Genomic DNA, 141,553 nt, shown 5'->3' on the forward strand with positions numbered 1-141,553 from the left:
CCTAATCTTAAAAGTAGAGCTAGTGTCTGTCTCCTGAATCCAAACGGGAAGCTGGTTCCACGGACGAGGGACCTGAAAACTGAAGGCTCTCTCTCCCATTCTACATTTAAATACTCTAGGAACAACAAGTAGGCCTGCAGTGCGAGAGTGAATTGCTCTAATGGGGTGATATGGTACTACCAATAAGATAAGATGGGGCCTGATTAAATAAGACCTTGTATGTGAGGAGCAGGATTTTAAATTCAATTCTGGATTTAACAGGAAGCCAATGAAGGGAAGCCAATACAGGAGAAATATGCTCTCTCTTTCTAGTCCCTGTCAGTACTCTTGCTGCAGCATTTTGAATTAACTGAAGGCTTTTCAGGGAGGTTTTAGGACATCCTGATAATAATAAATTACAGTAGTCCAGCCTAGAAGTAATAAATGCATGAACTAGTTTTTCAGCGTCACTCTGAGACCGGATATTTCTAATTAATATAGTTTTTAATCGGCCTTTATAGCATTATTACCACTTTAGCCTTCAGATGAATCTATTGACCTTGAAGGAGAGGTCAGAGGTCAAGTATGAAACTATAGTTTAAATATTTTTTGGTACCTACTATTTGTTGACAATGCACACCGCATTTGTAATAATCATAGTTTCTAAGTAATAAGGCTTTTTTCAACTTTCAACCAGTTAATCATTCAGTTGACCATGAAGACACTGGTGGAGATTTTAATGGATTGCTAACATGACCCCACTCATTCAGTTCATTCCAAATTCATTAGAATTCTTTTAAAACTATCCTGTCTACAGTCAGAATGACAAGCACGCACGCAAATGCTACCAAAGGCAATGATGCTACACAGAAATTAGGATTCCAAAATATCAAGAGCTAACTCTAGCTGCAATAAAAAAAAACTATAGAAAATCTCAAATATGAAAAAATGAGGACTAAAAACAACAACATTCACAGACCATGACATCACACAAGTTGCAGTTTCATGATAAATAAAATTAATTAATTAAATCTGCATGTCTCAATAATTTGTGACTATAAACTAGACCAGCAAGTTTCATAGCTGATCAAAGGATGTCTGAAGAGGAAAAGATAGCAGTTTTTCTGTATTCCTTTAAAAAATAAAGTGTTTCACATGAATCAGATTCAGTGTGTCATTTGATGATTTCCCTGGTAAAAAATAAATAATGTGGCTGAACTGTTTCAATCACAAAACACATCTTAGAAACCTTCTGTAGAGCAGAGGCATACAGTCCTAACAGCACCACCTGACTGCCCAGCTTTCAGTGAGTAACCCTCTGATAGTACTACTGGCTGACCAGTCAACAGTAACAGCTGACTCCAACTGGCTGGCTAACAGGCACAGGCTGAGCGGCTAATAGCAAGGGTGACTGCAGCTCCTAGGATCTGAGAAAGGGGAAGACTGTGGGATTACAATTAAAAGCCTTTGTGCTATTTTTTGTGTAAAGAAAAAAAAGCCTTTGTGCCTGAAGGTGGTCCAAAAGCCTGCCTGTAATTTTATCCAACTTCAAATAAAATAATACTAGTTAACATATTTGGGGATTAATTGTGTCAGAAGCTAACAAATTTCCCACGTGTGGGACTAATAAAGGTTATCTTATCTTAACATTAGCGCTCCAGATAATTGTTAATCCAAGTTTATTCCCATCATAGCTACAAATGCTAAACTCTAAAGCTAAGCATGCCAAATGCAAAATAAATTCAAATATAGCCAGCTAAAGCTACAGATGCCAGTATTAAATGATACATACTGATATTTAGTCATATTTTGTTCAGTCAAACATAACGGTTGATACTAACAAGAATCTCTCTTTTGTCCTGGCAAAAGTGACAAAAGTGGCAAAAGCATCAAAAAGTAAAAAATAATTAATTAATTTCAAAAAAAGCAACGCTTGATGTACATGTTGAGAAGTAAAAAAATTAAAATGATACAAAAGCAGTGTCTGTCATTTGTCATCTGTGACCTCAGATAAGAAAATGAAACACTGACCTCTGCTGCATTAAGCTCACATTTGGGCTTTTGTTCTGTTACATATTAGTTTCTCTCTCTCTTTTTTATTTGTTTTTAAATCAAGTTGCACAGTTGTTTACTTCTCACAGCCCAAATGTCCTGGTACATGTAATACTTGTGTAATACCACAGTGTAGTCTGCCACAACTAGACTAAAAGCTAACAGACTTTCCAAAAAAACAATATGTTTTTTGCTGCATTTATAGACAGGTGAGCAAAAGGACCATGGTACCCATCATGAGTAGAGCAAAGGAATATAGACTGCTCAGGGTGATCCTTGTCATTTTAAAATGACTGTAAGAGACTTTAGAGAGCCTGGTTGGACCTTTTTTGTTTTTATCCCATGTCCCACCACTGGGGCACACAAACCATGGAAACATATAGATTCAACATAACTATGTTAAGATGAAATGTAATTGACATTTAAAGCACAGCATGAAGAAAATATGTCCACCTAACAAAGAAAGGTTTCTAAATCCAGGATAAACACATGCAACCACTGTATTCTGCTGTTATCACCAGGATAGTTTGCATATTGGTGAAGCAGAAAATGTTAATACACTTTACTCCCAGCAACTAGCAAAAAAAGGACATGAGTACAGTCAAACGAGTTGATGTAACAACCCTGTTTCCCTGCTTTGTAACAGAGCTTAAATGAAAAAGATTAACATAGAGTTTTTCCTCTGTTATAACTGATGCACTGTTATTGAATATTGTACTATAAAAGGCATCAATATGACACAATAATGAGTGAAAGAGTTCTTTTATTCTTACATTATTCTTATATTCACAGTTTAAAACTTTAAATATTACAAATGCACTTTGTAAAATTGAAATGAAAGTCCCAATTTTAATAGACTCACACTATTTTGCACTGTTTGGATACAATATTGTGGTGATTAATGAGTGAGTTCATGCTAAGTAATGGTGCAAATGTCTCTCTCATTATCTGCTAGTATGTTAACTACACGATGCACCATGGTGCATTTAAATGATATCAAATAGGTGAATTTGCACGCTTTATTTCTTACACAAAATATATTGTCAACAAATATATTGTCTTTGTTTTATAAACAGTGATTAAATGACAAAGAAATACACATCCACAGTGTATTAACCCACTCTGTGATGTGTGGTTGAGGCGTTTTAGATCCCTCTTATGAACAAACTGTCTAACTTAATTCTAACACATTTAAATCAAAGATGGAGAATCTGAGGAAATAATCTTGATTTAACTATGTTCCTGTTGGATTCTTATAGATTTCAAACAATTTTAAAACAATGCTCAGGAGGAAATATCTCAGAGTTACCCCAGTGCGTGTGCTTCATGTGGTCCCCGGTGAGCTAAACAGGAATTATTGGCGCCACCAGAGAAATCGGTTGGCCTCACTTCCTCTCTTGAGCTGTGTCACATGACCTCTTAGTTTCTCGTTCCTTCATGTTGTTTCCTTGCACCATTAGTTTTATTTTTGTTTTATTTTTGGTCATGTATTTACAATAATGTGAACAAGAAAGCACACTCTCCGGACACAATAAAATATTATCTGGAACTCAGCAGGTTCTAAAATTAGGTAAATAAAACCTCAGACAAAGGTTTTACGACACATGACATATTACAAGGTGGCACTATTCATTTAACAAAAACATGGAGGCAAAGTGCAAAGGGAGTGTGAAAAACTAAGTACACCCTTACTTATACCAAATGACGGTAAGCATCAGCCAGACATTGTTGCACTTGATAAACTGATCAACAGGAAGAAGACGTTTTGTCAGTTTGCTGGTCTGAAGCAGTCAGGTGAGTCTTAACACCTTGACAAGGATGAAAGACAAGAAAATGTTGCTGCTCATAAATCTGAGAAGGTATAAGTAATTTCCAAACAACTGCAAGTCCACAGTTTCCAGTCTTCCCAGGAGTGGATGACCCAACAACTCCACACCGAGGTTAGACTGCAATGCTCAGAGAAACTGAGAAAAGTCTACAGGCCTCAGTGACCATGTTAAATGTTAAAATTCATGACAGTAAAATCAGAAAAACTCAGAACAAATGTGGCTTTGTTTGCAAGGGTTGCCAGGAAAAAGCCACCTCACCTTAAAGGGAACATGGCAACATGTCTTAGATTAGCAACATTGCATCTGAGCAAACCACAAGACTTCTCAAACATCTAAGTATTCTAGACTTAAATGTGAGGGTATCTATACGGGGTGGCTGAGCAGGTAATCTACTAACGGGAAGGTTGGTGGTTTGATCCCCGGCTGCTCCAGGCTACATGTGAAATATCTTTTGTCAAGATACTAGCCCCGAGTTGGTCTCTGATACATCCACCAGATTATGAATATGTGTGAATGTTAGATAGAAAGCACTTACACGTGTGAATAGAAAAAAAGTGCTTGTATGAATGGGTGAATGAGGCAAGTTGTATAAAGCGCTTTGAGTTTTCAGGTCATCCCAGGCAGATGAGTAAATCTACAACAGGATGGCTGAAAAACAAAAGAACCAAAGTGTTGCAATGCCCCAGTCAAAGTCCATAAATGCTATGGTGGGACCTCAAGAGAGCAGTGCATAAACAAATGTCAGCAAACCTCAATAAACTGAAGCAATGCTGCCAGGCTTCCTCCACAACAATGTGAGAGACCAATCATTTTAGAACTTGCTAAGGACCAGCTGATTTTTTTTTTTTTTACCTTATCCTGATAAAACAGGGGGAAAAAACCCTTAAAACCCTTTTTCTTTTTCACATAACTGTAAGTTGCTTTTGCTTTTGTATTAACTGATTATTGATAAAATACAGAAAAAACAATTTGTCTTGCCCTTTTGTTATAGCCTTATGAGCCACATTGTGACAGAAGGTAATAAACAAAATAGGGATTAGGATTAAAAACTGCATTTAATGAGAATTTTTACTGCTTAAAGACTGAAAAAAGGCTGTCAGTGAAATGGTCAGGTGACACCACTTGGTGTCTGGTAGAGTAGGACGTTCACATCATTACCATGATGCATTGTTTTTCTAAAATGTCCATTATAGCTCAGTCAATGAAAAGTTGATCTGGTGCTACCATGATCATAGTTTATTCGGTATTGCCTTTTTAGACTTTTAGACTGTAACCGATTGAGTTTTTGGAGGTTGTTTAAGGTGGAAATTTTGTCCGGAGGTTAATTTCTGTGTCTGATTTTTTGTTGCAATAAATATAAATCAAGTAAAAGGCATAAAGCTAAGGCAGTGTGCCCATGCCATGTTTTCCGTGGAGCAACAAAATGCTCCTAGTAGCATGTCTTGCCACTTGAGAGACAACTTAATACTTACTTGTGTTGTTATTTTGAGACTTTTTCTATATAATTTTTTATTTCATTGGGCACAGGGACATAAAAAGTCCATGTCTAGGATCACCTGTCAAATTTGATTTAAAGAAGGCATAAAAAGTTCCGCTAAAAAGCACATTTTTTCCACCTTAAAATACTCCCAGCACCACCTTTGCAGTTACATATTTCTCCCACAGATTTAAATTCATGATTTTTTGAGTGCCATGGCTCTCTAAAATCATGGCCATAAAATCTATTAAAACTCCTGCGAAATATTGTTTTAGTAAGTGAAAACAAGAAATTACCCCTGAAGGGCTTTTTATGAAGGTCTTTGTTGCACCATCTGTGGTGAGCTGTATCCCACAGTGGGGTCACAGGGGTCAGGGTAGGCTTTGTTTGTCTTACAACCTCACGGCTAGCCCATCCTCCCAAAGTCGGGGGTTATCGCAGTGGAGAGAAGGAAATCACGGCATTTTCACTTTTCTTTATGTGGTTAATGTCTTAGCAATGTGTTGAATGAGAAGAATGATAAAATGTGAGTTAAAGATGAGCTCATTTGGAGATTTCTTTGTATATTCACTGTTTGCTGGGTCAAAACAAAGGAATTCAAGAGTGTTGATTATAACCGTGCCCACAAAAGGAGCAAAAAGTACCACAAACTCAACAAAAACTACTCAAATATTTCATGGGATGCATGATCAGAGGCGATAGATTTGCTAATCTGATCTAACAGAAGCATGCTAACAGCAGCTCTTACCTGAATAACATTCCAGCATTTCTGTTTGTTCACACTGTTCCAGCTAATTTATTTTGGCCCTCAAAAGAAAAAAAAATGTCCCTGCTGCAACTGTTTCGTGACAAGAGTAATTGTAAAAAAGCAAAACAGCACATGTGGAAGAAGGAAGTGGTGTAGGAACGGAAGAAGAGAGGGATTGGTTATCGCTTTCAGTGTAGGTTTTAATTTTTGAAAAGTATCTTTTACCCCATGAAAACGCTCAAAGGTCAGAGACATGTTCCCTGACTTATTCTATTTTTTGTCCAAATAAAAAGAGCAAACTTCAGAATCCTGATCTGTTCGCTTTTCTTCATTGCAGCCACCACATACTTCCTTAAAGGCTTATAGACACAACCTCACTCATTCATGTGTACACTTACACATGCAGACACACACACATGCACAAAAACATGAACACGCACCAAATGTACCTCATCCAGGAGATAAAACACTGTCAGAATTCTTTTTTGCCTCCTATTAATGTCAGTAAACCTTCCAAGAGTAAATGTGCTTTTTTATGCCTTTGATTAGATTGCATATACATCTTATTTTATTTTACACTGAACTTTGACTGTACTTGAGATTGTTCATATATTTTTGCATTTAAGAAAATATTTTCTTTAAAAAATAACATTTTAATATGACATTAATTTTCACTGGCCCAGGAAATTCAGCCAGTCTATACATTGTACCCATATTCACACATATACGGAACATTGTATCATATTAATGTCATTAATCATGTATATAGATTATTGTAGGGTGTTATATAATTATCTTATATTTATTTTATTGCTTTAAAAAAACCTTTTACATTTACAAACATCATTATGTCCATAATCCTGTCATAGTAATGTTCAAATCTGTGACAAACTAGTTAAACTGCTGGACTGAATGATTTGAAGTCTTTGAACCCTGAAAAAAAATTCAAAATTCAGTCAGTAATAGCTGTGGGTCAAAGTGGATTTATCTCTTGGTTTATCCTACAGTAAAACATTTCTGCCCAATCAATGCCAAAGATTACTGGAGCTGTTCTGACGGCATATGGCAGCCCAGCACCTTACTAAAGCCTATTCACTGTAGCTATGAGTTTCAGACATTACCAGTGCATTAAAGGGTCTTTAACCTGACTAATACAAAATCTGTAATGTAAGATTTGTCCCATGTAAGAAGAGTGCAGATCATTGTTTGGAGAATTCAGAGCGAGCGAATGGGTGTCTTGTCTGGTCTGCTCTCTGTTTAACCCAGGCTGTACCCTAGCAGACTATTTTCTGTAGTGAAAAAACCACTGAAGTAGATTATGTGTTGCTGCATGCTACATGTGAGGAAGGGCAGGACCTACTTGGAGTTAATGCCAAAATGAGCTAAGACTAAAAACAATAAGAATAACTTTAATGATCCCAGAAGGAAATTCATAAAGTTTTAGCTCCTCCCTTAAGCCAGCATTGCTCTGACTGTCTGAGATGAGCATATTAGGGATCTCACTGACATCATGCAAAGTTAGAAGTAAAAAAAAACAAATAAAAAAACTTTTTTAGAGGAGTCTGAAGTGTGAGCTTTTGGCTCATACCGATTATTTATATTCATAAGAGAAAAAATTATCACTTGTTAAATGATCCGGTTTTACAAAACAAAACAAAAAGAAAAAAAAGTGGAAATTTGACCATTAATATACAGCACCATATTTGGTAAAACAACACAAAGCAACAACAAATAAAACACGGAGCAAATCATATTAGTACAAACACCTCGCACAAACTGTGAAGCACAGTGATTTGGGCTTGTTTTGGGCACCTTGCAGGCACTGAGTTGCCCGTGAACACCTCTGTGGACCAAAGTATTGTAGAGTCAGATATAAGGCTGTCTGTCTGACACCTGAAGCTTGGCTCAAACTGGGCTCGGTGGTAAATCTGTAACACAATGGCTGAAAAGGAAAAGAGTCAAGGTGTCAAAGTCCAAACCCTAACCCGACTGAAATGCAGTGGTGGGACCTTAAGATCAATACCTGCAAACCTCAGTGAACTGAAACAGCTGTAACAAAGTTGGAGACTGATAAAGTCATAAAGAAAACAATTAGCTCAAGCATTTTTTTTTCGTTGCCTTTGTTATTGTTAGAAAAATGACGGCATGGTGTAATATATCTTATGTAGGTTAAACAATTTGAAGACTTCCAAATGACCAGATATTTTTTTTTAATTTTGTCCTGATATGAAGAACTCCAGAATTAAAAAACTGTGCACTTTCTTTTTCACATGACTCTACTATGCCAACTATATTATTTCAGATTTTGTCCATGAGCAGCCACCATAGTAATCATATGCAGAAAAAAAACAAGCAAGCTTATTGGTTGACTTTAAGCTAATTTATATTGTTTTTTTAACTTCAGTTTGTTAGCATCTGTAGTTAAATAGTTGAATTTCAATGTGAAAAACACAGTAGGTGAAGGAACTTCAGATACCATACTGTGACGATTTGCTCCGTAGAAATGGACTCCTGCTGTTTCGTGAATAAAATAACAATACCGACAGAGCGCATGAACTATTACATGCAATCAACAGTCATTACAATAATAATCACTTAATATCAACATGTTTCAGGGGGGATGCTCAAAAGATCTCTCAGAAGAATGTGGGCAGAGAAGAGGGAGTAACAAGTGGTCTGAGAACGAGGAGGAAAAATCTGAAAAGGGGAAGAAAACAGAGACAAAGGTCAGCGGGAGCATTTAGGGGATAAGGCTTAAAAGGACAGAGCCTGACAGGTGCAATCAGATGTGCCACACAGCCGTTGTAAAGTGGATGTCAGTGGAGCTACAGGGGGCCGCCGTAAGCATGTCACAGCCAATCAAGAGGGCTGAATAAGAGCTGTGGAGTGTCTGGGCAACAGGGAGTGTTTGTGCCTCTCCACACTGAGCCTATTACAGCTGAGAGGTATCAGCGTGATCAAGGAACCAAATCCAGGTGGTGCTGATGGATCCCACACATGTTAGAGGGTAGTGGTTGAGTGCCTCGGCCACATGAAAATCGAGGTTTTTGACTGTTCAGATCACGCTTTGGGGGCTTTGCTGTGATGACTGTTGGCTTTTTGACACCCTGTGCTTGTTTATGGCTCGACTTGCAGACTTTGAAGCCACTTTGTTCATGCCTGTCAATTTAGTAAGCAGATGTTGTGTCACAGATAAAGCTTTAGTTTATGAGCAGTGGTTAGGTCATGCACACAATGTGGCTTTGTGAGGTGATAACAGGCTTCCTCTGGGGCCCCTCGCAGCAGACAGGGAAGTCGCCTGAAAGGGAGGGACAGCGGGCACATAGCTTAAAGACTGTTGTGTAAAAGGGAGCAAGCCATAAATACACAGTTAACTTTTACTTCCTATTAACTGCCACATTTAAACCTGCAGTGAGAATTTTTTGGGTGGGGCCACTTGGGGGCAGCAGAAACAAGAAAAGAGTAATAACTCCAGAACAAACTCTTCTTTTATTTTGTTTTTGGTCTCAACCACCCCCTGATGAAATATCTGGCTCTTTAGCTGGTAGATGGGTGGTAGCATGTTGTAATGTGGTGGCCTGTGTGTAAAAATGGATGTTCTTCCTAAACATTATTTATGCAGTAGCTTTGTTTACCCTCATTTAATGCTAACAACCTGCATTCAGTCCCATCCTGACTGATCTACTGACAAAATTACAAAGAAACATTAAAAGCCCACTGTAATTGTCCAAAAACGTATGGGTCTATCTGGAAAAGACAATAAGTTTTGGTGCAGAACAAGAGTTTTCAATTCTCTGTTAGCCTGTTATTGATTATAGCTGTTTAAACACGAACACCGCCTCACACACACACACACACACACACACACACACACACACACACACACACACACACACACACACAGAGAAAAGGAAGTTTAATGGCTGCTGCTCGCCTCATTTCTCCTCTCCTCGTGCAGTGTGCTCATCCACACCCCCTCATGGATTTGCACAGAAAATGACAGTGAGGAAAGTGTGGACACCCCCCACCCCGCTCCCCTCCAGCTCTCTAATCCCGTGTCAACCCGGCGCACGTGGGGAGGGAGCGAGCTCGCACTTCAGAGCAGAGAGGTCTGCAGAGAGCCAGGGCCCGTCATTGTCCCTCCCTCCTCCCCTCATGATTAGCCACAATCATCCACCCTGCATGGCCCATCGTTTCCTGTTACTTAGTTACCAGTTGCCATGATTTGCCGGGGCCGCCTGTGTTTCCATGGTGCCCGTTCTGCCGTCTCCTGGCTGCCTCGTGGCTGCGCTGTCCCGATGGCCTGCCGCCACCCCGGGCCCCCGACCCACAGCTCCCTGCCTCACTGCCTCGTGGTCCCATAAGGACTGTCAGTGTGACCGTCACCACGCCAGGCTGGTAATGCAACTTCTGGCTTCTGCTCCATGTGGCGGCACACTGAGCAGACAAAGAGGGAATTGATATAATAGCGAGTACATGCAGACAGCCGGCTCCCTCTCTCCTTTACACAGCTTAATCTCATCCTATCTCAGCAGCGTATAAGAAGAATTAGAGACAAAACACTCAAAAAGTATAATGACTGAAGGAATAAATAAATCTTAGTCTTATCCGCTTTCAATAAAATCCCATTTGAGATCCCTAATTTTTTGGTTTGAATAATACTTTTTATAGTAGCACTACTTGTCCCAGGAATCCATCTCAATGTAAAATATTGTGAGAAATTTGGATTAGGTTTTTTTGTTTGGTTATGTGATTTTTGTCATGCGGGTGTGTTTCCTGGATTGCCCCATCCCTCAAATAAATACACCCAGAAAATATTTCCATTTGATCATTCTTTTAGTCTAGGCTTTCCGCCCCCCTTTTTTTCCTCTTTTCTTTTCTTTATTTGAAAAACGCAACCAATAGAAAGCATCAGAAATATCCAATCAGCTAATCACATGGAAGCAGCTTAGTCTATTTATGTATGTCAAGATGACATTCTGATGTTCAAACCGAGCATCACGATGGGAAAGAAAGGTAATTTATGTGACTTTAAACATGGGATGGTTGTTAGTGATGCACAGGCTGGTCTGAGTATTTCAGTAAATACTGCCACTCACTGGAAAAAGCCCATGAGCATGTCTGAAAAAGCCAGAGGAGAATTGCCAGACTGCTTCAGGCTCATACTAAGGCAACAGTAACTCAAATAACCATTCATTAGACACAAGGTATGCATAAGAGCATCTCTGCACAACACTGAAAAAGATGCGCTACAGCAGCAGAAGACCACACCAGGTCCACGCCAAAATCATCAGTCTTGCACAGCCCCAGGACATCTTTCTAGCACAGGGATTTTTTAATATTACCCTTTTACGTCAGTTGTGGTCAGAAGAATAAAAATGACAGAGTTTCAACCCTACTTTTTACTTTTAAATCTACTCCATAAACAGTTTACACCACAGGTTTATGATGCTAACACTGCAGGGGGGTAGAGCGCTGATGGCTGTGACATTTCAAACAATTACATTCAGCATGCAACACACAATGAGACTGAAGTTAAAATAGGTAAAGTAAAAAACCTGCTGTTTATTTAGGAAGCGACTGGTATGATTTGTGTATGTGGTGTCATGATCAGCTTAATTTGAGTTTTCCTTTATTCATTATTCTCTATGGTTTTGTACTCCCTGGTGTTTATTTGAGTTAGTTATCTGTGAGATTTTGTTCCCTTTCACCCTCCCATGTCAAGTCGTTAGATGTTTCCCTGTTTAGTTACTTTGTGTTTTATTTTATTATATTTTATCATTTGTTTCTTGAATCTTGTGTTTAGTTTAACTTTGTTTTGTCATTGCCCTGATTAATTTCAGCTGCATCTCGTTTCCCTGGTGTTTTCCTGATTGCCCCTTACATGTATTTATAGCCTTACTTTCCCTTCAGTCTTTGTCAGAGTGTCTGTTATCCCTCGTGTGTGTTACCAGCTTGTTTCTGGATTCTGTTTGTCTGCCCTTGTGTTTCCCAGTTTATGTCTTCGATTCAGTGGATTGTAGTTGCTTTCTTTGTGGATTTTTTTTCTCATCTTACGGATTTTGGTTTCCAGTTTAAATTAAAGATCAGTTATATGTTTACCTGTTCTGCCTGATAATCCTGCATCTGTGTCCTGTTTCTCACTGAACCATGACATGTGGAGAGGATATTACGTGGCTGTGTGGTCACAAGCATTGCGTAATCGAATAAGGTGTCAATTAAATGCATTAAAAATATGTGAGCAATTCCCTTTTCAATTGTGATAATATTTCTTACTTTGTAAAGAGGGCCTGACCTGATCTCCGTAGTATGTGGAAAAAATGATGAACTGTGAAACAACATTGATGATTTAACCATGTTTACTAACATTAAAATTATTTTACAGTAAAAGTACATATGCAGAGTCATATTGAGTCGTCTAAAGAGAAAGTACACCATTTTCCATTTCTAAGGTTTTTCATTTAAGGGTATAATAAATTATATCATTAGTTATTTAACAAAAATTATAACGCAGAAGCAGTGTGTGAAAATCTTCATACACTCTTACTGCTACCATAGGAATTAAGCAGGTAAGTAGCAGCCAGGCGCTGCTAATGATTGATTAACTAATCATCAGCCAGCATGAGCACCTCTACAAAAGTAAAGTCTGGTAGTCAGGCCTGGAGCATTCAGGTGTGTGTTAACACAGCGCTGTGGAGTAAAGATATCAACAGCATCTTAAAGCAGCTGCTGCTGTCCATCAGTCTGGGAAGGGTTATAAGGTCACTTCCAAACAATTTGAGGTTCATCTTTCTAAAGGGAGAAATTATTCACAAGTGGAAAACACTCAAGACAGTTGCCAATCTTCCCAGAAGTGGACGTCCCAGCAAATTCACTCCAAGGTCAGACTGTGCAGTGGTCAGTGAAACTGCAAAACCCCCAGAGAGCAGCTGTTTATTTTAATGCAGATCAAAGTTATTGATTCATTAATGCATCGCTTTAATGTTGCTTTTGGAGATTATTTTGATTCTTTTATACTTTGGGTTAGATTTATTTATAATAACAAAGCATGCATAATAGTTAAAAAGATTTATATTTTAAAAACTATGAAATTATAAGTAAGGATGCCCCTACGGTGTTTAATGTAGAAGTATAAATCCCCAAGTACATCATGTAAGTGGGCCTACTTACTTTAGAAGAAGTGTACAGACCATGATACAAAAGCTTATGGAACCATTTTCAGCAGTAATAAATCTGAAGTCATTGTTTTCTGTATGTCTCCAAAAGTTGATTCTGTTCATCTGGACGTAGCATTTTTTTGGGAGAAACGTTTCTCCCAAAAAAATGCTACGTCCAGATGAACAGAATCAACTTTTGGAGATTTACTTTCCTGGATGATTGAGAATGCATCAAGATGTTTTCTGTATGATTTTATCATAGAGTTTTGGCCCACTCTTCTTTACAATGTTGCTTCAGTTCATTGGGGTTTGTAGGCGTTGGTTTATGTACAGTTCTCTTCAGGTCCCACCACAGCAATAACAGTCAGGTTGAGGTCTAGACTTTGACTTGATCACTGCGAGACTTGATTGTTTTCTTTTTGAGACATTATGCTGTAGATGTGCTGCCGTGCTTAAGATCATTGTCCTGTTTTATGAGCTCAGTTTGTGCCAGGCTTTAGCTGGATTATCAGAAATCAATCTTATGCTAGAGTAAAGGAAACTTTAATTAAGAAAGACAGTGATTTTCTTTTGGCTGAGACTAAAAAATCTTTGGTGGAGCTTTAAAAATATATCCATGCATGATAGTCATAATACATTTAACAGAAAATATTTTTACAATAACATACAATTACAAAACAATTATAGTGCAAATTTTTAAATCCAGAGGAATAAATGATCCAAACATTTGATTATCACATTTGTGCAGTTAGAGTCCTATAATTGTAAAGTTCATGGTATATGTTGTATTGTGGATCTCAAACAATTTAGGAAATGTTTAATTTGATTTGATCATCCACACAATAATTTGGGACATTCTCACTTGCTGCTAATGTAAAAAATGCAGTTTAATTGTTCCACCTCATTACAATAGATATGAGTTTTATCCTGTTTTATTGGTTTTGTTATTACAGCTTCATCGTTGTGATTCCTCGTGTGCGTTTATCTCACTGTTCTTCTCGTGCTGGCTTATTCTTAGCTTTTAATGCACTTTGAATCAGAGTTATTTTCTATTTTTCATCAAATTTCTTCCTATTTTGTTTTACAGTTAAGTTTTCTTTCTGGTTTTGTTTTTATTTTCTAGGGTGGGGTTTCTTATCACTTTAGCTTTTATTGTTAGAAGAAGTTTAGTTTTAGTTAACCACCAATCTTGCTTTATATTACACTAACCTGTCTGCAAGCTGTGGTTAAAAACTCATTACAACCAGATGAGTTTCTGTGAGTGTGCAAACAGCCTACAGCAGCAGAAGACCGCACCGAGTGCCATCAGCTAAGAACAGGAAAGTGAGGCTACAGTTCACAGGATCTCATCAAAACTGGACAACAGAAGACTGAAAAAACTGATGACTTTACGACATTCAGATGAATAACACCATATCACAAAGCTCAGTTCATCTCAAAGTGGTTTCCCTGACATGAAAATGAGTCCACTGTACTCAAATGGCCTTTACAGCCATCGTATCTGAGTCCAACAGAGCACCTTTGGGATGTGGTGAAGTGGGAGAGTCTCATCATGGATGTGCAGCTGACAAATCTCCAGCAACTGTGTGAAGCAATCATGTCAATATGATCAAAATCATAGAAGAATGTTGAATCTGCGCCATGAAAACTAAAGCGAGCTCTGAAGGGTCAAGGGGTCCAACCCAGTACTAGCAAGGTTTGTCTAATAAGTAGGTGGTATAAACTAGTCCTGGTAAAACTGACCAAGCTATTTTCAGTACTTAAACCACCGAAAATGACGAAAACGAAATAAGATATAAATTATTTCCTTCAGTTTATTGTGTATGAGTGGAAACGCTAACCATTTATTCTGAAAGGGAACATAAAACATAAGAGTGATTCAATACAAAACAAAAACAATATATGATGATCAAGACACACAAATGAAGCAGTTGATCATTTGCGTGCATTTTTTTCTTTAATGTTACATCTTATGTAGGACAGGTCCGCTTCAGAATGGGCGACACAAAGGAGGTGCAGTTTTCAGCTCCTCCATCAGGAGGCACTAGCCATCAAATTGTCACTCAGACTTAATCACGCTCGCAGATCAACACCGGCGGAGCAGGGTAAACTTGTCATCCTAACTGAGGCTGATTCACCATCACTCCCCCTCAGTGCGCCTGCCTCTCATCCTCTTATTCAGTCTCACACTCTCAGCTCTGTGCCGCTGTCTGTCTCCCCGTCTCTGTTTACTGTGAGGCCGCCCCCTGTATGTCCTCCCTTAAGCTCTGCTCAGGTTCATCCAAGACAGATTTTGTTTGTTTACGCTACAACTACACAAGAAATCTTGTTAGCAGTGCAAATACCCCCGAGGAGAAAACCTTGAGTGTAGCATTCAGAGATACCATCAGTGCTTGCGATACCTCTGCTTACATGTTGTAGTGAATTAGAGTTTTCATGTTCTCAACTTGAATATTTATATGAGTGGTGTAGCGTGAAAATCCGGGCTGCCTGAGTGGGCTCCCTTCTTTTTTAAGTACATCTAGTGGCACATATGAAGAAGCTGTAACACCTCAACAGTCACATACCCCGTTTTTACTCAAGAAAAACCCAGATGAAGCATTTTGTTTTATGAAAACAACAGAAAAGATAAGAAATCCCTGGATACAGTAAACACACTTTTATTAAAAATAAGGATCTGTTTGTTGAAAGTCTAAAAGTGCTTACACCTGAAGCATATCTGCTCTTTGAAAATCAATGGTCTCCTTCAAGACTGACATTACAGAAATAGCTTAACTAAGACTTTTTTAACCTTTTTATTTAAAATCTTCTTCTGCACAGACAAATTAAGGGAACACTCAATTCTCACAGTATAACATAAAGTCAGTAAAACTTTAGGTTTTATCTATCTGAGGAAGCAGAATCAGCTTCACGTGTTTTAGTGCAAATGAAAGTGACACCAGGTGCACTGGAGAGGCAACAAGGTGGTGGCTAAGGACAACTGCTCTCTCCTTATCCCGCTTGAGCAATTTGCCTTTAGTTTTACTTTTTGCTGTGTCCTTGTCTCAGGTAGCCCAGCTCCTCCATGATGGCACATCCACATGTGTCTTGCTGTGTCTTCCAGCACAGTCTCGAGAGTATGGAGGAGATATCACGAGAGGGGCCATTACATGAGGAGAGCTGGAAAGGTCATGAACCCAGCAGCAGGACTGGGATCTGCTCCTTTGTGTGAGAAGGAAGAGGAGGAGCATACTAAATGACCTCCAGCAGGCTACTCGTGCATGTTTCTAGTCAAACTGTCAGGAACAGACTCCATGAGGCTGGAATAAGGGCCTGACGTACTTTAGCGGGACCTGTGCTCACAGACCAGTGCCATGCAGCTCTGTTCATGACATGATGAGATTACAATATAGACTGGATCTGTAGTGTTATGTTTTCTTATGAAAAACAAATGACTAGACCAATGACCCTCCTATAAATTCTGACAATCGTCTTCTAGGATGAGTTCTTACCACTTACAGCCATCTTGGTCACACAGCTGGATACATAAAAGCTGGATTTACGAAACCACCAGTCTCACCAGTCAAACTGCTTTAAATAGTTTGCTGACCTTGCTCCAAAATAAGGTTTTAAAAAGCGTTTCCCCTTGAAAATTAGAGGACCCCAATTAAAAAAAGGTGTGTAAAAAACATGGATGCAATGGATTTCAAATTTCATAAACCTATATTTTATTCACAACAGAGGATAAAAGACATGCCAAATGTTTAAATTGAGACATTTTACTATTTAATGAAAAATGTTAGCTCATTATGAATTTCATGCCAGCAAAATCTTTTAAGAAAGTTAAGATAGGAGACAACAAAAGGCTGGAAAAGTAAGTGGTACTAAAAAGAAACAGCGGGAGAAGCATTTTGCAACTAAACAGGTTAATTTGCAACAGGTCGGTAACATTGCTGGGTATAAAAACAGAATCTTAGAGAAGCACACTTTCTCAGAAGTAGAGTTGGGCAGAGGTTCACCAATCTGGAAAAAAATGCATCTGCAAAGTGTGGAGCAATTTTGGAATGCAAAGACTTTGAATATTTCATCACCTACAGTTCATGATATGATCAAAAGATTCAGACAATCTGGAGAAATCTCTGTGTGTGAGGGACAAGTGTGAAATTTAGTACTGGATGCCTGTGGTCTTCGGGCCCTAAGGTGGCCCTGCATGATAAACCGTAATTTAATCACTGTATGGGCTCAGGAACACGTCCAGAAAGTGTCTGTGAACATGATTCATCCACAAATGCAGATTAAAGCTCTGTGATGCAAAGAAAAATCCATATGTGAATATGATCCAGAAATGCTGCAGTCCTCTGGGCCAAACCAAAGTGGAAAACTGTTCTGGGGTTCGATGATTCAAAATCTGACATTCTTTTGGAAAACATGGCTGCTGCATCCAAATAAAGAGGATAGCAACCATTCAGATTGTTATCGGCACTCAGTTCAAAAGCCTGCATCTTTGATGCTATGGAGGTGGATTAGTGCCCAAAAAATCTTTAGCTTGCACATCTGGACTTGCACCAGAAAAGCAAGGTGTCGAAATGTATAAACAGGTTTCAGAGCAACATATGCTCCCATCCAGACAATGTCTTTTTCAGGGAAGGTGTCCCATGTTTGAGCAGAACAACGCTAAACTACATACTGCTGCTGCTACTACAGCATGGCTTCATGTTAGAAGACTGCTGCTGAACTGGCCTGCCTGCAGTTAGTCCTCTTACCAACATTTGGAAACTAAAAGCATGACAAAGAAGACCCAGGACTGTTGAGAGGACTACATTCCTCTCCCAAATGTCCAGCAGCTGGTCTTCTCAGTTCCCAGATGTCTATGGACTGTTGTTAAAAGAAGAGGGAATTTTACTTGGTGTTGCTGCCACCAAATGTTTGGACTTGAGGCTGTAATTCCACCACCACCTTAGCAGTTACATACCGCTCACATAGATTTCAATTCATGGTTCTTTGAGTGCCATTTCTTTCTATTGTAATGTCTCTGATTGTGAATACTGCCTCCACCAGCGGATAGCACGCTGACAACATCGCGAGGGGCATTAGCAGGAAAGACTAATTTAATAGAGACAGCGCTGCGTGTGGACAGTGAGGTCGATAAAAGAGTCGAGTTGAAGCAGCAGTTATTGAGGTTCAAGCCAGGGTGTGAAAATGCTGTCATCCTGCCTGTGTGTCGAAAACTTGGGTTTTATTTTTGAACGTGAGGTATCTCAGCGCGAGACAGCCCTTGCTGTGGCCCCCCAGGACAGCAGCAGTCCACCTCATGGTGAACAGAAAGCGCTCAGTGGGAGATTGTGAGCATAATTACAGCAGTTTTGCCTCATTAGGAGTGAGGAGGCGTGACCCTGCCCAGAGGTCCAACAGCTGACGCGCACGGATGGTGGCGCTGAGAGATGTTCTTGGCTCACAGGAAGCTACGAGGGCAATCTGAGTCCTGAATCCTTTAATATGTGCGAATTCTGCAGTCCTTTTTGTCACGCTGTAAAATTACAAGCTGTGCATTCATTATGTTACATATGAGTACAGATCTACCAACAGTTTTACCAAAAGAGCTCAAAGTATAAACAGCTGAAGTACTCATTTGGACTTCATGTGAGATAACTCTACGTGTTTATCACAGGAACATGTCACTGTTTGCTCTTTCACACTTTCAGTTTCCAAGAATCTTTAAAGTATGTTACATACTAGATGATTTCAGCTCTCCAGGGCTCAAAACATCCTTCAGATAAGAAAAATCCAATATGGTAAAATCACAGGGTAATAACATGCCCTGTGTGGCTTAGCACAACACCGATGTGATTTATGGGTTAACAACCGGTCAGCTGTTTCTACAATAGAAGCTCGAGTTTAACCTCAAAACAATAAAATTTATGGTAAAGTTCTGCAAATATGTGCAGATGTGGAACTAAAACCTGTGAATGACACATAAGACAACATTCAGAGATAAAGCAGAGAATAACACACAGGCAAAGCAACCACATGTCCCTGTTTTTTATCCACAGGTGAACCAGCCTTGTTGCCTGAGCCCGTTTCGACCCAGGTTAGTCTAATGCATGATAATATGAAGGGTTGGAACCAGTTATATTACTGGGATCAAGACGACCCAGATTCTTACTAATGTATGTACTAATGTACTAAAGCATCACATTTGATAGCATAAACAGAGACAAACACATGGCCTGCAGGGACACTGATGGTTTTGTGAAGTGTGATGAAAGGAAAGTGGGGAGAATTTTTTGTCTTTCACTCTATTTTGCGGTTAAGGACGGTTTGTCTTCCAGTTTGTTCTTTTCATAAAAGCCAGAGATCTGAATTATTGTCAGTTTTACAGACATTACCTAAAGCCAGACATGTGAGACAGAAATAAAAGTTTTCTTTGTGATGACAGCAGAGTGTGAGAATTTGTCTTTGCTTGTTGACATTAAATGAAGGGAAACATTTTGAAAGTGTTTTATCTCAACACCTCGGGTGAAATATAAAACATTACCATATTTAAAGTGGTGCAAAAACATTAAGTTTAAATTAATCAAAAGAAAATAAATGCAGATATTTTGATAATTCAGTAATTGTTTTAGTAATTTTAAAGCAGATAAATAAAAAAAATACCTGTGCTCGTTTGTCTCACATGATAGGAAAAAATATTTCCTTTGTGACCTCTGATTCACCAGAACAAATATATTTGAAGATGTTCACCTAAACGGTGAAAATCTAGAAGTCTCACTATTCTATAAAATATGACTATTTTATAGACAGAATGATTAATTTAAAAAAATAAATAAATAAATCAGATTGTGGCAGATTAAAGTGACTGTTGCAGTCTCATGAAACAGCATAAAAATATAGTTTAAGATAGTTTTCCACATTAAACTCACCTGTACAATACCAGGTGTTCATTGAAGCGAAGACTTGGTAACTGAAAAAAGCATACCTCTGCTATGCTTCTTTTCTTTTGTGTCTGTTTCGAGCAGGTTTAATAATATCACAGCCTGCTGATAAGATCATTTATAAAGATTTTACTCTCTCAGTTCTGATTAGGATGAAGTAAAAATTACACTTTTTGCTGGGGTTTCTCAAAATGCACTCCTTGTGATGGGGACAGAGTGGCTTCACTCCTTTGTCCCCTCTCACAACTCTCTCTAATGTTGATGGGTCTTTCCTTTGCAACATAAAGCACAATCAAGCCACTGTTGCTATGAACCTGTGCTATATATATATATATATATATATATATATATATATATATATATATGTATATGTATATATGTATATGTATATATATATATATATATATATATATATATATACATATATATATATATATATATATATATATATATATATATATATATATATGTATATATATGTGTGTGTGTGTGTGTGTGTATACATAAAAAACTGTGCTGAAGAAGTGCGGCAGAATTTCTCAGAAAGTTGCACATAAGAACCCCGAAAGTACCTCCACTCCCGGAGAACACTAATTTACTCCCTGAGTGCAAGTTTTAAGTAATAACAAACTGAATGTTTCTGTCCTAAACTCAGCCTTTCAAAATAAAAGCCTGCGTTGAGACGTGGCGTCTCCCCTGAGGGATGGATGGATGGGCAGCTCCCAGAGCGTATCCTGCATGCAGGCCAGTCCTGATAGAAGACACAGCACGAGACCACATGATGAAACGAAATGAAATAGCTGGCGAAAGCCTCGGTCATTCAACACGCATGCATTCACACACACACACACACACACACACACACACACACACACACACACACACACACACACACACACACACACACACACACACACACACACAACCAACATGTGAGTGAGCTCGTTTTTCTTTCTTTCCCTGTATCTGACAATCTGAGCTTCTCGTCATTCAGTCGTGGTGTGGCTTCTCGGCCCATGCAGCACACCGTTGTCTGAGTCAGGATGGAAAGATGAGGACGGGGCATCCCACTCACCCTCCGCACGGCCGGAGACACTGCTGCGCTGCTGTCATGGCAACAGCAGCAGTCACCACCGCCAGCATGGGCCTGTAATGCACAGGCCAGGAGGAGTCACACACAAGCGCGCGCGCGCGCACGCACACACACACACACACACACACACACACACGCACACACACACACACACAAAGAGAGCACGACACACGGGTAGAAAACTGCACCGAGGAGGAAACCACTGATCCTAAATGAGCCTGTTTTTCCTCTAACATCTGTAGACACGCGCAAGCTGGGTTGTTCAAGCACTGTCCCTAAACATAAAAGTCACAAATAATCTCATTATTCTTTGTTCGGAACACATTTTTCTTTCTTTTTATTGTTTTTGAAGATGTTATCGTGAATATAAATAATCTTCTTAAGCTGACTTCCAAAACATACATTGATATTTTATTCAGATTTAACACCCATTTAAAAAAAAAAAGAAAGAAAGAAGGAAAAGCAGCACTTTATACATTATTGGAATCTCACTCTGCGTAAAGTATTTCCTATTTAAAATCCTTCATCGGTGTTTTTTTAAAGAATGATTTCTGCCTCCACCCTCTTCCACCCTCCGTGTCTCCAAATCGGACATTTTCTCTGCGCCTGGGCAACATAAAGCTACTTGTAAACCGCAGGCTTTGCAGCAAATTACCAGTGTAATGCAGATTTGAGTGTGTGTTGTCTTTTTTTCCCTTTACGTGGTAGAAAAAGCCCACAATGCAAAAGCTAATCCCATTCAAACAGGTGTTAGGAGCAGAAACAGTCCCAGGTGGCGCATGTTGATCGGATGCATGGCCATACAGGGGTACACTCTGAGCATCTTTGCGCTTTTTTCGAGGGGTTGAGCAACCCGCATCCGAAAATAGTGTTGTCTGTTAGAAAGTAGGTCGATAGGAACTGAGAGAGACGTTTGTTTCCACGCTTTTGTCTGTGTTCTTTGTTGTTTAGCGAGGACTGTGGGCTTTTTTTCATAGCCTACCCTTGTGTGGAGCGTTTTACGCACAGGTGGGAGATACCCGCTCAGCATAGGACAGCCCCCCTTTCTGCTCCTCAGCGGATGATGTGAGGAAGTGACATTTTTCACCGCTGCGGTTCGGGACAGCACTGCTCCTCTGCAAACAGGTGTGCTGCTGTCCGGGTCAGTTTGACTGAGAAGCCACAGAGAGGTAGCGTCCCCAAACCTGAACCGAGCCTCCTGGACGCGGGACAGCGGGGACCAGAGGAGAAAGACATCCACCCGTTCAAGTCTGTTCTTTATTAGCCTGGGCTGTTTGAACGGTTTCAGACAGAGAGAGAGAGGGAGAGGGGGAGCAATGGCAACGAAAAAGGCGTGCGTGGAGGCACCCAAAAGGAGCCGGAGTCCGGTCGTTTTGGAGGCGGAGATGTTCAGTGAATTTCAGGACTGGTGTCTCCGGACTTATGGAGACTCCGGTAAAACAAAGACCGTCACCCGGCGAAAATACAACAAAATCATGCAGACACTGTTGCAGAACGACGAGTCGGATGGCGTTTATGTCGACAACAGCCACATCAACGCCAAATTCAAATTCTGGGTGAAGTCTAAAGGATTTCAGGTCGGGACCAACGTTTTGGGAGAGCACAACAAGAAAGGAGCTCCAGGGAAGCCCGTTTTATACGTCCCGGTCAAGTCAACGGTAAAGTGTGTGTGTGTGTGTGTGTGTGTGTGCGTGTGCATGCTTGTGCATATGTGTGTGTGGCACAGAGAGGGAACGTGCGTGTACATGAGCATGAGGTGTCCCGTCGCCGCCTATAAGTTATCATTATTTCAGAGTGCACACATGCACCTGTCACACGGATAAAACGCCAACTTGAAATGTTTTGTCGTCCCGTCTCGCCCTCATCCCTGCCGATGAAGCTTCACTTTGTCCACATCCCAACCAGAACAGCCCTACTGTCATCCCTTGCTGCCATAGCAACGCCGGTGCCTCCTGGCAATCGCGTTTGCAAAAAAAAAAAACAGGGAGTCGAGGCTATCACGCAAAAGCATCTCACCAGCGAGGTTTAAGTCCTGTCAGCGCTGCCGGGCGCAAAGCACGAGATAATTTACTTACTGACAGCATTTTGCGTGAACCTTGCAGTTCGGGTCTCGTGTAGCCCGGTATGGTGATGCTGTGCGCGCGCACGTGGATGCAGCGGCATGTTGGTGGGTCTGTGTCAGGTTGCTCTAGTGTTACCAGCTGAGAAGCTGCACGGCTTCTTCTTCTTTTTTTTTAAATCCAAACTTAAGATGATCACGTTCAGCGTTTTTCATGCCGAGAAGCTCAGCAGGTTTCATTGTCAGCGATTCATCAAAGAACACACGCACTCACTGTCCCATCTAAACCAAGAAGCACGCGCTGTGTCCGTGCGTCGACCTGGCTGATTTTTCTTTCTTCGGGAGGGCAAAGATAGGCTTCTAAAGTACTGAAAGAGGGGGCATTGTAATGAAATGGCACGGCGTGGCAAAACAGCCCGAGTGTTTAGTCCCCACTTTTCATTGTCCTGGGCAGGATGCGGATCGGCTAGCAGGCATTCGTTGCTCTGGCAACACCTGTGCAGCCCAGGATAGCCCGCCTCTGCCGCATTTTATTCTGTAGGCTACGATCCGACATTAAGCTCTGTAAGCTCGTCTAAGATTATCTTCAAGAGAAACTCACTGCAGGTAATTTCCACATTTTAGCGGAGAGTATAAGCGGTGCGTAATTGGTGACCACGTGAGGGGCTGTGGCGGAAACAAAAGGGTCTGCTCTGGGCTGATAGCGACATACGCCCACAGTTAGTACTCAGACTTCACTTCTCCGTTCTCCTGGATGATGTGTGGCGATGTTTCGCTTGTAAAATGGAAGTCAGGTCAGTGAAGCTGCAGGTGCTTCAAGGGTTAAGTTTTATTAGGCCTATTTGTCGGACTGGCCAGATAAACATGTGCATGATGAACTGTCAGCCAGTGCCCCAGCAGCTTTTCCTGCACGCGGAAAACAAACACGCTGGCTGTGCTCACGCGCGCGCGCCCATGTCTATGTATGGTGTTTGGGCCTGCTGTGCCAGCACGAAGACAACCACCATTTTAAATAAGCGCCTTCAGGAATAATCTCCCCCACCCGGCCTGCTGGGACAGAGTCTCTCCGGACCTCAAAGAGCAGAAACACATTTCCTGCGAACAAACCGGAGAAGATTCTGGCTCCAGTCAGAGACAGAGTCCTTTGACTTTTAGCTGAATAGCACTGATCCCTCTACAGGTGTTTTACCTGTGTGAATGGACGATTTAGACTACAAAACTCCTCTAATCTCGGCTCAATATTGTGTTTCCCCCCTGAGCAGGAGGGCAGGTGTGATCTGACTCCGCAGGTGCAGATGGTGCCTGAAATGTGATGTTGATGAGCTTTTGTCTGTTTTTTTTTTGGCCATTTCTAGTTGATACCAATTTAATATATTGATCAATATAACCTGGTCAGCTTAAAAAAAATCCATGTGAAAAGCAGAAGAGCTGAAATAAAACCTGAGCAAGGCCTTAAAAGTGTGGTTCTTTTTAAAAACAGGGTACCTTAATGTTTACTGGAGAGGAGTGTGCACACTTTTGTAGCTAATATCAGAAGGCAGGGGGAAACCTCCCCCTGACTCAGCTGCACTTGGGAAATTTAAACAACAAACAAAACATCAGCCAACAAAAGCTGCTTCTGATGATGAGTCAGAAGCCACAAATCAACCAATTCATGTGCATGTGACTGCTATAGAAAGCCCGATTTTTGATTCAGCTGGTCTTCGTGGGCTTTATAAATAGGCTGTCCGGTGCCACTGGAAAAGGAACACGCACACACATGTACAAACACGCACACACAATGGTCAGTGCCTGCTCGCAGGGCTGCAGGGCCGGGGGCGTATCTCTGGAGCGCGAGCACTGGAAGCCCCTCTGCAGCTGCTCCCAGGGTGTGCCAAGTTTCTGTGTGGGAGCAGGCATGGGGCTAAATGACGGGAGGCTGGGTGGGGGTAGGGATGGTTGGTGGCTGATGTGCAGACAGAGAAGGTCTCTTCTGTGTGTCAGCGAAGCATACAAGGCGGCTTCAGTGTGTGGCAGGACAGAAAGACAGGGCACAGTAGCACAGACTCAGCGCTGATGCCTCTTTTCAAGCCGGGACACAGAATTATTTTCTGTCCTCCTGCTCCTGTTGTCTCGCCCTCTTTCTGCACATCTCAGAGCCCTGCAACTGCTCGGAGAATCCAGCAGCCCTCAGTGTGGAGATGCAACCTCGTTTAGCTCTCATTATGTCCTGATTAGAGGACGCTACAGAGGAGGAGGGGGATAGGACCAGAAACAGACACAGAGATGCACCACAGAATTTTACACAAAATGAGCACAAGCCTCTTCCCGAGTGAAGAAACGGGGCTTAATCGCCCTGTGCATTTCCTTTCAGCTGACATGAGCATTGTACTGAAGAAAATTTTTGAAAAACTGCGAGCTGTTGCTTTTTGTTGCCATGCCTACTGAAAGCTGTAAATATCTCTGTTCATGTCTCACGGCTTTGGTGGACATGCTCTCACACAGAGACACACAGAAGTACTTCACATGAAAGGGGCTCGAACTGTGCGCACAGGACATGCTGGCACAGACTGTGAACCAGACAAAATAAGCTCGTGTAAGTCTTCATTTAAGCCCATTTAACCGTTTATTAGACAAAAGAGAAACAAACGATGTAAAGACTAAGAGCCTATCAGCAGAAATCAGCATCTAAACAAGCAGAAAACAGTGAAACGTCGTCATAGTCAGGATTCTTCTTTCTTTCTTTTTTTTTTTGTCCAGAGCAGTTGACTTCTGATCAATATAGCTACAGATTATTGTCTGTCAATCAGCCTTTTCGCCTTTTCTTTTAAAGAATTGAATACTTGTCTTTGTTTTTCTGCTTTGGGCTTCTTAAATGTGAGAATTTCCTGCTTTTGTTCTTATTCCACTCATGTTGGGCTTTGCGCTGATAAAAGAAAGAATTTAGAGGGACACAACCTCGAGCCCCTTTCAAGATCTTCTGACATTTTATTGACAAAATCCCACATCAATCAATAGCTGACAATGACAATAAACATTAGTTACAGCCACAAAGTGACAGCACATGATCAAAGGAAGACATGATTGCCACAGAAAGAGGTTTTCAGACTGAAGAACTGAATGAAGCTTTATTTCCTAAAATAAGGGTTTGTCTCGGGACGTCCCCACATTGTTAGTCCTTATCCATGTCTCGGAAAATGGGCACTAAATGTTTGCTCCTCGCCCACGTCAGATGGGATGAGGAACATCATCATTATTATCTGATTAATTAGTCCGCGTTTCCCCTGAGAGCCCGTCTTTTGTGGATGGGCCACAGAGTCAAAAGAATACTGGCCCTATTATTCAGCAGCATTTGCATTAATGCTATTTTTTGCATAGCGAATCTCCAGCGCTTTTGTCCAGCCTTTTTTGTTTCATCCTTCTCTGGCAGCGCCTATTAGGAGCAACACATGGGCTCACGCTCGTGGGTTCAAATGGCAAAATGCTCAGCAGCCCAAACAAGAATCAACGCAGTTGTTCACGTCTCGTTCTTCATCAGAGCTGCAGAGAAATTACCCGAGCACCTCTAATAGTGATTGACCTGTTCCTTTTATTTATTTATTTATTTTAAAGGTTTTAAAGTGGCTGTTTACCCCCAAATCAAATATCATTATTTGTCCTCTGGCCTGTTTTGTTATTTATCCATCTAGAATGTTTTAGAGTCATCTACCCAGTATTGGAGATATCGAACAGTATAGATGTCTGCCTTGTCTTGAATATAATGAAAGGAAATGGCAGTCGCTCTGTGGTGTTCAAACAGTTTGAATATATACATAAAAAAAACCCAACAGCAATGTCTTTTTTCAGAAATCACAACCTGGTGACTAAGAAAAACCAAAAAAACAATAAAAAAAAATCACCAAACCTTTGTGAGGTGGGCAGTTTCATTTTGGGACTACTTTCTTTGTACTAAACTATCCCCACCAATTGTATCACTGCGCACTGATAACAGGCTCCTGCTTGTGACAGGAAGTGCAACATGTTCTCATCCCTGGGTGTAATATAATGCATTTTTGTCACATGTCACCCTGTGTCTTATTATTAAAAACAAGGTGTCCATGGAAATATTGGCAGCAGAGACACACAAAGTCTGCAATAGGAGGGTGGGAGCAGTCTCATAAGTCATTAGGAGACTGGGCTTCTTGTCCTATCGGGTCCTTTCTGTTTTGCACTTTTTCCTTTTTTCACTTGGTGATTGTTGTTCTCTTTTTCACAGCCTTTAACTTTCACTTTGACTCACAGGTTATGTTTAGAGACTGGAAACTACTTGGTTACATTGAGTAAAAGATCCAAGTTTGGGGTAAAATGCATCTCTGCATGTTGAAAAATGACTAAATCAGAACGCAGACGTCCAAGGACAACCTGTGTATTGAATTGATCGAGATGTCATGGTTGCTCCTCGCTAGACCTGCACCCATTAGCTGGCTGCAAACATCCTATTGTTTGTGGGTGCAGTTCGAAAGAAAATAGTTCCTATATGAAACTGCTGGCTCAAACTAAGAGACAGGGAGGAAGTCCGAACAGGAGATTTTTGTAAATAAAAAATGATTTATTGCAAATAAACTAACAAAACACAAAGACCAAAGATGGTTGGTAGAAGGCGGAAGCAGGAGAGAGATCCTGGGACAGATTTTATCACTCCAGGAAGGCCTAGGCATTAGCTGCAATAGCTGACGACCCTCCGAGCATTTCACGTCACTGTTCTTTCCTGTTGGAGCGCCAAACGAGACGTCACAACTGCTGGCATGGTGCACTTTAGTGACATTTTGATTGTTGTGCACCAGGCTGGAGGCATTTCTATAATATATCAATCAGATGACGGAGAGGGAAATTGCTTGAACGTTTAGAAAAGATAACAAGGAAAAAAAGGAAGATTATAGTTATGGTGTCATAATGTGAACCAGAAATGACGAATGCATCAGCTGTAAACCCGCTTAAGTCAACTGTTGTACAAGATAGTCAAAGGGCTTTCACACTGGGTCATAATTTCTGGGAAGAGACATTGCTGCTGAGTGTTTCGATTCCCATTTAGTACCATTATAGCCAAAGAAACGCAGATCATCCGCATGCATAAAATAACACAACAGGCCAGAGCGAACTGTCCCTTTAAGAGCTCCAGAAATGATGGGAACCAGTCAGTCATCAGTGAAGAGGTAAATTCTCTGATGATGAGTGAGATGAGAAGAGCTGAGGTGATTCTTCTTTTAGCTGCTGAGCATTTGAACTTCCGAGCCCATGTGTTGCTCCTAAGAGGGGCTGAACAAAAAAAACTGCCCTCAAAGCTGGAGATGTGTCTCATTGGGGTCTTCTTTGTTAAACTGGAGTCAATTAAAGATCCATAAAGAATATATTTATGTCAGCATTTGTTCATGTGGTCATCTCAGACTTTGCTGCGTTACTGTGACTTACTGTAAACGGGTGACGAAATCCATACTGTGCGCGAGCGTGTGTGCTTGTACAAAGAGGGGGTCGCTGATCGCATGCTCTGTGTTTCCTCCCTTCAGCACCCTCTCTGTTGCCATGGAGAGACCGTTCTTTGCTTTCCCATAGGAGGAGAAATTAACACCATTTTTAACTGGCCCAGGGGCCTCCCCCCTGTGTGGGAGATAGTCTGAGTTGTGCTCCGCGCACACACACAGTCTTAAAGACGGCAATAATCTCCCTACCACACCGTTGCTGTGATTTTTAATACCTTTGCAAGGCCAACGTTTAACGAACTGGGACAGCATGATAATAGCCTGAAAACGGTGAAATGGACTCTGGGATGTGATGATGTATGTGCGAGTCATTTACATACCATTTTAAGTCAGTGACTGAAACGTCAACAGTGCCAGTCTGCTGTGGGCCAGAGGGACCGTCTGTGTCTCCGGCTCGGTGGGATATTGGGGATGTCACACACTCTATCAAATAATGTTCATCATGGGAGCAGCCGAGAGGGACGAGCACACACCGACACACACCCCCACACACACGGAGACGTCGGACAGAGGGGTTGAGCTCGGTGCACCTAATGTGGATTTAATGACGGGCCTTTATGAAATGAAGCAGACAGGAGAGGATGATAGTGAAAAGAAAAGAAATAGAAGGGGAGGGGGGGCGTTTTATATTATAAAAATGGGGACAGTGTTGAGGTAAGAGTTTCTTTTATCCCAGTTTTTTTCCATGACAAACCTTTGTCTTGCGGTGTTGTCCCCATGACACACATACAGGCGCAGGAGGAACAAGGATTGGCCCATTTATGTACCCATTAGCCAGCTGATAGATTTACAGAGGGGAGATGGGACTTTAAAAGATGACCTGTTGTCACATCTGCCTTGAGATCATCTGAGTCATGAGTACTGTTGACACAGCCATCTCCCTGTGTTCTGGGTGTACACACACATGTAAACAGACACACACATAAAAGCACCTGAGCACATATCCCTGCACCATCAATTTACGCTACTAATTGTGCAACAATCCTGCAAAATAGAAGTTGCATTTCACTTTAAATGGGACCTATTATGCAGTTCCCTTTGTTGCCTGTCGCTAAAGTAGATTTGTTTTTTTAAATAATGAGTTTTAAATAAGGAGGTCAGCGTATGTGCAACCATCCCGTGAGCCAAAAGCTTTTAACACTCAGGTTTTGGGCAGTTTTCAGAGATGCCCCACCCACCTGCTGTTTACACTGTAATATTCTGCTTAAGAGGGGCAGCCAATTAGAAGAAAGATGACTTAAAAGGAGTGGAGAGGCAAAAGCTGCAATTCTTCTGGTGGCCACTTGAGGCTTAATTCCAAAAGTGAGTCAATATGCATAGACTTCAATGTTAAAACCATGTTTACAGCCTGGTGAAAAATATTTTAGACTTTGTGGATAGTTATCCCTTCTTTTAAGAAAAAAGTCAGCCAGCTGGAGAGTCGTAAGCCTTAAAGATAGGGGCTGTTTGGCTGTTTTAACAGGTTTTAGCTAAGTTTAATCACTGAATGGGACCTCTGAACCTTTTTTTTGTACCTTTGGCACCATTTGAAGCATTTTAATCACATTATAAATCTAATAGTATGACTAAGTGTGCAGTGTATACAATCCTCAAAGTCTCTTTTTGTATTTTATTAGTCTGTTAAATTAGCACCCCACCATTTTATCCAAGCAAGGTCACTTTTAGCTCAGAAAAACAACATGGTGGTTGCCAAAGTGATAACATGAGAGAAGAGAAAACAGTGGAGATCATCACAGCAGCTACATCTGTCTTTTATATACAGTCTATTGTCTCAGGCAGTGGTTAAACCCAGCGACACCAGGACCCGGACTGAGAATAAGGCTTATTTTAAACTGTGAATCATGCAAAGCTGCACAGAGCTGGAAACCTGCAGGATCACTTTAATTAGATTTCTGATTTTCAGATTTCGGCCTGTCCCACTCGTGTTTATCTGGTCGGCCATGGAGCTAATTTCTTGTGTGATACATCTCTTCTATCTTTGGCGGCCTGTCTTTGTGACCCAGCTGCTTCCCCTGAACCTCCCCCCACCTCCTCCTCGCTTCCTCTTCCTCCTCCTCCTGACCTGCCTGTGTGCAGGACTGCTCCTCTCTCCCCTCGGCGACTCTCGGCTACAGTTGGTGTGTGTGCGTGTGTGTGTGCGTGTGTATGTGTGCGCGCGACTGCCAGCGGGGGTGGGGGCAGTCGACTCAACCCCTCCAGTCTCCTAGCAACAGAGCGGTTTGGTGCGGGACAGGGGGAGGTGCAGGGGATGGGGGCTGGTTGTACAGTGACTGGGGAGAGCAAAGTCCTATGGGATTACAAAGATGGAGGGAAGGAGGAAAGGCGAAGAAGGAGGGTGAGAGTTTTGCTGTGTTGTTGCCGATTAGGGATGCTGACATGTCTCCTTTGCGCTTTAGAGCGGCGTGTTGCTGAAGAGACCAAATATCTACAGCTCTGCTCAACAGCTGTTCTCCTCAGAGATGCTTCAGCTCTGCCCGGTAGACATATATACTGCGCTTAAACACACACTGAGAGCAGGCTGTGGTTAGAGGTGAATGTTTAACTCTCTGTTGACTAAAAAAAAAAACCCAACTCATTGACGCAGGGAAGCCCCGAGAAGGGGCCTTCATGAAGCAGGAAATGCACTTTTAGCTCAGTGCTCTCACCAAAAACTGTATATAAAAGAGAGATACAGCCACTGTGGGATCCTTTGGTTTCTGAAGCCCAGCTTTGAAGCCTCAGTTTTAGTACTTCGGCCAACGTCATGTTGTTTTTTTTTTTTTTTTAAACTCGAATGAGACACATTTGGGGAAGAAGGTGGAGTGTGCCGTTATCAGCTTGGTTAGTAATTAAACAGCTATAAACTGTACGGATGCAAAGCAGAGACGCAGATGCCTGCTAATAAACACTAAACAGCATAAAAAAGAAAAAATCCAGCTTAACTCACCAAACTGGAGCACAGACTTCTTGGAATGGCTTTTGGGAAAATAAACCATAGAGGAGGCCAGATTATTTGACATATAAAGGCAGCAACGCCACAAAGATGGTAAACAAGTCCAGTTCAGGGATTTAGGTTAGTAGAGGTGAGTCCAAGCAGGCTGATAAAACTGTCCGCAGCACTGACTAAGCAAAATTAACGTTTAAGGCAAGTCAAATGCAGGAGATATAAAAACAGTTACCTTACTTTATTTGTTATAAACTCAGTAATAGAGCTGTGTAGACGCTTTGATACCAGGCTGTAAACTGGTTTATTTCTTTTTACCATGGGTCTCTTTGAGGGTTGACACCAGCCTCAAGTGGCCACTAGAGGAACTGCAGTTTTTATGTTGATTTCATTTATTCATTAATCTTTTTTTTTTTTTTTTTTTTTTTTTTACCTTTTAACATTTTGTAGTTAGTTACTTTCAGCAGCTCTATTATTCACAACAGCTCATCACAGTGGATATCCCTGCAGGTCTCAGCCAGCAGATTTTTTTTTTTTATCAAGTAATCTCTTTTCCTCCTTCTGCCTAAATTTTGGCGTTTTGGCTGTCACCGTTTTGTTTCTTTGAAATCAGAGGTGATGACGAGGGCTGACGTAGTCCTAGCACAGCCGCTTTATTTCCCATTTGGACTCTAGTGGACACCACTTTTTACAAGATGAACATTCACAAAAACTTAAACACGGGAAAGAATTAATAAACTCAAACTAAGCAACAGTCGAGATCATAGATCAAGTGAGCAGTCATTTATTTATTTTTTACTACATGAGTCGCCCCCTGGTGGCTATTAGAAAGAATGTGTTTCACTTTGCAGACTTGATGTATTTTTGACATACAGTCGCCTAGTTTTTCATGATGACAGATTTTCATGATGTACCTGGGGGCCTGACAGCACAGGCCCCCAGGTACAGTTTCTTACTTATCTATTTTTATACATAGACAGATAGACTTAATGTATGGGAATATTAAGTAAATTACGACATTACAGCCGCTTTAAAATAGACACACTTTCAATAACAACAACAAAAGCTTGGAAAGTAAAAAGTAGAATATTTCAATAAAAGTGAAGAAACAAATAAAACTAGCTCAACATATAATTTAAAATAAACACAACAAATTAAAAATGTCTCCATATTTATTTTAGAGCGCAAAGTTTAGCAAACAAATCAGAAAGAGAGAAAATAATAGATGCAAAAAAACAAACAAACAAACAAATGTTGGTTATGGTTCAGGCTCATGCAGCAGGTCTGACTGTGATGATCTGCAATATTTTCTGCGTGTGATTCTTTCAGGTCAGAGAAAACGCTCCCAGCAGAATATCCGGTGAGTGCTGTGGATATTTTGCAGTAGCAGAATTAAGTGCAGGATGCAGCAGTGGTGTGGGTGCACTGCACACCCCACAGTTGTGTGAGATTATCCAAATCCAGCGTGAATGGGCCGACACCATTGTCCCAAACAGCAGCAGCAGCAGCAGCAGCAGCAGCTTCAGTGGTGGCGGTGGCGGTGGTGGTGGTGATGTCACCAGGGGAAAGATGATGATACCTCCAAGTGCGATAGATTACAGCTGTGATGATGAGGCGGAGGATCGCTATTATTTCATTTATTATCATTACATTTAGCCCATGCTGACAGGGGAGAGTGGAGGGAGAGAGAAAGAGAGCGAGAGGGAGAGGAGGGCCGGATTAAAACAAACCCGCTCTGTGAGCTGGTTTTAGTTGCCATGGCAACGATCATTACCTCGCACTTGGGAGAGCAGGAGCAAGGAGAGAGAGGATGAGGAGGAGGGGAGACGGGACGGAGGTATGGGATGAAGAGATGCAAGCAGGAGAGAGGACGCAGTTGGGGGAAAACAAAAAAAAAAGAAAACAAAAAGGAAATGTCAGATCCCAGGAAGTGTGCAGAAATGTCACAGAAGAGAGAGAGGAGGAGGTGGGGTGTGCGGGGGAGTGTGATTCCTCGATGCCAGGGGGACAACTTTTTGAACTCGGGACCCTCCTCTCACTCAAACACGAAAAGATCACTCCCCAGCTAGAACCCAATCTCCAGGAAATGTCAGAGAGCCCGTCTCGTATTTGCCTGGAAGAGGTGGAGAAAAAAAAAAAACTAATTAAACGTCCAGATCCATTTGTTCCATTTTACGCTCGCTGGAGGACTTTGCGTCCAAAAATATCAGCAGGTGCTCGGCTGTAACGACAAAATCTGGTGAAAATGCAAAGTGTTGACTGTTCTGTATGAAGGTGTTGTTTAGAGGGGAAGATAAGGAGGAAGGGGTGGGGGGGTGGGAAGGAGAGGAAAGCCCCATGTGGTGCTGCGGATGGAGGCCGTTGTCCTGGCGATCCTACTTCTATGGTGTGTCACATGACCCTTTGCCCAGCACACCTGCCCGAGAGAAATCAGTGGCAGTTTCTATGGCGACAGGGTCAGCAGTACGGGAGGCAGGATGGCTGCCAGAGGTGGTGGTAGGAGGGACTGTTGGTCTTGTACAGTGTTATTTTTAAACATAGCAGAGATGAGGTGATGGTTGCAGACCCAGCCGGGGCCCAGACTTCTCCACCTAACGGAGACATTTAAAGACTGCAGGAGGTGAGCTGGACAGGTTTTTTTTAAACTGGGGACAGAAAGCAAGCCAGAGTGGGCCCATCAGAAATCTGAAATAAATAGCAAACCAACGTGTTTTACAAAATGGAATATTTGTAGGTTTGAATGATTTTTCTTTACTTACAGTTATGTGGGAAAATAAGTAAAATCTGAAAAGAAAATCGGTTACGTGCTCTTGCACATATATCATAAACCCATCTTTTTACAAACAGCCTATGTATCACATTAAAACATAAAAACCCATGTATGCACACAATTTTATAGCCAACTTACCTAATTTATTATTTATTCAAAACTACGACAAGAAGAAAAAATCATTTTAATCCCAGTTTTCACCTTTGCTCAAAGCTTCCCACCCATGCTCATTAAATTAAATTCCTATGAATATTCTTTTCCAAAGCCCGGCGACACTTCAAAAACATTTTAATTGTTCTGATGGTTTTAATTGTGGGCAGACCTCCTGCCTCCATAACCGTTTATTAGGAGACGTGGCTGCCTCGTTAACAATATCTTGGCCAAATTAAAAGCACAGGATTTAACCCCAGAGCGATGGAGATGGCAGTGACTTAAAATCAGTGTCTCGCACCTCCTTTGTTCTAAGTTCAGCTTTGTGAGGACTTAGAACGTAGAGAATGTACTGAACTTTAAACTTTATGGATCTACTGTATAAGCGTCAGACCCGCCTTTTCTCCAACAATATCCATAGTTGGTTGCTTTCATGCACAAACACAAATTTGTGGTGGGCCCTAGGTCGGCCTATCAAATTTCAGGCGGTGTAGAGCCAACCAAGGTATCCCCGTTCATAGCCACACCTCTGCACACTTCCAGCTTTGTAGGAGACTCTCCAGAAGGAATGGGGCTGTATGGCGCTGCAGTTCATAAATGTAAATTTCTTGGGGTAAACATGCTTTGGCTAGCAATTCTCATCATGTGCTCTGTTTTCAACAGTGTGGATGGTTCATCTGAGGATGTAGATGGGCTAAATGCTGATATCCATACTCACAGACTTTCAGCATTCTTTCTAAATCCACGAGGGCTCAGGCATGTCCCGCTATTAAACAGTCAAGTGGATTTTGAAGACTCGAAACACCTTTTTCTGTGACGTTAAACACAAGGGTGCAGTGCAGCCCTAGTTGTCCCTTGGACGATGCTCAAATCATTCCGTCGTTCATTTAAGTTCCTTGTGTGCCGTGAAGACAGTAAAATGTAAAATAAGAAGTCCTGAAGCTTGACTACATAATAAACTCCTGTCTCTGTGTTTTAGTGTTCTGATGGAAATTCAACCCAGGAGAACTCCTCCCTGAAGCGCGTAGCCGTGGTTGAAGACTTCTTTGACATAATCTACGCCATGCATGTGGAGATGGGCGCCGATCCCGGCAGAGCACCCAAACATGCAGGCCAAAAGAAGACCTACAAAGCGGTGAGTAAACACAACCAGGTGCCTGCAAGGTGCAAGTAATCATGCTGCTCCTTGCTGATAGTGTGTGGGCTGACAGTAACAGCAGCCAAATATTATATGAAGTCAATATAAACTCGGCAGTATTAACATCATATTTTATTTCCTCTTGTCTCCTCCGTTTCCTTACGACGAGCAGTAGTGCTGCTGCCTGTGGTGGGAAACAGGAGAGTGAGCATATTCAGCTCAGAAAAATGAGAGGTTGTTCACATGTTGAAGTTTGCAAGCTCCCAAAAATTTTATTAATAGAAATATGTTTATCAGATTCACCGTGCTTATCTTTAGAAGTATTTTAAAAGCTGTAAAGACAAAGTGCAGCTGAGGCCAATTTAAGTGTGTTTAGTTTTTATTTTAAATATTTGGTCAGTGAGTTTTGGATTATTCAAATTTTGACCACCAACATCAACAAAATTCATCCTCTGGGGAAAAATTATGCTGAGACATGCAACATTCCTTTCACTAGCTGTAACAGGAGTAATAGATTACATCTTCCAACATGTCCTGGAACTGAAAGATCCCATGTCAACGAGCCTTACACCAAATACACAAACAGCAGAGTCTCATTGCAGCTGGTTCTTGTGCAAATTCATGAAGTGAGGAATTTGCCAGTTTTCAGAGCCAAAAAATCCCAATTTTAATGCTGAGGCTGGTGGAGGTGCATTCATTTAGCCACTTTAACATGTAACTGATACACTGCTCTAATATACTTTAGTTTTTATTTATTGTTCGATCAGGATTAGGGTTTTAAAGGAATCTGTTCACTTAAAAAAAGAGTTCTTCTGCAGAATTAAACACACATTAAGCAGCTCAGTTTTCTGAGGGTTTTGACCCATCGCGAGATGACGACACTGCACATTTTACATGAATTTATTCACAACGCTGTCAGAGATAATTACCTTAACAAATTGTCTGTGTTTCTGTGGGTGGACATGTTAAAACGACCCTTTCATGTTGTTGTTTATGAACATATAAAACATAAAGAAGCTTATATGATATATACCTGAACATCTTCCCATCCAACGTCACTTTAATTCATGAAATTTTGTACAAGCATTTGTAGTTTCAGATACTCCTGTTTCTGCATCATTATACAGCACACTTGTTTGTTGATTGACACATTCACTGGGACTGATGTGCTACTTTGCCTTTTACATTCAAGATGAGTTATTTAACAGTAAAAAAAATACAAAAAAACCCCCCCAAATGACTTGTAGCATCAATGCTTTCTAAAAACCTGCAGCTAGCAGGCATTGGCATAGCGATTGATATACTCTCTAAACTGTAGCCGAGTCGGCGTCCGTAAAGCGTTACACACTTGTTTTTTCTCTTATAGCATCAACGTACTCGTAATCCACTGCACAGCCATGATTTCTGAATGGAAACGCACAAATTTTCACTCAAGCCTGCCTGCATTTAGTTTGCAATATCTGACTGTGATTGGTGTGCTAGCCACAGCGTTTTTTTAACATTTGAAACTCGTTTTGATTCTGAGAAAACAATACAAATAACGATCTAAAATCTAGATATAATCTCCCTCCACTGGTGAAAAACTGTGAGGCCTGCAAGTGTACAGTGTAACTTTTCCACCACTGTGATTAAACTACTTGGGAAGATGTAGAGCACTTCATGTAGCTGTACTGGGTATCGTAATGTGAACTCATTTGTGCGTGAAAAGTATGAAAATGCACAATTCATAAAAAAGTTTCTTCAAAGGACAAAATAAATCCGTGCCTAATGCAGAAATATTGTGCATTAGGCTAGCTCTAGCAGCTGTAATTTTTATCCAAAGTGAAGAATCATCTGTCTGTTTCTCACCTGAATATTTGCCTGTGGAAGCTCTTGGAAATATTGCATAACTAAAAACATATTTTTTTGGGAGACTATAAAAAGCGTGTTGACAACCTCTCTTTTCCTTTGTGTGAAATGTGGCCCACAGTTGCAGAGAGCTTAAAATAATCCCAGTGTGATTAGTGGATTTGAAAAGAAGAGGCAACAAGTGAGGTCTTTGTAGGGGGTCCCAGACTCTGATCATCCACATGGCTAAAGGCAGGAGAATCAAAGAAGGCCAAATTTTGTGAGTCTGGGAAACATAATATATATATATATATTTTTTAGCTTTAAGTAAATAAAGTCGATGCGGGGATCAAACCACAAGTGTTTTTTTTCTACCACGTTATTCATCCTTTTAGAACAAAGAGCTTCTGTTAGTTTCTGCTGCAGACTGAGGTGTGGTCTCGGGTCGTGTAAGCTGTCCTGACAAAATGAGGGGCTTTGTCTGCAGCCATAGAGGTGCAGCGGCAGCATTTGTGGCTGGGTGGGTGGATGGGGGGGTTAGCAGGACGCTGGTACCCCTCCTCTTCTGCCATCCCCCCCAGGAATAAAAAAAAAGTCATAAAGCCAGTTCCTCTTGCCCCGTAGAGAGGTCCTGTCATGTCTCATAGAGTGTACCCTTTTGAGCAGGCAGCATCACTGGGGCCGGGCATAATATGGAACTGTCACTGTGGCCTTCTGGGACGTGCACGCTCCTCTGGGTGGCCTTTCCCTCTCAGCTGCCTCTAGGGGCCGTGAGGGGTGGTGGGCACCCCCACTGCCTCTCCATGGTCACGTGAAGGTCGCATTTTACAGGGAAACGCCAGAAGGGGCAAGGAGGGGAGGGTGGCATGGCAGTGGGGACAAACAGGGAAGGAAGGCTGAACATGAGAGGAGAGGTGTAGATATGAGTTAGCTGCTCCCCAGAGAACAAGAAGAGAAAGGGAATCGGAAAAGATGAGCACCACTTGTGTTTTACGGTATCAAAGCAGGAGTACGGAGGGGGGCTGCAGCTGGAATTAGGCCATCCAAAAGCACCAGCGATCGCCTAGAGGGAGGATTCCTCCTCATGCCATGTCGAGATAACACATAATCACTGACCCCATGCTTTCACACATGCATGGAGGAATTTAAAAAACGAACCAAAAAAAACACCTGCACACAGTTTGAGTTCGGCCACAGCCTGAGCCAAATCTGCTAACCCGGTCTCCTCCGCTCGCTACCCCGGCACAGATCGCAGAGACCTACGCCTTCCTGCCCAGAGAGGCGGTGACTCGGTTCCTAATGAGCTGTGGAGAGTGTCAGAAGAGGATGCACATTAACCCCAGCACTGCTGAGTTCAAAGGTAAAGGCACACACTAACCCAGAGACATCATTAACTGATGCACTATTTTTGAGATCAACCTTTAAGAGTTGTTAATGCTCAGACGCTTTGCCACACTGACATGGAAAAGAGCTAATTACTATCATGTGATCATGATATTCTTAGATATACTGTGTTTTATCACATAGGACAGAGATAAGATAGAGGGGGTTGGCATCTGGATGACAGAAATTATGCTACATTGTCCTGTCAGACACTAAATATGAGCTGATATGATCTGAGGGATTTGTACTTTGAAGAGTTTTGAATCAAACCCTCATTAATAAAACATATGTGTGTATCCATCACTGACATGATGTAACAAAGACTCAAGAGGGCCGGCTCTCTGGGACCATACACAGCCTCTAAAATGATCACAGAGTTCCTCTAGTGGTTGGTGTGGAGAGTGCAGGCAGCTTGCCAGACACATTGTTTGGTTTCTGGTGTTAACTACAGCAGAGACTTGGATTTCTTTTGCAGGGTATTGAAGCAACTCTGCTGTACACAAAGCATTTGTCTGCATGATTAACTGAGAGCTTTTAGAACTTCTCCACAGAGGGATTCAGCAAAGGGAGAAAAGCCAGTCCAGTCTTTGTGCTAGTTCTTCAAAACTATAAGAAAAAGAGATGATAGACAGATAAAAGAGGGGGGTTCACTGTGTTAGACAGTGTATAAAATGAAAAGACTTTAAGAAGGGGTCAGAGTGAAAGGTGACAAATTATATTAAAAGAAATTGAACAAGACCCGAGGCTGTTTCTAGCCAGAATAGCATAATTGTAATGAAAATGAATATTAATAAACACCAATAAACTTTATTTTTTAAGTCCCAGAAAGCTGTCACTCACTAAATATGACAAATGATGTTAAAACTAACTTGTGTACCGAAAGACAGTAGTTTTTCTGTTTTAAAATATTCAAAATGCCAGCAGGTGAGTTGTTTTTTGGAAACCGTGCACTTTTGTTGTGTTTTATTTTTCTTTCCCATGTTTTATAGTTGTTTAGCTAAGTAAATACTCTTTCAAGAGACAGACACTAACTGCTAGTGCTGCAAACTGCAGTTGTTTATGTGCTGATCTCATTTCTGTTGTATTTTTTGAGAATGTGGTAGCGTTACAGCTGACTGCATTACACCGTGAGGTTTTTCTGCTTTGACGTCCACCCTACAGCATCACAGATAGAGATATAAAATCACAGAATCTGAGCTAACCCAGTGTAAAAACATGGATCTATCGCGCTTTTCTCTGATACAGTTAGAATGGTAGATGTTCATATTAAATATGGCTGAAATTTTAAATCTTAAGTATGCTGTATGCACAAGTAATCTCTGTGAGCCAGAAGCTAAGGTTCCAGACTCCTCTAAACACTCTGTTACTCACAGTTTTTTCTACTCTTGGCTCTCTATGATGTCATTGAGAGGGAAGATCCCTAATATGGTCATCTCAGCGACAAACGGTGCAAATTTCTGACTTCCCAGTTGTAGCTTTGAATTGAAACACCCCTTAAGTCAGACTTCCAACTCAGAAAGTCAGAGCAGTCCCACCAACCCGAACTTAAAAATGTAAGATGGCAGCAATTCACATAAACAGCGGTAAAACTCTAGAAGAAGTCATCTGTACAGCTACTGTTGTGTGTTTGTGTCTCACTAAATAAGCCATACACAGAGCACTGATAAGGCTCTATCCATGAACGTACTTTATCTGTGTTTTTAAGCACAAAAAAACATTGTGCTGTTTTGCTAGTGATGAATGAATGGCTGTACCTTGCTAAGCTACTGGAATGCTCTCAACTAGGGAGTAACGTCATTTCCAGCTCTGAAATTAAACCTCTGAGTGAAATGAAACACAATAACAGGTCTGCCTGTGAATGCAGAAGCTCCGCCCACCCAGTGTTCAAACAAACTGCTGCGAGGGGCAACCAATCAGAAGAAAGCTAGTTTAAAGGAGTGGGGAACTAAAATAGCAAAGTCAATATACTTCAAGTACCTCATGTAGGAGTGATGTATTAATATGGGCTCAGCAGTAACTCATTAATGAATATTTTATAATGTGATCACATATTTTATATTTCTAAGTAGCAAGTAAGTAAATGTAGTGGAATAACTAATAATTAGTGTATAAATATTAAATAGTATAAATATTAAAGCACCTCAATATTATAATTACAGCAGCAACACAATTATAATAATGACTAGGTTACCTTAATTCATGCTTGTACTGTAATTACACAATAAACTGTATGTTTGTTATGCTTTCCTTCACCAGAGAACGACAGACCGACCTCGCTGGTCCCGGACCTCATCGATTACAACATGCCTCTGACTGCCACCTACCTGAAACAAATGAAACTGCAGTGCATGACTGCCACTGAAAGGGTAAGTGCCTCTCTCTCTAAGTGGATCTTTGTGAGGTGTGGGCAGAGATAAAAGCTTTTCCACCCCAGGTATAATTGCACCGACTGCACGAGTCACCTCGTTATTTTCTTTAGAGGCTGCAGGGAGACATGCTCTGTACGGGGAAAATAGGACGTAATACGAAACAATCAGAGGGGGGAGCAGCCCAGTGTGAAATGAGGATTAGTAAATCTGTGGTGACGTCATGTGAGAGACCACTCCCATGTGTAGCTGTGACAGAAACACTCAGGAACTGCTGCCACTAAAGTGCAGGGAGCGGCACTTGATGCTGATAATGTAGACCTCACTCACGCATAATTAGGATTATCCGGAACAATGACCCAGACTGTGATTCGCAGGTGAGTACAAATTAACAAACGCTCAGACTGTTGGTCGCATCTGTGCGCAGACAAGAGTGTGAGCAGGCCAATAATTTAATTATTAACCATCACAGAGGTTTATTTCAGCGTTGTAGTAATTTGTTTCATATCTGTGCAGCACTGGTTTCGGAGCTCAGAGCAGCAGCTGTTTCATAATGCAGCAGATCACAAGTAAATTCACGACTGTGTGTTTAGTCTGTTGGAGCTTCACTTCTCAGCTGCCTGCATGTTGTTTTGCAGAACTTTGTTGGCTGCTAACATTCATCTCTCACTTTCTGTCTGGTAAAGAAACAAATGGCAGACGTAATGAGTGAAAGAACATGCGGCAAAACCAAGTCTTTGATTTGTTTTCCACCCTTTTTATCTCACTGTTGTGCTCTTAAAGAGGCCATTTTGGTTTGTCACAGGCCTCCAAATATAAACAGAAAGTCAATGGTCTGCCATTAAATAGTATTCTAGGTGTGTTTCTTAATTGTTAAGTTGGTAAAATAGAAGATATTTTGGGTTGAGGTTGAGATATTTGCACCAAAGACAATCTTGATTTTTTTTGCAGATCTCTGCAGATTTCTGTCCATCTTAAGACAAACATATCTGCAAGCTTTCATCTGTACTGTAAGCTTTACTATCTTCAAAGAGTGATGCATCTAACATATAACACATGAAGTGAGCCTCAGTTTTAAAAGTTAACCTTGCCTCTCTTTAAATTATGTATCTATTTCTAAGCACAGACATTAATGATGCTACACATTCAGCTACTTAGAAACATGTAATTAGGAACCCCCCCCCCCCCCCCCCCCCCCTCTCTCTCTCTTTGATGCTCCATGGCTCACTTGGTGCCTAATAGAGCTGTCACTGAGCATTTTGGTCCTCCACGAACCCCCTAACAGAGGGAAGGCTGCATATTCCCAGGAGTTTAGGCCTATTTGTGTACTCGTGTGGGGAGGAATGAGATGACGAGGTGCATTTCTGCTCCATTCACGACACACATTGGTAGTTGTGCTCCCTCTGAGTGAGACACATGACAGCGTGCATGCAGGTCATTTATGCGAACATGAATTAAATCGGCCTGGGTCGCACTTTGAAGCTGAGCTTTGGTATGAAATGTAAATAGGATTCATGCATTTAGTTTGGAGCCAAAACTCAGGACAGTCTGTGAATAGTTTGAGAGATTATTTAGCGCTCCTTCGCTTAATCCTCACCCTCGTGGCTTACTCATGTTTGTCTTACGCTAGAACAAGCTTCTTCAGGATTTCTGCATAACACAGTTAAAAATAGCAGTGCTCCAAGAAACATATTAGTTAAAAGAGAGAGAGAGTCTCCTGCTTTATTCTGCTCTTTGATGTCATCACTTTTTAGCCAAAAAATATCCACCAAAAACATATGAACTGGAAGCTGGTGGCTGTGATGTTTCCTCTGAACATTCTGGGCTCAGTGAGAGCTTGCTGAAAGAATTTAACCTTCAAGCCAACAAATTTATGTATTTATATGTGCAATTCTGGTATTTTTAATCATAAAAATGCTTCCTACAGGAATGTTTACAGGAATTGGTGCAGCAGTGATAATAAAAGGTTGTGTGGGGTCATTTATACATGTTGTACATATGTTTTATTTTAATGTTATTGGAATTTGTAAAATGTTGGTAATTATTTGATAATAAGACTTCCTAAGCAGTGTTGATATATTTCTGCAAAAAATATTTTAAATATAATAAGATGTTTGTTTAGATTTAGTTTGGAACAGAAACACAGAAGTAACAAATGACAAAAACAGTATGATGTAACATGATAACTCCCATTTATCCCGTTAAATTGTACTGTGATAGACTCACACTATAAGCATCTTTTTTTCAGAGTATAGCTACTTTTAGCTGTTAGATTTCACCAAAAATAATTCCTAACGCCACCCTAATGGGAATTTTTTTCCTCCAGCTGGAAATGAACCCGAGACTTTTTTATTCCCAACTGAATGTGTTAACCTCTGCACTATGGAGACACTAGAAGTACAGCTTTTATAATATTAAATAAAAAAAACATTTGTTTTGTAAGCTCTTAACATACTAGATATAATTTGCTTGTATAATTTTCTGCATTCAGTTCCCTTTTGCACAAGCATGTTTACAAACTATGACTAATGATGTTGGAATATTTTTGAATCTCTGTACTGGATAAAGGAAATGGTATAGGTATGATAAACACAAATAAAGCCATTAAAAGGTATTCCTGTATAAAATATAATGGGGTCATAAATTACTCCACTCAGTCATTTTCAGCGCTTGAAGCTTTAAGCAATTTAAATGGCCATCATTTTGCAAAAACAAGGATATTGTCTGTGAAAAAAATCCCCAACATCAATTTAAAGCCTCACATTAGCTTCTTATAGAAACTGAAGGAAGGACTAACACAGGGCGAAGCACACATCGGTTTGTGATAAACTCGGTCGGTGTCAACCTGTCCCTTAGCAGCAAAAACTGTAATCAAAGTTGTCAGAACTGTGAGGGACCACTCCACGCCCTCTTCCCTCCTGTTCACTTCTCTTTTCCACTCTCACTCTGTCTTTCTTTCACGCCTCCTCCCTTCAGGATGACAGTTCGGTGAGCAGCGAGGATATGAACAACGCTGAGCCCACATGGGTCGCAGCTGAGCAGCCCCCAGTGCCTGAGTTGAACCCACCGAATGGAGAGAGGGTCAGCAACCCGGCAGCCACCATTAAAGAAGAAGATGGTAAGTGGCTGCAAACCGCCGCAGCACAGTCCTCTCTTATCTCAGCATCATACTCCACGCTGTGATTTTTTTTTCCCTTTTAGCTTTATTTACATCTGGAAGGCTACAGATTGGTGTTATGCAGGAAACAGCTTGCCTTGTTCTTAGTGGACTAATCCACATAAATCCAGTCTTACAGAGGGTGGGACACCACCACAGCCCCAATCCACTCGTCACCCCTCTCCCTCAGAGCTTAGAGAAGTAGGACAAAGGCCGATGTTAACCTTCACAGATTAGGAGAGAGAAAAAATTGGGGCAAGTCACTGAAAGGGATTGATTCTGTGTTTCGCCAAACCTAGGTGTGATACGTGCAGCGATCTTAGCAGTAACTGGCTTTAAAAGCTGCATACACAGCAGGAAAAGAAGGCTCGCCCTCACACCATTGGTCCCTCCGCATCCTCATCTCTTTCAGTTTTTTCCCCTGCAAAACTCTTAAGATTCCCTATTTTTACTCTAACTTTCATTTGTGGTGACAGTTGACCCCATTACACACTTCCTTCACAATTTCATTATGCAGAGCACGAGGCAGGAAGTCCCCTCTCCCACTCCCACTCTAAAATCTATTCCAGTAAACAGCCCCACATTAATGCTAAATTATGAAAACATCTGCACAGCTCATCTTCGTATCTGCGTCTGTGTCTCTTTCCCTCCCCCCTGCCAGATGACGACTCCTCAGAGAGCGGCAGCGCCAACGGGCTGCCGGCTCTGACCTCCCCGGAGGTGCTAGCTGTGGGTGGGAACGTCCCAGATGGTGGGGCATCGTACGGGGAGGTAGCAGAGAACGGGGTGAGCGCTCCCCTGGACTTCAGCACCACTTCATCTTCATCCTCCTCAGAGGATCAGCAGCCGGTGAATCTGAGCGACAGACTGCTGCCAGCGGGGAGCTCGCCACCAAACTCCTACCCTGCAGACCCCAACAGGAAGTACCCCATAAAAACCGAGTACACCAACAAGGTAACAGCAGAAACAAGATCTGCACTGATCACGATAAACTCCCGTGTGTCTGTGTAATCCACAATGGATTTCTTTGTGTGTTTCTCTGTGTTTAGTCCCCTCCGTACAGCTCAGGAAGCTATGACTCTGTGAAAACTGAGCTGAGCATGAGCGCAGAGGACCTGACCTCTGGTCGAGCACAGATAATTGACGACGATGACGACGATCATGATGACCATGATGACAGCGACAAGATTAATGACGCTGAGGGGCTGGACCCTGAGAGACTTAAAGCCTTCAATGTAAGTAATATTTGCAGCAGACCTAAATTAATATAGACGGAAAATACAGCGCAGAGCTGTTCACCAGCCTGTCAGCACAGATGTTAAATCATATGTATTATTACTCTGCGCACATGCTATTCTTTATTGCTTTGCTACATATTGAATCAGTCTCACAAGATGACAGCCTATGGTTTAATGATGTGTTTCCAGCCCAACGGGTTCTAGTTTTTGTATTTCTTCAGTAGGTTTTATTTTTATTCAGTTTAATAATTTTTGCTTTCAGCTTAGTTTAGTTTGAAGTGAGGCAAATAATATTTAGTTTTAATCATTTTCTTAATTTTTGTTTTTGCAATATGGGCGGTATTTGTCAGACAGAGATTTCAGAACATCAGAAGAATAATTTTTTATTATATTTTCCACATTCAGGTTCGGTACCTTCTCTTTAATTTAAATTACAAGAATTTTAGTAATTAAATGAATTTTTCAGATATGGAACTTAAGTCACTTCACTGGTTAGTAGCAAATTTGTCTTTTGCAACAAAAATTCATTACGTCCATGTGCACTTTTTAAACCTCAAAGTCCGCCTCTTTGGACAAGACAGAGGACAAAAATCAGTAAAGATGCACTTGGAACAAACTGATCAGCAGTAAAACAGAACACCTTATTGCTTAACAATAACAGGAGACCTTACACAATAACTACACCATAAACTGTGCTCAGAATAAATAAAGATAAATATGAAATGATGTATTTAAAAAAATAGATATGAAATAAATAATTTGACTGTACTCGTCCTATCAGGTATGTACAAACAACATAATGATAATCTGACCTGTTTAAATGTCACGTGATCTGATGTGTGTCTTCTGATTGGTGGTGTTATGGACACAGTGGCTTTCGCTTTTGGGGGTTTTTGGCAGCAAATCAAGTTTTGGGAAAGGCTCTGTGCGGGACTTAGGGGGGGCTGATTATCTTCTACTACACGCTGAAAGCTTTCACTTGAGATTGTTATCTCATTTGTGACAGAGGTGGAGTTTAGAGGATTTAGTTACCAATAATAACCTTGTTTTCAGCAATATAAATTTATTTATAATATATCTTCTGCATTTGCTCTTTTTATTGTGAAAATAAACAAATAACAAAGGATGAATCATGACAATCATGACCCAAAACATTTGTATTAGTACTCTTATTAAGTGGCTTCGTGGTGTAGTAGTTTTTCACATTCTCTTAACAAGCAAAAGACCCCTGGTTTGATCTCGGGAGGAGACAAAAATGCCTAAAAACTCAAATATGTGGAGCTACCTGCTGTGGTAATGCCTTGTGAATAAGGGAGCAGCTAAAAGTAGCTTGTTAAGTACATAATAATGTGGTGGTAGTAAGAAGGGTTGATAAAGGTATCAAAGAAGAAATAGACTGACAATTGATATTTTGAAATGTAGTTTTATGTGATACAGAGGGGTCTCTGCAGGGTTTGGAGCTCATTACACCACAGTTTCTACTGGTGCGGTGGAGGTGGGTGTGGGGCATAATATTTACAAGTTTTCTAGATGGGAAGAATTTGCATATACAAGCTTGTTCCAAACTATCCTATTTACTCTGTGAAATCCATTTTCTGTGCATTTTTGGTTTGAAAAGAAACCAGTAGAATAGCAAAAGTAGACTTCCAAATATGCCAACACAACCAGAAATATTGCCCTGGATTTGAGCAGTGACTCAATTTCCTTCCCTCCTGTTGTCATCACCTCCCCCTCCCTCTTTATCCTCTCTTCTTCCACTCTACCTCTACTGCTCCCCCCCCCAACCTCCTCCCCTGCCTTTCCTTCCCTCTTTTGTTTGACTCTCACACCCCTCTCTCTCTCTACCCTGCACCCCCACGATTTTTTCTGCTCTACATCCCTTCTCTCCCCTCCCCCTTCTCTATCTCTCTCTCTCTGTCAGATGTTTGTGCGTCTGTTCGTGGATGAGAATCTGGACCGCATGGTGCCCATCTCCAAACAGCCCAAGGAGAAGATCCAGGCCATTATTGAGTCCTGTAGCCGCCAGTTCCCAGAATTCCAGGAGCGCTCCCGCAAGCGCATCCGCACCTACCTCAAATCCTGTCGCCGCATGAAAAAAGGCGGTTTTGAGGTACAAAGTGACCCCAGATTAAGTGTTTTCTGCTCAGCTCATAACTATTCACATTCATAATGAAAACCTCTCACTCGCCCCACTGCCAGATACGACCAACACCTCCCCACCTCACCTCTGCCATGGCTGAGAACATCCTCGCTGCCGCCTGCGAGAGCGAAACCCGAAATGCTGCCAAGAGGATGCGGCTCGATGTCTACCAAGCGACGGTAAATGTCTTGGCAGTTGGTGTTTGTGAATCTGCCCAGCAGGGATTTGGGAATGTGCTCGGCTGGCCATGCGTCATTAACAGCAGACTGCACAACACAAAATCCAATGTTCTGCCTAAACTGAAAATATTTAATTTCTTGTAGGATGAGCCAGCCTCTATTGACAAACCCATCTTGAGGGACCCAGCCCCCGTGGCTCCTTCGGGATTTTCCATTTCCAGTGCAGCTTTTGCCCAAGACCAGCTCTACACCAACGGAGGCCTCAACTATAACCTGCGGGGATATGGGACGGTCGGCAGCACCCAGCAAAACTCTGATGTTGTGCAAACCAACGGTGAGTCGCTTTCACTGGATTGTATCATCTGCCTTGATAACTTGTAAAAGAAAGGGTCAAAAGGAAACCCACAGTATTTAAGAGACTGTATTTAATGAACTAGATATAAAAGCTAGTGTAAAAATACATGTATTCTTTGTTATGGCCAACAGGGGGCATCACCTCTGGTTAGGAAACGGAAACCACATTTTAAAGAGGCCTTTGGGGAAAAATTACCCTACTTCTCACTTTATTTATGACCCCTTGATCTGAAACTTGATCTTCATTTTGTAAACTGGGGTTTACTTTATAGTAAAATAGACAATAGAATTTCATGTGTTTTGGGTGTGGCCTTCTTACAATCAAATGTTGCCATATAAGAGTTCATCGACTTTGGTTTCTCTCACCAGGTTACAAACAAACAAACAAACAAACAAACAAACAAACAAACAAACAAACAAACAAACACAGGTACAGCCAAAAACAAAAAAAAACAAAAACCTTTTATATATATACTCCATGGCTGGTCCATTCACACTGAAAAACACATATTCCACATTTTGTAGACTTTGTGCATGGTAATGAGGCTGAATTTTTGTATGGCTATCTCTATTGTGTCATTAATGGAATCAGTGGTAATCAATGGGAAAAGGACTTCTGCAACACATTTGCTAAGATTTACCAAAACTACCTAACATTTGTACTTTTACTTTGGTCCTTTGTGAAATAAGCTGCAGCTCAGAAGCCTGCTTTGTGACTTCTTTTAATGGTCACCACCCTGCCTGAAATAAACCAATGTGACTTGGTAAGATTAGCATATAGATAATCGGAGACCTGGTGAGTTATTCTGGTGAATAAGTCTAAAATCCATGCCCTTCTTAACATTTTCCAAAGTCATCCTGTGGGCCGTATTGGAGACTTTGGCTGTTCGATTCTAGCCCCTGAGCCTTATCTTTGACACCCCTGCCTTAGATCTACAGGTATATATTGGGACATAATGTGTCAGCATACACACAAAACTTACATTTACACCAAATGACGCAGGCTATAATCTGCAGTATTTCCCATTTGAGAACTCACTGTCAGCAGTTCTCAGGCCACACCTTCATCATTTCATTCATCCATTTTATTCTTATCTCCTTAATTGAGATTTCTTCTTCTTGCTTACATGTGACTTTCAACCAGCCCTCTGACTAAACAATTATATCTGGGGGAGGACGGCTTCTTTATGTGTCCAAATCATCACAGGCTTCTTGACGCCCCCAGCTCTCACTGTACTTTACTTCGACGTCTTTACACTTTAACTGCCACTTCACCAGTTTCTGTGGTTAGCCCATTTAAAGCATCATTTTTGCTTATATAATAGAATAGACTGATTTTTTTCAGTTATTTATATTGTAAGGTAAAGTCCCCGCAGTAATACAGAGAAAACCCCACAATCAGATGACCACCCTCCCACTGGTGACAGTGGGAAGGAAGAACTTTCTTTTAACAAGAAGAAGCCTCCAGCAGAACCAGGCTCAGGGAGGGGCAGCTGTCTGTCGTGAACATTTGGGGGATTACAGATTTCTTTGGACTGTGAACCATCCAAAGCCACTTTAGTACGATTTAAAAATACAAAGATGAGGCTAGAAATGAACATAGAGCCACTTAAATGTATTTCCTGTATCGTCTGACTTCCCTAAAATATTCCGTTTGCCTCCGCAGGTCCCACAGATCTGAGTATGAAATCTGTCGGCCCAAACTCCTCCTCCTCCTCCAGCTCCAACAGTCACGGTCAGGGAGGTGGCGGAGGCGGCGCTTCCGCTCAGCTCAGCCCTCCAGAGGTGACAGCGGTGAGGCAGCTCATCGCGGGGTACCGGGAGTCTGCGGCCTTCCTGCTCCGCTCAGCAGATGAGCTGGAAAACCTGATCCTGCAGCAGAACTGAGTCCGAGCCACACCGTGCCAGCTCCCTGCCCCCTCCTCGGCCTGTCCGTCTCGGGGCAGACTCTCACATACAAAGACACAGTTGTACAAGTGATACTGCAGCGCACAGTGGGCCCTGTAGGTATGATACTTATCCCCACATGTTTATGTCTTTGGGCGGGCCAGAACATATCACAGGCTGAAAGATGTTTATTTATGCATTTGGTTCACTTTGACCTTATAGTGCCCTGTTATCTGTAGCCATTCATCCCATTCAATTCATCTTAGCACCTCAACCTCCATTTGTCTCAGGAAGCGATGATCTATGTGAAAAAAAAAAAGGAAAATAGGAAAAATTGGTGCACAGAGTGAGGTGTTGAATCAGCTTAACCACCGTAACGCCAAGTCAACTCATTTGTGCAGACGTTTGGACAAATGAATAGTTTCCTAGCAGTAAATTAGCATCATTATTTCTTTCTATTTGTGTGTAAAATATGCTGTACAGTGGCATGATTTGATTGGGTCATGTGAATCGAGTCGTTTCTAAATGATAACCGGATAACTGAAAGTCCACAGATGAATTGCTGCTAAAAGATGTGGCGACCTGCCACTTGACCTGTTAACCTCAACAGCTACTGTCGGATATGCTGACTTTCATATATATATAAATATATATATATATACTCCAAAAAAAAATAAGATTAAAAAATGTTACAAAGTAGAGCACGAAAATATCAGCAGTGACAGTGTTTGACAGTTTTCACCTGTAAAGTTTGACCAAAACAAGCAGATCCATCAACGCGTGGTCAATATTATACCTCTGTTCTGCTCGGTCGGAGTGATTTCCAGACTACGAGACAAAGACTCATTACCCAGCGCACCTTTTTGTTTTCACTTATCCTACTATGAATATTTCTATCACGGGCAGTTTCTCATTACTCAAAGGGAAGGAGGCTTTTTCGGAAGCCTGGGTATGCAAATTGAGGTCACAGACTCCTGTCAGGGAGAGAAAGGAGATGAATTTATTGTTTAGACTCTTGGTTTTATAACCAGAAAAGTGGAAAAAGGTGCAATATTGAAGATAATCGGTAATGGTTGCTGAAATGACTTGATGAGGCATTTTAAGAGGGTTAACTACCCTCCCCTCTTGCTGTAACTGTCAAGTTGTAAAAAGTAATGATATCCCATGCAGCATTGTAGCCAATTTCAATGTTGTTGTTTGTTGTGATTACTGATCTTTATCGCTAACCTCATAACTGAGGCACTTTCGTGTACTGGGATCAGTCAGTGACAAAAAAGGAAAAAAGGGACCTGGCAGAAAAAAACGGGACTTTATGTTGCACGTCTTTTTCAGGGGAGGGCGGGTTGTTTTGTGGAGGAAGTGTTTAGTGACTATTCTTACGTTTAGAAAGGGCACATAGAGCTCACATGCATCCATTAGAGACTGCGGTGGAGGCCGTGTGAGCGCGCGAGCGGGCGGGATGTTCAGACAAAAAGAAACTCCTTCGTCTGGGCGCGCGTCTGTCTGAATCGTCCCCTCTGACCCTGCATCACAGTCTCATTACAAACACGTCTGAAAACACACAGTTTGAAAAGAAGCAAGAGACAATCTTTGAAAAAGATGTAATCACATCACAGTTTACTCTCCCAGCTCTCTGCTATGGTGTGTGTATGTGTTTATGTTTGTGCATGTGTGTGGACTGAGGACACAAATGAGTACTCAAAGCCGATCAAGAGCACAGCCTCACAACTTTTAATGGTGAGTCACTCAGCACAAAGACAGTTCTGTATGTGTGTGTGTGTGTGTGTTTCTTTTAATCCTTTCTGTCGATGTTGACAGTGTGTTGATTTCCTGTTTGTGTATAAGTGGAGTGACCCAGTTTGTAAACAGCATCAATCTGTGACGATTTAATTCAGTAGGCTGAAACATTCCAGACAAAGACTCTTCGAGCAGCTGAAAGCGGCTCGCACCTTACTGATTTGTCAAAGTTTAGAGAGCTATATTTCTGTATGTATCACAAATCCTATCACATGTATCATTAATCAGTCTCTTCAGGGTCATTCACCTCTTTCTCACCACCTGCAGGCCTGGCTAGTGAGTCGGGACCTGTGTTTTATTACCATGTCATGATTGGGCTGCATTCACATTTACATTCACATTTAAATTCTATTATCTATTGCAAGTTTGGAAGCACTTTATAGCTCAGGATTAAGGTAACACAATGATTTGAGTGTGTTTTTACCTCATTTGAATAATTAGCTTCAGTTCTGACAAATGATTATAACAAAGGATAATCTGACATAAGTCACAATCAGAGGTAGTTTTCATCAAGAAACAAAAAAACAAAACAAAAAACAAAACAGCAGACAGCTCCTTTATCGGAGTTTAAACTCATCAGTGTGTTTGGTCCATCTGAGCGGTGTTTCATAACAGAGGAAAGAAGCAGGGCTTGTTATGAAAGGCCTGAATAAGCCTTGTTGGAGACCATCCCTAAAGCTGATAATGACCAATCAGATTTCTTTCACTTCTTCAGTTAAGGTCCCCAAGGGGCTGGAGTGCTAACCACTGTGCTGCACCTAGTAAAGTCTTAGCTTTGGTAAAGTCCGACTTCAAACTTTAGTTTGATTAGTTCATAGATAAGAAAACAGAAAAGTAGCTGTAACGTTCGTGGCTGAAAAACCGTGAAAGATATAATAAAGAGATTTAAAAGAAAAATTTCAGCAAAGTTAAAAAAAAAAGGTTAGCAGTGGCCTCTGGGGCTGAACAATGAAGTCGCAGTTCAAGAGCTGTTCTGTCTTTTGGCCAAGGTATAGCAAACACTTTAAAAAATGACTGAAAAAACATCAAAGCTAATCGCACTCAGCGGCCTGAAATTAGCAGAGAAATGTACGAGTTAGTCTGAAATCTTTTCAACTTTTATATACTTTAGTTATGATTTCCTTGACATGTAACCAAGGAGCCAGATTGCTTTCAGACTTAATTAGTTAGACCTACAGCTGGCCAGAGCAATGAAATTTGTTATACAGCACTGAAGCTGGGCTACAGCTTACAGGTGTGCCAGTCATCCTAATAAACCTGCTTTTTACAGAGTAGATGGTCATGATTGGCTAGAATGGGCAGAACTGGAAACATTTTAACCAAGTGGCAAAAATAGCAGAAGTGCCAAAAACTGCAGTTCCTCTAGTGACCACTTGAGGCTGTAAAGCTCAAAGTTAGGGGATGTAATCAGAGTCTGCTAGGCCTCACCCTGGCTATTTTGTGTTATCGCCATCTTTTTGTTGTTCGTGCCTTCTGTAGAATTTTTAATGGGGATATCTGAGACATTTTATTTTTTGCTGCGCAGTGCAAATATCCAGAAAGTTGATTGGCACGTTAAATTCTAGTGTTTTATTAACTAGATGAAAAGTGTGTCTATGCTTGGACTTATTTGGATGCAGTTTTTGTCCCAGGCTTGCTGATATCTCAGCAATCTGCCTTCTTATCCACATACGATCACTTCTAGCTCCAAAAATCCCAACATATCTCAGTCAAAATGGTTAAACTGAGGCTTCACAAACCAATTAATCATATGAGAGCCATCTTTTATATGGAGTTTATGGTTTAAGCCTCCTAAAGGTGAGTGAATTCGTGATGTTGCTGAAACAGCCTTGGTTTAACTGGTCATCTCACTTTATGAAACACCCCTCTGGGCTCACACAGACATAATCATAGATGTACACGGGACCTGAGTCCTCACACACGTCTTCCTCGTCTCCTCCAACCTGCTTGTTTGTTACTGTAGCCATAGCAGATCCTCCACATGTGACGCCTTGTTGAACCTCGTCCCATCTTCACAACCAAACATTTGCTTGCAGATCGATATTCTGTCTCAAGTCTACGCTGAGCAACATTTTAGCTGTGCTAGAGTTACTGTGATCAACGACAACCATTAGTTGTCATGTTGTTGTTTTTGTTTTGTTCCGTTTTGGTTTCTTTTGATAATGCCCAATGGATTTTCTCTTTGTATTGACTGGACAATGTAATCTATTGGTGTTGATTAAAATGCCCTGGTAGCTTGTGGATTGCTAAAGTGGTCTGATAAATGTACTGTATAGCTGTACAAAGAGTGATAAAAGATGTTTTAAACCTTTTCTTTTTTCTGTGGGTACAGCGCTGTTTAAAAAAAATCAAAGTGGTTTAGCCCTTGCCTGTTTTAACTTATCATTTGGTGGTGGTCTGTATTACTTCTATTGTTATTTATATTATTTCAACTGTTGCCTCTTCTGCACGGATAAGTGACTGTAGCTCTGTGCAGGAGGTTGTACTGTAAACCTGTGTGAAGCTTTGTATTTTTCCCCTCTGGTTTTGGACTCAGTGAAAGTGTGATGTTTACATGTACAGTTTTTCAGAATATTTTGCTTTTGTTTGTTTTTCGCGTTTTATTCCGACATACTTTTGCCTCTCACACTTATTCCTCTCCTTCTAATCTGTGTACATTTGCCCAGGTATTTTCCTTTTGTTGCTTCATTGCATCAAGTGCAGACGTGACCTCTTTGACTACCTGGTCACATGGTCAGAGTGTGCCGTGACAACTCGCTGCGGTCGGCTCGGCGTTGTGGTGGCTTCCAGCATTATAAAAGTCAATATTAAGTAAAACGGGAGCTTCGCAACTTCTCAAAGTGGACCAGCAAAGATTAATTAAGGATTTCGATTACTTTAATCAGCTGTTTTAAACTACTATTGTGGCCTAAATGGAGAACGGTGGAGTGTAGGTACATTTATTTTGCTACATGAAGTGCTCATAATCTTTTAATATCCCGGCCGCGTTGTCAGGGAAAACTCCTTGTCCTTAACCGACAGGTGTCCTGAAAGGTACACTTTGACCTGTTGTAATATCTCCTCGGTAACATAAAAGCCATTCCCCTCTCCTGGCCTTTTAAGGGGAACCCATAAACCTCAGGTAATACTGAATCTCCAAGTTTAGTTTTTATCCGCTGATTTCCTCTGAAATGAGATTTAAATCTCTTAACGAAAACCATTAACATTTATATGAGATGTCTATTGTTTTGTACATTTATCATTGTGATTTAAAAGTGGAGCTTTTTCCAGTACCTGTGACTTAATTTTTTGGAGTGTTTATAGGTATGGATATTTATTATTATATGTGAAACTACAAAAAGACAAAAGAAAAAGGTTGAACCTGTTTCATTTGTATGTTTCATGCAAAACTGTCCAGGTGAGATTCTCTCTGCCTCTTACATATCACTAATGAGGGACCTGTGTTTGTTTGGAAATAGCGCTTTTTCAGTGTTGCATCAACGCTATGAAAAAAAAAAAACACCAGTGGTTTACCAACAGCAGAGTTGCAAGGCTCTCCTCTTCTCCTGAGATGTCAGTAATTGAATAAAACAGTGCGATGAGCTATCAAACTGAAACCTCGGCTCGTGGTGTTTTACTTTTTTTCTTTAATTTCTGCAAAAATAAAGAGTCTCAGTTCAGTTTATTTACATAGCACCAAATCACAAGAACAGTTGCCTCAAGGGACTTTATATTGTAAATTTATTGTATTATATTTATATTGTGAGATTGTTGTAATCCTGACAATCAAAAGACCTCCTATGAGCAAGCACCAGACAAGGGTGGCAAGGAAAAACTCCCTTTTAACAGGAAGAAACCTCCAGCGGAACCAAGGTCAGGGAGGAGGGCCATGCTATGGAAGAGAGCCAGAGATTATTAATAAGTAATGATTAAATGCGGAGTGGTGAATAAACACATAGCAAGCAAAAAAAGAAACAGTGCATCATGGGAAGAAGCACCCAGCAGTCTGCACCTATTGCAGCGTAACTAAGGGTGGATTCAGGCTCACGTGATCCAATCCTAAATATATGCGTTATCAAAAAGGAAAATTTGAAGCCTTATCTTAAAAGTAGAGATGGTGTCTGTCTCTTGGGCTGGTTCCACAGACAAGGGGCCTGAAAGCTGAGGGCTCTGCCTCCCATTCATCTTTTAAATACTCTAGGAACCACAAGCAAATGAGCAGTCTGACAGTGAAGTGCTCTATTGAGGTGATATGAGGTCATTAAGATAAGACGAGGCCTGATTATTTAAGACCTTGTGGGTAAGGAGAAGTATTTTAAATTCTGAGTCAATGAAGAGAAGCCAGTATAGGAGAAATATGCTCTCTCTTTCTACTCCCTGGGAGTACTCTTGATGCAACATTTTGAATCAACTGAAGGCTCAAATAAAATAAATTAAACACAGAGCTGCTTCAACACTTACTCAATTTATTCAGTATTAAGTGTATTGCGCACAAGAGGGCAGCAGAGCCACAGAAAGCAGATGGAAAAGTAATGATTAATGTTTGCAAAGGAACCAAATAAATGCTGCATGTAGCACAGCCTTACAGACAGTAGTTCAATGTATAAATGTTCATTTAAAGTTTCTTTATTGCAAAAGTTTAAACACAATCTATAGGAAACTAGAAATAAAGCAAAACAGTTCAATAAAATGCACTACGACAAAACAAAAGTATAAGTACTTAAAGTTTATTTAAGGTGGTTTTCATAGGTAAACAAATACAAATCTGCCCATGCCAAAGGCAAAATGGACGGACAGAAACCAAACATAAACATAGTAGTACAAAATTACAAACACTTGAATGCCTGTTTGAACAGATGAGTTTTGAGCTGCTTTTTAAAGGATGCCAAGAGTCAAGGGAGCAAATACAGAGTGGTAAGCTGCTCCATTGTTTTGGAGCTAATACTTAGAAGGCAGAATCCCTTTTTAATTTTCTGATCATGAGAAGGCCTCTATCTGAGGACCTGAGAACCTCAGATTGGAGAAGAGGGGTGGAGCAGTTCCATGACACAGGTGGGGGCCTGAGTTTCTAAGGCTGACAACCAAGACTTTTGAGATTTCTTTTGAAATTGCAAACACTTTAAAATTGGAGTTATATGTGAGGACTGATGAGAATGATGAACAAACAAGAACCACAGAAGCAGGTGGATCAACAATCAAGCAGAAACAAGAGAAGCTCATATTCTCCAGTCTAGTTGAGGACAACAAGACATGGTGGGAGGAAGGAAAACCAAAAAGTACACAAAGAAATTTCTTTATCAAAATAAAAACGAAATGATCAGTCAACCTACACTGAAGCACAAAAAACCCCAAATACTAAACTTGAATGAAGTCATTCAGGAGTGAACACAAAGAGCCAGAGATAGGAACAGATAAGCACCGAGGCAAATAAACACACACAAAAAAAACAACAAAAAAACAAAAACAAAGAGCAGGAGCTGATACTTTGATAAATTGTATTTGAACACCATTTTTATGAAAAAGACTGCAAATCAGAAAACAGTGAAAGTACATCAACGAGAACATGGAGAAATAATCAGTGCTGTGACATCAGGATATCGTGAGTGTCAGAGACGTAGGGTGCTCACTGCTGGAAACAGTGTGCAGCAAGTGCTGCACGGGTAAAGCGTGAATGTTCCAATAATCAGCAATCACATGACAGACTATTGACACACGTCCTCTGTTATTGACTTTGTACTAGTGAGTACACTGACTCAGAACAAGTAAATATTCCCACAAAACAAAATAAAAGTCTGTTTACATCATTATACATGTCAGCTTATTCAATGCTTATTTGTATTTACAGGCTTTAACTGGCTTAAAATGGTTCAATTAGGAATTAAAAAGAATCATTTAACAATCGAAAGCCGGTATTATGATGTAAATGTTTTCTATCACATCACAAACGTGCTCTATTGGATTGAGATCTGAAGACTGTGGAGTGAAGTGAACTCACCGTCATGTTCAAGACACCAGTTTGAGATGATTTTGTGACATCAGTGTGTTATCCTGCTGGAAACAGTCATCAGAAGCTGGGTACACTGTGGTTATAAAGGGACGGGCATGGTCAAGCAGCAATACTCAGGTAGGCTGCAGGCTTCTGCAGTTGAGACCCAAAGTGTGCCAAGAAAATATCCCCCACATAATTAACCCACACACAGCAGCTTGATTTAGGATGGATTGATGCATTCATTTTGTTTTATACCAATTGCTGACCCTCCCTACAGAACTCACAAGACCAGGAAACATTTTTCCAATATCTGGCTTCCAATCAGCTTGAAGCAGTCGGATCATTTTTCTTTGACCTCTGACATCAATAAGACATTTTCACCCAGACAACTGCAGCAAACTTTTCTCTTTTTCAGACCATCCTCTGAAAATCCTACAGATGGTTGTTTTGGGGGAAAATCCCGGTAAATCAGCAGTTTGTGAACTACTCAGATCAGCCTGTCCAACCAATAACTATGCCACATTTCAACTCACTTAAATCATCTTTCCTCTGTGAGTTTCTGCTAGTAGCAGCTGAACAGGGGTATCTAAGTGCGTGAATGTTTTTTTGTTTGTTTTAATATTGAAAGTAAAATGGTGGTCGTTGAGTCTATAACAATCAAACTGATCATTTGAACTATTTCAAATCATCGTCAGTAAAACAGTTAATGAGGCATTTAAATCTTCTAGTAAAGTCAAACATACATAATAGTATAGCCTCATCAACTGAGTCTTATATGTTTAAATGGGGCCAATCAAAAGGTAACACACAAACAAACACTGTCGATGGCTGATATGTAGCTGCTGTGAAGTTCAATGAATGTAGTGAAGTAAAGCATGAAATAGTCTAATCAAGGCGAATGTAGCATCACTGCTTTAGACCGTGAAAAGAGGCCATATGAAGTGCAAGCTACAATTTGACATGAGTGTTTTCGACCCAAGGTCTATTTTACCACCATTTCTTTATGTTAATTTTATTTCCAAACACTTTATTGTTTGTTTTTTTTTGTTACATAGAGTTAAGAATAAACTTCACTCAGAGATTATTAGATAAAAGATGTTACTGCAAAGCCTTTGAAATCATAGTGTTTCGAAATGCATTTTTCGGAGTGTTGCTTCAAATCAAAACAGATTTTTCTCAGTTTGCTAAACTTGATCCTGTGAAGAAATACAAACAAAAACACAAACAAACATCTGTGGCCTGTGGAGAAAATCAATCAGGATTGGATTTCAACATGAAATGTCCCTCAGTGACATAAAAAAGGATGCGAGCAGCACCCCTGCAAACAGTATAAACCCTTTTACCTGAGAAGTCAAACAAAGCTGATTCCTGTTATTCCTGTTATCTTATCGAAGCAGTGTAAAGTTGTACATTTGGTGGAAGTCAGAGGCTGGACTTTGGGGATGCATCGATTCATGAGCCAGATACCTTTGCCCCACATTCCCCATTTATCTTTAGACTGTCTGGTCTGGATGGGAGCTCTGCGGCCATGCCAGTCTCTTTCACTGCACAGAGTCAGCATTCAGAAAAGATATGATTTCCTAAACAATTTCACTGACATGCATCATATAGAGAAAAACATTCAGTTTGTCTGATAACAACATACCCTAAAGAATAACACAAACCTGAAGTAGTGTACTTATGTAATAAATCCTTAGATGGAGGGACATCTTTAGGATTTTTTAAATGGGAAACCAAAAACCATTTAGGCCTCTGCAGGGGAAATATTAAACATGCATCAGAAGACCTGGCTGACAATATGGCGGCTGCACTGAAGGTCATGATATTAACAAAATTTATACTATACTGAGTTTATATTTTATGCTTCTGATGGTCAAAGTAAAGAAAAGTGTCTCACACATTCTTTGGTGCAGCTCCTCAGTTCATCCTCTGTCCAAAACAAGCCCGCTTTCTTCTTATTGGCTGCCCTTCACATACAGAAGAATTTAAACAGCACGTGGGTAGAGTTTCTGGTCTTACAGCCAGAGAGGTGTACCTGAGGGAGAAAAAGCTGCCGAATAAAATAAAGAATCGCACAATAGATCCTTTAAAAGCTGTGATGACTCTTCAAATGCTACACAGTTAAAGAAAGCACCCAGAAATATACATATATATATATATATACAGAAATATACAGGAAGCTCCACTACAGTAGCAATGGCCATTAGTCATGTGACTCCTTTGGTAAACATGACACAAATACTGCTAATAATAAGCCAAACTGTGTTTAAAAAGCATCTTTATAAATAGAAATAATGATATAGTTTGATATTAAAAAGTGCAACTAAAAAGTCATATAACCAGAGATATTATAAGTGTTATAAGTCCATTTTAAAATGACAGCACATTTCATTTTGTAAATTAGCCTGCTGTAGGATTTCTGCATGAAAAGAAGAGCTAGCATGATGATTTTGACCCATTTCAACAGACAGTTCTCACTCATCCTTCAAAGTTCACCTTTGCAAATTAAAGGAGTGAGAGAATGGTAGGCAGGGAACCAAACCACCACCATGAGGCATTTTCAAAACTTAAATTAATTATTTTGCATCTATTTGCACAAAAGCTTTAGGTTTATATTTTCATTGGTTACTGGAGAAAGGACCCAAGTTCAGTAAGCTCACGCTGGCAATGTTATCAACAATAAACCAGCCTTTTTCAGCTGATCTAGAACTAAAGATGTTTAAAGTTCAATAGGCATAAACCAAACAGGGAATCCAGATAAAGGAAAATTAAGGTAAGGAAAACAATCACAAAGGAGGGAACTCAAGGCACAGCAGACATGCGAGGAAATGTATTAACCAAAATAAAAAAAGACAGTGGACATAAGGAGCACAAAGACACTAAAACAAAGACAAGACAAACAGAGGCAAAGTCTGAGAAACACTGGAGACAAATAGGAACGCAAAAACACAAAACGAAGATTAATAAAGCGAATAAGCAACCAAAACTCATTAAATACTGCAGAAGAAGAGGATCAGGACACCCTGTTGTTTCTTGTATTTGCTGCTCCTGGATGCCCTCACAGCACTTTTTGTTTTGGTCTGTGTTGTTTTTCTTTAATCTCTGTATTTGTCCTTCACTCTGGTCTGTAAACTTTGTACAGAGAAACTCAAGATACCATATGGAGTCACTAAAAAGACCGGCATGAGGGGACAGTCCCACGGTAGTGCATTGCCACAGGTTTGCTTGCACTCAGATGGGATCACGAGACATTTTTAGACCTGAGTGCCTCCCTGAAACGCTGCCAGGAATAGGTCAGCTCTGGAGGGCATTAAGAACAGGTTGTACCATTTTTAAATCAGTTGTATAACTTAAAGTTCTGACTGCATGAATCATGTCTGACACGGCTGTAAATGATCAGCATAGAGTACTGGAACTGTTTGACTTTCTGGTTTGTCCAGATAGATTATCTTGTGAACAGGACAGTACTGCACATAGACTTTGCTCAGTTTATTCTTAGTTGTGAGTCTATAGTTTACAAAAGCTTCTCTGACTTGTAGTTCAAGGAAACACCTATTGATTCTCCTGTTATCATTAATCTGTTATATAGTTATTTTATGATGATAGTCTTAATAAGAGAGCTACACAAGACTATGGTTTTAAAGGAAATGTGCTATGGTGATAGTTCAGTACAGTTCAATTAAAGTATGGTTGGATGTTGGCAACTGTTCTTCTCACTGTGTACCTGAATCCTTGTAAACAAGAGGAAAACAGGATGTATGATCGGTAAAGGCCTTATCAATCATCCGTGACTTGGTTGACCTAGTTCTGCATCTTTACGGTGCCAATTTGCAGCAGTAGCTCAGGTTGCATGAGCTGACCCTGATGCTTAAATTAATACCAAGAAGAATGTAACAATGCTCACGACAACCAGTGAGGATCAGATTCAAAATTTTCCCCTCATTCTGTTTCGGAGAGCAGTTACTAAACGCGGTGACTATGAAAGATACTCTACCAGGAATGATTTCTGTGATGATGATAATGCTGTGCAGCACTGCATGAATAAGCAAGTTCAGCATGTGTACACAAGATGTCAAAGTAGCTCTTTTTAAAGAGTACAGTCCAGCACATTTGTGGTTGAGCTGTGGAACAACATGTCATTGGGTAGATGATGAATGCATTAAGGATTTTGTTTGTGACCAATAATGTTCCTCTCGTGGTGCACAGAAAAATGTTGTGTGTAAATTTAAGACCAAATTAATTAATTTCTGTAATATTCGCTTTCACTGAACACTCTAATGTTTGTGGAAAAGCTGGAATAAATGCACAGTTGTACAACTATATACAAGAGTAGACAACAGTTAATAAAATGCAGTAGCAACATATGAATGTGAAAGGAAAAGAAAAGAAATAGAAGGGAAGAGGAGAGTGGAGAAGAAATATTGTGTGCATCACAGGATTTCTCCCAGCTGACTACATTTCTAAAGGATAGTTCAGAGTCACCCAGTCCAGCCCAAACTGTATGTTTTGTCAAAAAGGAAAGTTTAATCTTAATATCTTAAGAGGAGAGCAGGTCTGTCTCCATTCTAAGAACCACAAATAAGCCTGGACTCAGCATGAGTTCTCTGGTGGGAGGATGTGGTATCATTCAGTCCAATTTATGTGAGAAGCAGAATTTTAACCCAATTCTGGATTCAACAAGAACCAATAAAGAAAAGCTAAAATGCAGCTCATTACACCCTTTGGACATGTGTTGCACTAAACTTCAGAACATTATTTTCTTAAATCCTTGCCGGCATATCAGGATCTAATCACCTCCTTGAACTTCTTCTCTTACTAATCACATACTAATCCTACAATCACATTTCTAATAAAATGTGATTGTTAATTTTATTTGATTATAAGCACATATCTTGTCTTTTAATGTGGTATTTAGGTGCTTTCAAATATAAAAGAAATCAACATTTATTCACAAACTGAGAACACATGTAGAATTTTAAGTCTAAAAGGATCACAGGGGAGCTTTAAAATCTCTCCCGTTGCAGCATTTAGAGAATGAACAGCTTGAATATTTTACAATAATGTGCCCGTCTCTGAAAACAATGGCAGCATGAGCTTTACTAGGAGTGCTTTACATTCATGCTTAGTGGGTTTTATGGTGGCAAACAGCAGCGGCTGCATGGGTGCTGTAGTAGGTGTCTAAACAGTGATTTGTTTTCAGTGAATTTATGCATCTACAGAACAAAACATGAATAAACCCTCTGCATTTTTATTTAACTGTTAATCATGCCCGACCGTCCTAACCTTTACTCTCCGCAGCAGTGTCTTCCAGGAGCTTGGTGACCCACATTCAAGCTAAGGTGAAGTGTTATATAAACTGTAATACCCCTTGTAATAATCGTTTCTAATCATAACGAAGTTAAAGAGATTAAGGTTGTTTGGTAAGCAGCGCGCCTCTCTCTCCCCTTACAGAAAAACATCCCATGGACCACTGCAAATCTGAGGATTTGTCATAATGTTTCCTAAATAAAAGCTCAGTTTCTTTTGACAACCAGTCTGTAAATGTCAATAACAGAAAGAAAATGCGACACACAAGTGCTCCCTGTAAGCATTTTATTAGTAGTACTGGTAGTAGTATTAATAATAACACTGTCAAGTCATAAGAAGAAATATATGAAAAAACATATTACATACTCTGTTTTTTTTTTAACTTTTGGTCATAACAAAAATGTAATAATTTATACAGGCAAACAGGAAAAGCAAACTCTACCGACTAAAAGTAAGAAAAAACACCCTCGTTGCCATCACCACCGTCATCTCCATCTCCATTGCTTGGACTATGGTGATGGACGGTCAAGCTGAGGGTGAGGAAGGTGCGAATGGGGTCTAGGAGGAAACTGGAGGAGGGCTCATTGGTTCAGACTTCCCGTTTTCACTGCTCTCGCTGACCTGTCTGTTCAGCACCATTTGCCTGGCGATGCAGGTCACCTGACCGTTGGCCACTGTGTAGGTACTGTTCCTGCAACACAGAAAAAGCCACAGATTAAAAACCAACAACTACAAGGAAAAAAAAATATCAAAGGTAACTGCCCTCCACAAATATTACAATGCTCACTTTTGATTTTCAGAGCCGTTCTGCATGCCGGGCTGGTTCTGTTTAGCAAAGAAAAACGAAGTCCACCAGTGGTCAGAGTCTTGCCGTGGAAGTGCTGCAAGGAGCAAAACTGAACGTTATCTGATGCGGAGAGGAGAAGATTTTCCTTTTTAAAAATTTTGCATATAAAATCAGGTCATGCTAAATACCTGGATGGTGTGGAATGGCCTCTCCTGTGTACTCGGCACTGCTGCAAGAGCTGTTACTTGATGTGGACCCGATGCGCCCTGGAGAAAACACAGTTTGGCTTTTTATTCAAGTCTTATTCTAGAAGAAAAAATTAATTAAAAAAAATTAACTTTCACAAAAATGAAATGCACATAAACCACATGGGACTCACTTCTGTAATAATCATGGGTGGCGATGAGGGAGCCACTTGATGGAATTGCTGCCATTGTTGCCGACCTTAGGTGGAAAACCGCTCAAAGATGGAAAATGGTAACCTAAAGGCAACACAGAAAAAAAAGTTTCTTTATAATGTTATTCCCTTCATGTTGTACCACAGAGATACTGCACATCTGTGCTGCACGTTTCCAACTGTGCTTAGTTTAAGGGCCTCGAGTGCAGAGTGCTAAAACAGAAACAGCTGCTTCAGGGAGTCTGGTTTCCCATGACTCAAATAACCAAAACATGTGTGAGGACATGTCAGCATGACCTGCATGAGCTGGCTGCGTGACCACTGACACAGAAAAATCAGGTTGTTCTGCCAGGTCACAACAGAGGCCTGCATCCAGACTTATTATAGCTTCCTATATTAATTTTATATATATTTATTTAACTTTTACTTTTAGATGCCAGGTCAGCAATCCATTACAGATTTCAGTTCATTTTTAGTGCTTTAAAAGGTTTAACTTTGTAAAAGTACTATTATATTATGACAAATGCAAAACTTTCCCATTGATTGAGGCAGCCCAGTCACAATAAGCATCTGCAGGCCAACTAAAGATATTTCTTCACATTTAAGTTTATTTTGTAAGTGCATTTTTGTTTCAGTTTGTTTTATTCCACCAAATATACTTACTATTAGTGGTAGTTAATTACTATATATAGTATACTAGGAATATTTGTAGTTTTACATTTATTTATTTAAAATTAATCCTTTTGAAAAAACAAACAAACACGTATTAACAGCTCAGAGAACCAGCTGAAGGCTGTAGAGCTTAATACCAGGTGAGCAGCAGATGGCTGTAGGGATTTCATGAAGCAGGTACAGGTCTGCACCTGATAACCCAGATTAACACCTGAGCTGACGCACAGATGCACCAGCAGTCCAGAAGGCAGTTTCACCTGCCTTCTGCAGTAAATATTATCATTTGTATACAAAAATGCACGAGATACAGATTTACATTAAAAAATACCAAAAAAGTATTGGTGTAATTATGACCTTCACAGCCTTCAAAGCTGAGGCATCACGGGTATACCTTTAACAATAGTTTAGTTTGTTTTTCCTTTTCACTTTGGTGCATTAATGGCCATCATATTTGTGTTGCTTTGTACACAGAGAAAGCCAGAGTGTGCTCTGGAGTAATTAGAATAAAAATGTGCATGTCCAGTGATGTGAGATGGTTTGTAGGCAACTTGAAAAGACTTGGAGAACACTACCTTTAACTTACAAATAATGAACTAATATTCTATATTTTTCAATTAACATTTTTTGTTTTCACTAAGTTTACATATCAAGGTTACAATTAAACATACAAATAATTAGCTGCTGATATTTTAACGCTTTTCTAGTGATGTTATTTGGACTCACCTGCAAGAGTGGGTTGGTGTCGTTGTCACCAGGTGCGGTTGTAAGGTGCGGATGGCTGGAACTAGAAAAGGTACTTGTTGTTTCTATGGCCCATTTGTAAAGGAACTATCCGTGATGACCACGTCGGTCACTACGCTGCTGCGCTTCTGGTTCACGCAGAGTCACCGAGGGCCTTTTATACGAGCTGGGTTTGGCGCGTGCCACTGTGGAACCACGGGGTGTGGCCTGTGGTAGCTCGAGGCCACTGAACGTGCGGAACCTTCTAATCGGTGACACCAGACTGAGGAGGAGGAGAAGCAGGCTTGGAGCGGCTTATGTTAACCCGCTGCTGGCACAGACTCGTGGGATAATCCACATTAGCCAGCCAGTTTAGAGGTGAAATGGGAACAGGCAGACAGTGCCAAGCCGTTTTCAATAACAGGTGACATTTGAGTTAGTAACGAGGTAACGGACGAGTGGTTTTTAAAGGGTTTTTCGACCTTGAGTTGAAAGGCATTGTAAAAGCATTTCGTTTGTAAAGACTCGTTCATAAATTTCTTAACTCAGAGCATGTATCTAAGTAGAGATGGTAACCGAACTTATTACCCCTCCCGTACTGGAAACCATATGAGACAACAATGCAGCATAATTCTGTCTCAGTTACAATATAGCATTTCTTTGAGTTCGTAAGGCTGAAGGTCTCTTTTAAAGGGTCTGGACTCGCTCGTTTACCTAACACTCCCTGGTGGTCTAGTGGTTAGGATTCGGCGCTCTCACCGCCGCGGCCCGGGTTCGATTCCCGGTCAGGGAACACGACATTTTGAGCTTTTGGTTAATCACAGCAAACATTTCTGGCACAACTTCACCTGCTTCCAAGGTGCGTGGCGAGGATGAAAAAAATCACAATGCAGGGACTCCAGCCACACTTCAAGAGAAGAGGAACAACTTTATTGACTGACTAACGCGTTTGGGCTTGTGGCCTTCAACAGGGTCACAGTAACACATAGTAGAAGTGTGCTTAAATAAAAGGCAGGAAACAGAAAAAAAATTCAAATTAACCAATCACGTCTTCATAGATAAACCAGCTGACATATAACAGGTTGGTACTGGTTAATTGGTTAAGCATCCCTGTAAGCCAACTGATTAGACTCAAACGTATCTGTGAAATTCCAGATGAATATAATAAGAGCAAAGAAAAGATGTTGAACAAATTTAAAGAAAGAAAGTAGCCTACAAAGAGGACTGGTTAAGATCTGCAGGAGAGAAGGCGAATTCAATAAGCAGGGTTTCTATTTAGAAACTAAGAAATCTCCAAAACTTAAACCTAACCTTGTCTTTTGTACAACCTTTGCACCAAAAACCAGGAACATTAAAGAAATGATTTTAAAACACTGGCATATCCTTTAAAATGACCCAAACTTATTAGGTACCTTTAAAGAACCACCAATGATAACCTATAGAAGTGGAAGAAATATTAAAAATAGGCTTGTTAGAGGTTCCCAGGACCGTAATACTCCAGATAAAACCCTGATAAGCCATAACCTACAAGGTAATTTCATATGTGGGTCATGCATAAATTTTCAATATACCAAAAATGTTAACTAATTCAAAGATCCCATAAGTGACAAAACCATTGCCATTAAGGACTTTATCACATGCAGAACTAAAAATGTAATTTACATGATACAGTGCCCATGCAATAAAATATATAGGAGAAACATCCCGCCCTCTGAAAGATCGAATTAATGAACACAGAAGTTCAATCAAGGGGAATGATCTAACCAGCCCTGTTGCAAGACACTTCAATGATAAACATCCAAATTCACCTTTATTCTTTCTAGGCATTGAAGCCATTAAACTAAACCAAAGAGGTGGTAACATTAATTTTATCCGTAAAAAAAGACAAGCATTTTGGATAGAGTCTGCACCCTAGAGGTATGAATGAGGATTTTTCTATCAATGAGTTTTTGTGAACTGTACCCTTTTTACTGTTTTTATTCTTTTTCTATTCTTTGTTTTGTCAATTATTCTCGCATGGGTAATGTTTATTTATTTATTAATTTATTTATTTTATCAACAAAAGAAAAAGTAGCTTTCTAGACATCTCGTTTTAAGTCTACATTTTAAGTTTACATTTTAGAGATTTTACATGGACCTTACCACAGATGTGGTTCCATGTTATGATGTACTCTTGTTTTTTAATCTAACTGCTGCACTGACTCCTTTTTTCGTGAAATGCTTTCCTTTGTAATCATTTTATAGTTTTTTTTTGTATATTTGTAATATTTTTCTTATGTATTTCATGCATGTATTATTTTAAGATGGTTTATCTATGAAGACGTGATTGGTTAATTTGATTTTTTTCTGTTTCCTGCCTTTTATTTAAGCAAACTTCTACTATGTGTTACTGTGACCCTGACGAAGGCCACAAGCCGAAATGCATTGGTCAGTCAATAAAGCTTTTGGTTAATGTCATTAAGGCTTATGGTTTTTTATTTTCAACACTTTAATAAATGTTCCGTTATGATAAGCCAGGTATACATATTTATAATGACCTATTGATCTATAAATGATAAACGATCTATAAATATTGGGTCCTTCTCTGTAGGATTTAATTTTTGGGATTGCAGCTTTTAGCTAAAGGCTGATTAAGTAAAGTAGAATGGACACAAAGTAGGTAGGCAGCATAGCATAAACTAGGTGTATCAATACATTTGCTAAGTGTGAAAATTGCAGATAAGAACTTTTTTATGTTATTAGAAATATAAGATAAACGTTTTAATAGTTTCTTAAGCAAAGTCTGTCCCACTTGATTTCCATCTATGAGGCTGTATGTGACCCAAGAATTAAAATGGCTTTGACACCCCTTGCATATCTCTTGCACCACCTAAAGGTTCATACCTGTGAAGTGAAATCATTTTATATTGTCCATGATCAAAAAATATGGACAATGTATTTCAACATCCATTTCAAAAGACTGCACACCATTCTATTGACTTTAATTGAAAAATGATCAATTACAAAAATACTTATAATTTAGAATACAGCTGATTTCTGCATGAGTCTCTGCACACACGTCAAAATAAATTACATTCATGAAACTGAGTATTGAATATTAAAAATGTTTTATGTCAAAATGAGCTTAAGTTAAAAATTTAACATATTCTATCAGACAATCGGTTTTAGATTACAGTCAAAAAACAAATTCACACAGACAGGGAGCAAAATTATTTTCTTTCATAGCTTTAGAAGTTATGAAAATAATTATTTACATTAGACTGGTTCTTCTCATTGACTGTGGCGATGGGATCTTCTTTCAAACCCGGACGTGTTTCCATTAGTTGACGTGCTGCCAGTCACCTTATCCTATGAAACAAGTGACAGTATTCAAAACAAGAAGCACAGAGCTAACTGTTTTATCCATCTGCCTGCTGTTTACCTTCATATTGCCAACCATTTCCTCAAAAGATCTGAATGTAGAGGAATGCCTAAAGAAAGACAAAGGACAAATTAAAAGATGAGCAAAGTTAATGTCTAAGCCATGCATATATGAAAAGATCTAAAGAGACAAAGAGACATGGTGTTTTACCTCATACTCGGCACACTTATGGTGTGGCTCAGTGTGCTGGGAAACAGAAAGCAGGACATTTAAGCATTAAAAAAGACAAATAAGCCTTAAAATTACAAAAAAAAAACAAAAAACATTTTATTTTGCTGCAGATTTTGTAGATTTGTATACTAAGGGTTAAAACTTTTAGAATAAAAGTTTTACATAAGTTCAGAAAGGAAGATCTGTCTGTGATAATATATGTAATAATATAATCATGAATAATTCAACTCTTGTGGGATTATTTACATGTTAGCATCATGAAATTAAAATCACATTATGTTTTTATAAAGTTTTGCAGGCTCATAGATGCCAATGGGGAATTTTAGCCTGTTTGTAGGCGGTTGCTGGCCAATATGATGATATCATAATATCTTATATAGATAAAAAGCACTTTTGTTGCTCGGCTCCTGATCGTGTGAAGGGGTTTTACACAAATCTTAATCTGTGTAACACAACCAACAAAATATCTGAAGGGAGAAAATATCCATTAGCATGTTTAGGCCATCATTGTGAGTGGAGACCACTTTGATAATATAAAGTTAACATAAAACAGATTAATAGCTTTCAAAAGCTTTAAAAATAAAAAAGAAGACCAGTTTTAGTTTAATTTGAAAGTCCAGCTGTAGATGAGGTATACTGGTAAAACATCAGCGTGGGCAGTGAAAGCAAACAAATCTGTCCATGACACATTTTTGGAGTCAGTAGCTCGGTGGCTCCATGGTGTAGAGGGTAGAGTTGACCTTATATTAAAGATCTCTGGCTTAAGACTAGTAGAGGATCCAAACCCAGCCTCTGGGGCATCACAAGCATGCTGATACTTCTGTGGTGACTCGTTGGGAAATGAGAAAGAAGCTGGAGCACATTTAGAAAATGATGAGGTGTTTATGTGTCTGCATTCATGGAAACCACTGCTACTGATGTTCAGCAAAATTAACCAGATACGGCACCAGTTGATATCTAGATGTAGGCACATATTACACATTTTTATAACAGTATATTAATTATTTTATACTCATTTATTTTTCTGTCAAAATCACAGGGAGTTGCTAAAGCTGGGCACACAGGCTCCAGACCTCTGGTCTAGACACTGGGTGGTGAAGTTACTGTCTCCTTTATCTGGGAATCTGCTCAATGATTTTGCCTCTCATCATAGAATAACTGCTAGAAATGCTTACATTTTACATGCAACAAATTTGTTCTTCTCTTTCAAACAATTTCTCCTTATTGAACTATAAATTAATTTAAGTCTTGTTTTCAAAATTCTTGAATTAGTCAAAAAATTGAGAGAAAAAAGGTGGAAAACAAGTTTTTGTTTAAAAAACACTTGACATGTCAAACATCTGGATATAAAAATACTGAAATGAAGAAAACCCCAAAACAATTTAACATCTTCTATAAATCACGCTGATTATTTCAGTTCCATTTCAGTAACTGCATGATGTGAACTGTGTGATGTTCTAACACTCTAAATCACCACTTTCCACTTTTCTTTATTTTTTTTAGGTCACACCCTCTCATGCAGCTCACTTCAGTCTTACCGCTCACAGATCTTACCGTGGTGGGCTTGGAAGAGGCAGAGCTCTGTTGAGTTTGCAGCATGAAGATAAACAGACAGACACAGATAACGTCACATCAGCTTCTGTTTCCACAAGGATTACAACAACAGACTTATCAGCTACTACTGCTGATGGCCAGGTGCTCCATGGTGATTGGATTACAGCTCTTTAGTGGTTGACCATGAACACAAGAGGTACTTCAACCAAAATTTTGAGCCTGTCAGGAAGTTCTAAATCTACTTATTTTACATCTTTTAATAGTTTTCTTCAGGAACTGGCCCAGTGCTGTGGTACGGGGTCATAATATATAATTATTATATGTATTTTTTTTTTTAACATCACAGGCTTTGAATGTATTGCAACTATTTTGCATTGAGCCACAGTTAACAGACCTTGAATTTTAAGATCCACTGCTGGAGAAGCTTTGGTTTTGAATTTTTCTGCATAAAATATTTCAAAAACAAGATGTTAGTAGAAATTCTGTTGAAAAAATAAGTTTGGAAGTAACAAAGGATGAAAAAGCCCCACCCTGACTAGAATCCCTCAAGCAATCTCTTGTTCATTTAATCTGGGTTTTAAACCAATACCAGCACACAGTAAAGACATACCTCACTCAAACATACCTTCAGTTTTAAAGTTTTAATCTTCTTCTAGTATTGATAAAACAAGGAAAATTTATCTGGCAAAAAGTAACAATGCAAATGTAATTTAGTTTATATAATTTGTATTTTTGACTATTCTTTGCATTAAAATGATAAGTAATACAATTATAACATTTTTGAATTTCTGCCACTGATGAAGGAAAATAAGTAACAAACACATATAGAGCCATTAAAAGGTATTTGGATATAAAATACAATTTCCTCATAAATAAAACCACCATGAAACCATGACATACTCCCTACTGCACCCAGAGGTTTGTAAGATAACTGATGAAAGACTCCCAGATTAGTGAAGGTCTAACTGACATTAACCTGTTAGCGATCAGCTATTTTTATTGAATTTCTACAAATCTGACAGACTCCAATGGAAAAATCAGTAACAGAAGAAATCCTTGTCATTTTTGAAAGGATGGTTTTGAAAGCAAATTCTAAGGGCAGTGAAGGATTTTGTTAGTATTGATGTTTTTTTCCTGTGGAGTTTAGAGTAGCTTTAATTGTGACTAATGCAGGATTACATGTTAGCAGCATGTATAAGGATTGCTTCCATCTAAGTCTGTTCAGTCAGTACTCGGTACCATAATTTGAAAGTTTACATGTGCGCTTAACATTATCAGTACCGATGTCGGCTGTGAAATTATACAAGCTGTTTTAGTTGTGTGATATTAAACTTAAAGACAGAATAGTGAATCCTAATGTGAGAGTTAGGATGTAAATACAAAAATAAAACTAACATAATCGCAAATTAAGGAGCCCTTAACCTATCTTTGGGCTCATAGTTTCAGTTTGTATTAGTGTTTATTTTATTCCCTGTATCTTTCCTCTCCCATTCTCTTGTGTGAACTCCTGTATGTCTCCATGTTTCCCTGTCTCGATGCAGGTCTCACTTACTTTTTTAATTTTGTAGAATTACTTTTCTCAAGTGTCTTTGATTATCTTCACCTTCATCTCGTTACCCCATTGTGTCCTATTTCCTTGTGTATTTCGGGTTGTGTATGCCTGCAGCACTTTGGATTTTGCCACTTTAACAATGAATTTTGTTTTGGACTTTTGGCGTATTGGTGTGACTGAGTGGGTTGCCTTTGGTTCGCTCATTCTGTCTCCTGTTGATCTACATTAGGGGCCTAATTCCATGTTTCGTGTTAGTGTTGATCTTTTTTATGCCTTTTAATTTCAGTTATATTTCATTTTCCAGTCCTACTTTTATTTATTGCTTTGATTGTTTTTAGCTGTGTTTTATTTGTTTCACATGTGCATCATTTCCCACTTATTTTCCATTCTCCTGTTTGCTCTCCTGTGTTTCCTCTCGAGTTTTACCCTGTGTTTTGAAAAGTGCTATACAAATAAAGTTCTTATTATTACTATGATTTTGTGTTTCTGCACAATCAGAGTAAGGCTTGTTTTTCTGTTCACTATGTCTGCCTCAGTGTCCTGCATTTGGCTCCTCTCGACACCTAAATGCAATGCTTGTAACTTGCAGTCTTTGATAGTGTTTTCTAACATGTAAATCTGCCAAATCAAATATGCAGAGCCACCCGCTGTGGTGACATCTCGTGAATAAGGGAGCAGCTGAAAGAAAAAGCCACAGTTTACACTTCAAATCACCCTTTCGACATGCTGTCCACTTGTCATGCCTCTCTGTTGGCCTCCTATCCATCCATCTGTCCAGCTGAACTAGCCAAAGACAGCTTTTCCAACACCCCGATGATAGCCTTTGCACTGTGAACTCTTAGTCCTCTTTCATTATGTGCAAGCAAAGCCTGGCATTTGATTTTTAAGCTAAAGGGAACTTAAAGGAAGTACAATCTTAACGACATTTATCCTATTTCTTTTTACTCACTACCGAGTCATTTTTGAACAAAGCTAATTTAAAAAGTAAAAAAAAAGCCTTTTATTATGAAGATTGAGTGGAGGAACTGACTATGGGTGTACCTCATCTGTGCCAGTCTCCTGGTGATGACCACGCCCACACTAGACATTGTAGCAGATGTCACCTGGCCTGCATGAGAGAGACTGTCCCGTGTCCTCACATATCTACAAGGAGAAATTAGCAGTAGAAGTCAGGATCTGAATTAAGAAAAGTCCCTCGCTATTGTAATATATTACATAACAGGCAGGTGCATACAGGGAGCACAAAGGTATTAATTCAGACGTAGTTAACAATAAGCTCATAGACGTCACTGGCGACAGTCCATCTGGCTGAAGCAGATCCCTCACTCTGTCTCTAATGAACGCCTCAGGCTGGTCCTCCTGTTTCCTGTTAATACTGCTGCTCCTTGTGCTAAGTCAGGCTGTGAGGCTATTAACGGGGCACCAATCCTATTTGACACGGAAAATCCCATCCCTTGTTTCTTTGAAGAGATCCCTCTTTAGCATGTGAGTGCAGGACAAAACTTTGGAAAATCCCTGCGTCATAAAACACAGCAAGAACGTTTATTATTTTGTGCATATAATGAGGAACACTCACACACTGGAGTGGCTGATGTCATCCAGAGTTGCAGAGGCTGTGAGATATCTGAACAGACAGAACAAGCACAGGTTGACAGATTATTGCGCTGACACAATAGAGAGCCTACGGCAGTCATTAGAGTACTTTCCATGGTTACGTAACAAAAGTGCACTAAGACTATGTGTGGTAAGTGATCTATCACGACAGTGGTTTAGGTGTTTTAAACCAGTTAAACTATCAATGGTTTTCAAACAATTAGCAAACATTACTATGTTTATGAGGACTAAAGTGCACATACGGGGCTGAGGTCTGGACCTCTTGCCATCCTTTGGATAAGCTCTGTTTGATGTTACCGAGCGGACTCATTCCTAGTTGCCTTCTGATGTCTGCTGCATATTGTTCTTTGGCCAAAAGCACCTGCCTCAAGGTCTGAATTTCATCCTCTGTCTGCGAGAAAGAAAAAAAAAGAACAAGCTGATGTTATACATATCAATTTTTCTTTAGAGCAGGGTTTCTATCCCACATTGTCCCAAATACCCCTATGAATAACTTTACCTTTGTAAGTTCAAAACGTAGAGCATCTAAGTCCTCCTCTGTAAGATCTGTGGGTGAAGATCCATTTCCCAGTATGCTTGGAGAGAAGTGAACAGAAGCTCCACCAAAACCTTAGAAACAGCAAAGAGGAAAAGACCAGATAAATAAAAAAAATCATATAGATACTATCCTATTACCTTTGACTATTTTATTAACAAAATATTGGCTATTGTGGTATAACTGAACCCCAAGTTAACTTAGCTGGCTCTTAAATATATATATATATAATGTATTTGTATCTGATTTAATATATGTTTTAATAGAAAAGATATGCTGAATTAACCAAAGCTACAAACCACAGTATTTAATGCTTTAATTGTGAAGTAGATGGGCCTTTGAAAAACATGAAAATTAACAACAAAATGCGCACTGGATGAAGAGTTCACATTTAATTAAAAACACCTAAGAGAACATATTCAGTGAGAATAAAAAACCCCATCAAGAACAATAAGGGCAATGAACTATAAGATAAAGCCATGTAAAATGGAAACACCTATTACATAACTGTTTAGTTCCTGTTTATTTGTACGGATAAATACAAAGCACATACCAGACATAAATATCATTAGCCTTCAGAACCTCACCTAACTTAGAAATGCCTTTAAAATGCATAAAACAACGACAAAATACACGAAAATGTAGGTATACATACACAGTATAGCATATATACACAGCTAATGCTATAGCTAATATAGATGTTATGTACAAAAAGCCACAGAAAAGCCTTTTATAGATACATATGAAACTTCTGCATACTTTTAACACTTTTTGTACACATACATAAACAGGAGCTGTCCTCAGTGCTGAACTCTCCCTCTTCCTGTTCAAATAACTAGCTAATAAGTAGCTGCTCTGCTAACAGCTAACCTCACCTGTTGCACATTTGTTGCTGTTAGCTGATAACATTAACCGCACAATTTCAACGAATAAACCTTTAAAGTAAATGCATGTCGGTGCTAATTTCACACATGGTCCCATACAGACATGGCGAGACGGTCTTACCTTGTCTGCTCATTGCTGCCAGTTTCACCTCGCAAGTGTTTGACTGGCTAGCTGCTGCCAACTGTCCCCACTGAGCTCAGCAGGAGGCAGGCAGCCAGGATCACCGAGGTTGTTAATGGGCTTACACCCACACACATACACACCACAGGAACAATGATGACCACGAGCAGGATTTTTTTTTAAGAAACTTATAGCACAATTAAACCTTCCTTAAAACTCACGCAAAGGACAAAGAAGTGTCCTATCTAATACGACTTTATTATATAAAGTGGCATTGAACGTTGTCTTGCAAATTGGTGACACAAGTATTTAGAGTTTTTTAACTGAAGTCAAAGGTTTAACCATCAAAACATACTTAAAACGACAAAAGAGAAAGATAATTTTTATGAAGTAAAAGTACTTATGTTGTACAATAACATACATCCCCAATTCTAAAATAACTTGTGTCATTGTGTAAATGTCATAAACCCATATGTTATCAACAGATCATAGAAAGCATATCCTCCTGAGACCCAGCCTATTCATTGTAGTGGACAACAGCTAAACTGAAATATATTTTTTCCTTGGTTCTCAGGATGATATAAAATATTTAAACTGAGAAAATGCTCCATTTTAAGAAAAATAGTAGTTCATATTTAACTCGTTTCATCAGTCAGATGATCTCAAAAAGATCATCAGTCCGCAAAAGCTGCATCTGCAAATTGTGGAACAAATTGTGATAATATTCCTCAACATAAAATTGTGAAGACTTTAAATATATATCCATTTACCCTTCATGATATCATCAAAAGATTCAGAGATCTTCAGGCCCACAGGTGGCACTGCATTAAAACAGGTATGATTCTATTATGGAAATCACTGCATGGGCTCAGGAACACTTCCAGACATCATTGTCTGTGAACATGGTTGACCAAGCCACCCACACATGCAGATTAAAACTCATGCAAAGAAGAGGAGCAAGATGTTCACATATGCCTAGTGTGTCCTTTAAATTAGTTTCACTAAAAACATGCTGCATCTAGTCTTATCCCCTGCACAGTATAGCAACAAGGGTAAAATCACGAATAAAATCTATACTCATGCACATCAAATCAAAGTTTCAAATCAATTCAAATTGCTAGTTTGAACAGTTGAGAGATGTTTTAGTATAAGGATCATGAGGTAAGTTGGAAGAATGACTTGTCTCCATCTGCTGGCTAAACAATCCACCACACTATGAAGGTAAAGGATGATTGATTTAGAAGTCAGATTACTTTGTTTTTTTAGTTAATATCCTTTTGCTTAAAAAACTTGATTTTTGATTACAGTTAGATACATTTATTTATCTAACAAATACCTTCACATGTGAGCAAAAATGTGATAACTGACAGCTGTTATGTTAGCATTTAGCATTAGCATTTCATTGTCAAAATTAATTATTAAATTTTTTTATTATTCTTTTTATATATGTGCAGTATATTTTAAATTAAAAGTAATAATATAATAATAATTTTCAAGAAAAATTGGTGTAAAGGATTTCAACAGTGTTCATGCTTCTTATTTTTTTTTATATTTAATATGACATTTATTTAGTTATTGTCATTCAGATGCTTACTTTTCTGCATGGTGATTGAAAATTTGACAGTACTTTCATGTGTTCAGAATTACAGCAACTGTGAAAAACCACCAAGACACCGTCAGCTGAAATGCAGCTCTAAACTGATCGTGCAGAGTTTACAGTTGGCTGTAGACACTCACAACTGTACCTCTTTCCTGACCGCCTTCATAAAGAAATGACAATGACCTGGGCCAAATTTTTTTTATTTCATTACTCCATAAGACCTGCTGCTGCTGATTTTCAGTCCAGTTTGGCATACTTGAGCTTTTTCTTCTTGTTTTCCTTCCACTGACACTATTTCTGATGAGGCTAGATGGGCCAGTGGCCAAGTTCCAGATGCATCTCTCACGTCCCGTATCAGGTCTTTTCTGGGTTTAAAAAAAATCCTCTGAAAATGGTCATATACACCGACTGGACGGAAAATTGGTGAAAAAGCAGCCATACCTTCAAAAGCCCGGACAACTATCGCTCAAGACCTCTTAAAAAATTACAAATCTGGCTCCCTGGAAACAAAATATAAAGGAATGAAGGTTGGTTCAAGACTTGACATTAACTTGTTGGTTACTTGGCTTAAAACATTACCTGAGTAATATCATTACTACTACTGTAAATATCTGAAATCCGTGTCAAAACAAAAAACCTGTATGTAACTTAATTTGATAAAAACCCGAGTCAAAATGTTGAGGAACATTTATTCAACAAGAGCAAATGAGATCAATGATCCACTTGTTTTCTTCCAGACACACAGTTACCATGCTACAACATAAATGTTAAGGTTTATACTTTATATGGGCCAAGTGTATGTACAAGCGACCTTAACCATTAAACCATTCCTTGCAAAATTTAATGGCTACATTACAACACCATACCAGTTAAAATCATAATCGATCATCATCTGAAACATGACCAAGTATGAAATGAATAAAATTCCAAAAATGCATCATATAACCATTTCACTATAGTTACACTATATACTATATTGTCTTTTTATGGAGTCATTTCCTGATCATTGATCCATTTTAATTTTTTTAAACACACAGTGCATTCAACTTAGAACATTTACAGTAGCATTTTTCAGTATCTCAATGAAAAAGCCATGACAGGAACATCTACGTTTCATCAAGGGTTACAGGAAACATCATACAAGGGCCACAGAGGTCAACATCCATACCGTTAATAGCAGAGGGTGGGCAACGGGAGCTCACCAATTGTAAACCATTAAAAACACATCATTAGCAGTCATGAAACTGACAAAGTGGCGAAGATGTTCATGGCGATTTATGGCAAAAATGTGTGGCAATATATGCAAATTCAGCAGTATGTAAAAATCTTTTACTCTGAGCTGCCTGTAGCACTGGCTCACAGATGATATGCCTGATGAGCATCTTTCTCTACGTGGATTCAGAAAAGTCAACAATGAGGAACGATCACACAGCATCGGACAAAATATCAAAGTCATCTGACAGTTCAAAACACAGGAATGAGTTGAAAATAAAAATCCTCCATGCTAATATTCTGTTCTCACCTTTTTTTTTATAATAATAACTCCAAAGAGTGTAACATGTTTTTTTTCCTAAACCTTCTTATCTAGAGTTAAAAACATGTCACCCTCCTAACCAGCACTGCTGCTGATAAATATCTGTTATTTCTACCTTTTAGCAGTTCTCATCAGAGCCAGCTGGATTACCTGGAGCTCCTTGGCTTCACGTAGCAGAAAAATAAAACTAACATAAAATAAATGTCTCTCAGTCTTAGTGAGCTGCAGTAGCTCTAAAAAATAGTTTTACTATTAGTACAAATCTTAGGTAAGGACAGGAAAACAGAAGAGAAGAAGAGCCTGGATGTGTCACCATAAATAAATACAATCTATTGAAATGTTATTGTTTCATCTGCCCATTCTCATTAGTCGAGTGTCAGATAACGCTGTTTTGTCAAAGCCGAGGTTCATTTATGCACAAGGTGTCCTTTGGTGGCAGCTCACGATGCACCGGGTTATGGCACTGGTGACACAGAACTGTCACTTCCAACTTCATCATGCAAGGCTACTATTTTAAAGGGAGGCATTTTACTTCAAGCCAACCAAGTAGTTTTTAGGGCTTAAACCTAACCGAGTGAAAGCACAAATAAAAAGAGGAAAAACACAAAGTGCCATGGCCTCTCTCAGTCCCTGGTAGGATTCCGTGCATGAGCAAGCTAGAGGTGTGTCCTCTCCCCTGTTTGCTGAGCGGCAGGTTGGTGTACCTGTTTCCCATCAACTCATTACCTCCTGCACATAAAAGAGCCCATTTAACATGATTTCATTGCCAAAGCGCTCTCTCCAGTGCTCCAGTTTGGTTACAGACTTTCTCTGTGAACTCGTCTCTACGAGATAAGCAGATTTACCTGTGCTGGACATCACCTGACTCCCTGTGCTCTAATCGCTGCTCTCCGTTGGACTGCTGACATTTATGTTAAAATTAAAACTCTCTGAATCTGCTTTTTGGTTTTCAACTTGGTAAACCATGATACATAAGTTCAAACAAGAACCAAACCAGGGTCTCCTCCATGACAAAACTACAACTTATGCACCACCACCGCTTCAACCTCCTAACAGAGACTTTATAGGTGTCTAAAACCAGACTATTAACTTTCACTGACTAACTATAGCCATTGCATTAAGGCACTGTCACCAAAGGACATTTTATGTTTAACCTGGAAACATTTATGGCATCTGACAAAACAACATTATATCACTCCTTGAGATAAGAATGTGTTGGTTATGTATGATTTTTTTTTTTTAATTTATGCATCCAGTGTCATCGCCAATTTGTAGCTGGTGATATGATGAAACAACAGTGAACTGTACCATGGAGTTGAAATGTGCCATATTTGATTTTAAATACATTAAAAGACAATATGCATTAATGTAAAGTAACAATTATAACAACCTGCTCAGTGCTGCAGGAAAAACAGGGGGAAGTAGTCTGTCCTGTGATGAGGGGCTTTCAGAAGGAAGGAAAATGCCAAAGCGAATTACTAACTAAAGCAGAAACTCTAACGTCAGCAGAAATTTATAGCAAACTGTCTGCAAATAAAGCTCTGTGCCTTAATAACCTCATGATTGACATTAAAAACACTCTGGTGGGGGGCACACTAAAGACCACGCTGTAGGTCTGACAACAGCAGGTGGCATTTTCAACTGAAAGAATATCGATTGCGAATCACAAGAGAAAAGTGTAAATATGTATGACAGCTTAGTTCTTGGAGGTTTAATGATGGCACCGACCACCTAAGCCAGCAAGCACTTCTCCAACCAGCACCTCCCTGAGCCATGGCTCTCTGTTCCTTTAGCATAAAACATCTGGTAAACTTTATCCCCTCCTCATGTACTGTACTCATTTGAAAAAACTGCACCTGCATGATGGGTTTTGCAAAGTAAAAATGTTGCAAAGGATTAAAGAAAATGTGGAGACCTTTTTTTCCAAACAGTGCATGCTACACCATAATGCAAACTATGGGAAAGGTAAGGTAGGGCAGGCGACCTGTGTGAGTAAAGGCTGAGAGATACAAAAGAAGAAATAAAAGGGATTTCTTCTCGTACTGGCGGGGAAATACGTAGCGGACCGATCAGGGAGGGAGGTGTAAGGGATGTGAATTCATTAGTTCCTTTCATGGGCCATGCTTACTAGTCCCCTTCACCTCCGCATGGCTCTCTTTCTGAAGTGGAAAGATGTTTTGCCCCTTTCGTTCATCTCACTGAGGTGGAGCAGGGAAGCAGGCAGGACCGCAGGCCAGGATCGATGGGAACGGAGGGTTAGTTGAAGCCGGTGTCGGTGCGGTAGGAGTGGTGCCCATCTGATGTTAACTGGGTTGTCTCTGTCGCTGACGGCTGTAGCACTATAGGTTCACTACCAGCCTCTGTACGACAAACACAAGGAATATTTCAAGTGCTTGTCAGATGAAAAATCACTCACCGGACACATTGTTAGGTACACCTGTTTAACTGTATTTCAGGAACTGCTAATCTACTGTGATTTTCCCACACAACCATCTCTATAGTTTACAGTGAAGAATCTGAAAAGAGAAAATATCCAGTGAGCAGCAGTTTTCTGTATTCTCTGATGTCAAATAAGAATTGTCAGACTGTTTTGAGGTGAGGGAAAGCCAACAGTAACTCAAATAAACACTTGTTAGAACCAAGGTATACAGAAGGGCATAACATGATGAACCTTGAAGCAGATGTGCTACAGGAGCAGAAGAACACACTGGGTGTCAATCCTGTCAGCTAAGAACAGGAAACTGAGACTAAAATTCACACAAACTCACCAAGCTTGGACAATAGAAGGCTGAAAAACATTGTCTGGTCCGATGAGTCTTAATTTCTGCTACAGTTGGATGCTAGGGTCAGTATTTGGCATAAACAATGTAAAAGCGTAGCTCCATCCTGCCTTGTAGTTCAGCCTACCTGAGTGCTGCTGACTCTATGACCACCAGTGAACTCGTCTTCAACTGGCTTAGTCCACCAAGAATCACAAAACCCAAATCATCTCAAAATATATGGTTTCTTGAATATGATAGTGTGTTTAGTGTACCCAGTGTGCAGCCAGCAAATCTCCAGCAACTATGTGATGCTATCATGTCAATATGGCCAAAAATCTCTGAGGAATGTTTCCGGCACCTTGTGGAATCTATACCAAAGAGAAATAAAGCAGTTCTGAAGGCAAAAGGGGTCCAATCAAATACTAGCAAGGTGTAAAATGTACAATGCTATTAATTAAAATACTTAAATAAAAATGATTCAATAGCCAGCAGCAAGACTTCTTACAGGAAAAGCAAACATAATACACCAGCCTGAATGCCTTTGCACTGGCTTCCTGTTTGTTTTAGAAGAGATTTTAAGATTTTGATTATTACATTTAAAGCTCTTTGTGGCCTGGATCCAGAAAACATATTGGAGCTGCTGTACCTGTAACACCCCAAGTGTAGTCTGAGATCCTCAGGCAGGAGCCTGCAGACTGTTCCCACCCGTTTCCAGCTAGGGTTCCTCAATTTCTGAAACAACGTGCTCGAGGAACTATTTCAAACTCATATGGTAATTGTGGATATATTTCACCCATATGATTTAGAATTTTTGGATTTTGAGTGTGTGATTTATGTGTTTTTGTGACACTCTTTGTAGCACTGTTTTTTATAAGTGCTATACAAAAAACGTACTTGTGAGAAGAAGGAAAAAAAAAAAAAAAACGGTGCTCGTTCTCACCTCTCTCATCAGATTGCAGCTGAGCCTCCAGGTCCTCAGGGGACACATAAAAGTCCTGCTCCTGGCCCTCTCGAGGCCGTGGTTTACATCTTCCACAGCAGCAGTTACAGCAGCAACACAGGCAGCAACAGAAGTAACAGCCAGTGGCCAGGCCACACAATACAAACAGAGCCTGTAGGAAACAGATTCATGAAATAAAGGTTAAGACAAGAGGTGTAAAAGGTTGTACAAGAGCAAACAGTAAACGATCCTGTCTTACCTTTGCCCACCAGCTAGAAAGGACAAAGTAAGTGTTAACATTCTCCTCTCCAAACTGCTCTGCCACATATAGCCCTAGAGAGCCATATTTATCGTAAATGTTACGCTTCGTGGGGTCATTCAGGATGGCGTGGGCGTTGTTTATCTCCTTGAACTTATCTGCGGCCTCTGGATTGTCGGGATTCTTGTCAGGGTGGAACTTTAACGCCAGTTTCCTGCAGAATGCATCACAGTCAGCTTTACAGGTTATCAGACCTTTCTGTGAGCTAAGCCAGGTGACCAGAGTAAAGCCTCACCTGTAAGATCTCTTTATATCATCCGTCGTGGCCATCTTGTCAACTCCCAACACATGGTAGAGAGACTCACCCGCGGTGGACAGAGAGCGCTGCCTCTGCTGCTCACTCATGATGCCTCACGTCCACAGGCTGCACACAGAAATGCACAAAATTAAGAGGCACTGCTTGGACTGTTTTACCAGGACGTACATTCATTCAACTAAAGTGAGGCCCTTGTGATTCCGTGCTCTCTGCTGCAGGCAGGCAACAGCTGGTCCTGTGCTGTCTGGATGAAATACAGATGTCCAGTACTTACTAGAAACACCCAGCTGTGTGGGGGGAAATATATGGAAAATAGGTCCTGGAAAGGGGGAAAAATAGTGAATTTTTCTCCTTTTTTTATTTTGATGATATTAACTTTAGATTTTCAGCAGGAGATAAATTCTCCTTATTGATTTTTGAAGGTGTGACATCTTGGCAGGACCCCTGATGTATATGCTGCTTTAAGTAAATCAGCAGCTGACACCCATAGAAACAACGCACTGCAACAGCACAGGCTTCATCAAGTGAAGACCAGAAAACACACTCTTTTAAGAAGACAGAAGCCTCCAAATGGGTGTCATCTCGACACAAATCAACACCTACTACGCTGTTTGAAGCCCTATAATGCCTGATTTCTTAAATTTTCATCAAAAACTACATGTTCAGCCAAGCGGCTGTCAAATTTCCACTCGTCACGAATCGCATCCCGCTCCAAAAGATGTCTATAGTAAGGATTAGACTCTGGGTACGATGCTGAGAGCATAATCTCCGCGCAAGCATCATCAGCAGCACTGCTATAGCGCACAGCATCCATGTTGGTTCGCTTCCCCGGCCTGCTCTTGATGCAAGATAGGAATGGATCGCCAGCAGTTATTTTCAAGGACAAGGGCCAGAGTGTCGAGGAAGAAAGGAAATAATGGAAATGCAGGAGGAGGCTCACCTTTCAGTAGGCTCTAATGCGCTGCGAAACTAACGATCCCAGCAGGTTATGATTTTAGACAGTGCAGCGTGACTATGGCCGCATCTCTTCACACGTACCCGGACCCTCTCTGGTTCCCACTACACAACCATGGACAGTGCAGCAGTCCGCTGGCTCCGCCCCCCCACCACCCCACGACGACCCGACGTGCGCGTGCACGACGGGGAGGATGCTAGAGGAAAGATGTGCAGCTCAGCATTTGTCGTGAAAGCTAAAAAGGGAGTTCCTTTAAAAAATATTACGTTTAATTTACCCACTGGAAGTTGTATAAGAAAGATTTAAAATGGATACTGAGGCTATGGAGGGCCAGGAGTGACTAAATTAATTAATTAAATACACCATCAAATAATTAGTTAAATGTGTCATTAATTAAATTAAATTGGAATTAATTAATTAAATAAATATTTATGACACATTTAATTAATTATTGACACATTTAATTATTTAATGATGTATTTATTTAATTCATTTTGGCAGTCCTGACCCCTGGCTGTTCATGAATTAGTTTTATCTTTCAGCCTCGCCCGTCAAACTCAGGGGGCGGGGTTATCGCTGATCGAGTCAAAACTTTGGCCTGGTGGCCTCGTTTCTGCACACCAGCAACCCCGGCATGTAGAAGCTAACTGAACTGTACGTTGATAAAAACTGTTTGTGTGTCAGCAAACACGCTTTTAATAATTTTTTCGCCCAGAATATAGCGGTTTATTTTTCAGATATCTGGTCGGATTGTCAAGATACAGCCTCTTTGCAAAAGTGCTTTGATGATTTCGGATTGGGTGAATAGATGAATGGATGTGATTGGTTGAACAGGTGTTCGTGATGTGTGTTCTGTGTTATCTGCATTTCCATCAGCGTAGGAGACTCAGCAGCAGATTAGAATCAAGTATAATAAAATTAATTACATTTAAGAAATCACCAAATTAATAATTTGGTGATTTTGTGAATAATCAATAACCAAATTGACAATGCAACACACTGCTTGTGCAGAGATTTACAGCACAATGCTCATTTACAACACATTCCTCCATCATTCCCCCTTTTAAACACTTAAAACATGCAGCAAATAAAAGACTGAGTGAAAATGTGGCACTTCCTGCTGATTTTAAAAATCAAACCAGTTTAAGTTTGTATTCTTTCAGCTGCAGACTCGCTGCTGTTTAAATGTTTGAGAGTTAAGATTGGATATAAAACAAACGTCAAACATAGACTCAGTCTACATACACACTTGATATGAGGTCAGCAATTACAGTGTCTGTGTCCTGTTTTAAGATCATATATGGAAAATTGTTGATTAAATTATAGTTTCAGAGTATCATACATAACGCCCACGTGAGGTGTGTGACTGTACACCACTATACTGAAATAAATCGCCTATTACTGAAATACACCTGCTATATAATAAACTATGATATACATGTGAAGGTGGGATTAACATGTTTAGTTATAAAGGACAGCTTCCTGCCTTTAGTCTCATTCATGAGCAGTATTAGTTCTCTTCTAACATCCAGAAGTCTGCACGATGTGTTTCATAGTGTCACAAAACGGCCGTAGGCCGAGTACCAAAAATCAAACCCACGTGCAGAAAACCCAAGGCGGAGGCTGAGGAAGGGGTTTAACAAAGGTTTATTAACTAACACAAAAATGACGTTTACGATAGTACTTGACTTAAGGCTTGACACATGGGGGGTGAGGGTCTTGGCCAGGGGAGAGGGATAAGCAAGGGGACAGGTCCAAGAAAGCAACGGCAGCTGGCTGGTGATTAGGTACGTACTGGAAGAGAGGAGAGCAGTGTTAGAGCGGTAGCCAACGAGGAGTTCTGGAGAGGGTGGAAGCTATGAAAATCTTCATCTTACTGTGCAGGTGGGAGATGGAAGCGTTGAGGGAGAGGTGGTGCGGTCCAGGTGGGTTTGGTGGTGTGTGGCAGCTGTCCTGAGTGGTGAAGGTCCCGAGGTGGTGTAAGGGCAGGAGGGCAGGCAGGTGAGGCAAGGAGATGATTCTGAAAGCAGGCGGGTTAACCAGATTTCCAAGACGAGTGGTTCAGTGTGATGGAGTTTCCAGGAGTAACTAGAACACGAGATTACAAGGTTAGTAGAGCACTTGAGATTCATAAACATGTAGCGTGAGGCCTAGTTACCAACATAAGGTAGTTGACGAACTGGCGAGGAAGCAGTGTCAGCAAGCAGCTTAAATCTTCAACCTGATTGCCTCAATCAGCTTCAAGTGAGGGAGGCTGTAGGCCCTGCCCATGGGTGGATACCAGGGAGGTCCAGACCTTCAGTGGAATTTTACAGCCACACACCCAGACCATGACACATAGTTTCTAACAAGCCTTTGAGAGTTAAAGGTAACATGACCGAAACACCAACATCAAAAAACAAAACAAAACACCTCACACAAATCATATATTAACCTCATTTATTTTTATTTTAGTAAACTCTGAAAATTCTAACAGACAGCTGGTGCTTAGAATACAGTTGAATAACTATTAACAAACAGATGATGTAATATTTCTGGACAGACTGGAGTCTTTCAGTATCCGAGGCTGCTCCTCTCGGTGGAAATTCACCTTCTCTTTCCTCCTTGCATAAATTTTTTTTTAATGTTAGTTTAAACTCAAAATTCACGGTTAAAAAAAATCCAACACATATGAGCACCAGATAATGGGGAAAATCGAATGGTTCAGTCTAACATGTGCTCCAGTGAGACATTAAACTTCAGTAAAATTATGCAGTTATGAAACTTAACTGTAATCTGAGCCAAACTGATTTTCTCAGTTGTAAATAAAACAGTGAAGTAAACGTGACCCAACAGACAGAACCTGAGTGAATTATGTCCAGTGTTTAACCTCTACTGAGAGCTAAAACTCAACGGAGGTTTTAAAGCTGTGTGCCGGTGATTGGATATCAGCTGCTCATAAAGTGGGCTCGCCTATATAGTGGTGTGCAGTTTTCTAAGTGTCCATCGCTCTCCGTTTAAATCCTGTTTGTCATCTTTAACCCAGATCAGCCACTCTGAGGGAAACACAAGCTGCAGCAGCTCTGCGCTCAGGAAACAAACTACATTTACTTAAATGGCTTAGAGAGCCATTTGAGCCTTAAATTAGAGTACTTTTAAATACAGGAACATGTTTAAAGGACAAAAATGAACATCCAACTTTGATTGTAAGACAAACAAAGCATTGCATGTGTGTTTTCAAACTGTTCCTCAGATGGGCAGGATATCACTATTGGACTGTCTAACATGCCAACTTCAAGAAGGACTGAAACAAGTGACAAAGGAATAGAGCAGCATTCAGTGACCACCACACATGAGCATGTTCCTGCAACATTCAGCATCTGATTCTTGTTCATCTGTGTGCTTCTGCTTTTGGTAAGTATACTTAACTAACTACAGTAACTATAAAGCAGTCACTCTAAACACATGCTGCCATCCAGTTCTAACTACCTGGTTACTTGGTGTCAGTTATTTTGTTTGTTTGTTACTAACAAAGGTCACCAAACTCAGACATTTTACATTCTGTATGTGTTTTCATCTTTACCAGCCACACTCTAACTGCAATTAAGAGTTTATTAAATATTAAAGGGGTGCAGATAGAGCCAGCTTTTGAATTTCTATGAATTACTATGAACACTTACCATATTCTACCTGTACAATAGCGAGCAGAACTAACACTGGAAAAATACACCATCACATAGTTCATCAAACTCACATAGGTAAACCTTATTCATGATATAACAAGGTAACAAGGTGAACAATGAAACAGTAACAGTCTAAAAATTGCATTCTAAGCTCCAATTCAGTCAATTCTATAAATGTTCAAAGACTCATTCAGTAGAACTGCAGACCCCCAAGTCTTCATCATTAAACCTCTAGTTGCTTCATTTTTCTGTTTTATATCAGATACTTTAGTAAAGCTGCATTGCCATGGTGGGGCAAAGTGCTTTTGTGTGTGTGTGTGTGTGTGTGTGTGTGTGTGGGTGTACGGGTTCGTACTATCCTGGTGGGGACCAAAATCTGACTTTTACTATCCTGGTGGGGACTTTCTGCACCGTGGGGACCAAAATCCAGGTCCCCTCGGGGTTGAAAGCAATTTTCACACTCAAAATGCGGTTTTACTGTCAGGGTTACAATTAGGTTATGGTTAGGTTTAGGGTAAGGGTTAGGGTTAGGCATTTATTTTTAATGGTTAGGGTTAGGGTAAGGGGCTAGGGAAAGCATTATGTCAATGGGATGTCCCCACGAGGATAGCAAACCAGACATGTGTGTGTGTGTGTGTGTGTGTGTGTGTGTGTGTGTGTGTGTTGTGAATGGCTATGAAAGGCCCTTTCTTAAAGACCAAAGTGGGGTTTGAATTCGAGTTACAGCAGACGGTCGCCACTTTGAAATGGAACACAGCCCTCCAAAGGCAGACGGCTAACAAGAGGAATTGAACGCGCCGTCCACCGTGATCCACAGCAACCACCATAGCAACCGCCTAGTGTATGACCTTAAAAAACATGTCCTTTCTTCATAACTGTCAAAAATATGAAATAATTTGCAAAGAGTGAAAGTGTTACAGCTGCAGAGGGCTTTGGCGGTATCTTTGGAATCTGTTTAATAATATACAATATGATGTAACCATGGAGACAGAGTCAGTCGTGTGAGCTAGCGTGCATGTTTACTGCAGTGAATGAGGCGATTGTGTGCACAGCGTCCACACACTGCACAGGGTCAAGACATGACTTCAATAGTGTTTTATACAAAATAAAGTTGTTTACAAAACATTCTGTGTCTCCCAAATAAGCACAGCTGTTCATGTTTGTCATTACGCGTTTATTTGTAAGAAAAATGATGAACTTCACATTGTGCACCTAATCAAAGCACATTTGATAAGTCTGTTTCATTCCTTTGCACCATGAGAGCTGGAGTAAACATATATCCTGACAATTAAAGTTGAGCAAACGTCAGTGAAATCTTGAAACAGTAGACACAGGTAGATATGGGATCAGATTCATCTCTGCATAGTCAAAAGCAGATACCTCCTGTGTTCAGTCCATCATATTAAAAAGGAAACTGTAGCATGGTCCATGTGCTTTTGCATCCACGGCTAAAATGTTCTCAAGCAGCTCAGTCCCAGAAATGTCTCTAAAGTAGACATGTACAGTGTAGTGTAAGCACTGAAAGATAATAAAGGAAACACTACCATTTATGTCAAACTAATGTTGGAGAAACAAAATACAAAGGCTATGTTTGGTTTTAAGTGAACTGTACCTTTAAGAGGGCGACAAAGACAACATGTATACAGGAGTGAAAAAAAATTAAGAAATGCAACATATGTGGAGACAAATTCAAAAATGAAAAATGCAACAAACATCTCAGTTACAGTTTTGATTTTGAGTAAGTTTCACTTAACATTTGTGTTAATATTCTTGTAAATGTGTTGCTCTCATATAACACTGTGCTTTTTATTTTCAAGGCAAAAGTGAAATAACATAAAAATACATAAATGAATTTGTGGCAAATATGTAAAGCAATTTACAACTTCATGTGCAGAAATAGTTTTGTAAATAAAAATAATCATGAAGAGCAGCAGCCTATGGTAGGTTGTTTCTGCCACTGAGGAAGTATACATAACCCAAGGTTTTATTTTATGGATGTTGTTTTTCAGTGGCAGAAACAACCTTCCATATAACCTAATAGCTAATTGAATACAAGAGCTTGTATGTTTGATTGAGAGCTGATCTTTTGAAGTGTGAAATGCTGAGTAATGATAAAATACATCTTTAAAGCCACTACAAATGAAAGATTCCTCTCTACTTGAGTTTGCAGAATTTAGTGGTTTTCACACCTGAGAAAAGCCAAAATCCAGCATAGAGCGGCTGAGTGAACGTGGTGTGGACTCTGTGGAGAAGGGTCATAGTTTCAGATACACTGTAGAAGGACAGGATGCCCGCACTGTGATCCAGGTACACTCCTATTTTGGAGAAGTGAGGGCCTGAGATGGAAGTGTGGCTGTTGTTGTGCCAAAATTCATATGTTTTTTTGTGACAACTCAAAGCCCAACTTTTCTCATTGCGTCCAAATTTACATTCATCCCCCCACCCCGCTCTGCCAATATTTTTGTAGGCGACTGCAATGTGAAATCCTATCCCTATCCACTCCACCTCCCAGTAACACTGTCCAGTCAGACTCTCTCTGCTCAGAACCTGAGACCATGCAGTGAATCGATGTGGATGATTAGAATAAGACTGCTGTTGTTTCATTAATGTCGCCTTTCTGTTCCCCTCTGATAAGTGCAGCCATTTGTTTGCTGTGTTTGGATCCAAGGTGATTGCACGTGAATAGTTTAAGAATCCAGCTCTGGTCCTTGGCTCTGGTTTTGGAACTGACAGTAAAACATCCACTTGAGTGACTATGAGTGAGAAGTTTGACCATGTCTCACTCAGGATATCCTGTAGCTTATTTCTGGTTTCTGACACAGCTGCTTTCACATCCTCAAAGTATCTCAGAGGACGGATATTGATGCTGGATGAGTCTATAGGCTGTCTGAGTGGTGACAGTAAGGGATGGTTGTGCAGAAACAGATTGTGATCCTCTGTGTCTATGAGCTGCTTCAGCTCAGCATCTTTCTTCTTCAACTCAGCGATCTCCTGCTCCAGCTTCTCCTGAAGCTCTTTGACTCGACTCACTTCAGTTTCTTGCTGGGATCTGATCTGCCGCTTTACATCAGAGCTTCTTTTCTGGATGAGACGAATCAGCTCAGTGAACATCTTCTCACTGTCCTCTACTGCTTTATCAGCGGAGAAACTCATTGCCCTGACCTCCAGCTCAAGCACATTCACTTCTTTCTCTCGGTCCTGGATTCTTTGCTGGATTTGTAGTCGACTCACCTCGAGCGCTCTTTGCCTCTCAGACCTTTCTGCTACAGCGGAAACCGTTTCATGGCCTTTATGTTCATCTAAAGAGCAGACATAACAGATACTCTGCTGATCAGTACGGCAGAAAATTTTCATCACCTCACTGTGACGAGAGCAGATGTTCTCCTGGAGCCTCTTGAAGGGGTCTGCCAGTTTGTGTTTCTTTAAAAGAGCCACATCATAATGAGGCTGAAGGTGCTGCTCACAGTAAGAGACCAGGCACACCAAACAGGACTTCACAGCTTTTAGTTTTCTTCCTGTGCAGAGATCGCAGGCTACATCTTCAGGACCAGCATAGCGCTGATAAACAGAAGCAGCTTGGAGTGCAGTCTTCTTCAGCTCCTCCACTAACTCTGCTAACATTGTGCTTTTCACCAGGACAGGTCTCGGTGTGAAGGCCTGCCTACACTGAGGGCAGCTGCAGATTCTCTTCTTCTTCTCTTCATCCCAGTGGGTTTTAATGCAGTCCATGCAGTAGCTGTGTCCACAGGGAATTGTGACCGGATCCTTTAGTATATCCAAACAGATTGAACAAGAGAAGTTTTCTGGGTGCAGCTGAACTCCTTTCTGTGCCATTTCACCTCTCAGCATCTGTGCCTGTGTGAGTTTCGTTTCCTGAGAACTTAAACTGCTCTGACCACTGAATGTAAGAATTGTGTTTGTGCAATACACTTCACCACATTTTGGTTATGCCCATCTCTAAACTGCAGGCCCAAAGGGGAGGGACCACACAAATATTTAGACAGAGAGGAGCTCCAGCATTTAAAGAAGAAGTGTTAGAAGCTGTTTTTCATTCCAAGAAGAGGAACAGTACTCTGTGTTTAGGCTTTACTCAGTTAAATCTTCAGCCACCAAAACTTTTTAGGTGGTAAATTCACCTTTGAATCTCTGTGTTTAGAATTTGTGCTTTACTTCTCCACAAATCCATTTCCAAAATGTCATATATAGTCAAGTAAAGACAGCTATAACATTTAAAACAACAGCAATTGACCCAAAGTCAGATACAGACACATGAAAGGCAGACACATGAAATAAACTGCATTTCCCATACCAATCACACAGAACAGGACACACAGAACACATTTTCTTTTTTAAATTTTTGTTCCTATACTCTAACAGTCCGTAGTTTCTTGTCATAACAGAATTTTATTATATTAGTATTTTAATAAATATTAATAAAGTCCACAATTTACTACCAGTTTACTATTGCTAAATTCTCAGTTGACCCGTCATTAACAGTAATCAAGAAACAAGGAAGTAATGTCAGACAAATTTGTAATAAATAGTCATTTTAATAACAAAAATAATTATAATTGTAATAGAATAGAATAGAATAGAATAGAATAATCCTTTAATTGTCCCACAAGGGGAAATTTGGTTGTATCAGCAGCAAAAACACACATATACAAACAGAGCAGGACACAGAACAGAAGCACAATTTATACATATTTACATCATGGACAATAGTTACCAGAGCAGAGTACTGTACAGTTGTTTAAATTAGCGTACACATAGTGTGCAAACGGAGCAGGATACTGAAAGATGTTTAAATAGTTAAGAATATTTAGAATAATTAGAAAAGTGCAGATTGTTTATTGTACCTGTGCATTAAAAAGTAGACATGTAACTTCCAATAAGTTAGTGTATATATAAGCTGAGAAAAGTAATGTGCAAGTTATAACAGTAGAAGTTGTTACAGCGCTGATGTAGACATCTGTGTTTGTTGGGAGCAGTTCTGATTGTACAGTCTGACAGCTGCAGGGAGGAAGGACCTAAAGTTCAAAGCACAGAACTCTAACTCTAATAGTATGTAAAAATATGTAAACTGACTACAGGGTGACAGGACTACATAGTCTATACAGATTGAGCCTCACACTCAACACAGGAGGGTCAATCAGAGAGGAAGCAAGACACAAGAGAATAACTGTCAAAGTAAAACAGGAAATGATTAAACAGCCAATACTCAAATGAGAATTGTAAAGACTAAACATAAATGACAAATTCAGGGAAAACAAAAAAAGACTAGTATTAGGTCATTCTACATTTGAAGGAAAATTTATTTCACTTTAAAAGGTGGGCCCTTTATCTTATAATTTTCTGTTAAGTATTTAAGAAAAACAAATAATAAACCAACTACAATATTCTTACAACAATTTGGACTATAACGAGGTAAAAGCTCCAAGCCCTGTGAGCTAGGAAAAGCATTTCTGATTATTGGATTAAAAATGAGACGGTAGCAGCTTGATTGCACAAGTTAATATTTTTAGATTATGACATGTATCTGCTCATCTGTTCTTTATTTCTGCCTGTATTGTTCCACACAATGTTGGTATAATTTCAAACTGAACCTATGGGCGCATTAAATAAGAAAATGCTGTTCGACTTTTAATTTAATCAGTAGTTCCGGTTGGTTCTCCCACTAGTAATGTGTCGGTCGCGAACGAAATGGATCTTAGAGCCGCCTCTTTGAAGTGAACGACGCGAGTCGACTCCTTATTGGGAGTCGTGTTTTTTTGTTTGTTTGTTTTTTCTCTCACCCTCTCTCTATCTCTCTCACACACACTTTTTATTCCGCTTCACTCCGCACACGAGCGCTGAGCAGAGGGGGGAGGGGCGGTAGTTACACTTGCAGTAGCACAGGAACACAGTGGAGGGAAAGAGAGAGAAAGAGAGCCAGGGACAACAGCGTCACATTAGAAAGGTAGAGTAATCATCCACAACTATTTTCAGTTGCGCATGATAAAGGATTCAGAAAGCTTATTCGTGCAGGCCCATATGACAGATCTTTCTTTTTGCATCTTCTTTTATTTTTGCATATTTTAATTTATATTTAATTGTGTTGTGGTTTGCAGTGTTTTGTGTTGTTTCACTTTAAATTTGTTTAAAAGGAAAAAGCTGAAAATTTTAATAGTTAAAAGTTGAAATGTAAATAGTTGGTTTTTGTATTATGTGATTTATTTACTACATTTTATGTGGAGTGAATAAATAAAAGTATATTTACGGTGGCCCATAGAGACAAAGCACGTACAAACTCCAAAACACGTACAAACTCCGAAGCATGTATAAACTGCAAAACACGTACAAACTCCAAAACACGTACAAACTCAGAAGCACGTTGGTTTTTGTATTATATGATATATTTTATATGATATATTTATTACATTTTATGTATGTCCCCCCCTCGGCCAACGCGGATGCAGCCTGTGACACTCTCCACTCAGTGGTCAGCAGACTGCAAACACAATCTCCGAGAGCCCTCCTCATAATATCAGGGGACTTTAATCATGCCTCACTGGACTCCACACTGCCCACCTTCACCCAGTATGTGACCTGCCCAACCAGAGACAATAAAACACTGGACTTACTGTATGCCAATGCTGAAGAGGCATACAGTTCATCACCTCTCCCTCCCCTGGGCAGATCTGATCACAACCTGGTGCACCTTGTCCCTGTGTATGAGCCCTTAGTGCGCAGGGAGCCACCAGCCACCCGCACAGTACAGAGATGGTCGCAGGAGAGCGAGGAGGCTCTTAAGGATTGTTTTGAGTCGACTGTGTGGGAGGTGATCTGTGACGACCACGGAGAGGACATCGACAGCCTTACTACATGCATTACGGACTATATTAATTTCTGTGTGGATAACACCGTACCTACCAGGACTGTACGGTGTTTCTCCAACAACAAACCTTGGATTACCCCGGAAATTAAAGCTGCCATGAGGCAGTCTCCAACATCGGCTGCAGACTCAACCACCCCCACTGCTGCTGTTCCACCTCTGACACCTCAGACACTTCACACCTCCTCTATTCACCCTGCTCACTCCTCCCCACCCCCAACAACAGCATCCAATACACAATCAACACAAGGCTCCAGACTGTCTCTCTCAACCACCCAGGTTAGGAGGGAACTGAGGAGGATTAATGGCAAGAAGGCAGCGGGTCCAGATGGCATCAGCTCGAGGGTCATCAGGTCCTGCGCGGACCAACTGTGTGGTGTGATGGAGCACCTCTTCAACCTGAGCCTGAGGCTGGGAAGAGTCCCACAGCTCTGGAAAACCTCCTGTGTTGTACCAGTGCCAAAGACTTCACGCCCCAAGGACCTCAACAGCTACAGGCCGGTGGCTCTGACATCCCACCTGATGAAGACCCTGGAGCGGCTGGTCCTGGCTCAGCTTCGGCGCCTTGTGAGCTCATCACTGGACCCACTTCAGTTTGCCTACCAGCCTGGCATTGGAGCGGATGATGCCGTCATTCACCTCCTACATCGCTCCCTCGCTCACCTGGAGACCGCTGGGAGCACTGTGAGAATCATGTTCTTTGATTTCTCCAGTGCCTTCAACACTATTCTTCCCTCGGTTCTGAAGGACAAGCTGGAGAACTCTGGAGTGGACCATCACCTCACTACCTGGATTTTGGACTACCTCACCGACCGACCACAGTATGTGAGGACTCAGGGCTGTGTGTCGGACAGGGTCGTCTGCAGTACGGGGGCCCCACAGGGAACGGTTCTGGCTCCGTTCCTCTTCACCATCTACACTGCAGACTTCTCCCACAACTCCACCCAGTGCTTCCTGCAGAAGTTCTCTGATGACTCTGCTATAGTCGGCCTCATCACTGATGGGGACGACAAGGAGTACAGAGGACTGACTCAGGACTTTGTGGACTGGTGCCAGCTGAACTACCTCCAGATCAATGCCAGTAAAACCAAGGAGCTGGTGGTAGACTTCCGCAGGCACAAACATCCTCCACTGCAACCACTGAACATCCAAGGTATGGACATTGAGACTGTGGACAGCTACAGGTACCTTGGTGTTCATCTGAACAACAAACTGGACTGGACTCATAACTCAGACGCCCTCTACAGGAAAGGGCAGAGCAGGCTGTACCTGCTGCGGAGACTCAGGTCGTTTGGAGTGGAGGGCCCACTCCTGAAGACCTTCTATGACTCTGTGGTGGAATCAGCCATCTTTTATGGTGTGGTCTGCTGGGGTGGCAGCATCTCTGCTGGGGACAGGAAGAGACTGAACAGGCTGATCCGAAGGGCCAGCTCTGTTCTAGGATGCCCTCTGGACCCAGTGGAGGTGGTGAGTGACAGGAGAATGGTGGCTAAGCTGTCATCCCTGCTGGACAACATCTCCCACCCCATGCAGGAGACTCTGACAGCACTGAGCAGCTCCTTCAGTGGGAGACTGCGGCACCCACGGTGTGGGACGGAGAGATTTCGCAGGTCTTTCCTCCCCACTGCTGTCAGACTCCACAACAAAGACTTTAACTGATCAAACACACACATCCACAAATGTGCAATAACACAAATGTGCAATAATCTTTCTGGCACCGTTGTATTTTTCACTCTGTTGTATATAGCATTTGTATTCTATTTTTATCCTATTGTATATTTTATTCTATTTTATTCTACTGTATATAGTATTCTATTTTTATTCTATTCTGTACAGTTGTGTACTGTATTTATTCTTATTTTATTTTATTCTAATTGTCCTTCATAACTTTTGCACTGTCCACTTCCTGCTGTGACAAAACAAATTTCCCACGTGTGGGACTAATAAAGGTCATCTTATCTTATCTTATCTTATGTGGAGTGAATAAATAAAAGTATATTTACGGTGGCCCATAGAGACAAAGCACATACAAACTCCAAAACACGTACAAACTTCGAAGCACGTACAAATTCCGAAGCACGTACAAACTCCGAAGCACGTACAAACTGTAAAGCATGTGAAACCTCCAAAACACGTACAAACTCCAAAACACAATGGAAGTGCTTCAGGGTGCTAGGGGCAATGTTGAGCTTTTGTTACCTAGTGGCTACACAAGCCAGGAATTACCAACGACCGGATTTGGTGTGTGGTAGTAACAGGTAAATGAACATTTTCTTTTTAATTACTTGAATATATATGAGTGCTTGTGTATAAATACACAAACAATACACATACGCTTTCAATTGTGTAATTTAAGTGATCTAGGTAGCTCTGTTTTGGAAGTTCAGTTAACGCTAGCAATGTGTTTTGGAGTTTTTACGTGCTTTGGAGTTTGTACATGCTTTGTCTCTAGGGGCCATCGGATATATTTATATGTAAACATATATAAATAAAACCACTGGGTTTTTTTTTACATTAGTAATTCCTTTTGTGCATAATTTTATATTGTTGTTGATAATAAATTCATTAAAGCAACAAAACAAGCTGAAGAGTCGGTTGGGAGCCTAAAGAGTCGGCTCTTTTTAGTGAGACGAGCCGAAAGAGTCGGTTCTCTAAAAAGAGTCGGAATTCCCATCACTATCTCCCACTGCACTCACCGTTACTGTTCCTCGGCAACCGTGACGTCACACCCAGCGCCAATCGAAGAGCTCGCAAGACCGACGCATCTATCGCGAGGTTATCACATTAGCTTGGTTAGTTAGCTAGCTGCGGAAACCCTGAACGTGTGTCCGTTGTTTATGATTTTATTTTATTCTTCTAAAGCACTGAGAGGGCTGAGTAGTGCTTATTTATTATCGATTCCTAACGCGTGCAGGAAAGCATAATCGCCGGACCTTGTGTTTGCACGGTAAGCCATGTAAACGCTCGCTGTCTGCTAACTGGCCAGGGCTGTTGCTCAGGAGGAAATGGGTTTGTTTTGAAAGCCTCGGAGAATTTTCCCGTTATGTTTTAGCGAGAGTTTCAATCGTGTAAAACCAATTTAGGCATCAGAAATGTGGTGTTATTAATTTTACTTTTTAACCTGTTGCGTGTTTGATTTCTGTGCGTGTTCGTTTTGTAATATTGGTCTTATTTGCACGGTTGTCCCGTCGATCTTCGTGTAGGTACAAACTGTGACCAAGCTGTGTCAGTCTTGCTCACGTTTACAGTATTTATTTATTTATTTATTTGTTTGTTTTTTGAATACTTCTAGGATCCAATGATGAGTTATGCCGAAAAGCCAGAGGACATCACAAAAGAAGAGTGGATGGACAAATTAAATAACGTTCACATACAGAGGGCGGATATGAATCGGCTCATTATGAATTACTTGGTGACAGGTGAGGCATAGATTGAAGATACAGCCTGTAAGTTGAATTTACAAATTGTAAAGTCTTGTTTATTTCTTTGTGTCTGTCTGTGTTTGATTTAAGAGGGCTTCAAAGAGGCAGCAGAGAAGTTCCGGATGGAGTCTGGTATCGAGCCGAGTGTGGACCTGGATTCTTTGGATGAAAGGATAAAGATTAGAGAGATGATCCTGAAGGGCCAGATTCAGGAAGCTATTGCACTCATTAACAGCCTACACCCGGAGCTGCTCGACACCAATCGATACCTGTATTTTCATCTGCAGGTGCGTTTCCGAAAAGCTGTGCAGGGCTCTAATTTTAACTTTGGAAATAACAGTAAGACATCTGATGTAGGTCTGCTCTGCTTTGCAGTGCACTTTCTCTAATAACCTATCCTGCCATTGCCTGTGATGAGATTATGTTCTTTTTCTCCTCCCACAGGAAAAGGAAGTTATTGTGATATTAGATAAAGTTTGACAAGACAAAGCCTGAACGTCAACACTCACTGCTTCGTTTCCCCTCTTGCAGCAGCAACATTTGATTGAGTTAATCAGGCTAAGAGAAACTGAGTCAGCGCTGGAGTTTGCTCAGACACAGCTGGCAGAGCAGGGGGAGGAGAGCCGAGAGTGTCTGACAGAGATGGAGCGAACGCTAGCCCTTTTGGCATTTGACAACCCAGAAGAGTCACCCTTTGGAGATCTGCTCAACATGATGCAGCGGCAAAAGGTGGGCAGGCTTTAGTCCGACTGTAAAGCTGGACATCTATTTGACATTAATATTGCATGTATCCAGTATTGTAGACTCTTGTGGATATGAAATTGGAATAAGAGATCCATCAGCCAGAGCAAAAAATGATGATGATCATTTTATTTATATAGCACATTTCATCACTTGAAACTCATTGTGCTTAACACATAAGTTAGAGAAATTTAATAACTGTAGGTTTACAATCCCTTAAGGCAATGAAACCAGCAAAACAGAACAAAACCATATGAAAGAAAAGAAAAACACATATAAACTGTAAGCCTGTGTGAATAGAAAGGTTTTGAATGTATTTCTAAATGTACACACAGATATAATTGATCTCAAGTAAGCAGGCAGCTTTTTTCAAAAACAGGACCGCAGAAACTGAACGCACACTCAGTAGACTGAGATCTGATTCTGGGACCAGTTAAAAGATCTGAATCTGATGACCCGAGAGGTCTGACTGGGTTGGAGACACTGTCAGAGATGTACTGGGGGCCAAACCATTGAGAGCTTTGTGAACTAATAGAAGAATTTCAAAGGTGATTCTGTATTGTACTGGGAGCCAGTGAAGGGCTTACCCTGTAAGGATTCTGGCTGCTGCATTTTGGATAAGCTTAAGATGTCCTAGTGGTGATTTAGGCCTGCAAATAGTGTTGCAGTAATCTCACCTACGGTACTTGAATGCACGGTACATTTTCTCAGTGTTGGTTTGAGATGTGAAAATTCTAACCTTAAATATGTTTTTAAAGTGACAGAAAGCAATTCTGGTAACCTTATTGTTGTGGTTATCAAAACTGAGATCACTGTCCAAAATTATGCTACGGTTCCTGACTTGCTCACTGTGTTTCAGAGAAATGGATGACAAATATGAACAGTATTTTTGGTCTCTGACTTTTTGGAACAACAAGTATTCCTGGCTCATTTCTTTTAAGTTCTAAAAAGTTTTGAGACATCCAACAGTTAATGCCATCACTGCAACTTATTATTTTGTGAACAGAGGTTAGATAATCACAGCTGTGTTTCATCTGCATAAGAATGACAGGTTATATTATTATTATTCTTTATGACAGTACCAAGTGGGAGGTGGTAATAAACAAAAGATTGACCCTTGAGGAACTCCTCAAATACTTTGCTGAGAAATGAAACATAGAAATAGGTTATTAATGTAATTATTAATTACCAGTGGATAGAAGCATTTTTTATGGTCATGGTGGGATTACAGTACATTTAAGCAATTAATAATATTTCCTAAATGATTTCTAAAACGGTGAGATACAGATTTGAATTGAAAGAGGTGCAAGGCTTTAACTTTTAAATAACTTCTTCCAGATCTTTAGAATTTACAGGTGAGAAAGTGGACATTGATCTTGTGGCAGTAATTTGATCAGAAAGTGAGTCCGTCCTAGATAAATTACTTTGAAAGGTTAAGATGTTACCTCTTCTTGTAGAAAGATGCAAATTCATCACATTTATTTGCTGAAACAAATTCAGTTGGTATGTTTTGGGGATTAAATAGTTTATCAATGGTAAATGGTCTGTATTTGTATAGCGCTTTACTTAGTCCCTAAGGACCCCAAAGCGCTTTACACTACATTCAGTCATTCACCCATTCACACACACATTCACACACTGGTGATGGCAAGCTACATTGTAGCCACAGCTGCCCTGGGGCGCACTGACAGAGGCGAGGCTGCCGGACACTGGTGCCACCGGGCAGACAGTTGAACTGTCTAGTTCCGATTACAAGACGAACTACCAACTCTTGAGCCACAATCGCCCCGCATTAAAATGAAAAAACAGAATTAGACTGGCTGTTGTTGATCAGTTGGGATGTGAAGGATTGTCTGGCTGATTTGATTTCATTGTTGTAGCAGTAAAGGACATTTTTATAGATTACAAAATTAATTTGTAATTTTATTTTGCCTATATTTTCTCTCAGCTCTCCTGCAGATTCTTTTTGCCATCTTTACCTTTTAGCTGTTTCTCCAGGGTGCTTTTGACAGGAGCAAGGCGGTCAATAATTTAAGGAACTGTATTTTAGAAGTTGTCCATTTCATCACATGATGACATTTTTGGTAATGCACACTTTAAAAAAGTCACTAATAAATGAGGTCAGTCATCCTGGCAATGGCATGATGCTTATTAATAAATCAGCTTGTATTTGTTTTGACAGATAAACAATAAAGTTCTGAAAATAAGCTGTAATGATCATAAACAGCAACATCTAGGACATTTGTGATAAATGTTGTTTATATTTTTACTCCTTTTTTCTTTGTCTTAAATAGTTTTCCCATGTCTTGGCATACAAGGAACAAAAATAATTCTAAATGGCAGATATAAAAAAATCTTAACTTAAAAAATAGTCTTGACTTTCTTCAAAATATGGTTAGGGTTGCCAGGTATGCTGGCTCAGAGTGTTTTAATTCCTGTTTTGTGGGTTCGTGTGGGGCTGAATATAAACATTAAGAGGACAGTGAATGCCAGCAATAAAAAAATTAGTTTATTTCAATTTGACTATCGCACACATCTCGGTGCACAGGTGTGGAGTGAGGTGAACCAGGCCGTGCTGGACTATGAAAACAGGGAGTCGACACCCAAACTGGCCAAACTGCTGAAGTTGCTGCTGTGGGCTCAAAATGAGCTGGACCAGAAGAAGGTGAAATACCCCAAAATGACTGACCTTAGCACAGGCACCATTGAGGACCCCAAGTGAAGACAACAGACAAGAACCACCACCTTCCACGTCCCCTTAATTTATGATCAGTCAGTGACTGTGTGACAACCAGGTAACATATATGTAAAAACAAATGCTACAGTGTTTCTTTATTTCATGTTTCATTCATGAGAGGTAAGACTTAACTCATTGTGCAAACTGTAAATTGCTGTATTTGCAAAGTGGCAGAAATTATTTAGTTTACAGAACCTGGATTTTTAGGTAGCTCTCAGAGACAACAAAATTTAAATTGCTGTTTTATATTTTGTCTTTTTAAAAGCTACGTTGGTAGTATTATTTATCGTGACCATTTTCCCCACCAGACTTTACTTTGCCAGGAAAAGTTGATGGTGTGAATGAGCACTGTTGGTACTGTGCGTAGAACCGGGGGGTGGGGGGGATCGAGACTCCTGAGACTGGTGAAATGAGAAAATGTGACTATTTTTCAAATAAATGGAAAGCTACACTTTATCTAATTTTAATAATGTAATATTTATGATTTTATTTACTCTCATTTTCGTTTTCCTCTTTCTTTTAGTCAGCTTTAAAATCAGCCACATGCTTTTTACGCCGTGAAATTTGATTGTACCTTGTGTCTATGGGATGCCTTGTAAATTCATCATTTAAGTGTTTGAGAAGGTGAAGAGAGTCCAAATGGAGTTGGTTTCTTACTGAGCTGAGGCCTTTTCTGATATCTACAGTGTGCACTGCCTCCAACATGCTCCAAATGGTTTTTCCTGCTGCACAGGTTTAAGGTTATGGTTAAGTTCAGCCAATCCTGCATGATGATCAGTGAGGATTGAGAGAAAGGGCTGCTGTATATGGATGATGGAGCTGTCAGTTATGGCTACCGTCTAGGTCAACCCCCTCGAGTATGAAATTAATTCAGACAGGAGCAGTTTCCTTTAGTAAGTGGCTTTGTTTTAGTAACTTAAAATGACCCAAAGCTGATACTTTTTGTCCCTGAACAGGTATTTTGAAGAGTGCTATCATTTTTTCCACTTTTCAAAGCCATCGGTACTTTCACTTTACCTGCATGTAAGTGTCCCTTTTTTTTTTCCAAATGGGGGAAAAGTACTTGTGCTTGTTTATTTTTGTTTGGTTTGTTTATTTTTATAAAAAGAAACGAACTTGCTGCTAGTTGTCCATCCTTAATTTCTTTTAAGGTTGTGTTGTCTTTATAGAAACTGGCTTTGACCCAGAAAGCTCACATCCCTTTTATTATTCCACATTTCTAAGATCAGATTTGCAATTATTAAAATAAACTTTTGTGAACCATAAACTGGCTGTTTTGGCATTTTCTGAGTTTAGAGTGTACATGTATGTAAATTATAAAAAGATGCAATAAGTAAAGTTAATTTAATCAGATAAAAGTTCATTGAAGATTTTAAATTACCTGGATTTTGATTTAAAATTCACATTTGAATTCATCTGCCCTTTATAGGGGAAACATGCAAATGTTGTATCCACTAAAAGCACCAGAGACCTCTGCTGTCTGCACTGCAAATCACAACCAGGTGCATTTGAGTTTTCTTCCAACAAGTTTGACCTGTTAGGCTCGTCTGCCTGAGGCTATGAGGTTCAGCTAAATGACGCTTCTTTAGTGCGGAAAGGCTGCAGAGATAACAGAGACGGCAGTGTTCTCTGAATGGCTGACAACCACACATCAGGAGCCGACAAGAAGGACTCTAATGGTTCTTTATTGGATCCTAAGATTTGTGGGCCTGATGAATGTAAAGAAGAGGAGTCGGGAGACCGAAACCTATGGCCAAGGTGAGACGGCAAAAGATTTGACTAAGAAAACAGAGCTAATGTCTAGATTGTAGTCTGTCAGGGTATTACTGAGAGCTCACTTGAAACATGTACTCATTTGATACACTAAATGGCTGTCTTAACTCACAATGCCTTTTTTTGTTTGTTTTTTATAAGAACAATGGCAACTGGATGCTAAGTGACAAAACAAATTACATGTGTACTGTAACTATTCACTAGAAATTTAAAGACCGATATGATACACAGTTGTAGTAGTGAAAATGTGAAAACAGAAGTACTGGTAGTTCTTTATCTTTTTTAGGTATGTTATTTAGTTTGTGTGTTTTTACATGTTCATCTGGCTTTGTCCAGGCTCAAATGTCTCAGCAACTCCCAGATGAACTGAGATTACATTTTGCTAAGATTTTATCACCAACAAGTGAAACTTTTTACTTAGAAGTGGAGTTTCTCAGCATCTACCAACTAGATGTAGCACCAAAAAATTGACATCAGTGTTTTTAAATATATTATTTAAACTTCATGACTATTGCACAGACTGCTGTGAAGCCCTGTATAAATTATGCTGCACCTGAGATGTAATAACTTTTTTCTTTGCTTTACTTGCAAAAATATTGAGATGTCCATGAGCCTCTGGAGTGTTTTGTGTTTAGTACTAATTAACAAATATTAGCACATTAAAGCACTAAACCAACATTATCACACCAGCATGTCAAACACCATCTCTGTGAGGATATTTACTTGCCAGTATGAGCATTTGCATTTGTCCAAGTGCAGGTGCACACAGCTCATAAAGTGGCTATAGACTCTTTGTTTAGTGCTGCTGACATCACTAGACTGGTTTTCACTCACACTCACCCAGTTCGTTGGAAACAGTTTACTGGGTGCAAAATCTGACTATATAAGCAAGAGCTGTTTGCCTTACAGATCCCTGGCTCGAAAATGGATCGTGATGCTGTTTATGGGCACCTGCTTCCTCTATTGTGCGCGGATGGCCATGCCTGTCTGCGCCGTCTCAATGGCTGCTATGTTTCATTGGAGTAAAATTGATTCTGGGGTGGTTTTGGGTGGATTCTTCTGGGGTTACTGTCTCACACAGATCCTGGGAGGACACGCGAGTGACAGGTAAGGATGTGATGCGTTAAAGCACATATGACTTCGCTTAATGAGCAAATAACCTTCCAGGTCTGTTTACTGTGAAGTTAGGTTTTGAGTTTCAGGATGTTGCTCTGTGAATGATTGTTGTTTATTAGAGTGGGAGGAGAGCGTGTCCTGTTCTTCTCTGCATCATCATGGGCTCTGATCACAGCTGGCACTCCTCTGCTGGCCCATCTTGGCTCTCACACCCTGGCTCTCATGACTGTGGCCAGGTTTCTCATGGGAATATTACAAGGTTAGTATTCTACCAGTGATTATGTTCTAGTAAGAATGTACAATTCATTTATACAGATCAAAATCCCAAAGCACTTCACATTAAAACACAAAAAATATACATAACGGTGCAAAGCAATACAATATAAAACAACTCATTTATTAAAAACTTGTCTGTGCAAAAATGTCAATTCCAAAAACTGACAGAGAATTGCAGGTAATAAACCCTTGATGGGGGCCAAGGTGTGAAAAAAGGTGTGGATCATTACTGTCACCGGATGAAACCTCTGTGAGACATTGTCCCACCCCACCATCCTGTGAGCTGTTGAGGTCACCAAAGTGCGAGTGGAAGGAACAATCTCAAGCATGGATTGTGGGTGGCCAAAATATCATTGCCCCTGGTGATGATAATGACCCATGCCTTTTTTTCACGCACTGGCTCCTGTAAATCACATGATCAATAGTGGGTAAATGACCCAACCCTCAGGACCACCTCCAAAGGGGTCGGCCCCTACCAGGGATTTATTAAAGAAGCCTCTTTGATGACAGAAGAAGTCCAGTTTGTCTTTTTCACACTCACAAGACATTCTAATGGATGGTTGCCATACAAGCAACTGAAATAAACTAAACTAAAAAAGTGTAAATTTGCATGTGTACAGAGAAAAAATCGAGCCATGGTTAAGAGTCTTACACTGGTTTGCAGAGAGTTAGGCTGAAAAGTCAGTGTCTTGATCTGTCTCCCCTTCTGTGGTGCACTGAAGAGTTGTACAGCCCAGCAGACAAAAGACTTCCTCAATCTCATCTAGTGCAAGACAGCTACAGGAGTCTATAGAGTCTATAAAAACACTGATGCCTGTTCAGTAAATACAAAGCAGTGAGAGAGACTGGAAACAGTCAGACGGTGGACGGTGGATCTGATAACCCATAGTTGGTGATGTTATCATAACTTGGAAATGACCAATCATGTTCCTGTGATGTCAAAAGTTTCCAACAAAAAGAAGAAAAGCTTTCAGAAATGGGCACACTGCTACAGCTCACCTGGTTGAGCAGGCTACCTATGAGTCAAAAGTTAGTCATGCATCGTCGAGCTGAGTTTTTTTACCGTCTTGGTGCTATGAACCCAAACTTGATGAGCGAGCTGTGGCTCTAACAATGAAAGAGAAGACGTCACATGTTAGAGTTCAGTGAGCATGCTCTGCAGAATCTTTTTTGACCATAATTAGCAAAACAGACCCAATCTTTTATCCTGTGTCGCCTAAATCCAGTGATCAAACCCATTAAGCAATCAAGAAAGTGTTTACCGAGGTCACAGCTTAATTCCACATTTATACTTTTGGTTTCCTCTGACACACAGAACTCAGTCCCATGGGTTAAAGTTCTTTGTGGTGGACAAAAGGATAAAACAATCTTATCTTTAAGTATTATATTATAAAAATGAGCCACACTTTAGTCTTGTTTTTCCAAGCTGCAACTATGAAATCACAACTCTGTGACTAGTCTGTTGAGATGAGCAGCATAAATATGATGTTGTGGGAACAACACCAGTGTGATGAAAACAACTCCAAGTAGCGAAAAGCTGCAGCAATTAAGTTGTTTTATCCAGTTTGTTAGCTGCTCAAAACCAAAGTATAAAAATGGGAATTTGTGGTTTGTTTGTTCTCTTGACTGAGAGCAGTTGCTAGGCAACAAGCATAAATGTTAGGAAGTGAGTGTTCCCAGTCAGAAGTGCGAGCAGGCAGATTTTCAAACAGAATTTTTGACTTGTTGCTGGTTTCACCTTCAAAAAGTACAAAACATATCCAGCTGAGTGTTGTGCCATTTTAATGCCATTAACCTTCAAGTGTAGCCATGCCAACATACTGGTTTTGTCAGGCAGAGCAAAATTACACCAGTTCAACATTTTCAACATGTTCAACATGTTTTTTTTTTTCTTTTGCTTGCTTTGTTTTGTTTTTGGTAATTGCGTGGCTATGACCTGTTACAATGACAGATGCATGTTCAGTTTGCTCTAGTTTAAGGAAGCTGGTTCCTGGTACAGATTTCATGCCACCACTCGGGAATGTAATTCATAATGTTTAGCATAAGTTTTCCAAAGGTAAGCGCAGCCATATTTGACCACAGGCTGAACTAGTCCTTTAAATAAAACCTTGAGTTCTCCAGGTTTATTAAACATATTGTAGATGGGGTAGCTCAGGCTCACAAGGTTCCTCCTCCGAGTTCTGCAGGGTTCTGCAGGTGCCTTTCTTGGCTAGCATACATATATCTGAAACGACAGCAGTCTATTTTCTGACTGTAAATGTAGTGAACTTTTGTGTGCACAACTGTGGGCGCAACTTCACCAGCTTCCAGTCCAAGAGGAAGAGGACAAAGTCTGGAGAGGTTAATACTCCCACAATTAGACTACTTTATTGTTTGACTGACATGTTTTGGCTTGTGGGCCTCACCAGGGACCTTGATAAAGGCTATAACACCAGAGTTTTTCTTCATTTCCTGTATGTTGATATGTGCCGCATGCTATCAACACTAATCCTGGATATAAAGGATCCTGGCCACCGTATGCCAAACACCAGAATTCACCTCAGAGGGGAAACGCCCAGTGTTAGTCAGGTGTTTTTAATGTTGTAGCCGATTGGTGAATACTCTGTGAATTTAAAGTGTCTTGTAATTTCTTACAGGTGTTTTTTTCCCATCTTTGGCCAGCCTGTGCTCACAGCGTGTAGTGGAAGGGGAAAGAGGGTTTTTAATGAGCACATTGCAAAGCGGTACACATCTTGGGTATGTTTTACACACGTCACACACATAACAGCTGACATATGAATATACATTTATCTCTGATGGCATGCTTTTGTCTTGATCTCTGTTTCTCTTTCAGAACATTGTTAGCTGGTGGGTTGGGGACCCTGATGCTCGACCGCTATGGCTGGGAAAGCATGTTCTACAGTATCGGTTTCCTGTCCGGACTCTGGGCGCTCATTGTTTGGCAGTGTTTACTAAAAGGTACAGCAGTGAATCATGTATTCTTAAATAACAAAGAGGCTTAATATACTGTTTTTCTTTGACAGATAGTTCAAATTTTTTCATTTATTTATTTATAATTTTCAATCACTTTTTAAAGAAAACAAAAGCAGTTTTGGTGTCACAGTTCCATCCCAGATTTTATGTTGTACCTGGCTGGTTGAATGTATTCCCTGAAACAGCACTTGCCTCTGAAAGCTGCCCATCATCCACACAGAGCAGTTTGCTCTGGTTTCTTGGATGTACTTCAGGAAGTGTCTGAGTCTCAACCTAGGTCTGTTAGCAAGTCTGTTCACTGAAAAACATTCCAATGAGTGATTACAAGTGGAAAATTAGAAAATAAAATCAAAGCTCATATTAAAAACAGAAGATTAGGAGTAGATTCAAAAACATCATGATAGGAATCAGCTGCCCAAATGCTAAAGTGATGCATGGAGAAGCTGTTTGTGGCAGCTGCTCATTTCCTGAGTTCACTGACATAAAAGTTTATGTATAAATTCATGTCTAATGACTTTAAGTGTAATGACTTTGTGACTTTTAATCTGGCGTCTCTATGATAGGGATCCTTTTTTTGGATTGACGTATATTTGTCTCCTGGTGATCCCTAGGAGATTTTTTCTTAATCTAGAAGTTCCACAAACTGTCTGATTTGCATAAATATGTTTCATTTGATGGGCCTTTATGTTTATATGCATAAAGGGAACTTACATCCCTGCAAGTTCCCTTATAAATGTAACCTTGTTTTTCAAGAGCTCGAGCTACTTTTCTTCAGTTCTTGTGTTTAAAAATACTTTAAAATCTTCCAAAATTACTGAAAGCTACAAACAGAATTTAAAGAAACGCCTGCTATGTCTTTGTCCCAAACATTTAAATATTGTGTTGAAGAGAGATATCAGGTGCAGTTGCACTTGGGGCCCCTCTGTGTTGAGTTTGCATGGACTCGCTGTGCCTGTGCTTCCTCTAACAGTCGACATCATTGTTAGGTTAACAGCTGAATCTAATTTGGCTGTAGCTGTGAAAGAAACCATGAATAGTTGTACGTCCCTCTGTGACAGTCCTGTAATAGACTGTGAGGGAAAACACGAAAAGCACACTACCTGCATTCATTCTTCTATTTAAAAAAGGTGTTTATTATGGTGCGGAAGGTGATTGGCTGTAAGATTCCAGCCATTTCCTCAATAATGTTGTTTCTTTTTATCATAAAAATTTGCCTGATGAAGGTCTAGTGCTAGTTTTATTTACTGATATATTTATATCTCTATCAATCTCAAATGTAATGGAAGATGGTAGTTTAAGCTCATGTTCAGTCTATGTTTTAGGTGAACTTACCCCCAAGGTGATGGAAACAAAGAAGAACTCAGAGTGGAGTCTGCCAAGAATACCCTGGCTGAGCCTTTTTAAGAAGCCACCTGTCTGGTACAGCTAATAAAGTCTTTTATTTTTTCATAATTACCACCTCATATTTGTGTGAGTCTCTCAGCCTCACCGCATCTCTCTCCTCTGCTCTCTCTCTGGTCGCTATCGTCTTCTCTCTCTAAGGGCCATGGTGTTTGCTCACATGTGTATGTGCAGCACATCCTACACACTGTTATCATGGCTGCCAACATACTTCAAAGAATCATTTCCTCATGCCACGGTATTTCCACCATTACTGCTACTTAGCTAATAAGCATGGTGCACTGTTTCCTGGACCTACATGACAACCCTCTGAAGCTGTTTGTTCCTGCAGGGATGGGTCTATAATGTTGTTCCATGGCTAACTGCAATCCCATCAGCACTTGTTGGAGGATACGTTTCAGATTTCCTCATTAACCGAGGTATCAAAAAAAGGTTGCTCTTCTACTGTGCTGTGTGTTATGTTGCAGTTAGAATATGTTTTATTAAAGATGTTTGAAATGTTCTGGTTTGTTATCTGTAGGATATGGTGTAGCATCTGTGAGAAAGATAATGCAGGTAAGTGTGAGAGCGTAGCTGTTGTTTGAAATGATAAAAGCGTGTGTGCGGTGAGAGATTTGTCCTGACTAGTTACTTAAGTGTTCTTTGGGAATTTATGCAGTCTTTTTTAAACATGTATTTACAAGCCTGGAAGCTTTCATAGGACTGTTTATATGCCAGTGCTCTAGATTACTGCTGCATTATCTGCTCTGTAAGTGTAAACCTGTGTAAAAACTACAAAAAAAAATTCAAACGCTTTGTTCTTTATGTGCACAGTTTTATTATTCTGACCATCTTGAAGTACAGCTATGAACATGTGCATTGCATTAAGTATTGGCATAATCAAACCATTAGAAATTTGCTCACCCGGCTATCACTTTTGTTCATCTTTAGCCTGTGGACTGTACCTTTAAAAACTCACCCGTATGTCTCTCTGTCTGATCTTCAGTTTTTTGCCATGGGAGTATCAAGTATGTTTATTTTACCTCTCTCTGGAGTTGTCACATTTCCTGCAGCTGTGACTTACATTTGTGCTGCTGTGGGTCTCACCACCTTCACCAGCGGGTAAAAATATCAGATTTATACTAAATATTCAGACCAGCTACTAATAGGTTTCTCAGGCACTTTTTACATTTGATTACCTCATTCTCACATCAGATCCTGGCTTTCTCACCATCCTCATTCTCCTTGACCTCAGTGCTGCTTTTGATGCTAGATGAGAATAGGTTATAATATGGTCAGTAGACTTGGTGTGGAAGATGACTCCTGTTAATCCAAACCATGAACCAGGACTTATGTGCTGTGTTGAGAAAGAAAAGGGTGTGTTCTAGAAAGATTAGATAGTGGTCTCTTGGTTCATGCCCTGGTCACCTCATGCTTGGATTATTGTAACTTCTTATATGAATCTACCAGAGTATCAGAAGTAAACAAGTCACCATTACTGCAGTGGCTTCTTGCCAACGAGTGGAGAGAACCAAAAACATTTGCTAGAAAGGGTAAAAAATATTCAGAGAAAGTCGTTTATTTTCAGTGCTAAAATTAGTTAAAAGATGAGTCATGACAACACTGTGTACTATAGCTAGCCAAAGTTGAGCTGATGGTCTCTAGAGACTGCTGTGGCCACACAGAAAATTGCATTATTGTGCAATTTGATGTTGGTTTCTTTAAATGGGGTCCCCAGAAAACAATTAATTTAACATCACAAACAACAACTGGGGCACACCCACCCTGAATGATAGGCAGTTGTGTTCAGTATATGGCCTGGGGACTTTATGACACATAGTGAGACATATTGTTGCAATAGCACTCATTTTTAAGGTATCTCAGACTGTTTACCATCTGTTTTTGTTAATGAAAAAACTAACAAATGTTTTTAGAACTTATTCATACTTCTTTAAGTTAAAAGAAAGCTAGGTTATGCAGTTTTTTAATTAGCCCAACAGATTGTGATCAAATTAGGTGATTATCTGATGGTACATTAACTAAAGTGAGTCTTACACTCCTGATTTATAGAGCAGCATGCAAATCTTTAGCCAAGGGATGCTAATGGCTAGGAAAGTTAGTTTCATTCAGTAGGTTTTTAAGGAGGAGATCCTCTCAGTCTCACAGTGACCTACTGATCTCAGTGGTTGACTATAGCTGGAGATATACAGTTAACATTGTCTGCTTAGGCCTCTTGGGAGTTGCTAAACCTCTGATACTTACAAATACAGATGTGTATTTATGGTGTGTAGTTATAGAGTAATGCTGGTGATATTAGATTGACAGCAACAAAATCTATGTCCATATTCCAATGCTTTCTTCATACTCAACAAAGTTAACACAGCATATTTAATTGCCCTCGGGAGAAACACCTTTTAATACACAGCCCAAAGCCCATTACCAGCTTTAGACACTGAATCTTACGTGTGCCATGCTGTATATGCAGAGTGTCAGTAAAAAAAAAAAAAAAAAGATTTGTGGCTCTGTGAGTCAGCTGGGTTGTAGTTCTTCGGCAAATGGTCCTGAAACTTCAAAATGTATTTCTGTTTTCAGTAGCAAGGCACATTTGGTGCAACAGCATGACAGTGACTCAAAATAAACTACAGTGCCCACATTTATTACTGTGTGACTCAGAACAACACTGCAGCTCGCTGGTGTCTTATTTAAAAATATTGGTGCTTGACAGCAAAGCTTTGTGACACACAAAAACCAGATAATGCACCAGGTTGTATTTGTTAGTTTTTATTGTTTAGTTTCATGTTGGTTTTAGTGCTTAGAATGAATTTGTAAAATTCACTGTAAAAGTTATGTCAAGAGAAGTCAATGAAAAGGCAGAGTTAACCTATCAAAACACAGTATTTCATTGAAATAACACAAAAGACTCAAGTAAACCCCCCACAAATCTAATTTGTTCAGTAAGTTCAACTATAGATGATCCCTAAAAAACAATACTTGTGAGATTAGTTTTTATTTTTTACCATTTGTTCCCTGTAAGCAACAGATGTGGTAAATCCTATCATACTGGATAAGAAGGAAAAACCAAAAAATCACAATAGTTTGTTTTTTAACAGTAGCTGACGTGTTTGCTCCTGCTGCAAATCTTTGTTGAAATTCCTTCAAATTCTTCTGCTTCTTGTTTTTCTGTTTTAGTGGTGTTTCTGTGAATGTACAGGATCTGACACCATCGTGTGCAGGCACCCTGTTTGGTGAGTTTCTGCGGTTTTTAGGTTCTTCAAGCTGGCCCAGTGTCTGGCTTTTTCAATGTCTAATAAAATTTTCTTTCCTGCTTCAGGTTTTATGAATATGATGGGCTCTTTTATGGGTATGTAGCCAAAGTCTGACCTTTAGAAGTGTACATTGCTGAGCACAGGGGCTGATATCTGATGGCTGATGTCTTTCTGTTTTGCACAGGGGTGGTGCTGGTGTCTTTATCAGGATACCTGATTGAAGTCACACAGTCGTGGTCCGTGGTCTTTGCCCTCATCACTTTAGTAAATGCCACGGGTCTCGGTGTCTTCCTCATCTTTGGAGGTGCTCGCCGTGTGGACCTAGTGGAGTATTCCAGGATTATTGAGATATGACCCAGAGTAATTTATGATAATTACGTTTTTCAGAACATGTTAGTCTTTATTTATTTATTTATTGATGAATCAGGTAATACACAATACATCGCACAAAAATATTTATCTGTATGTATGTTTGGCAATGTTTAAAGTTCTACCTTTGGATAGTTGCAGTGCAGCCTTTGAATGGTGAGCACATGTCCTTAGTTATCGTGCAGTTTCCCCCCCAATTTTGTGTGCATACGAGTCAAAAACTTTACATCTATTAGACAAAATAATTTTAGCCACTCTTACCAAATAATATATTATATTATATTATTATTAAGCAGCAGATTTAGTGTATTAGAAAGTAGAGCATCAAGAGGGTATGTCATAATTTGTCACAATAACCTGTCAGGTTATTTAAACTTTCCTGAGAGGCAGCTGGACTCCTGGGCTGCTTTCAGGCTTTAATAGAAAATATAATATGTGATGGGAGACTTCGGCCAATCACAGATCTTTTCAGAACAGGTAACAAAAAAGTGTATATAAAAACAGGTAGAGTATGCATCAGATGAAGGACTTTTACCTGGAAGATCAGGGTTCAGGATCAGGGTCTTGTCTAGTGGGAGGAGCTTGTAGGAGGAGTTTCAGGTTATCTGTAATTCCTTTGTTTTGTTTTGTTTAAATGTTGCATACTTTAGTTTTAACCAGCACTGAAGACCTGATGTTAAACTTTAGCAGGATTAATAAAACAACTCTTTTATATGTATTTATAATGACATTATAAACATCTTTATTCAGGTGTTTTCAATGGTGCTGTGTTGTTTGGGTTGTAAAAGTGTTTTAAATGTTTATATTTGATCTGTGCAGTTGTTGATATTTAACATCTACAAAAAGGTGTTTTGTTTTGTGGGTGTTTTTGATGTTAGTTTCTATTTAAAATTTGGTTTTATTTAAAACATAATAGTGGCTTTTAACTTTCACCATTGGTTTACAATATTAGGAATGTGTATTCAGCTGATTTTAATGATGAGTCATTTGGTTTGTAAAAATTTTGCAGTACTTTTTTGAAAGCATAGGCTTGTATATGAGATATGAACTTTTTATCTTGTAAAAATAAAGTGACATAAAAACTTTTTTTTTTAATGTGTGAGGCTTAAATTGGTAAAAGTGCACTACAAATGTCCACTTCTATCTTGAAGAAAAACAATTATTTAATTTTTTTTGTTTCATAAATAAAAATATAAATTTAATAAATAAAGGGGCATACATGTCTTTTTATTCAAGGCTATTCATATATAACACAAAACCCCACACTTTGAAATGGTCCTCTTTTGTCTTATGGCAGGCTCTTATTGTCTGAAACGTTCTCTCTTCTCTTTCCCCTCACCCCCAAACTGTTGGGGGTGAGGGGAAAGAGGGAGCCTGGTTCTGCTGGAGGTTTCTTCCTGTTTAAAGGGAGTTTTTCCTTCTCACTGTTCCCAAGTGCTCATAGTGCGTCCTCTGATTGATGGTGCCTCTCTCTAATATCGTAAGGGCCACAACACATTAAGGCAGCAGTTCTATTGGTCCTCCCGCTTTAAAGCCAGCTCTCTTCTGATTGGCTGCCCCACACAAACATGAGTTCAAAACAGCAGGTGTGTGGAACATGTTTTCACATCTTGGTCTGAGATAATTGCTCTCTGTGACATCTTAGAGAGCCAGTAGAACAAAACCTGTCTGAAACAGCGAGCCCGTTCTCACTCCCGAGGCGTAACATCCCGACGTTTTGTCACGTCCTGCGGCGTTCCTGAGGAACGCGAAAGGCGACCTTCCACGTTGTTATGGTACGCGGCGGTTTCCAGCCCTGTACTGCAGCCCTAAACTTAACCTTATCACTAAGCCTAACCATAACCTTATGCCTAACCTTAAGCATAACCTTATGCCTAACCATAACCTTATTCCTAACCTTAACCATAACCGTATCCCTACGCCTAAACCTAACCTTATCCCTAAACCTAACCATAACCTTATGCCTAAACCTAACCATAACCGTATACCTAAGCCTAAACCTAACCTTATCGCTAAACCTAACCATAACCTTATTCCTAACCTTAACCAGCACTTTAATGAGGTGAAATAGTGTTTTCTAAAGCGATTTTAAGGGGAAAAGCGAAGATGTGTAGATTGAGTCCAAACGGTTCTCATGTGTCCGCAGTTTTCCGATGTCGTGACGTAGGAACGCCTTGGGTGCCCGAAAACGTAATATGTTGACGATTTGTCACCTAGCGTAAAATGTTACGATTTGGGAGTGAGAACGGGTTGAAACAGCGTGTTTTTGGTTCAGAAAGTTACCTTAACATTCAATAGCAAAGTAAATTTACCTTTTTATACTTAAATTTGAGTGGGCACTCTGGACTTCTTTGAGAGGTCAGGAATTAATAAAGCATAACATTCAAGAACTAAAGTTATTTTTAATTGTTCATGAATGCAAGTAAATAACTGTAATTTGGCATCTTGATGAAAACAACGATGCACTTTATTTTCAGCTATAAATCAGCACTGTAAATCTGAAAAACCACGAATAACCACAATAAATATAACAATATAATATCATATAACTATTGTTTTTGTACTGACCATTGCAAAAATATAAAAATGATTTTGTCAATTACCAATACTGTTAATTTAAGGCAGCTGTGGCATAAACCTTACACTGGGTGGTGATCTAATAAATTTAATGTCAATAAAGAAGAAAAAACAATAAGGCAAAAGCATAACAGTTCCCTTTAACAGTAACCATCATGTTTGTTTGTTGGTGATGCAAATATGAATATGAATAATTCTTGTTACTGATGAATGAGCTGCACATTATTCTGTTTCTTGTTTAGTGACGTATCTGTGAATGGATCTCACCCCGGCGTGTTCAGGCGCCCTCTGCGGTGAGTTTATATATTTCAGCTTCATCAGAACTGGACCATTGTTGCGCTTTTTCTTTTCTCTTCCATTTCAGGTTTCATGGATATGATGGACAGTTCTATCTGTCGGTCTGTATCCTGAAAGGGAATCAGACCTTTAAAAATGCACATTGTTGAGTCACTGATAGCCGTTGTTCCTGATGTGTTGCACAAATGCTGCGAAACGGCATATTTTATGTTTTCATTTTTGTAATTTATGCATTTTCGTTATTTATCACAGTCGTGATATTTTCCATTATTTGCATAATTAGGAAAGTTGCATTCGTCTACAGGATGTGTGAATGGTTGTCCTCAAGGAGCAGCAGCTTCTGTGATTTTAATGCGGTAGAAAATACAACTTTATAAACTATTAGATTGAATATATTTAGGGGATGAAGCTATATAGAGGCTTCTGTGCGGTTAACTGACTCCCAGCGGGTCCGCTTTCAGCACCCTGGTCAGCGCATGCGGATCTTTTCCTGCCCACAGAAATGAAAACATTGCAGTACCGCTCGGCATCGGGTCCATATATTTTATTAACCCGCTCTGTAGACGCTTTAATGGGGTCAAACACTTTGCGTCTCATAGCGGATCCACGTCATGACGTTACTGGTTCAGCTGTGAACACCGGGATATGAAAGACGCACGCAAATCAGGACGGGGGCGGTTTTTGCTGTAGAGAAATGTGAAATATCCAGAAAACCGAAAATATCTGTCAGATACTTAAACCTCGGAGTCCGGAGGGCTGAAGCAGGTCTTTATTTCCTCTGACTCAAAGCCTGGCTGAGCATCACCAGTGGGCCTGCCCGCCCGCCTCGCACTGTGGACGGCATTGTCTGGCCTGCTTCACCTCCACACATCCATCACTGAGAATAAAACAGGACAGGTGCTGTGTCACGGAATGAAGACGCGCCGGGGACGATGGACTGATAATTCACGGTCGCGCAGGAGGGAAAGAAGACGAAGGCGCGCATTGTGTGATGTGTTTTCATTTATGTTGATGGTTGGTGTAAAATTCAGGTCATATTTTCAAGACATGTAAACGGCGATGCAGAGCGATGGCGCTCAGGCCTGTCGGGTTATTTGTGTGTTTTTTCTGTCTGTGACGATCAGAAGCTCCAACTTTCCTCGGTAAGGGAGACAGGGTTGCCGCTCCTCGTGTTCACGGCGGACCTTGATTTATTAGCCATACAATTAAGGCACGCGGTGAATGCCAAGAGAGGAATCAAACTCTGCACCATCCCCGCATCATTCACGGAGACGGAGGGCTGCTGAGACAGGAGGGAGCGCATCTGCTGCTTCTCATCCCATCGCTTTTGATCAAAAATTAACCACGAGTAATATAAAATAATTTAATCTCATTTTCTATCGGTTTAGAAGTATTTTTTTAAAGAACCTGTAACCACAAAATACTCATATTCAGCCTGTCGCTGCTTTCCTATCAGTGAAGATGAATCAGTTCATTATTTTATGTCAATAAAGTCCTCATATGTGTGTTTAACTGTGTTCAGGAGGAAAATAAACACAAACAGCATGACGCAAACTGGTATGAGCTTTGTATTTAGTATGTTAAAGAGTACAACAGCTTTATCACTTGATACCTTAACTGAAAACTAATTTTTTAAAAACAACCAAGCAGATAATGGAATAAATTTGAATCACATTGTCCACATTAAGACAAGATTTTAATGTAATTATACTTCCAGTATTACTATTTACGGGTACTTTCCTCTTCTGCACTACAGCTTAAATAAAAACATTGATTTTTGTATTTCAGACCATTCATTTTAGAGCTTTTATCACATTATTACTTTTATTACTTAACGAAATAAAACTCTACTAACATGTTAGGCTGTAATACTATAGATGAAGTTACCTAGTCGTATGTAAGTATTATGAGTATTATGCAAAGATTATAATCCAGTAATATCACACATATGATACAGTGATTTAGATTTTTGTATTCTACTCATATAGGATTTACAAGAGTGGTAATACTTGCCTCAGTAGACCCTGAAATTTGTGACTATTTCCTGCATCTGTATTTACATCTGATTAAATATTGATTTCTTCTTCTTCTTGTTTTTGGGTCCTCGCATAAAAAGAAATCCTGGAAACACCTCTGCATTCCAATGATCTCCATGGAGACATCAGATAATAAGCAGCTGATATACTGTAAATAATGCATTTGCTGATTCAAATATGAACTTGTAAAGATCGGAGGTGTGTCTGAAGGAGAAGCTGGGAGTCTTTAGCCAATAAAGCACACCCCGGGCAGTCATCCTTTCTGGCTGTAATAATAACCAGAATCTACAGAATCACCTTTATGTTGTGTTAAGTAAAACTGATGCCTGAGGCCATAAAATCTTTAGGAAAGTGTTTACTGAGGTCACAAGTTAAATTCATAATTTTCCTATACACTTTTATGTAACCAGACCTTTTCAAACTACAGATGCTGCCCCCTGCTGTTCATTAGAAAGATGGAAGGTTGAAAGTATTTCTGCTGTGGCTTCAGTTTTGTGACCTGAAAGCTACGCTCATCTTTTACATACAGTCTATGGTCCTAATGGTTATTGAAGCATGCCTTTCTGATTTCCCACAGCACCACCAAACCAGTTCCTCTGTGACTCTGTTCCGGTCAGTAAAGCCACTAAGCTCTTTTCCTCGCTACCTGAAATCATGGGCTGGGTTAAAGGGAGGAAGCAGGGAGCTAAAACGCCTTGTTTCAGAGATTGAACTGAAGGGCTAATGCTCAATATAAGATAAGAACTATTTAAAACTGATTGATGCAAAGCTAGCATCGAATAAATAAATATTTGCAATTAAGAATAATAGGTTTCCGAATTAAGTAATTTTAATCAACATTTTACAAAAGGGAATTCCTCCAGAAAACAATCAATGCAACAAGCAAGTCTCTACACTTGGAAGCTTCTTCTTACCACTTTTTTTGTTTTTGCTATTCCTAAGTCAAAATTTCGAGTTAGTAAAAATATCAGAGAAAATTGAGATGTCAACATATCAAGTCAAATTTTTTAAATAATAGTAAGAAGTTTTCACTTAACTGTGCCAGGAGAAAAAGTTTTTGTTTTGGTGGAAACAAGCATCCATACTATACTTGTTCTCTGTTCTCAAACTTGTCACATGTGCCTGTTTCAGCTGGAGGTCACTTCCTGTTAAAGAAGAGTTCTTTCTTCCCACGTCACCATGATCAGTGACTGAGAACCTCTATTGGAGATGTGCTGTATCGATCTCTGAGACGTTCTAATTTTGTCTGCGAAGCTTTTGTGGCAACGTTTTTCATTTTTCAGAAACAAACTTCCTTGAATGGTCATAAAAACAGAAACACAAACAACGGATAAGTATGTCTTTAATAATGAGCATGATCAAATCTAAGAATGTGATAGTGACCTCTGATACAATAGATATTTAATTCAAGGGTGACTTAAAACTTTTTTTTTGCATAAATTTTCTATATTCCAATACCATTATATAATTCTGATTGCTCCACAGTCCCTCTCTTTTTCTTCCACTCGCATACACTCACCCACACCCACGCACACACCCACATCCACACACAATACAGCAAGCAATTAAAAAAGAAAATAACAAAAAAGTCACAAACATATACCATATAGGCTAGTCTCTGCGTTTTCATACACTTGACAATAAATCAGTTAAGTATAATGCTACAGTTAAACATTTTGAGGCGATCTCAGTTAGAAATGCCCGTACATTAAAGCTTACATTTTCCGAGGATGAAGGTTATAGTGATGGAAATGATGAAAAGATTATTATAATGTTAAGAAAGAACAAATAAAACTAAACGACGGGCCTGGCTTGAGTTCTAAAAGCAGTACATGCTACATTGCCCAGAATTTCATAAACAGAGAAAGGGGGAAGAAAGCAGATCCTGTGTTGATTTAAAAAAAAAAAAAAATCAACTTAAACAGTATTATTTGAATTTCCATCGTTAAAGTGAGAGCAGGACCGAGCGTTTGATCTTCAGACTTATTTTCCCTGAATCTCTAGCTTGAAAAAAAATAAATAAATTGAGGTACAGTACTGGAAATAAAAATTATTCCACACTACCGCTGCAAAGAAATGTTACGACTCCACCCTGTAATGACAAAATCCCACATTTTCTCAACATTATGTTAAACCTGGTGATACATCCTTCAAAATATTCTTCTAACATTTATGCCTTCTAATGCCACCACCTTTGCACAATTATGTCTATGCATATAGAAACCTTCAGAGACCCCTCACATGAAGAAAAAAAAAAAAAAACAGAAGGAGGAGGAGGAGGAGGGGGCATGATAGAAGTTATTATTTTGTCTTATGATAATACAAAATACAACTGGCCACATACAGATAGCAGACATTTGTCAATAAAGTTGTTGTTCACTCATTAAGATAAAGCAATACAAGCACTTAACATTTCTCCAACACACAAACCACAAAGTGAACAGTCACTGAATATCAGCAGCATGTTGTCGAGAGATTTTTCCAAACAGACGTGCAGATATTTAGAATTAGTTACCAATTTCAGATGTTCGAGGGTAGCGATAGAGATTTATAAGGCTAAAAAATACAGAAAAAACAAGAAAATAGATATTATTGAAGTGATTCATCTGGTGGAACGAGCTTCATCCCTGCACGCATATCGAAGACTGGAACCGGTGGCTCAAATAGTTTGGTCGCAAAAATTAAATAGAAAAAAAATATTCGTTTTCAGATTTTTTTTTGTGTTTGTTGGTGTCCTTGTGTTTTCTTTTTAAACCTAGATTTCAGCATGTCCATTCAAACACAACCGTCGGCTGAGCTTTCAGAAGACACTTCTATAGCTTACTTCTGACGATCCTGAAAGAGAGAATTAAAAAAAAAAAAAAAAACCAAAAAACATACACATCATTATCCATGTTGCTACAGAATTCATATTCTCATTCCAACTTTACCCCCACCTGAGAGAGAAAAAAGTAAGATAAGCTTTACCTGATCGATTCGGGATCGACTCTGTATTGAGGCAGGCTCGTAGCTCTGTTAGAAAAAAAACACATGAAGACTTAATGAAGTTCTCAGCAGAGAATTATGCTAGGAAGTATCTCCTCAGTCACACTAGAGTAGAAATACAACAGAAATCTCCTGACGACTAGGAAAATTCCGTGGTTGCTTGGTGATTTGTGGTCAGCAACCAGTTGCAAGTAGGGATGGGTACCGGTATCCAGTGCCATTATGGTACTGGTTCCGACATAAACGGTAGTAACCAGACCGAAAAGCAGCGCACATTTCGGTGCTTTATTTCAGTGCTTTTTTTTTTTTTGAGATGTCATACACTTTGGATTCTAGCCAATCATCTTACCTTTCCAAGGATAGTAGGCGGGCCCAGGTACGTACGTTCTTTTAGAGCAGAGCTACAGATTAAAAATGCCCAAGGCGAAGCGGTCAAAAGTCTGGCTGTACTTCACAGCAAAAGATGCAAACTCAGCAGCCTGCAACAAGTGCTTTAAGGTGATACTGTGCAAAGGAGGTAACACCTCGAATCTGATGAAACACCTGGCGACGCATAGCATTTTTTTAAAAGCCGAGAAATGCACCGTATTTGATAGCTTGCTGCAAGACCTCACACCGAGCACATCTAACCCGAAGAGGAGAGTCCTGGCCCTAGCCCTGCCAGTGCAGCAGAAATGATGACGGATGATGATGGCAGCAGCCGTTCTTCTCTGGGTGAGTAGCTTAATGTTGTTCGTGTGTAATTTACGTTGAGTAGGCTAACCACGTTATTAAATTATTGCACGTAAGGTGAACTAGCAAACAACGTCGTAGTTAGATGCGGCTGTCTTCTTATTTGATAGAGTGATACCATATATGCCCAATAGCTGCAGAAAAGGCTAACTTTGTTATCTTTTTACAAAAAAACAGCTAAACATGAGAGGTTTTAGGACAAAGTTTGTGTTTTCCATTGTTTAAGCACCGGTTCCAACCAAAGGAGGTATGTTGTATCAACAGAAAAGGCTAACTTGGTTATCATTTTGCAGAAAAAAAGAGACTGCTAAAAATAAAAAACATAAGAGGTTTTTGGACAAAGTTTGTGTTCTCCATTCTTTAAGCACCGGTTCGAGCACCGTTTAAGCACCGGCACAGTTTCAAAAGTACCGGTTTGGCACCGGTATCAGATAAAACCTAAACGATACCCATCCCTAGTTGCAAGTAGTTGCAGTGACCAGCTGGATGCCCAGAGGTTCAGGATGATGAACGCCCAACCGCTGGGCAACCAATTTCAATCACAAGACGTTCCCTTCACTTCATTAGAAGTGCTCATCTGGTGGCAGGCAGCCTGTCTCCAAACAATTGCAACCACTCAGAGAGATTGGTGAATGTTTGCAAACAATTGCTGTCTGTTTATAGACGCACACAGGTTGCCTACATGTTACAATCAATCTGAGTCTTGACTGCAACGTAGTTGTTTGCAGTAGAAGACTTTGACTCAGCTGGTTTAGTTCTGGTTGTATTCGTATAAAAATGCAAAGTCACCAAACACCTGTGTCATTATGCAGTTAAATCGCTGTACTTGACCTCACCCAATTGAGACCAGCACACCGACTCTCTCATTGACATTTTTATTTTATTTTTTATCACAATGGGTGGCAATAATTTTGGTAGTGTTGGGATCTCCAACCACTGTTTTCACTAGTGGGACTGTAGCATAAATGCTATAAATTTTGTAACAAAACCTTTATTTAAAATATAATTACGACGCAATAGGTTTTATGATCCACAATGAAAACCAGGAAAAACCATGAATCTTTACAGCATAATTTACGCAATACATAATAATAGGCTTGTGCGCGACTACAGTTTATCACTGGGCTGATAAACTAGTGACAAACTAATTGTGGACACAGGTGGAAGCCTCATGGCTGAGTAGTCGTTCCTGTTTTACTTTTTTGAAGTACACCGCCTGAGGTGCATGCAAATCCCCATGGTCACAAAAACAAAACAAAAAAAAAAAACAGGCGGGCACATGGATATCCACATGAAATCTTGCGCTCACCATCTGATGATGAAATTTATATAAACTGGGACTCGGGTGAACAGGGAAAGTATAAATGAGGTTTAACCAAGAGCAACAGGTCGCCATTCACACCCACAACCATTTCAGAATCACCACTTAACCTACTATATACGTCTTTTTGTATTTTTCTCATGTATGACACAACTCATGATAAGATGCATCTGTAGCCACCAAAAGACAACATCAATCAGTATGGATAAATGCACCTGTGCTTCAAACCTTAATAGTTTATCAACCAACTCACAAATCAAGCTTGGTTAGTGTTAGCTGATAACTCAGCACGCAACTTTCTAAATATGGTCACTTCTGACTTGTTCCTGATGACTTAATGGGCTCAGTTGCTAGTTTCAGGTAATATTATGTGGCTATGTCCATCTTTATATAAAGTCTATGGTTAAGTCAACTGCAGTTAACATAAATAACTCCATATAAGGCAACATCATCCGATTTGTTTTATTCATTTCATAATAAATCAGGTCAAGTACACGTTTTGTGCATCTTGTTGTAAGACATTAAGAGTCGGTTTCCCAGTCGGTGATTGAACGCAGTCCTAATCTAAAAAGAAAATTCAATGTATACTACAATAGGAAGTTGTATTTAGTCTAGGATTAGGCATAATCCATGTGTAAGAAAGTAAGTCTACAATAGGATTATGGTAGGGGTGTTGTATTTTTTATCTGAAGCTGTTTTTCCACCTGAACTTCAGACACCGTCACCAGAATCAGGTCTGAGCGTTGTGCAGAGCTGTCCTTTCTCACAAGCAGCACACAGCAGGAAATAACCTGCGTCAGATGGGTTCTCACTGCTGGAAATACTATTTTTGGTTTAGGCAAGAGAGCTGACTGAACAGAGCGTGCAGGAGGCAGAACACATGACGCCCACTCGCTTGTTGTGAATTCACAGGACAGTTACCTGCATTGTTCTCAAACAGGCACTATCAGACATCACACAGACCTGGTACTACGAAGCTGGCAGGTTTAAGACCGTTTGATGCCTGATCTGACTGCCGTTGCACAGGTTCTACTGCTGCTCGATTATGGAAAAAATCCCAAATATTCTAGTCAATTTTTACACCCGTGAGGAACACCTGTCAAGAAAACTAAAGACAAAAACTGTATCTTTATAAAGAAACAAATCCTGTTTCTCACTCACTGCATGTACCCACAGGCTCAAGTATGGTGATACTGTTTATGTGCGTGCTTCTTTGGCCACTTTGAGCCTTCTCACTCTGCACTGCATCACTGGGAGACAAAAGTGAGATGGTCTTCCTTAAATAGCAGATGACAGCAACAATGTCTGATGTTTCCATGCAAGGTTGTGCGACAAAGATTACCTGGTCACATGTGCTCTTTGTTTAAAATACAGCACTTACAGTGTCCAGAGGGCAGTTAAATATTACCTGTACCCTTATTTTCTCACAGATTATTTATATGTATCTGTCACAGCTATTGCAGGTGCTGTTCTTAATTTGCAAATACGAATAATGTGTTGTTGTATCTGTCTGTCTTAAGCTTATAATGTAACTCTTTTGTGCACGTCAATGAGAGAAGGACTTTAAATAAAGGATTTATTAATGACAGTACTGAAATCATGATTATTCATCATGATTTCTCACTTTGGAAACATGGATTTAAATAGTGTCTTTATTGCCTTCTTGATTATTTGGATTTTGAATCACAAGAAATTAAAATCAGATCAATTACGAAACTCTAGTAACACATAGGACATGCTGTAGAGCATGTGTGCAAACAAAAGTAAAAAGCGAGGGTCCAAAGAAGCTATTTTAGTAGAAATGTGAACAAAACATTCCTCCCCTTCATTAACTTTTTTCATAAAGCAGCAGCAAAACCTTAACAGATTCATTTGTATTTAATATCAAAGACATGTCTACCTTTTTCACCACCTCCTCTTCCTCTTGCTTCTTCTCATAGTGGGAAAAGTCGTCGAAGATGGAGGTGGTGTGTTTGTACTGGGCGATAATCTTGAGCACCTGCTTTGCTTTTTCCAGAGGAACCTCTTGAGTGTCACGTGAGTTGGTGACCGGCTTGTTGTCGTTGTTTTCCAGGCGGATGTGGCGCAGCTGGCTATTAGGCACGTCCTTTACAAACAACCAGTTCACATCAAACTTGCCCTTCCACTTGTCCTGCGCCCACACACCTGCGCTGGTGCCGTAGTCCACCGGCGAGCGCATCTCCGCCACGCCGCAGAAATGCCCGCTGCCATTGACGCTGAACAGTAAGTAGACGGGCCCTTTAGAGTTCATGGCTCTGTAGGCTGAGTCTAGGCGCTTGTTGCCGTGCTCCGTGCTGCACCAGATGGAGTACTTGATGGAGCGGTGGATGTCGTCCTCGGAGTAGCTTTTAATGATAAACACGCGGCCGTTTTTCAGGTTCCAGTCAAAGTCCTTGGGGTTGTAGCTGTGGGCCGCTCTCAGTTTCTCCAGCACAGGGTGGGACTCTGATCCCAGGTCTGGAGGCCCCACCCCACCCCCTCCATTACCAACACCACCGCCGTTGGAGGAGCCGCTGCTGTCCAAGCTTCCTCCACCGTAGCACAAATTGCGGTTGCGTGGGGCTACCCAGCGGGTCTGAGGTGTGGGAGCAGAGTTGTGGTTCTGGTAAGAATGAGGAGGAGGCGGAGGAGGGCCCTGCAGGGTCATCTGCTGCACCAGGGACTGGGCAGAATGCAGGGATTGTTGAAGGGGAGGCAAGAGACTGGGAGCATGGGAGTGAAGCTGGGGCTGATGCTGTTGGTGGTGGTGGGGTAAAGGAGGGGCCATCTTGGTCGCAGTCCCTTTATTGTCCCAAGTATCAATGTCCATGCTGTGTTTGATGGGAGGTGGAGGCAGAGGTCCTCCGACTATAGGTGGCTTGTTCTTGGTCTTTTGTTGCTGCAGCTTGGCAGGTTTACTAGCGATTGCAGCCCACGATGTCGGCTTCGGAGGGGGCATTCCCATTGGTGTGCCACCGTTGCCTGTGGCAACAGCAGCCGCTACACTGCCGCTGCCACCGATCACGGAGCCTGCACTCTTCACACCTGAGCCACTTCCGGTCACGTCCCCGCCTATTTTGAGGCCCAACATGCCCTGCTCTATGCTGTTCATACCTGGGGCCTTGCTTAGGGTGTCACTATGGAAACCTGTCTGGCCATCCGGGACTAAGGTGCCTCCAAGTGAGCTTGGTGGGTAGCTGTAGCTCCCCCCGTAGGCTGAGCTTTGAGTCTGCTGTCCCTGAGAACCACTGGTGCCCCAGGCAGAGAACGCCGGATTCTCTGGGAAGAAGTTAAACCTGTGAGGGTAGATGCTGCTGCTGAGCCCGCCCGGCTGCCCAAACACAGTGTCGTGCATGAAGTGGTGGTCTCCATTGCTGAGCGGGGCATAGGGTGTCAAGTAGGGAATCGGCGGATCGCCTCCTGTAGACCAAGGAGCCTCACTGAGAGGATAAGGAAATCCAATAGAGGGGGCATAGTAGCTGGACAGGTAAGGGTCTGTCATGGACTGATAACTGTTATTCTGCAAAAACAAACAGAAAAAGATCATTTTAACAAAATCAAAGTAAATGTTTTGCTCTTTCACCCTTTTCTCCACACTCCACTGTCCCCTACACCTTACACTCTGTTATACTGAACCGCTTTAATCACCTGATAATTGCCGTGCTGATTCCACTCCATTTAGTACGCCTTTTAGGTAAGGTACTTTATTTTGCTTTGTTGAATTTGAGATATTTTACTTTCCTCTTCTCAACTTGACTCACGGATGCAATCATGACTCATGCGTGATAATAGGAAACACCACTTATAAACCCACAGGTCACGCTGTTGAACAAAGCAAACATTATGTCACAAAACAAACCAGCATCCTCCTCTGTCACGCCAACTTTCTGCATGTCCTCCGTCACTACATTCTCTTTCTTTTACTGTCTTCTTCGTCTTTTCCTCCTGCTCCATATTCAGCACCCATCTATCCAGTATACCCACCATCCCTCTACTGCACATGTCCAAAAACCATCTCAGCTTTGCCTCTATAACTTTGTCTCTGAACCAATCAACCAGAGGTGTCCCTCTGTTCAATTCCAATGAAAACCTTACTTAATGACACCACTGAACAGTATGCTGGGAAGAAAATATGCTAATCAAGGCTAACTGGTGATTTTACCCAGAGACAGAACAATTTGTGCCACAAAGTTGGGAAGAGTAATTTCAAATGGTTTTTATTTGAAAGCTGCATTTAAACATTAATGCTAATGAGCTAAACAATCATTGTTTAAAGACAGCGGCCAAAAAAAATTATATTAGTTTTGACTGTATAGTCCAAATATTTATGTTTAGGTATGAGAGTCTAAGATCAGACTTTTTGTTCCTTTGGTCGTGCAGTTTCATTTTATTTTATTTCTTTTTTAATGATGACATTAACGAGTTTTATATTTTTTTATAATGTTAACAGAATCACTACACTGATTCAAATTTATAAGAGGATAAACCTTAAAATCCTAAAATCATTTTATTTTTAAGGTCTCCAAAAAGTTAAAAGAAACAGTGACCCCATTGTTTTCCCTTTCAACAGATCTAACATGCATATGTGCGCACATGTATATTTAACCAATGTGATCATATGTTAATTCTTTTACTTCCTAAAACTCAAAGACTAGTTTGGCTATATTACATTGTTTTTATTCAGTGCTTTCCATCTCATCACTACTTTTGAGCTGCTGTAACAGGTGAATTCCCCCCTGTGGGATTCAATAAAGTTTTCCTACCTGACTGGACTGGCCGGTAAGATAGGGCTCAAAGTCATTATCATGGACAGCATCCTTCTGATGGAGGGAGCCATTCTGCACCGAAACTGGAAAGGCTGCAATAAATAAAATCAAAGCTGCACATGGGAACTTATACACACTTTTAAAAAACTCCCAAAGCTAAAGCAAAATACCCGTTTTTAATATTATGACACCTCATGATATATTCACATTGCAGTTAATAATGGTACAAACTAAACACCAGCATGTGTTCACTCTAAATATACAAATAGGTTTCCAAAAGATGTGCACTTTGTGCTACACAGCTGTAGACAAATGAGAGGAGGTCAACGTGAATGATGAGTACCGAGAATTAAAATTGATTTTTCTGTCTTCCTGATTGATAAATATAGCATTTAGGAGCTGACCTTTTGAAATATGTGAGGTACCTTAATTTTAAATGATTTTTGCTGTGGTTATCACTATTACAAACCGCTACAGAAACATGTTCCATATTAGGTGGTGATGCACTCAGTAATAAGCCAGCCAGGCCAGTTTGTCCCCCTCTAGATACAGAAAACATCTAGAGATCCATCATCTCTTACCTTTGCTTGCATCTTGTCCTTTCGATGTCTTATCAGTCGTTTTGGGAGGATGAAAAAAGAGAGAGAGAGAGCTTGTGTGGGTCACGACTGGAAAATTCAGAGCATTAAGACATCACCCTAGCCTCACACTGAGATGTATTCAGACATTTCCTCCGAAAAACCTCACTGACACATAAAAAGCATCAGCGCTCGGCGGTGTGGTATGTTAGGGCCACTCGGATACCCACTGGGAGCTGTGGTCCAGGCCTTGGTTTGTTACCAGCAGTGAGTAGTTTTCCAGCTATCCTTAGCTTGCAGCGGGGGCATCGTCTCCAGAGAGGGGTGCACACCATGCTCATCTCTTCTTCCTGCAGAAATATAAACCCGAAGCTGAAGGTATCCCCCTCTTTGCTGCTTACCTGAGGGTCAATGCTAGCGGCAGACATCATTCATCCACCAGGTGCTGTGTTAGACTGGAGCTCCGATGAGACGTGCCGTGTGTAAGCTGCACACTCCGCGGTGTGGAGAGGCTATTAGCCGGAGAAGCTGGCTGCTTGCTCTGCGTTACTTTGCTGCTAACAGTTAAACAGAGTTAGCAGCAGCTTTAAGCCGGTGTCTCTACTCGACCCGGACTGTTTGCTCCTCGTAGCCCTGCTGGCACTCCGCGCTGCCCTGTCCACATTAATCCAGCGGGGCTCCGATCCGCTCCGACCCCCCTCTCTGCTAAATTAAAACCCGACCAGCCTCAGTGGCCCTGCTTCACTCGCCCCAAACGGCAGCTTCATCCGGGGTCTGCGGGGCGGAAATGACGCCGCTGATGTGAAAAACGCGTCCACGGCTACCTAGCAGCAGAAGTAGCAGAGCGAGCTCATGTCATTAATTTCATTTTTTAATTAAAAATAAATTTATTGATTAAAACATTTCTTAAAGGTATGGAATCTAATTCTAATTACGGCTTTTTAAGGAAACATTTTTTATAGGTATGGAAGTTTTTTCTGCAACCGATTTTTTTTAAAAAACTTACTAATCATAGGTCAAAAATTAAGTTAATTTAAATTAAAAATTTCCTCAGAAGTTATTTGGCTTTTTCTCAGAAGTTTTTAGTTAAGTCGAACCATTTGAGATAATACTATGGAATCCTGACATATGCATGACAAAAAATGTTTCTATAGGTCCAAATTTTGGGGATAAATAAATCAGTATATCTTATCTTTAAACACAACATATATCAAAATAACCTAAATAAGTAGAACAGTATAAACTGTAGCTCAATAAAATAAAATCCAGTATGACAAAAGAAATCTCTTAAGGGGAAAAAAATATTTGAAAGCAAACAACAAATAAATAAATAAAAAATCAACTGAAAATGGTCCAAGAACACTATACTATAACACTATGTTTAATAATAATAATTTCCAAAATATGGGATGAATAATCAAATTACAGTCACTTACATTCATAATGCTTTTTTGTGCAGTATGTGGTACAAAATCATCTAAAGTAAATGACAACATTGCTATATTACTTTATTTTTTACTCTTTCTTTTATTACTGTTTGGTAGTTTGGTGATAAATGAAACATATTTTATAAGTTCACATAATTAATTTTAAATGTAGCTAGCATTTAAAGCTGTCAGTGTAACAACTACAACATTTTTTTTTATCTAAACTGTACACGAGACAAAATTGCACACAAAGAAATGTAATCTTGAGTAATGTACAGTACTTGAGTAAATGTACTTACATTTCACTAATGGAGGTAAAACTGTATATGAATGAATAAACATTAAATGAACATTAGCAGTAATCCAATATAAGGCAAATTGTGGACACAGTTTATTTCACTGACTGATAACACACATTATACACGTTGGGGTCCTCCCTTCTTCTAATTGAAATTACACATAATAATAATTTGTACATTTTATGAAACATCAGAAAGAACACCAGCTGCATATGTACAAATTTAGAACCACAGTATTCTGTCAGACAGCCGAACCTACAAACAGTCTTTCACATACATACCGAGAGGTAGCGTTACTACGTGATAAAACTAGAAAATATCAACATGCAATAGACTGGAGACTCCTCTTTTGAATCAGGCCACAGTGTGAGAAACGTACACAGTGAGATTTGGCATCTCTGTGTGAGTGTTATTGACCATGCCAGAGATGACGCACTATCAGACTCTGCAGAGTTGTTTGATCTTCTTCTTAGTTCCTTCTCAGCTTTTCACTTTCTTTATTTATAATCTAAAAAACAAAAAACATAGGAAATACATTGTGCAGCAGAGGATGGGCCTAGCTTAGCTTACATGAGTGCAGACAAATGTGGACTACTTACCAATGGATTGTAACACTAGAAAAGCAACTTAGAGGGTTTGGATGGATGGTGAAACTCACCAATGAAGTTAACTAAAATAAACATAAAGCAAAATGAATGAAAGGCATGCATAAACATGCCGTTTCTTTGTAATGGATTGTTATCCAATAAATTAGATAATGTAAGAAAATGAGATTGTATTTGACACTGATCAGGAGGACACTTACAGCTGTCATCCTCTTCTGAAAATGTGCTGGCCACATAGCAGGCGTAAACAAATCCCGGAAGCTGTGGGATTATCACAAAAGCATAAGAAAAGAACAGCATATTTTAGAATCTTCTGTCTTTTAATATTAACGCAAAACACAAAGCAGACAGTAGACTGTGCTGACAGCGAAAGATTTTATGACTTAGTGGGAAAAAAACATGTAAATAATAACTTACCTCTTAATTCCAGTTAGCTATCTTATTTGCATTCCTACTCAGAGAAAATATCTGTCTGTAGATGTTCTCTTAAAGTATCACGCAAGAAATTGTTTTAGATATTAATGGTTTAAAATCTCTGCACACCTGAATGAACAACAGGTGCGTAGGAGGAAAGAATTTGTATTGAAAAGATTCATTGTAACCTCCGCACTACGTCTTGCTTGCCATGACTTTATTAAATCAAAACCTTTTTCTCCAACTGACCTTCATCAGCTAGAAGAAATGTTCACATAAGCACTCAAACGCAGTTTAATATACATGTTCACCAACATACACCTTAAGGCGATTCATACTGTACGGTAAGGACCCCACAATAATACAGAGAAAATATCAACCACTCAGATGACATCCTGTGACCAAGTACCTGATTCTTGATCAGCTAAGGTCACTAATAAAACATCAGTTTAGTAATAGAAACTGTAGTGAAAGAAAAAACAAATACTTGTATCAGTTAAATCCACACAAGTGCTTAAGAAAGGTTTATCTAAAAGCTCATTCTTTAGGTTGAGGTGATTGTATCAAATTATGAAGGACTTCACAGAAAGAGCAGTGAAAGTCATTTTATCGGGTTAATTTTGGGAAATTCTTCTTTAGTGTAAAATTCATGTGGTCTATGAGTCTTCGGTTTAATAGTGATTGGGTCTTCAATATGTGGAGTACAATCAAAAAGTTGCCATGAGCTGCCATTAAGCTGCCAGAAATTTTGCTATTCTTAACTTTCTACTTTTATGTTCTATTAGGACCACTTGCTGGTGCATTTTAATGATTTTTAGCATCCACCTCAAAATAACATCCACTTTTTGTATCAACTTTTATGTTTATCACTGCTAATACTCCTGATACTGGGAGAGGAACACTGAAAAAAAGGCCATGTTGGATTTACTTGATTCAATAGTGGACATTGGTTGCACACAAATGTTTTGCTTTTGCAGAAACTTAAACAACTGAGTTAAATCAACACAACTTTTTCATATTCAGTAAACCTGTGCATTTTGTGTTCATACAACGCGATTGAAACATGTTTAGATGAAGTAAGTTGAGCTCTTGGAATATTTTAATCCTTCACAATTTTGTCATTTTATTTCAACACTATTCAATAACTTTTACCCCAATACTACTTGGTCACTTAAATACTTCATGTTGTCTTCATATTACATAATGTTCAACAAAGTCTAAAGTCTGGTTACCATAAAAATTGAATGGATCTACAACAACTACCATCCTCCCATCTTTATCCTGGTTGCAGGGGGGCTGGGAAATAACCCTGAAGTGATAGGTTACAAGGCAGGGTACACCTTGGACAGCTCACAAGTCTATCACAAACAACCGTTTGCACTTACATTGACAGGTTATTTAGAATCACCAATTAACCTAACAACTGCATGACTTTTAACTGTGGGAAGAAACCAGAACACTCAGAGAGAACCCAGTGCAAACTAGCCAGATTGTGGATTTGAACCCAGGACCTGCTTACTGTGAAGTAACAGTACTAACCACCATTTTAAGGCTTGATGCAGAATTTTTTTGTACGTTTTTGTCCTTGACAGGTTAAACCACAATAAATAGTGATAACATACACGTGGTGTGTGTGTAGTTGTCTGCCTTTTATAACTCCAGTGATTTTCCTGCAGTTTGACATCTCGTGCGATCTTGTGAATTTCACGAGTTCAGCAACTAACCACTCTTACTAGATTGTATCATGTCATCTCAACAAGAACAAATTAAGTTGTTGAATTTCATACAGATCCTTCATGATTTAATTACGTTCATAGAAACATGAAATTATTGTGTTCAAATCACAAGTTAGACTTTTTTAATGTAACAACCACCCAATGTCCTTTTTTCGGTATACCAAAAAAAGTAGAGGCGGCTGCTCGACTTGACTGAGATGGATGCCTTCCTGAAACCACAATCCAAAGCGCGTAAGACTGAAATCCTGTGCAGTAAGTTATTGACTTACTTCACTTGAACATGATATTAACAATTTAATCTAGCCTCTCTGCATATCATGTAGTTTCTACACTATATAGTTACACTTAACTTTAAAGCATGAGGCACTTGTGTTAAATACACGCAAGATGCTTACGTAAATCCAAGAGCTGGCCAGTCCCTTTTTTCAGTGAAAGAGCAGCATTCAGTGGAACAGTTAAGTTTCAAAGTGTGAAGGAAGCACAGACATGAGTATACTGGTCATTTTCATGATATTCATAAAGGTTTTGACCCATGAATGCACCCTGCAGGTTCAGACTGTTATGTAGATTTATGCTTTAGTCCCCTGAGGTGTCTGAGGCTTTCATGCCTGCTCACAGGACCCTGAAGACTTAATCTTTGTCCACCTGCTCTACTTGCAAGTATGGCTTCTTGCAACTCTGCAGTATCTCCTTCATCAATATGAAATTTAAGTTGAGCACAGAAGGAGATCACAAATGCACAAGTGCAAGTGGCCAAAATAGGAATGTGTGAGGACACTACTAGAAGTGAAGATCTGCCAAAATCAAATCAGACCTATATTTTTCTTTTTATCAATGAAATTGAGGCACTTGTAATAGAGTCCAGAACACCACAACCAACCACTGGTATTTCAAAAACACAACCTTTCCTAATCATAAACAAACCTGAAAAACATGTTTTATAAAAGCAGAATTTATGGCAGAGCTGCTGTGTTGAGTGTATTTAGCATATGCAATACTTTGTGTAAGGAAGTAGGCCTTCATCAGGGTTCCCTAATGAAGGCCACAAGCCGAAACGTGTTGGTCACTTAATAAAGTTGTTTTCTATTACTTTAAGTGTCGCTGGAGTCTCCACGACATCTGATATATTCTGGTTGAAGTGGATAATTAAAACTACTTTTAGTCATGTAAATTAACCCAGTGTTGACCAGAGAAATGAAGTGCTGTATAAAAAAGACATAAATATAGTTTCATTAATTGAACAAAATTGAAATAAATCACACCCAGAAGATTGAACTGGCTTCAAAATATTTTCAAAAACAGGACTTAATATCTCAGTAATTCACTTTTGTAGATAATACACAAACTGAAAGTTTGTACCAGCTCTCGCTAGTGTGATAATATGATGTTATTCTTAAATATCCGCTCTGTTACTAATCTACAGATTGTGTTGCTAAGCAACAGTTAGTTCCCGGGTGTACTGATGCATGCTTATTAAAATTCAAATTACATTAAATAATATATAAATACAGTTATGTCCATAAGTTTTAGGGTAATGACACATGTTTTTTTATTTTTGCCATACTATTTTATTATTTGGTTTTGTTGTCACGGGGTGACAAAAGCTGATCTTATTTTTATGGATTTCTGGACCAGTGTAGCTCTAATGACATGAAAAGACAGCTTTTCCACTTCACTTTTTAACCAGCTCTTGCTGTGACGGCGACATCTGGCAATGGTGCCATTTCAAAATCTTGTTAAATGAAGTGTTGAACAAAACTAAAGACTCACTGATATGAGGAGTTGGATGATGCAGTGCAGGATTTCTATGTACTGGTATTCCAGCCAGCAGCTCAGCACTGTGGTAAGCTCTGGATTTTGCTGGTTTTTCCATCCAGCAGAGGGAAGTCTCTCGCTTTCACATCCTGGCCCATTCTCTTTCCACCAGGAATGATGTGAGGATACACCAAGGGACAGAATATCACCATCCTTAAGGGAGCAAACAGACAGGTGGTAGTTCATTTTGTTAATATTATTAAGCCTGAAAAGCAGCACGATATCCATAAAATTCAGAAAACATAAAAAACTCAATGAGTATAAATTTAATTCTGACTTGAATGAATCCATGCACTAAGAACCAAGTCTTATTTCACCTAATTTTACTTTTTGTCCTTTTTCTTTATGCACCAGTCACGTAAGAGTGTTGCTACAAGCATATACTTACCAGAAATGTTATTAGGTACACCTTGCCAGTACTAGGTTGACTTTTGCCTTCAGCCCAGCTTTAATTCATCATGGCATAGCTTTAACAAGTTACTGGAAACATTCCTCAGAGATTTTAGCCCATTTTAACACGATAACATCACACAGTTGCTGCTTTCATTCCACCACATCCCAAAGGTGCTCTTTTTGTGATCTGTTCACTGTTTAAGTACAGCAAAATAAATCTGAGTTTTGTGATATGGTGCGTTATCCTGCTGGAGGCAGCCATCAGAAGATGTTTACACTGGTCATAAAGGGATGGACATGGTCAACACTAATACAGAACCGGCAGGTTTTGGCAATAAGGGGCCAACATGTGCCAAAAAAAATATCACCCATAACACTACACCATCAGCAGTCTGAACCGCTGATACAAGGCAGGATGGATTTAATCTAAATTCTGACCCTATTCTGAATGTTTTGGCACAAATAGAGACTGGCAACATTCTTCTAATCTCCTGTTGTCTGGTTTTGGTAAGCCTGTGTGAATTTTACCCACATTTTCTAGTTCTTAGCTGACAAGAAAGACACCTGGTGTGGTCTTCTGCTTCAAGGTTCGGCATGCTGTTCATTCAGAGATGCTCTTCTGCATACGTTGGTTGTAACAAGTGGTTATATAAGTAACTGTTGCCCTTCTACCAGCTCAAAGCAGTCTGCCTATTCTCCTCTGACCATGTTGTCTTGACCATGTCTACATGTGTACATACACTGAGTTGCTGTGATGTAACTAGCTGATGAGACTTGCATTGCTACATCTTCAAATTGATATAACAGACTAACACTAATAAATATTGCATAACTGTAGTGATCCAGTGATAAAAACACTACACAGAGATGATTTGCAGGAGAAATGCCTAAGAAACGTTTTACTCAACCAAATGTTACATTTTAAATCAGTGAACAGAATCCAACCATCATTAAAATTAAAATACCGCATTGTTTGTATTCGGGGAGCTAAGAAAAGACTGAATGACTGACTTGAAAATTATTCTGAACAGTTTTATTTTTAACATTTGCCGTCATTTCCCTAAATTATAATTAGGGTTTGGTCTTCCCGAGTGCAGACAGTGTACATAAACAACTTAATGAGACTTGTTTGCGGCTGAGGATAGGCACATTGCTTTAAGGTGTCTGTCACTCTGAGTCTGTAATTGGAGGCAGATCTTGAAAGGAGTGACATGGACAGAGCTGAACATTGTATTTAGGAGCTCTTGGTCCCTAATTACCTGACACTTATGTGACCATTAAAGTTACCTTTGAAAGCCCTCCCAAATCCAGGTAGAGACAGCTCACAAAGACATTCCAGCCAACCCACAACAATGTCCACAGCAGGTACTGAGAAAACAGAAGCACAGAATTACACTGGGAATGACAGCATGGACTGAGGTTGAGGTTGGTTGGGCTGAGATGTAGTGATATATATATAATATATATATATCACTATATAATAACAAATATATATTTTTTCCTGTTAAATACAGTAAAGTTCTACTACCATGACATATTCAGAATAATCCAGATCATCACAGCTCACTGCTGCTTGGTGTTATTATACTACCCAGCTTTCTTACAAACTTAACATGAGATGGTTTTGGTCACAAACACCATACCATACACTACCAGCACAGTTAATGCTGCATAGCACAGGGAGCTGCTTTTTTCCACTGACTACATGATTTTTTGTGTGTTTTTTTTAAAAAATGCGTTTCATCATGTTTTTTATGTCTTACCCTTTTTAATCATACATTAGATGGAAAACAAAGGCTGAAACCCTCTGTCTGTGCACAAAATACTGATCATTTTAGTGCTTAGCCTGGTACAAAAGACATGAAAATGGGAGAAAACAGCCTAGACGGCACTTCAAACTGCACTAAACAAACTGCATCTCGTTTTTGCAATTCTCGCACAAAGGAAGTGTAAAAGCCATTTTTAGTGGTTTATTCTAGTCTGTTGTTTTCTAGTAGGACTTGTTTTGGTTATTGGCTGTGACTGTGTATAAAAGATGAGTATAGCTACAGTTACATTACCCATTTGTTTCTGGACTGCATCTTGAAGCATCTGGCTGCTGTTATACTGGTTTTTAGAGCTAGAATTAACCATATTTTAACGAGAAGAGCAAAGTCATCAGCAAGATAACCGTTAAATATCACTGTTTATCATACATATATGTATGTATGTATACATATATAAGATAATATTATGAATAACTGTGCAATTGTTCTTTTTGCAAAGCTTTTCTCAGTTCTGGCTGGTGGATTATCTCTTCGTGTTCGTAAACTTATGCTTGAGTGCAATTTATTACTGAACTAAAGCATAAACTAAAATCAAAATAGATGAGTTATAAATAACTAATACACACTGCAGTTGTTATGAAAAGGGGAAAATACCTATAGGGACATTTTTTAACTTTTGTTTTTAGTTTTTTTTGTACCAGGCTTTAACCCTTTATTGACCAGCCCTTCAAATTTACCTGTAAAATGGGCCCGCCGGTGGGCCCATGGTCAATAAAGGGTTAAACACATCAATAAAAACATTTTAATATGGAAGTCAAAGGGGACTGATTTGCTTTTGGAGTCAGCGTCAAGTGGTCATTGGAGGAACTTCAGCCTTTGCACAACTGAATTTTTCAGCCCTGGAAGTGGCCACTCATATATATCTCACATATAACCAGCACTGGCATAACAGAGAGGCCTCAGCAGTTCAGACCAGACCAATAATGTCACTGTGCCCACTCAGCTGAACTCTCCTGATATACTTCAGCTGTAAGTTACACTGATTCATAACAGTTTGGTAATGAAAAACTTAAACACCCATAACACAGATACGTTTCTGCAGTGCTAGCACAATTTAATTATTTGGTTCAGAGTATCTTACTGTTTTTGCAGCAATCATGGTAACCAGTATGACAAAGGAGCACACTGAGCGGATAGGGCCTGTTCAGGTCAGATTTTGGAAAGTAGCCCTCATGTCTCTTAAACTAAAAAGAGGTCAGCTTGTGCTGCTTGTTTTAAAGCACGACCCTTGTGCTGAAGATATTGTGTGCTCACAGTCAGCTGCCCCAGTGTGTGGGGAGTTCATTGACCTGTTTCTGCAATTTGAAAATTTGTCCCTCCTGTTTTCCCTCCTGCATTGCCCCTGAAATATCAGACAGATAATTTTGCACTCTTCTGACTCCTCTGTCACAGTTGGTTGCCATTCTAGTTCACATGGTCTGCTGCCAACTCCGGATATAACATGTGATTTAAGTAGCTGTGGAAATGCTGGTAAGTCGAAATCAAGTTAGCAGTCATTATATTGAGCTACACTAACCACCAGACTACTGTGTATTCACAGTAGTGATCTTCTTGAGGGGAAGCTTGAACGAACTTTTTTATGACAAACCAAAAACAGCTGTTTCTTATGAGACAACACTCAGTATTAGACTTACCATTATAACGTAGCGTGATCTGTATTGGACTGCACCAAACAGGCCGAGGATGACCATGATGATGTGAAAAAAGTTGATCATGATGGGAGCCCACTGGTAGCCCAGAAAGTCAAACACCTGCCTCTCCAGCGCTGTAATCTGCAGGGCAGAGTTTTAAATGCATTTTAAAACAGCAGTGAGTGTCAGTTGAGCCTATGCTGCCATGGCTTGTTAGACCATGATCTTTGACCTTGTTTTTTTATAAGTTTCCAAGGCAACTGAGCCATAGGAGACAAAGCATTCTCAGGAAAATACAGAGCTGGTTTATAGTGTCATGTCCTCTGGGGTCACAGTCCCAGTGAGCCATAAAGGGGGCAGGGTGGGAAACACAGAGGAGGAGGGCAAAGTGGGAGCAGCCCTTTATTGTGGTGGTGGGCGGTCACTGCTATTCTCCACCTTCAACTAAAATTGCCCGCTACAAAAAATATCTGATTTGCTGCAGTCAACAAGTAGTAGCCTATTATTTTCATTACAGCCTATTCTGCTAATTGTTTGATCTATAAAACGCCATAATGCAGTCATTTTCAACTGGCCGAACAAAAGTCCCAAATAAATTTACTTTACTGTAACAGAAGCACTAACAGAAAAAACAAAAACAAAAAACAAAACGGCAAATAATAAAAGAGCAGTTCGTTTTGGCGTTTCTGCCTTTTAGATTTTACTTGCAAATTTTACTATAATTTAATTTATTACCAACTGTTGCGGTATAATTGAATGACAAACCTGAGTTAATGTGAATGAAAGAACATGCGTAAAACCGTTTAACCTGCTTTTGGTCACAGTTTGCTTTAAATGGTCTTAAATTTAATATAGTCTTAAAAAACTGAAGCCTTAAAGCTTAATGCTGCGGAACTTCTTTCACTATAAACAACAAAGAAGTGATTCAAGCATAACAGTCATTAACATGCAGTTTAAATAGCATTTTTACTGTTGTTGTTGTTTTTGTTTTTCTTTTAGGTTGCTTTGAGTTATTAAAGGGAATAGACAGCAGCTGACCTGATGCCTAAACAGATGTGTTTATGTCGAAGCATCATGTGTGAAAAGCTCTTACCAGCTGCAAACAACACAGGAGGATCAACATGCATCGCGCCGAGCAGCACCCCATCTTCTTCTTCTTCTGCTCCCTGCCCCCGCTGGTTTGATGATGGTGGTTGTGGGGATGCGGATGTGTATGATAAGGATTTTTTTTAATCCGCTCAAACACAACAGCCAGACCTGTGAAGCTTCACACCCAGTAGCAGACTCTGTGAGGAAAAGTACCTTTACTCCACGAGTAAAACACGGAGGCTGCTGCGCGAAAACTACGGAGAAGGGGGAGGGTAGGCTGATGTAGAAAGGGTGAATAGTGCCACACCAAACTTTTATTTTTTATTTTTTTGACAGAAAGTGTCTGTGATGCTCAGTGAAACTAAAGACTGTGTTTTCATCTTTTACTGCTGAATTTATTTCATGTTGCTGTTGGTTTTCAATTCAGTTCAACCTCAACCTTGTAAACTGCACAATATGCGATATGTAGATTATGCGATATAATTGCACGTTTATTTAATCCTGCGTACCTGTGGTATGTTTAGGTAAAATAAAAGCACTACAGATGCTTAGTAAGTATCTTATATTGTGACAATGATTTAAAAAAACAACAACAAAGAAAAACGTTAAAAAAAAGAGTTAAAAACCAAGTAAGGGTGATATTGTGCAGAAGGGTAGTAAAAAATGCATGAATAAATAATATGCACACTATAAATCTGAGAAACAGCTTCTAAAAGTGTGGGAATCTTATGCCTGACGGTTTTGAAAAGAAGGTGGTAACGTTTTCCTGAAACGGGGTTGAATAAGTCTGAGGGAGACAGCGCTCTGCTGCCTCTGTAGTGGGGCATGGAGTGGGTATGATGGAGAGCAGTTTGTTCAGTGACTTCCCGTCCCCCACTGACTCAAATGCCTCCAGATTCTGGCCAATGATGGTTCCAGACTTTTGAATTAGTGTATTGATCCTGTTGGCATCTCTGGCACTGATCCTGCAACCCCAGCAGACAACAGCAAAGTAAATGGTACTTTCTACCACAGACAAACAAACAAAAAGCTATGCAATACGCTCTGCAATATGTTCGAATACAGGGTATTAAAGCTAACTGTAGCTTCTCTCTTATTAGCAAGGGGTCACGCAGCGGGTAGTTCTGCATGTTTGATTTGGCAGACTTTTTTTTTTTTTTTTTTTTGTTAAGCGAATATCGTTCCTGAGACAAACCCAAACGGATTTACATTCCCTCCTCAGGAGCCTAAAATATAGTGTAAAGCAAGCAACATCATTTTTGTAGAGGCCAAGAGTAAAAAACAAAAAAATTGTCATAACAAGCCCACATAATATATGATATATATGATTCAATAATCCATATATATCTTCTACTGTACCCTGGTACTGCCCCTCGGTTCATCCAGGAAGCAATTTTCATTCCTTTCCTTATAACTCAATGTTCTTCTGCCAGAACCGAAGCATGGCAGATGCTTAACACATCTTAAAGTAAAATAGCACTTGGACTAACCTTGATACGTCTTAGTTTTAGATAAAAACTGGCACCTTTTAAAAGTGTAAAATAAACTCTGATGCGTTATTTCTCATTCCCCCCACTCACTCATGTTTTTTTCTAATCAAAAGCAGGATGTCAGTCAGATTTCTAAAAATCTCTGCTTAAAGAAGCTGCAAAAACAAATTGGTCAGGGTTTGAGGAAGATGAGTACTTAGAATATATGCTTAGTGCCAGTATGAGACACAAACAACAATTAGACATATGAACTATTTCAGGACATTTACTGAAGTGACTCATTGTAAACTCTTAACTGCTTAAAGTACCTGTCCTCTACGATCCTATATGGCACGGATCGACCCTCATACAGCAACACCGTCTACTGCGCCCTGATAGGCGGTTGCGCTTCCACAATGCTCTGAAAACACCAGCAGGTGGTGGTAGTGGTAGAGCTAAAGGCTTCAAAGGTCTGCGTATGGCAAGGTTACACCAAACTACACCAGTGAAAAATCATCACTGGCCTACTTTTATATCCCTTTATTACATCACATTGGACATAAAATAACTTTAGGGAAATGTGATATACCTCATGTCATCTGCCCTGACTCCAGCTTTCACCTAAGTGTAAAGGGCAAATGTATCTCACACTAGAGGCTCTTATAGGGGTCATGATCATGCTGTGAAGCTTATTCGTAAGCATGATCTCACGTCCAGGTTCTTTTTTTTTTTAATTGGTCATGGCAGCTTTTCTGACACTAAATGTTTTACTATAGGCTGCCATGAACCT

The 141,553-nt window shown here is 40.0% G+C and overlaps 9 protein-coding genes and 1 non-coding gene across 10 annotated transcripts; 4 read left to right on the forward strand and 6 right to left on the reverse strand.

Moving 5' to 3' along the window:
* Positions 1-22,357: 22,357 nt before the first annotated feature.
* On the forward strand, positions 22,358-55,705 carry nol4la (nucleolar protein 4-like a). The gene is made up of 11 exons (XM_063463863.1): positions 22,358-22,904; positions 35,623-35,778; positions 38,857-38,968; positions 41,248-41,357; positions 44,334-44,475; positions 45,176-45,468; positions 45,564-45,749; positions 47,674-47,862; positions 47,952-48,071; positions 48,216-48,405; positions 50,092-55,705. The coding sequence occupies exons 1-11, from the start codon at positions 22,563-22,565 to the stop codon at positions 50,310-50,312; spliced, it is 2,061 nt and encodes a 686-aa protein (XP_063319933.1). The 5' UTR covers positions 22,358-22,562; the 3' UTR covers positions 50,313-55,705.
* Positions 55,706-63,655: 7,950 nt separating this feature from the next.
* ppdpfa (pancreatic progenitor cell differentiation and proliferation factor a) lies at positions 63,656-66,123 on the reverse strand. Its single transcript, XM_063463134.1, has 5 exons — positions 65,964-66,123; positions 64,551-64,653; positions 64,360-64,437; positions 64,172-64,265; positions 63,656-64,075 (listed from the first exon to the last, which is right to left on the reverse strand). The coding sequence occupies exons 2-5, from the start codon at positions 64,603-64,605 to the stop codon at positions 63,943-63,945; spliced, it is 360 nt and encodes a 119-aa protein (XP_063319204.1). The 5' UTR covers positions 64,606-64,653; positions 65,964-66,123; the 3' UTR covers positions 63,656-63,942.
* A 558-nt stretch (positions 66,124-66,681) lies between these two features.
* Positions 66,682-66,753, forward strand: trnae-cuc (transfer RNA glutamic acid (anticodon CUC)). Its single transcript has one exon. It is a non-coding gene; the product is annotated as a tRNA-Glu (tRNA).
* Positions 66,754-68,914: 2,161 nt separating this feature from the next.
* Positions 68,915-75,939, reverse strand: LOC134617998 (tumor protein D54-like). The gene is made up of 9 exons (XM_063463133.1): positions 75,813-75,939; positions 74,772-74,881; positions 74,515-74,663; positions 74,235-74,282; positions 73,700-73,801; positions 71,107-71,133; positions 69,532-69,567; positions 69,382-69,430; positions 68,915-69,308 (listed from the first exon to the last, which is right to left on the reverse strand). The coding sequence occupies exons 1-9, from the start codon at positions 75,823-75,825 to the stop codon at positions 69,231-69,233; spliced, it is 612 nt and encodes a 203-aa protein (XP_063319203.1). The 5' UTR covers positions 75,826-75,939; the 3' UTR covers positions 68,915-69,230.
* Positions 75,940-78,087: 2,148 nt separating this feature from the next.
* On the reverse strand, positions 78,088-84,312 carry dnajc5aa (DnaJ (Hsp40) homolog, subfamily C, member 5aa). The gene is made up of 5 exons (XM_063465258.1): positions 84,164-84,312; positions 83,203-83,331; positions 82,908-83,121; positions 82,649-82,820; positions 78,088-81,306 (listed from the first exon to the last, which is right to left on the reverse strand). The coding sequence occupies exons 2-5, from the start codon at positions 83,310-83,312 to the stop codon at positions 81,203-81,205; spliced, it is 600 nt and encodes a 199-aa protein (XP_063321328.1). The 5' UTR covers positions 83,313-83,331; positions 84,164-84,312; the 3' UTR covers positions 78,088-81,202.
* A 4,702-nt stretch (positions 84,313-89,014) lies between these two features.
* Positions 89,015-91,725, reverse strand: LOC134619405 (tripartite motif-containing protein 16-like). Its single transcript, XM_063465247.1, has one exon. It carries the CDS (start codon positions 91,687-91,689, stop codon positions 89,995-89,997), a length of 1,695 nt encoding a protein of 564 aa, XP_063321317.1. The 5' UTR covers positions 91,690-91,725; the 3' UTR covers positions 89,015-89,994.
* A 5,756-nt stretch (positions 91,726-97,481) lies between these two features.
* Positions 97,482-102,733, forward strand: LOC134619410 (glucose-induced degradation protein 8-B homolog). Its single transcript, XM_063465253.1, has 5 exons — positions 97,482-97,661; positions 98,007-98,133; positions 98,227-98,423; positions 98,668-98,865; positions 101,426-102,733. Exons 2-5 carry the CDS (start codon positions 98,013-98,015, stop codon positions 101,597-101,599), a joined length of 690 nt encoding a protein of 229 aa, XP_063321323.1. The 5' UTR covers positions 97,482-97,661; positions 98,007-98,012; the 3' UTR covers positions 101,600-102,733.
* Positions 102,734-103,049: 316 nt separating this feature from the next.
* LOC134619408 (voltage-gated purine nucleotide uniporter SLC17A9-like) lies at positions 103,050-113,863 on the forward strand. The gene is made up of 13 exons (XM_063465252.1): positions 103,050-103,372; positions 104,297-104,494; positions 104,623-104,762; positions 107,416-107,515; positions 107,613-107,737; positions 109,075-109,171; positions 109,295-109,391; positions 109,485-109,572; positions 109,674-109,708; positions 110,139-110,254; positions 112,322-112,377; positions 112,464-112,493; positions 112,583-113,863. The coding sequence occupies exons 1-13, from the start codon at positions 103,248-103,250 to the stop codon at positions 112,750-112,752; spliced, it is 1,377 nt and encodes a 458-aa protein (XP_063321322.1). The 5' UTR covers positions 103,050-103,247; the 3' UTR covers positions 112,753-113,863.
* Positions 113,864-119,009: 5,146 nt separating this feature from the next.
* ythdf1 (YTH N6-methyladenosine RNA binding protein F1) lies at positions 119,010-128,833 on the reverse strand. Its single transcript, XM_063465244.1, has 6 exons — positions 128,461-128,833; positions 128,063-128,090; positions 127,479-127,573; positions 124,616-126,235; positions 120,645-120,689; positions 119,010-120,512 (listed from the first exon to the last, which is right to left on the reverse strand). The coding sequence occupies exons 1-6, from the start codon at positions 128,488-128,490 to the stop codon at positions 120,498-120,500; spliced, it is 1,833 nt and encodes a 610-aa protein (XP_063321314.1). The 5' UTR covers positions 128,491-128,833; the 3' UTR covers positions 119,010-120,497.
* Positions 128,834-129,587: 754 nt separating this feature from the next.
* nkain5 (sodium/potassium transporting ATPase interacting 5) lies at positions 129,588-139,534 on the reverse strand. The gene is made up of 7 exons (XM_063465259.1): positions 139,299-139,534; positions 138,209-138,346; positions 136,036-136,116; positions 134,311-134,508; positions 130,591-130,651; positions 130,385-130,455; positions 129,588-130,293 (listed from the first exon to the last, which is right to left on the reverse strand). Exons 1-6 carry the CDS (start codon positions 139,350-139,352, stop codon positions 130,400-130,402), a joined length of 588 nt encoding a protein of 195 aa, XP_063321329.1. The 5' UTR covers positions 139,353-139,534; the 3' UTR covers positions 129,588-130,293; positions 130,385-130,399.
* Between the last annotated feature and the right edge of the window lie 2,019 nt (positions 139,535-141,553).

This window comes from Pelmatolapia mariae, linkage group LG20, assembly GCF_036321145.2.
Source record: "Pelmatolapia mariae isolate MD_Pm_ZW linkage group LG20, Pm_UMD_F_2, whole genome shotgun sequence".
Taxonomy (NCBI): domain Eukaryota; kingdom Metazoa; phylum Chordata; class Actinopteri; order Cichliformes; family Cichlidae; genus Pelmatolapia; species Pelmatolapia mariae.

Excerpts from the sequence above, each read along its gene's own strand:
- nol4la (XM_063463863.1), top strand. The coding sequence starts at position 22,563 with ATGGCAACGAAAAAGGCGTGCGTGGAGGCACCCAAAAGGAGCCGGAGT. Across the intron at positions 38,969-41,247 it reads CAGCACTGCTGAGTTCAAAG|AGAACGACAGACCGACCTCG; the intron begins GTAAAGGCACAC and ends TTCCTTCACCAG. Across the intron at positions 41,358-44,333 it reads GCATGACTGCCACTGAAAGG|GATGACAGTTCGGTGAGCAG; the intron begins GTAAGTGCCTCT and ends TCCTCCCTTCAG.
- ppdpfa (XM_063463134.1), bottom strand. The coding sequence starts at position 64,605 with ATGGCAGCAATTCCATCAAGTGGCTCCCTCATCGCCACCCATGATTAT. Across the intron at positions 64,266-64,359 it reads GGCCATTCCACACCATCCAG|CACTTCCACGGCAAGACTCT; the intron begins GTATTTAGCATG and ends TGCTCCTTGCAG. Across the intron at positions 64,076-64,171 it reads AACGGCTCTGAAAATCAAAA|GAACAGTACCTACACAGTGG; the intron begins GTGAGCATTGTA and ends TCTGTGTTGCAG.
- LOC134617998 (XM_063463133.1), bottom strand. Across the intron at positions 74,664-74,771 it reads TACGTTTTGAACTTACAAAG|ACAGAGGATGAAATTCAGAC; the intron begins GTAAAGTTATTC and ends TCTTTCTCGCAG. Across the intron at positions 73,802-74,234 it reads GACATCAGCCACTCCAGTGT|ATATGTGAGGACACGGGACA; the intron begins GTGAGTGTTCCT and ends TTCTCCTTGTAG.
- dnajc5aa (XM_063465258.1), bottom strand. The coding sequence starts at position 83,312 with ATGAGTGAGCAGCAGAGGCAGCGCTCTCTGTCCACCGCGGGTGAGTCT. Across the intron at positions 83,122-83,202 it reads GATATAAAGAGATCTTACAG|GAAACTGGCGTTAAAGTTCC; the intron begins GTGAGGCTTTAC and ends TGCATTCTGCAG. Across the intron at positions 82,821-82,907 it reads TTTCTAGCTGGTGGGCAAAG|GCTCTGTTTGTATTGTGTGG; the intron begins GTAAGACAGGAT and ends TGTTTCCTACAG.
- LOC134619405 (XM_063465247.1), bottom strand. The coding sequence starts at position 91,689 with ATGCTGAGAGGTGAAATGGCACAGAAAGGAGTTCAGCTGCACCCAGAA.
- LOC134619410 (XM_063465253.1), top strand. The coding sequence starts at position 98,013 with ATGATGAGTTATGCCGAAAAGCCAGAGGACATCACAAAAGAAGAGTGG. Across the intron at positions 98,424-98,667 it reads ACCTGTATTTTCATCTGCAG|CAGCAACATTTGATTGAGTT; the intron begins GTGCGTTTCCGA and ends CCCCTCTTGCAG. Across the intron at positions 98,866-101,425 it reads ACATGATGCAGCGGCAAAAG|GTGTGGAGTGAGGTGAACCA; the intron begins GTGGGCAGGCTT and ends CTCGGTGCACAG.
- LOC134619408 (XM_063465252.1), top strand. The coding sequence starts at position 103,248 with ATGGCTGACAACCACACATCAGGAGCCGACAAGAAGGACTCTAATGGT. Across the intron at positions 103,373-104,296 it reads GACCGAAACCTATGGCCAAG|ATCCCTGGCTCGAAAATGGA; the intron begins GTGAGACGGCAA and ends TTTGCCTTACAG. Across the intron at positions 107,738-109,074 it reads TTGGCAGTGTTTACTAAAAG|GTGAACTTACCCCCAAGGTG; the intron begins GTACAGCAGTGA and ends TCTATGTTTTAG.
- ythdf1 (XM_063465244.1), bottom strand. The coding sequence starts at position 128,490 with ATGATGTCTGCCGCTAGCATTGACCCTCAG. Across the intron at positions 128,091-128,460 it reads CCGCTAGCATTGACCCTCAG|ACATCGAAAGGACAAGATGC; the intron begins GTAAGCAGCAAA and ends ACGACTGATAAG. Across the intron at positions 126,236-127,478 it reads TTACCGGCCAGTCCAGTCAG|AATAACAGTTATCAGTCCAT; the intron begins GTAGGAAAACTT and ends TTGTTTTTGCAG.
- nkain5 (XM_063465259.1), bottom strand. The coding sequence starts at position 139,352 with ATGGGGTGCTGCTCGGCGCGATGCATGTTGATCCTCCTGTGTTGTTTG. Across the intron at positions 130,652-134,310 it reads TCATCCAACTCCTCATATCA|CTTCCGGGATTTGTTTACGC; the intron begins GTGAGTCTTTAG and ends ATAATCCCACAG. Across the intron at positions 130,456-130,590 it reads TTCAGAAGAGGATGACAGCT|TTAACTTCATTGGTGAGTTT; the intron begins GTAAGTGTCCTC and ends TGTTTATTTTAG.